Raw genomic sequence first — 112,619 nt, forward strand, 5'->3', positions numbered from 1 at the left:
TCACAGGAATGGAGGACCAACAACAGCCTGCAATAATTTCTAGGAAGGAAGGCATAAGCAGCTGGGGAAATCCAGGAAGGCTTCATGTAGAAAGTGGTGGAGCTGCTGAGCCTTGAAGGAAGTGAGGGATTCTGAGAGGAAGCAGTAAGGCCAGTGCAAGTCAAGGAGATGAGAGATGGAGTGCCATGGGTGAGGGCTAGCCATGCGTCAATTGGCTGGATCACAGATTGGGCAAAGAGGAGCAAGGTCTGCTCAGCCTGGAAAGATTGGATGGAGGCCAACTGTAAAGGGCATTGAACGCTGAAAAGAGGCATCTATGGTCAATTTCAGAGACCAAGAACTCAACATCCTGCCCCACACCTGTTCGACTTGTCCAGAAATGACATATCCCTTAGACGTATAACATTCACTAGCCATGTGACCCTGGGCAACTCACTTAACCCCATTGCTTAGCCAAAAATAAAAAAGGGGGCAACTAGGTAGCACAGTAGATAGAGCACTGGCTCTGAAGTCAGGAGGACCTGAGTTCAAATCCGGCCTCAGACCAAACACTTGACACTTACTTAGCTGTGTAACCCTGGACAAGTCACTTAACCCCATTGCCTAGCCAAAAAAACAAAAACAAAAACAAATGGCATATCCCCACATTCTCCACCATGGATCAAGTGGCCACCCCATACCTACTGAGTCTCTCCTATATGTGCCAAGGCACTGTGCCAAGTGCTGCAGATGTGAAGAAAGGTGAAAACAGTCCCTGCCCTCAAGGACCTTATAATGCATAAGGGAGACAATATGTAAGTATCTAGGTACATACATTTATTCAGCACCTACTGTTTGCCAGGCAGTGCTCTAAGAGCTGGATGTAAAAGAGATACCTACCAGGCCAATAAGAGGTTAGACGGCAGAGCCCGGGGGTGGGGGTGGGGGGTGGGGATTAGGGAAAGCCTTTGGTAGAAAGAAAGAAGGGAAGCTAAGAGATGGAGGTGTAGAGGGAGAGTGTGCTGGGCACCAGGGCCAGCCAGGGAAGAATGGAGCCTTGTGCCAAGAACAGCCAGGAGTCTCTGGATTGTACAATCGTATAGTACACAGAGGGGAGTAAGGTGTACGAGTGGACAGGGCGGAGGGGGCTGGGTTATGAAGGACTTCGAATGACAAACAGAGGATTTTGTATTTGATTCTGGGAGCTATTAGTACAATAAGACCTCATCTACTGGAAAATCACTTTGGCAGCTGAGTAGAGGACGGACTGGGGTGAGGAGAGACTGGAGGCAGAGAGAACAATTAGAATAAAGAGAAAGATCGAACAGATAATCCTCCAAAAGTAACAACTCTACTCCCTTTATACGAGTCACGTGGAAAATATAAAATATAAAAACCACATGGAAAATGTATCACTCTAAATAGAAGTAGCAGGAATCAGTGAGTTACTGTAAACCAAATCTTTTTTTTTTTTTGGAGGGGGGAGGTGGAAGATAGGACAGCCCAGGAGACAAATGGCCCCTTATCTGCATAAGTCGATCCAAGTTTAGTGACTTCTCCCCTCTTCCTATTTCTTTCTGCTTCATCTCCTCGGGGTCTGACAGCCTCAAGGTCATGTTGTCCTGCTAGGATGACATTCCCAGTGGTTCAGTCAGAAGCCGCCTTGGTGAGAGATCATGCTATCGCTGGGGCACTCAAAATCTTTGCGGAGACCCCAGAGGCATTTGGGGCTGGTTCTGAGCTCTCTGCCTTGGCTGCATTGCCATTGTGATGTTTAAAAGCTTTGGAATCGCTTGTCTGGCTTGATCCTCTGTTCCTTTCTGGTCACCACCGGCATTGGCCCCCAAGCATTGCTCTCTTCACTCTCAAACAGATATTGTCCATTGCTTGATAAGCACTGGTGATAGAAAACTTTTCCAACAGAGACAAGGCAAGGCTCAGACTTCTCAGCTTGGTCTCAGTTTTCTCTAGCTATTCTCAGTGCATCTACTATTTTTTGCAGTGTCTTCCATCCTCTTGCTTCTGAGATGATGCTTTGAGATGACCTCCAGAGTCCTATGATATTTTTCTAAACCACATAAGGAAGATGGTGCTCCCCATTGAGTAACTGAGCTCCTCACTCAGTTGCAGAATTCTAGTGGGTTCTGTCATGGCTCTTGGAGATATATGATGGACAACAGAGAGACAGCAGAACTGGTCAACTTTCAATAAACTGATCAGGAAGTTTGTCCTTCCTACTCATTTTTATTCATGGCTGAGTATTCTATCTGCAAAGTAAGTCATGGTGGAATGGTCAGATAGGAACTCAGCATGTGGCCCTGGGAACCTAGGCACTGTTATAGCAAAAACGTTTACGGCATTCCCTTGATCTGCCCGTCTAATTTTCCTGTCACAAAAGGAAAGAAATGCAGTTAGCCTAGCATGTCATCCCCTTTGAAAACTTAACTCTATAAATATCAACAAACATGGTCATTTCCATTAACGAAAAAGAAATGAAGTGTCCTTGATGTGGCCCTGTGGGGCTTCTGTGATGATTGCCTGCCTTTCTAGATGTTTAGTAACCATCCCTTTATGATAGCTATTGCATAATTTTGCCAGGAATCCAAGTCAAGCTTCCTGGCCCATTTCCATTTCCAGCCCACTCTTTTCCCTTCTATTTATAAATCAGAACATTGGTGTTTCTCCTGTCCTGCAGTAGCTCCCATTTGCCATGGCCTGAGGAAGCTCATTGACCAAGGCTGCAGTCTCATTTAGCACTCTGGGATGAAGCTTGGACAGAACTGGGGAGGACCTCATGAAGGGCACCTAGCACAGAAGTTCCTTCCTAACCTTGGTTTGCAAATCCCATATTGGTCCTGGTTGTTTCTGTCCTTTCTAGTCTGAAGAGCCTCCTCCTTGAAAGAGAAAATGGAAGCCAAGTAAGGGTCAGCCAGCTCCCTTTCTCTTCAGTTGCTATGGCCCTCAGGATTGTCTTGTACCTATTTTATGGATTTTAGGTGGAGCCATAGTGCATGGCGTGCTGGGACCAGAGTCAGGAAGACTAATGTTCCTGAGTTCAAATCTAGCCTCAGATACTTACTAACTGTGTGACTCTGGGCAAGTCACTTCAACCCTGTTTGCCTCAGTTTCTTCATCTGTAAAATGAGCTGGAGAAGGAAATGGCAAAGCAGTATCTTTACCAAGAAAACCCCAAAAGGGGTCATGAAAAGTTGAATATGACTGAAAAACAGCTAAATAATAACAAAAATGATTATGGGACCTTTAAGGTTACACAACCAATTTATTTACAGGGAGGGAAACTGAGGCTCCCAAAAATCACATAACTTGCCCAAAGTAGTAACGAGTCATAGACTGGCCATGATTTCAAACTAGATTCTTTATGAAGACAACTAATTATACATTATATTTCTAATGAAATTCAGTAAGTAATTAGATGTGGTGGGTAAAGGCAGGGGACAACCTGGGATGACTCCAAGAACCTGGGTCACTAGAAGGATAAGGTGCCCACCATAGAAATAAGGCTGTTTGGAGGAGGACAGTTTGTGCGGGGTGGCCCCCTGAACTCCTTTACCCTTCTCACTGACTGTCTTCTGCCTTTCTTTGTACTTAACATAGTACCTGGCACACAGTAGGTGCTTAATAAATGCTTGTTGACTGGATAAAAAGAGTGACTAAACCAAGGTTTTCCTGAAATATCTCAGTGCTAAGGTCATGCTAACTTACGTATATATAATGTATGTATTATAATTTGTTCGATTTAACAAATAGTTTTCGCTTCTCTTAAAGCCCAGCTCAGACGCCACTTCTTCCTACAGGAAGCCTTTCCTGATCTCCCCAGTTAACACTTTTTCTCTCTCAAACTACTACAATCCACAGAGAATCAGCCTTGTGGCCAGGGAGACCTGGGTGTGCGACCCTAGGGTGTCAGCATACTAGGCAACTCTTTTAAGAAAGAAGGTGCCAATAGGCCCTGTGGAAGGAGTTTCTCGGCCTGGGAGTTCCCTGTGCCAATGATATCACTGCCCAGCCCCCACTCCCACTTTGTAGATACTTTGTATCTCCTTAGGGAGCACAGTTACATTGTATCCCATCACTCTACTCCTCCTCCTACGCCCCTCCCCACAAGAAGGGGAGATGCCTAGTGGAGTGTCATGCAGATCAGAACCGCTTAAGAAATAACTGTGCCTAGAACTGAAGAGAATCGGACTGAAGAGAGCACAGAGGAGGGACCGGAGGGCCAGAAAAGGAAAGCCCTTCGCCCAGGGTCACACAGCCAGGAAGCAGCTCAGCCACAGCAAGAGCTCGGGACACTGATGCCCTTTTCACTGACAAAACAGAAGGCTCCAGTGCAGGTCCCAGGACCTAGCAGTCAATCGATAAGCATTTATTAAGCACCTGCTATGTGCCAGGCACTGGGCTAAGTGCCCACACTGGTCTAATCAAGATTATGAAGTAGACTTCAGAGGCCAGGGAAAGTGATAAGGTAAATAGCCCCAGGGGAGTCACAGCCTCGAGTTCAAATCCAGACTCAGATACTTCCTAGCTGTTTGCCCCATGGTCAAGTCACTTAACCTCTGTTTACCTCAATTTCCTCATCTTTAAATGATGTATTGGATAGAGTGCTGGGCCTGGGGTCAGGGAAGACTCATTTTCCTGAGTTTAGATCTAGCCTTACTTACTAGCTGTGTGACTCTGGGCAAGTCACTTCTGCTTGCCTCAATTTCCTCATCTGTAAAATAGGGATAATGATAGTCCCTAACACCCAGGGTAGTGAGTATCACATAAAATAATACCCGTGAAGCACTTTGCAAATCTTAAAGCCCTAGAATGCTATTATCACGGTTGTTATCATTAAGCCATTCCCAATGCTCATCTTTGCTCCCTCTCTCCCCTCCAGTTGATAGGTGCCCCCATCCTCTCCCTCCTCCTTCATCCTTCCCCAGGCCTCAGTTTTGTGCCTTCCCTCTCAGGCTGCCCTCTATTTGTCCTGCCTGTTCCTTATCTGTGCTTAGCTGTTTGCATGTGATCTCCCCATTAGACTGGGAGTTCCCTGAGGACAGGGACTGGCTTTTGCCTTTCTTTGTATCTCCAGTGTTTAGCAAAGGGCCTGGCACATAGTAGGTGCTTAATCAATGTGAGCTAACTGGGGGAAGAAGACAGCTTTGCCTTTTAATGGAGGTCAAAGCTGGAAGCTGAAGGGATGTGTGGACTGGTAAGATTGTTTTGAGGAGGGGGCTGCTTATCTGGCTAAAATCAGGACATGCCCAGATGTACAAAAATATTTCTAGCAGCTCTTTTTGTAGTGGTAATGAATTGGAAATTGAGGGGATGCCCATCAGTTGGGGAATGGCTGAACAAGTTATGGTAAATGCATGGAATGGAATACTATTGTGCTATAAGAAATGATGAGCAGGCAGACTTCAGAAAAACGTGGAAAGACTTGTATGGTCTGATGCTGAGTGAAGTGAGCAGCACCAGGAGAACACTGAACACAGCAACAGTGACATTGTGTGATGACTGACTTTGATAGACTGAGCTCTTCTCAGCAATGCAAGGATCTAAGACAACTCCAAAAGACTCAGATGGTAAAAGCTCTCCACTTCCAGAGAAAGAACTCTGGAGTCTGAATGTAGATCAAACCAGACTATTTGCGCTCTCTCTCTCTCTCTTTCTCTCTTTTTTTTTTGGGGGGGGGTTGTTTCACAGTTCCTCCCTTGGGTTCTAATTCTTTACAACATGACTAATGTGAAAAAATATGTTTAACATGAATGTATATGTAGAGCCTATATCAGATTGCATGCAGTCTTGGGGAGGGTAGAGGGGAGGGAGAAGGAGAAAATTTTAAATTCAAAATCTTATGGAAGTGAATATTGAAAACTAAAAATAAATTAATTAATTTCTAAAAAACAAAATAAAATCATGCCATGCTGGGTAAGCCTGGGTCTTAGTCTCTCCATCTGTAGAAGGAGGAGGCTGAAGTAGCTGGTCTGTTATTTCTTCCCAGTGCTGACATTCCACGCTCTGGGCTTGGGTCTCTCCCAGCTCTGAGCATGAGTTCTTTGTAGCCCTGGCATTCTTTGCTGAAATGGGAGCAGTAACCAGGAGTCCAGAATTTCAGGAGCTGGGGTTTGGCGGCAGAGCAGGGATGTTTTGAGAACTCCTTGATCAGGCAGCAAACACTTATTAAGAGGTCACAATACTCTGAGTTAAGACCTGTGCAGAGAGGACCAACAGAGCTCAGCGCTGAGTTAACCAGAACAGAGTTCTGACAGAGTCTATTTCCTTTTCCCCATCTCCGACACAAAGCCTGGAGTCCGAGGCTTCCCACCACTGTGGCTTTACCCCCAGGGAGCCTTGTGTCCTGAGGCCTCTCAGGCTTTCTCCAAGCTCTAACCCTCTACTAAATTGTCTTAAAAGTTGATTCGAGAACTGTCAGAAACAGGAAGGGGCTCAGAACACAGAACACAGAATGTTGGAGCCAGAAGAAAACCTATTTTATTTTATTTTTTATTTTAGGCAATTGGGGTTAAGTGGCTTGCCCAGGGTCACACAGCTAGTAAGTGTCAAGTGTCTGAGGTTGGATTTGAACTCAGGTCCTCCTGACTCCAAGGCTGGAGCTTTATCCACTGTACCACCTAGCTGCCCCCAGAAGAAAACTTAATCAGAGAATGTGGATTGTCAGAGCTGAGGGGAACCTTAGAACATAGAACACAGAATGTGAGAACTGGGAAGGTCCTTAGACCAGAGGTCATGGAATGTCAGGGCTGGGAGGGGCTTCCAAGGGACCTTAGAGCCATAACTATTCATTCCTTCAGGCCAGGCCTCAGTTTCCCCCTCTGCTATTTTCCCCTCTGACTTCAAGGATAGAAAAGGACCAAGAAATCTGAGCTGCCCAGGCAGTTCCCAGGGCACTTAGCACAGGCTGAGGGAGCAGAGACACAGGATGCTCACTTGGGATGGGGGAGGGGAGGAGGCGGCCCATGCTTTGAACCTGAGCTCTCAACCTCGACCAGCAGAAGAGATGAACCTCTTCCTCCTGGGGCCCTGGTTTGACACCTCAGAGCTTCAGACTACACCCAGAACAGCCGCAGGTCTCTGGAAGCCTGTGGCTGGGGACTCAGCTTCTGGCTCTGCCATCCAGGGCTAATGCACAGAGGAAGTGTGGAGGCAGCAGCGTATGGCTTGCAGTTTGCCTCAGTTTCCTCAACTATGAAATGGGCATAAGAATAGAATCTACCTCTCATGCTTAATGGGATGAGAGCTACCAGCCCTGGGTTCAAGTCCTCCAGTCCACTCATCACAAGGCTGACTTGGGACAAGTCCCTTCCCCTCCCTCCACCTCAGTTTCTCCTTCTGTAAAAGGAGAGGGTTGGGCTCCAGATGACCTCAGGTCCTTGGAAGCTCTGCAGATGTGGAGCTCGAATTTGGCCTGATCTGTTCCACTAAGTGGAGAAATCGATGTATCTGCTAAGCTCGTTCTGTTCCTGGACTGAGCATGGGGCCAGGGCTGGATCGAGCATGTCTTGTGCAAGCACACTGCCCTTCAGAGCTCCCCTTCTGATGGGACTTCCCAGTGTGCAGGACGTGTCCTGTACTTTGGCTCAGGTGAGTCTCACAGAAGCCCCACGAGGTAGATGCTGTTATTCTCCCCTTTTATGGGTGGGAAAACTGAGGTTCAGAGAAGGTATGTGACTGGCTTAGGGTCACACAGCTGGGTGGGCTCCCTGGAGCCTGCAGACCTTTGTTCCCAATCTCTAAGCTCCCCAGCAGCTTTCAAACACTGACAGTTCTGTGTGACTGCTTCGGCATCCCTCTTAATGCCTGCACCTTCCCTCTGGGAGTCTCTCCAACCTATCCTGTCTGTTGCTTCTTTGTCCAGAGCTGTTTGCCTGTGTCTCCTCACTGGACTGGGAGCTCCTTGAGAGCAGGGGCTGTTTCACCTCTCTTTGTACCCTTGACACTTGACACTGTGCCCTGCAGATAGCAGGCGTTTAATGAAATGCTTGGTGATTGACTACATTTTTTTTGGTGAGGTGATTGGGGTTAAGTGACTTGTCCACAGTCACATAGCTAGGAAATATTGTGTCTGAGCCCAGATTTGAACTCAAGTCCTCCTAACTCCAGGGCCGGTGCTCTATCTACTGTGCCACCTAGCTGCCCCAACCAATTACATTTGACCCAGAAGATTTCTCCCTTCCACTAAGGTCTTACTCTGTTACCTCATCATGGAGAGGGGCTGGAGGGAGGGTTGGCACGAGCTTGGACAAAGGCTTGGAGTCCAGGTCTCCACATGGGCTTTGTGTGTGTCTGTGGTCTGAGGGGAGAGAGGGGAGCATCTCCAGAAGGGGCATCCCTAAGGCCCCAATGTGCTCAGAAGCAGCAGCTCTGAAAGACCACTGACCAAGGTACCAAAGGTTCGTGTCCTGCAACAAGAGAGGGCAACAGGCCCACGGGAAATCATGGATCCTTGAGAAGTCATGGTTAGAAAATGTATACGTAATGTAGGAAGGATGGGATGAAGGGGTGGGGAGGTGGAGAGAGAAGAAGGGAGGGAAAGAGAGGGAGAGAGGGGGAGGAGAAGGGAGGGAGAGAGATAGAGAAAGGGAGAGAGGTGGAGGTGGAGAGAGGAGGGAGGGAGGGAAAGAGACAAAGAAAGGAAGGGAGGGAGGAGAGAGGGAGGGAGGGAGAGAGACAGGGAAAGGGAGGGAGAGAGGGGGATGAAGAAAGACACAGAGACAGAGACAGAGAGACAGAGGGGGGAGGGAGGGAGGAAGGGAGAGAGACAGAGATGGGGTGGGGGCAGGGAGAGATGAGGAGAGAGGAAGGAGAAAGGGAGGGGGCAGAGGGAAGACAGACAAGGATACTGAAAGACAGACAAAGAGAGAAAGAAGGATATTCCCTGGCTGGAAGGCACTATTTATTTGTCTTCATGAGAGGTTGTGTGGTATAATGGATAGAAAACTGGACTCTAACATACACATACAGTCATACACATATAAACACATATGCACTTACATGTTGTTCAGTCATTTTTCAGTCATGTCTGACCCTTCATGACCCCATTTAGGGTTTTCTTGGGAAAGATACTGGAATGTTTGCCATGTCCTTCTTCAGCTCATTTTACAGATGAGGAAACTGAGGCAAGCAGGGTGAAGTGACTTGCCCAGGGTCACACAGCTACTAAGTGTCTGAGGCCAGATTTGAACTCAGAAAGAGTTGGGTGCTTTATCCACTGTGCCACCTAGCTGCCTGTGCACTCACATCCACCCTCATATACACACATCCACATATATACACATACACTGACATGCACATATATACAGATTCACATACACACACGCATTCACTCACCTATATGCATACACACTCAGATACGCATACATACACATTCAGATATATAAACACACAATATGCATACAGACACATACATATATACACATATACGCAGATATATACACACCTGCACCCATACACACAGATACACATACGCACCTATACTCACATACATTCATACTCAAATTCATATTCACACACACTCACACATGCACACACATGCACACACGTGTGTTTGTGGTCACACGCACAGATGCCACACATACCTCTGAAAAGACAGCAGTGCTTTTGATCATAGGAGCAGCATCTGTCAGAAGCAGGCTTTGAGTCCCCACCTTTTTGACTCTGAAGCCCGCGGTCTAGCCACCACCCCTCACTGCCTTTGTCCCATCCCCTCGGTGACCCACTTTGTGCCGCTTTCTTCCTCAAGCTCGTTAGCTCCCAGTTGACTTGAGCTCGTGATTCTATGACTTGGACCTCAGTTTCTCCCTCTGTAACACGAGGGGGATGGACTAGATGAAGGAGGCCTGGAGTTCCTCCTTGGTCTGAAGCCTCTACTCCCACAAACTCAGGAGGCTTTGTGGGACAGCTGTGATCAGCCCTGGTGAAGGGAGTTCTCACCTGATAAAATCCCTGGTCTTTGATGCTGAGAACTTCAGACCAGAATGTCAACTCTTTAGAGTGGATAGAGCACTAGTCCCAGAGTCAGGAAGACTTGAGTTCAAATTCCCCCATTCGGACACTTCCTAGTTGTGTGACCTTGGACAAGTCACTGCACCTCTGTCTGCCTCAGTTTCCTCATTTGTAAAATGGGGACAATGACAGGGCCTCCCTCGAAGGTTGTTGTGAGGATCAATGAAATAATGTTTGTGAAGTGCTTAGCGCAGTGCCTCGCACACAGTAGGCACTTAATAAATACTTGCTTCCTTCCTCCTTTAAAAGGAAAAGAACAAATCAGGTGGGTCCATGTTGTGCGTGTCCCAGCTGTCAGGCTCCCAGAGACACCCGTGTCAGCAGTGGTCTGGAGGAAGAGGAAACGTCCAAGTCCCATAGAAGCATCAAAACAAGCCGCCGATCTGTAAGTGAATCCTGTCCCTGTAAAAGGTGCCAGCCAGCAACGGGGGCCCCTTGAATCTGCAGGGACAGGGTCCTAGGAGCCAGGCCTGGAGCTGGGAGGGCCTCCTGGGGCCAGCTAGGCTCACCCAATCAGCCACAAGACTGGCCAGAATCTAAACTGAGGTTTGTACGTGTTACCTCACTCGAGCCTCACAGTGACCCTGGCAGGGATGTGCTATTATTATCCCCATTTTGCAGATGAGAAGACTGAGGCAGACAAAGGTGATGTGACTTGTTCAGCTAGGAAGTATCAAAGTCAGGACTTGAATTGAGACCTTCGTGCTGTGGCCTTTCACTAAGTACAGTGCCTGGGCGGAGGATTCAAGTACAAAGAATGTAATGAACCCTGCCCACAGGGAGCTTGTCTCTAATGGAGGGGACAACAAGGTTTATAGCAATATTCATAGCATCAGTACAAGACAAATGGATGGTCATGTATGCAAAGTAATTAATATGAGGAAGTGTGGGAAACAGGGCACAGCCATGGTGGCTGGGGTGGGGATCAGGAAAGGCTCTGTGCCAGCCAAGATGGCAGTGGAGCTGTGCCTTACACAAAGAGAGGCATTCTGGGACTGAAAGCTCTACCCCATGCCCGATCTGTCCAGCTTTCTGTGCTAAGCTGCCTCCTAGCATGAGCGGGGTCCTGGTCCATTAAGTCACTTTCCCCTCTTTGCACTCACATTCCTTATCTGTAAAATGAAGAGGTTGGACCAGATGACCTCTGAGGCCTTTCTGCTCTAAACCCTGTGACCCTAGGGCTTAGATGATGACTATATTTACAGCTGTAGAACAAACCATCTTAAGAAGGTGGTTAGATGACTGTCCATGCCCGCCATAAGTGGGCTCACCAAGGCCCACGGCATGGTCTTGGCTGAGGGCCTCAGCTGGTATTCTGGACTTTGCCTGGCCAAGTCATGCCTTTCAGAGTTTCTAAGGGATGGGAAATAGATTGGATGGGAGATGGAAGGGAAGGGGCGTGTGTGTGTGTGTGTGTGTGTGTGTGTGTGTGTGTGTGTGTGTGTTGGGGGGGGATGGAGCTCAAGGCAGATCAAAAGGTCCATAAATATCGGTCAAACTTTAATATGCACATCACTCCCCAGGAGGAAGCCCTCTCTTTCATTATCACCTTTCTGTGAACGGGTTTTCATCCTGCTCATTTTTACTGGCACCAAACTCCCAAGTAAGGCAGGCTCCATCCATGCCCTCCTTTGGCAAATGCCCATTGAGAACGTGCCTGGTGCTAGGTCGCTGCCAGGGACAGAAAGCGGGGGGAGGCCCAGGCCCCTCCCAAGGCGCTGTCCAACCCAACTCCTCCTGCTGCTCTTCTTCCTCTCCTTCCTCTCCTTCCCCTCTTTTCCTCCCCTTCTTCCTCCTCTTCTTTTCCTCCCCTTCTTTCCCCTCCCCTCCCTCCTGTTCCTCTCCCTTCTCCTTCCTGCCTGTAGAACTCCCAGACATCTTTTTTCCCCCTACACATCTCCATTAAAAAGCAGTAAGCCAGCCTTTCCTGTCCAGGATGACGCGGGTTTGAGTCTCGCCTCTGAAGGGCACTCGCTGCATGACCATGGGCGCTTTTCGTTGCTTCGGCCAGTTCTCTAAACACTACAAAGCACGGGGAAGGTGCCGACCTGCGTCGGTAAAGTGAGTTTCCTCACCTGAGAGGTCCCTGTGTCATAACAATGGAGTCACAGGTGCAGTCTCTCTCCAGCTGGAAGGGACCTTCCCATTTTACTGAGGCCCCAGGAAGTCCAGCGTTGGACCCGTGGCCACCCAGGCTATAAGTGGCAGAGCCAGACTCAGAGCTGGGAGCTCGTGTTCCACACCCAGGGCTCTTCCTGCTGCCCCACAAGGACCTGGAGTTGAGTCTCCTTCTCCCACTAGCCCCAGGCACGAATTCTTCGAGGGAAGCAGCTCAGAGAAGCTCTCTGTATTGCCCATCGCTGCCTGCACAGCTCCATCTGTCGATCGGTGAACATGCAAGATGCCAGCACAGCTGCCGGCTGGTGGGGGGTGTAGAAAGTTACAGGGGCTCAGCCTGGTCCCAGCGGGAAGTTCTTGCAAGGGACAGGCCGCCCAGCCTCTTGGGAACAGAGCTGTGCCTTGGCCCCCGCAGGGGTGGCCGCCCTTAGCAGACCTGACAGAAGTCTAGGAGCTGGAGGAAAGGTGGGGGTGGTGCCTTCTCCTCGCAGGCCCTTGTCAGGAAGAGCCAAGGTGAAGCAAAGGGCTGCTCTTTCCCCAAGGTAACAGCCTCATCTCATCCTCTGCTCCTATATCTTATCCTACCTCTTGGGTTTACACATCATAGTATGGCTCCTTTGTGTGGAATGAGCAATATAGGAGATGGTGGCTCAGCCTAGGCTCCAGAGGAGAGAATGTCAGCCTCGGAGCTGGGAGGCTGGAGGGTGAGCGGAGGACATTATGTAAAATAATAAAATACCCAGCTTGGATCACGCATCTCTTGAAAAAGGCCACTGCCGGCTCTTAGGTCCCAGCGCCCTGGGAATTAGGGCAGAAGTAGACTTGGGAACCAAGTCTTGCCTCCCTTCCCCTCTGCCTCTTAAAATCCTCCTCTCCCTTCAGGGAACAGCCCAGGTGCCACCTTCTCCAGGAAGCCCTCTCTGATCCACCGGCAACTCCGCCCTCAGCTAGAAAACAAAACAAAACAAACAAAAAAACTAGTCTTTGACATCTTAGCTTCAGGCTTAAGGTTCTTTGCCAAATAATTTACCAATATTGTTTTGTTTGACCCCCAATCAAGTGACCCTGAGCCTCTCGAGGGTAGGGACCGTTTTCATTTTGGTATCCCCAAACTTGATAGCTTCATAGCCTACCTCTGCACCATGCTAGGCACTTTGTAGGAATGCTTATGGGATGGAATTGAATTAAATGGGCATCTGAAGTAGGCAATGCAAGTATTAACATGCTCATTTAATAGATCAGGAGACAAGCTGAGAAAGGAGACTTGCTTACAGTTACATACCCTGTTAGGTGTCAGGGCAAGGACTCAACCCAGGCTTTGTTAGGCCAATTTTGATGCTCTCATTATCATTCCTGAAAGAAATGCTAGCACATGGTCAGCATGTGACCAATGCTTATTAAATGGAATCAAACTGGAGTGAATTAGCTACAAGGTACAGTGCACAGAGCACCAACCCTGGAGTCAGGAAGACCCGAGTTCAAACGTGACCGCAAGTGCTTACTAGCTGTGTGACCCTGGGCAAGTCACTTAACTTCTCTGCCTCAGTTTCCTCATCTGTCAAATGAGCTGGAGAAGGAAATGGCAAATTCCTCTAGTATCTTTGTCAAGAAAACCCCAGATGGGGTCACGGAGAGTCAGACACGACTTAAACGCCTGAACACCAACAGAATGAATTAAGCCTGTGCCTCCCAAAGCTCCCAGTCTTCTCTATCTGACCTCACCCATGTACTTTCTCACCCACATTTGAGTTATTCGTGCACTCGTCTTCCACCCTGCTAAACTGCAGGACCAGAAGGGAAAAGCCTGGCTCATTATTTCTCTTTGCAGATCCAGTGATGACGGCAAGCTCCTGAACATGGCAGGAATTTAAGAAGTGACTAGTCTATGGTTACACAGGGAGACACGGGCAGAGCTGACACTCAAACCAGGCTTTCTCCCTCCAAGGCCACGGACATGGAATAATAATGACAGTGATGCTAATGTACAAAACCAGCAATAGTCACATGAACCATCATCCGCCTCTTCTTTTTTACTTCCAGGCTCCAAGGACGGTTTCAGCCTCTGCTCAGTTCAAAGACTTGCTGAGTGGGAGATCACTGGGTGATGAGGATGCCAGCCCCACAGGATCCACGCCCCAAGACTTGATTGGAGACATCCAAAAATGCAGGGTGACATCTCAATGTTAACGTCTCGCCCTCGTCTTCTTGGCATGGAATAGTGCTGAGGGGGCTGCCCATCAAAGTGCCCAGGTCTGCTTTGGTGTCTGCAGAATGGATTCAGCCAAACATCAGAAGGCTCAAAGGCATTCTGACCACAGGAGGTAACAGTCCTTTGTCAGCGATCTGTTCCTGCTGCCAAATGGCCATCTATCGAATTTTTCTGATGAAGCTAAGTCAACTTTTTTGCTGTGTAAGGCTAGATTTGAGGCCAGATGACTTGTGTGGCCCGGGGCTCAGCGCCCTCCCCTACACACTCGGAAGGTTCGTAGTCAGAGCTGTAACTAGGGATTCTGGTGCCCAGGGCGCACTCCGCTGAGGTAGGGCCGGGTGCCCCCACGCCTCCCTGAGGCATCGGGCTGTGGACATCACCAAGGACCAGCCTGGATACGCTAAGAGAGACTCCTTGCTGGGTTGGCCGCGGGCAATGAATTTGGCTGCAGTAACTGCCCCAGATGATCAAGTAAGCTCCGTGCAGTGAGGCTGTGGTCACGGCTGGCGGATGCAGTGTTTTCCCCAGGAAAGTCAGAGATCGTCCGAGTTTTCAGACGTCCCTTCGGAGGAGCCCAGCGTAATTTCTATTACTCTTGGGTGGCACAGCAAAGTAATGGTCTTGCTCAGTTATGTCCGACTCTCTGTGACCCCATCTGGAGTTGTCTCAGCAAAGGCATTGGAGAGGTTTACCATTTCCCTCTCCAGCTCATTTGACAGATGAGGAAACTGAGGCAGACAGGCTTAAGTGTCTTGCCCAGGGTCGCCCAGGGTCACCCAGCTGGTAAGGGTCTCAGGCCAGATTGGAACTCAGGAGAATGAATCTTCCTGACTCCACGCCTGGCGCTCTTATTCCCTGCACCACCTGGCTGTCCCAGAGTGTTGGACTTAGAGTTAGGAAAACCTGCGTTTTTCCTGCCTCAGACATTGCTTGGCTAGGTGGCCCTGGGCAAGTCCCTTAATCCTTTCAGCCACAGTTTCCTCCTCTGTAAAATGAGTATAATAACAGCACAGACCTCCAAGAGTTGTGAGGATCAAATGAGATATTTGTAAAGGGCTCAGCAAACCTTAATGTGCTACATAAATACGAATTATTATTGTTGTTCTTATTATTAAGAGTATTTCCATACGGTTTGCACAGGACGGGCAGTAAAGAGCCATCTGTCCCATGCCACCCACAGGGTGAAACAGATTATTTTTCCATTGATTTCCCTTTTTCTCCTGGTGAGAGTGGGTTCGGATTCATCTCAGCTGCTTTCTGAAGACTCTGTGAAGGACGATCCGCCTGCCCAATATCTGAACACTGGTTTCCATTCATTGAGCAAATCTTTACCGAGCTGCTGTGGCCTGCAGTACGCAGGTCCCTGCTCCTCTTGATAACGCAGAATGGGACGTCCTGGGCCCAGAGCCACGCAACTGTGACACTGATTAGTGCGGGGCCAGGCACAGTTAACCCTTCCAGCGCCCTCACTCTACCCTGTAATGCCTTCTAACGACGGCCTCACCATCCCCAGCTCTGGTCTTACAAATGAATGGGCTGGACAAAGTGATCTCTAAGGCCCATCCCCAAACTGTGAGAATATTTACTGCCACTTAGGAAACAGCGGCCCTTCGCTGGTAAGATGCCTGTCTTTTCCACTTGTGATTTTTCCTGAAACTGCAGCAGGTCTCTGAGGGCACAACAAATTAAATTCACGTAATTAAATTATGTAGCACTTTGCATTTTTCTCCACCTTCTGAGACACAAACATTATTGTACTAATTTGTAAAATGAGTAACAGTTTACTACAGGGTTGAGGGTGCAGTAGGCATTCCCCTAAAACCCTCCCCTCCCCATTGTCTTTTCTACCTTGCTCCATCCCTGAGCTTGGGCATCCTATTGAGACCTGGATAATCTCCGGAATAATGAGATAAGTGGTTTCTGGGGGCAGGGAAGGAAGGAAGGAAGGAAGGAAGGAAGGAAGGAAGGAAGGAAGGAAGGAGAAGGAAGGAAGGAAGGAAGGAAGGAAGGAAGGAAGGAAGGAAGGAAGGAAGGGAGGAGGGAGGGAGGGAGGGAGGGAGGGAGGGAGGGGGGAGGGGAGGAGGGGAGGAGGGGAGGGAGGGAGGGGAGGGGAGGGGAGGGAGGGGAGGGGAGGGAGGGAGGAGGGAGAGGAAGGGAAGGGAAGGGAAGGGGAAGGAAAGGAAAGGAAAGGAAAAGAAAAGGAAAAGAAAGGAAAGGAAAGGAAAGGGAAAAGTTTCTCATAAGCATTCACCACATGCCAGGCATGTACAGGCTGGTGGCACCAAGTGCTGCAGGTGCTCCAGGGGGGAGAATAAATGGTATTCACCTCATTATCACCTGTGAATGCTGCCACCGGGAGCATAGCCCCAGCTGCCCCACACCAGCTGCCTCTATTCATTTTTACACCCGAGGCTGGTTGGTTGCCATCCATTCTCGAAGAGGACATCACTATACTAGAGTCAAGTTACAGTGTGTGCCCAGCTGTGGCTGTCAGACCAATATGAGCTCAGAATGCTTTACTGCAGGTTGGGCACAAGAAGTCCACGTGAACGTTTGGGTGGGTTCTCTAAATTCATGAATCTCATGTTTCTTTTGAGCTGCTTCAATTCTGCTTTGCTCCTAGAACACAGCACCTTCTCTGATGAGGGCATGCCATGGTAGGTGGTCCTGTGCCAGGGTCTCCCATGTCACACAATTCCAAAATTCTTAACAGAGACCTTGAGATGGTCCTTGTATCACTTCTTCTGGCCATCACGTGAGCACTTGCCCTGTGTGAGCTCGGTGAAACAGTCTTTTTGACAAGTGTACATTTTTCATTTGAACAATGTGGCCAGCACATCAGAGATGCACTCTCTGAAGCAAAGGAAGGAAGAATACTTGGCAGTTTAGTTCTAGAAAGGACCTCAATGTCTGGTACTTTATCCTGCCGGGTGATCTTCAGAATCTTCCTAAGACAATTCAAATGGGAGCGATTCAGTTTCCTGGCATGGCGCTGGTAGACTGTCCAGGTTTCACAGGCATACAACAATGTGGTCAGCACAAAGGCTCTGTAGACCTTCAGTTTGGTAGGCCGTCTGACGCCACTTCTCTCCCACACTTTCCTTTGGAGCCTCTCAAACACTGAGCTAGCTCTGGCAATGCATGCCTCAAGCTCATTATCAATGTTGACCTCCCTGGAAAGTACACTACCAAGGTAAGTGAACTTATCCACAGCCTTCAAAACTTCTCCTTTTGATGTAACCGGTGGTTCCACGTATGGATGGTGTGGTGCTGGCTGGTGGAGCACCTGTGTTTTCTTGGTGTTAATTGTCAGGCCAAAACTAGCACAAGCAGCAGAGAATCTCTCCATACTTTGTTTCATCTCAGCTTCAGAGGCTTCACTGAGTGCACAATCATCTGTGAACAAAAAGTCACACACCAACTCTCCCTCCACTTGAGTCTTGGCTTGCAGCCTTTTCAAGTGGAAGAATTTAGAATCAGTGTAGTTGTTGGCCTCGATGCCATGTTTGTCCTCACTGAAGGCATTTGACAACATGGCTGAAAGCATCATGTTAAAAAGCATGGAGCAAGCACACGGCCTTGTTTCACTCCCTCGGTGACTGGGAAAGCGTGAGAATGTCCATTATCCAGAGCCTGGGGAAGCATGTCATCATGAAATTGATGTGCAATGCTGATGAACCTCTCCAGGCAACCCCAATGTTGACATAATTTTCCACAAGCCCTCACGACGGGCAGTATCAAAGGCCTTGGTCAGATCCACAAACATTGTGTACAGACCTCTGTTCTGCTCCTGGCATTTCTCCCGGAGTTGTAGGGCAACAAACAAGCCCTCACGACGGGCAGTATCAAAGGCCTTGGTCAGATCGAGGAACATTGTGTGCAGACCTCTGTTCTGCTCCTGGCATTTCTCCCGGAGTTGTAGGGCAGCAAACAAGCCCTCACGACGGGCAGTATCAAAGGCCTTGGTCAGATCCACAAACATTGTGTACAGACCTCTGTTCTGCTCCTGGCATTTCTCCCGGAGTTGTAGGGCAGCAAACACCATATCGACCATTCCTTGCGCCTTTCTGTAGCCACCCTGGCTCTCATGTAGATGATCATCTTCCAGGTGAAGGATCAACCTGTTAAGAAGGACTCTGGCAAGAATCTTGCAGCAATGACTAAGAGGGAGATTCCCCCATACACATTCCATGACAGGACAATCTAGTTCCTTCACCTTTATGAAGATGGACAATGGCGGCATCCTTGAACCCCTGGGGGATAACCTTCTCTTGCCATATAACCCAGAACATTTTAGTCAGCTTTTATATGAGCAATGGATACCCCCCCACACACACACACCTTGTAAACCTCAGCTAGAATAGAATCAGCACCAAGTGCTTTCCAAAGGAGAGCAGTCTAATGACATTCAAAACCTATTCTTCAGTTGGAAATTCATCTGGAATGGGATTGACTTCAACCTGACGCCAATGGCTTCAGCATGGATGGATGACGGTCTGTACTTCTGAGTCAGGTGTGCGTGTTCTGACCTGCCCCATCCACAAGCCGAGGACCTATGTAGGGCTTGGGTTGATGTGGCCACTGGACACCTTGTTGTGGGGCCTGCGATAGCATCCCACACCCACCCCTATCAGCAGGCTAACGGTGCCAGCCAAGGCACCAATGGAGCTGCCTTTTGCCACATTATCTAATTTGTTTTACAGTCATGTTGGAACTCGGCAGGAAAGGATAATCACGGCTTAGCCCTGTTTGTCTCCCAGAAACAAGGAGACCTATGTGTCACTGTGACCTTTTTGTGTGATTCAAAGCATGCTGGCAGCTGGCATAGACCTGAACTGGGAGCCCAAGGCCACCAAGTACCCAAACATGAGGCACCTGCCCCACCGTGCCAGCCCCGCTGCCCACAGACGAGAAGCCCCATACTCACCCCTCTGGAGGTAACCAGCCATACTGCACCAGGGCCTCCAGCTTCTCAGAGGCTCCCCACACAACGGGTCATCTTCCATTCCGGCTCCACTGCTGACGGAATCTGAGGCCCCTCTCCAACACCAACGTCCCCACTTCTATTTCACTTCAGGGGCAGGCGAAGTTCTGCTGAGGAGCATGCCCTCCTGATCCATCCCCTGCGCTTCCCCAAGCCCAGGGCGGTCAGCCAATCGACAAACACTGATGAAACGATTTTATCCAGTCTGTCTTCCTTAGAGCACCCTGACTGTGTTACATCGCCTCCACCCTCACCCCTATTCTGATCATCCCTCCTCTAGCCTCAGTCCTGCATGAATTCAACAATCTACCAGCACTTATTAAACACCTACTACATGCACAGCATGGTGATAGCTGCATCACCGCGTGCCTATTGGACGCTGTGGACTCGATGTCTCATGGCTATTTCACACTCAGCACGTGCACAGGGAGCTCATCGTCCTTCCCCACAAACCTTCCCCTCTGCCAGGGTTTGTTTCTGCGGATGAGACTACTGCTCTGAGTCACAGGGTGGACTCCTCATCCTCCCTTGTCCCCCAGATCCAGTGGGTCATCGAGTCCTTTCAGCTCCATCTCTGCAACATTAACCAGTACGTCAGTCAGTCCACAAGCATTTATGAAGCACCTACTGTGTGCCGGGGATACAAAGGAAGGTAAGACGGTCCCTGCTCTCCAGGACATCACAGTCTACCAGAAGAGGCAACGTGCAAACAACTCTGTATGAACAAGACACGGACAGCACAAATAGGAACTAATAACAAGGGAGGCTACTAGCATTAAGGGAGACAGGGAAAGGCTTCTTGTAGAGGGTAGCACTGGAGATGACTCTTGTAGGAAGTCAGGAGGCAACAATGAGGAGAGAGAGCGAGTGTTCCAAGAGCAGGGGATGGCCAGAGGAAATGCCCAGAGTCCTTAGCTGGAGACATTAGACAGTCCTGTTTGAGGCTCAGCCAGGCATCCATTGCGGCCGGACTGCAGGGAATGCCAGGTGGGGGAGGGTAAGAAGACTGGAAGGAGGGGGGCAAGTTTGGAAGGACTTTGACTGCCAAACAGAATATTCTATTTGACCCTGGAGACGACAGGAAGCTCCTGGAGTTTATGGAGTACGAAGGGGGTATGCGTACACTCGGTCTTTAAGAAAATCACTCCAGTCTCTTAACTCACATGGCCAGCATGTGGGTTCTGGTCTTCCTCACCTGTAGCCTTTTCTTGTCTCCATCTGCCAGAGAGTCACCTAAGGGACGGGGCTGACCCCATCCCTCACACCTCTGTGGCTCCCCTTATCATCCATGGGACCATTTACAAAGCCTCTATTTGGCATTTACAGGTCCTTCACCACCTGGCTCCAGCCAACGTCTCGAGATTTATTACACAGCTCTCCCCTTTGGGCACTTCTCTGGCCAGTGCTCCTCACACATTAACCCTTCATTTCCCATCTCCACACCTTTGCATTGGCCGCCCTTATCCCTGGAATGCCCTTCCTCTTCCCTTCCATCTCTCAGCCCTCGAAGGCTGGAGAGTAGGACACTAAACTCCTCCAAAACAAAGCTTCCGTTTTAGAGAGAGGGCTCACAACTTTCCAGGTCACTTCACTTTTCCATGAGCAGATCTTTTATGTTAGTGACATCCAATTCCCTTCATTGCCCTCATGTAGCCTGTATTTCCTTAACAATGACATCTGTTGGAGGCAGGAGAGGGTATATATGTATATGTGTGTGCATGTGTATGTTACATATCATATGTGAGGTATATATGTATATATGAGGCAAACCAGAACTAAAAATAGATTAAAATTAAAAAAGAAAAAACTAAGAGGTGCGGGTAGCTAGTAACAAACAGCTTCCATTTTGGATCCATTGGAAAAGAACACATTTCCCAGTGTTACCGATTTGAGTCCTTTCCCGTGCATTGTTAGCCCATTTGGCCCCTTAACCTTCAAAGGCAGGCAGGCTGGTGACATGTTGCTGCCATTTTTACAGATGAGGAAAATAAGGCCCAGACCCATTAATCAGTCGACAAGCATCGGCAAAGAGCTCCTGTGTGCTGGGGACGACGCACGTGGCAGCAGCCCCTGAACATACATCAAGGGCTCTCCTACCTCCCAGCACAGGACTCCACCTACCATACTGAACTGCCTCTCTCCTTGTGTCTTCCACAGATACTGAAACTGAGTGGCTTTAATATTGCTTGTGCGGCTCTCTGACCTACGAAGGATGCTCACGGATAGAATGATTCACACACACACAGATTTGTGATGCTCCCAGCGTTCTGTAATCAAAACGCATTTGAATTCAGCTCACTGTGATGACATCACACCCACATACAGCATGGCCCTTTGAGGGGGCTCACCAACTGTGCATCTGGTGAATATCGGCACAGGGTAGGACAATAAACTGTACTTTTCAGAAAGTTTGGGGGATCCGAGTCCTGGTCTCCAGACAGTTATCATCAGGAAACTGGGGTGTTTTCCCAGTTACTGAACTAACCACTGTGGGGATGCAATGGGCAGAGAGATGTGGAGCAATGCACTAATGACTTCAGTCTGCCTGCATCGGTACCTAAAATATGGGGACAGAACTCATCGCTTTCTGTTCTACGTCTTCTTCAAAGTTCGATGGAACATTTGGCCATTTTGGACCGTCAGCGTGAGTGAAAATCAATGTTGTTACTGACCTGGAGCTACCCTGAGTGGTCCAAAGCTGACTCTGGGCTTCAGCCATTTTTTTCTTTTTCTTATGATATTTCTTTTTCAATAATATTTTATTTTCCCCCAGGTACACGGAAAGACAATTTTAAACATTCATTTAAAAAAAGTTTTCAGTTCCAAATTTTCTCTCTCCCTCTCTCAGCTCCCCACTCTCTGAGACAGTAAGCAGCTTGATACAGGTTAGACGTGTTCAATCGCATAAGCTATTTTTACATATACATTTGGGGAGGTGCGATCTGAATTAGTAAAAACCATGAATTAACAAAACGTTTAAAATGTAGTTTAATTACTTTCACATACAAAAAGAAATTCCAAGTAGGAGATGCGGTTATGGAAAGGTGAGTCTGGCTCCCAGTGTAACTGTTGGAAAGATCCCTGGGTTGGCCCCTCGTCAGACGGCGACCAGAGAATCAACAGGATGGTTCACAGTGCATGTCGCGGGCCTGCTGCTCTGGGTTCCCAATGAGAGGGACAGCGTTGGGGCTGCCTGGCCCCCAGCCCTGAGCTTCCTGGGCTCCTGGACAGCTCCAAGACAGCTCTAGGACGGCTCTAGGGAGGGCTCCAGGACAGCTCCAGGATAGCCCTAGGATGGCTCTGGGACGGCTCTGGGACAGCTTCAGGACAGTTCCAGAACGAATCCAGGTTGGTGCCAGGACGGCTCCAGGTTGGAGCCAAGACAGCTCCAGGACAACTCCAGGACAGCTCTGGTCCCCTCCATCCCTAGGTCGGGCAGAAGCCACAGCACGGTGGCGGCAGCTGCTCTCTCCCAACTTGGGAACAGGAACAGGAAAGGCTACATTCTTGAGCCTCTCCTTCCCTCCTCCTTCGGCCCCCAGCTTAATTTAGACTCAATCTGAATACCTCCATTTCCCCAAATGAATCTTGATAATGTCACAGAGTTCATAGATATTTTCACTATCCAGAAGCCACCCCCGCAGTGCCCATACCCTTGCTTTGGCCTCTCTCCAGGCCGACACCTCCAGCCTGGACTCAGGTCAGCAGACATTAGCAACAAAGAAGAGACAAGACACAATGTACTTGCTGCATGGCTTTGTCAACTGCTCTGGAATTTTAGCTTCAATCTCTGAGCCAAAGGAAGAGGGCTCTCCAAAACGAGACTGACATCTTTCTCTTCTCCAGGAGAGACTGGAGATGCGAACAGAGCCAATCGTGGAGGGTCTTCTGTGGCCTCGGCTGACCGGGGAACCTGGGCCCCTTCACCAGCCTCTCTGGGGTCCGGCCTGGGGACGCTGGTCCACGGGCAGACACGGGGGCGCTGCTGAGGCCACGGCTTCCCTTTTGGATGGGGGCACTTCTCATCCTGGCTGGCCGGCTCATTCTCCTCATCAGAAGGGCTGCAGGGGAGGCAAACACTCTTTTTGGGGACTCTCTTTGGGGCAGTTTGAGACTCAGGCTGAACTTGCACGTGCTCCAGGCCCGTGGGCCTCCTTGCCGCTTTCCTTGGGATGTAGGGCACACAAGTGCTCACTGTAGGCTTCTCCTGAAGGAATGGTGCTCTGCTGGGCACCAAGTCAGATTCTTTCTGGCCATTTTGCAAACCAAACACTGGGAGACCACCCGGTGGACGACGATCAGTTTGCTGGGGCTCAGAAGAGGCCCTGCTTTTAGCAGCAAGGTTTCCTTCTATCCTCTGCAGTGACGAGGCTTCCAATCCCACCAGGGGGTAGGACACCCATCCAGAGGGGAGGAGGACCGGGGCTGCTCCCAGGCCTGGGCACATACTCGCTCCATCAGAGGCAGAAGGTTCAAACTCAGCGCTGAATGGCCTCTGGAAGGGCCAGCGCTCTGGGGGCTGTCACAGGTACTTCCTATACCAGACACTGCTGCATGACAGAGCTGCCCAGGGTCCCTGCCAGGGTCTGAGGGGCGGGCAGAAGTCGTGGGTGCCTGTGCACCTGGTGAAGTGCTGAAGGAGGTGCCCTCCCAGTCAATGGAGCTCAGCTGGAGGTCCTCGATGACCGCGCTATCGTCCTGATGCTCAGACGTGGACAATGAACAATCACTGGCAATGCTGCGCTGCGTGGTCCCAGATCTCGGAGGGGCAGGGGCGGGGGGCTGCTGGGCCTCCGCATTCAAGGCAGCCCCCACACAAAGCCAGCTGTCTGTTGCTGGGGTCGGTCTCCGCTGCCGTTTATCTTCATGAGCCATCTTCAGATCTGACCTGAAGAGCTGCTCAGGCACTGTTTCACGGGACAGTTTCACATGGGACAGAAGGTTAGCCACCTCCTCCAATGCTGGCAGATCCCCTCCCTTAGACGTGCTTTTCTTGCCTGTGAAGGAACAGAAATGAAATCAGGAAAAGCAACAGCAAACAAGCACACAACGGAACTGGGGGGTCTCTGGCCAGTCCTGGCCGTGGCCATCACAACCGATCAGGCAGCAGGCTCATAACTGGGGCTTGGGCTCCCGCGCAGGGACCTAGCACCAAATATACCACGGCTCTGACCAACAGCTCTAGAGCTCCCCAACGGTTCTGTAAGACTGAGATTCGCTACAGTTGAGAAGGTCAGGCTTGGACCAGCCTTGGGACATCACACAGTTACTTCCTCCTGTTACAGAAGATGCCCAGGCAGATGGGAAATGACTCGTCCAAGGTCACACACTGGGAGCACCCTAACTCGGGACTCTGCCTCCCTTCATAAAGGCCCCATGTACACAGATAATGGGAGGGAGCCTTCTATAGAGTACAGAGAGCCAGGGGCAGGGGCTTCACTGAAAGATACAGCTCCTTCTGCCAACACCGGCAGAGACCTGCCCGGTAATTTCTGGTCTGGGGGCTGCTGGGGGCACTGGAGACAAAGTGACTTGTCCAGAGTCACATGCCAGGATGTGTTGAGGCAAGACTCGAACCCTGGCCTTCCTGCTTTGAGAGTGGCAGTCTGGAATCCTCACGGAGACTTGGTACTAGCTCAGCTTGGCTGACCCTGGCCCGGCGAGCCTTCATCCCACACAGTGCAGACCGAAGTGAGCCAGGCCTGCCACGCCGGTGGGAACAGGAATGAAGGCTTGTCTGACCCCTCCCGAGCCCAGCCCGACACCTTCTGCCTCCAGACTCACTTCTGGACTTCTTCCCCCGGCTTTCCAGCACTTGCTTCTGGTACTGGGCGACCGTGTCAGGGTAGGCAGCTTCGAATAAGGCGGCTTCCTCCACCGTGATCACAACAGGCGGCCCTGGCTGGAGACCGGCGCCAGGGGCAGCTTCAGCGGCCGTCACGTAGTGCTCTGAAACGCAGTGGTGGGAAGGCTGGCGGTAGCCTCGCGGGCACTGTCCCACCCTCCCTGAACCTCCCCTCCCCCCCTGCTCATCTCCACAGGACCCTGCTGGGCGAGGTCTGTTAGTCCTCTTGCCAATGGCCACACTGGTAACCACAGCTGCCCCCGTTTCACCCCATGGTGGCACTGGCACCCACCGACAGGGCCCAGAAACGCCCTTATGGCCACACAATCCTCCCTTCTCTTGCATCACAGCTGTGCCGAGGCCAGTGTGGTCATCAAGTGTCACCCCTGTGCCTGGCCAGCTCTCCCTCAGTCCTTCTTCCCCTTGGCCTCCCAGCTGGATCCCTGTTGCGCAGGAGGCCTCTGCCCCCCCCCCTTAATGCTCTGCTCCAGAATCACAGAATTTCAGAGCTATGAGGAACCTGAAGATTCATTCTGCCTAATCACCTTGTTTTACAGAAGGGGAAACTGAGGCCAAGGCTCATGAGGTGACTCGCTCAAGGGCACACAGGAAGAGAGCAGCAGCTGTGGTGCCCAATGCTGAGCCCGGGGATCTGACGCTGCCGGGGCACAGACCCTGGGGATGATGTAGGGGGTGGGGGTGGGGAGACGGAGGGAGAGGGAGGGAGAGGGAGGGAGAGGAGGGAGAGAGAGGGAGAGAGAGGGAGAGAGGAGAGAGAGGGAGAGACAGACAGAGACAGAGACAGCACATTCCCAGGAGCTTGGGCTGTGAGCAAAGAGGCCCCAGGCAGAGCAGGCCCGTTCTGGCAACATGGTTTAGGGGGATAGGGGTGGTGGTATCTTAGTCATGGACTGTGGGAGGCAGCCCCCCTCTCCTCCTTCCCAGGGGCCTGCTGACAGCTCCCCTTGGTTCTAATCCGGTCAAAAGAGGGCAGCACACACAGATACACAGGCACAAATATACACATGCATACATATGCACACGCACACACATGCGGATAGAAACCTATGAAAACACACGTGCAGATGTATATTGGGTGCATATACACAGACAAACAAGACACACACATGTAGACAGACAAACGCCCACCATGAGGAACAGGCAGAGCAGAAAGGAGATGAGGAGAGGGGAGGGCCGGCCCTGAAAGAAGAGGAGGAGGAGAAAGAGGACAGGAGGCAGAGGAGCCCGCAGGCAGTCAGGGAGAGGGCAGCACACACAGACACACGGGCAGAAACAGGCAGACCTGCGAGAAATGAACAAGGGGCTGGGGGACACCTCTGGTCTTGGCTGAGCAAAACAGCGCAGGGCAACAGCACACGGGACCAGAGAGGACAAAGAAGGAAAGGAGACTGTGCAGGACAGAAGCGATCCCCCCTTCTCACTCCTCAGAACCACACCCTTGCACCATTCCTGTGAGTAGGACAAGATGGGGAGGGGCTGCGGCCCCAGGTCTGCAGCATGTCCCTGACCCTCAGAGCCTCCTGCCCAGCAGGCAAAGGCAGGAAGCCCCAAGGATCGCCCGCGGCGCCAACACGCACCTGGCTTTTGCCACTGGATCTCAAAACAAGGGATGCCGTTCCTGATGCGTGTGTGGGTTATTCTGGGAAGAAGAAGGAGCTCCACTAAATGCCATGGGGATGAATTGCACACGTGATGCAGTAAACCATGACGCTGCAACCTAAAGCTGTCCACCCACATACGCCCTGAAAAGATTCGCCCTTCGGCACAGGGACGACCGCGGCCCTGGGCCAACCCCTTCTGTTTCATCCCCCCTTTACTTCACACGACTGATCACGGCGATGCTACAGATGGCTCAGACTCAGGTAGCTAGGCCACAAGATCTGCCCCTCCGCTCACTGAGGAAGGGAGGAGCTGCCCGGCCACGCGACATCTGCTCTGAGCCAAGCCCAGTGACCACCCACCCGCCATCAGACCCATCAGTCTTCCTTTAGTTAACATTTTTGGTAGAAAAGAGCTGCTCTGGCTGTCAGGCGCACCTTGGGTCCTTTTTATTGGCAATCACTAGCCTTGCTAATAAACCGACTGTGTGCAGACCTTCATGCCTCAGTTTCCCTTTATTGCAGATTTTAATTGCAACCACAGCAGTTGGTGGGTTATGTGTGAGGACAGGTGACATCACAGCTGGGTCTAGGGATCAGAATGAGAGACTGTGAATCCCTCCTCTGACCTTTGCTAGCTAAGTGGCCCTGGCCAAGTCACCTTAGCTCTCTCAGACTCAGTTTCCTCATCTGGAAAATGAAGTGTTCCTGGGACGCCCAAACTCACAGGGCTGTGGGGAGGCTCCCATGAGGTGATTATGAAAAGCCGTTTGTCTCTTTTAAAGTACCACATATGTCTCTGTGCCAGCTGTTACTATGAGAGAGTACAAGGCCTGTGACTACCATTTTACAGATGAGGAAACTGAGGCAGGGGTGAAGCGACCAGTGCCGTCAGCATGGGCATTTGAGCCGTGGTCTCCCGACCCCTCCTGTCCCTCCTCAGGCTGGCTCTGGACTATGCTCCACCCCCCAAGACTCCTGGAGTGCATCTGTGGACTCTCCCACTGTCGACCCAGGCCAGGCCCAGGAATGATCCCATGGATCCTTTCTCAGGGCAGGCCCAACACCAGGCGCAACCATGCACCCAAGGCTCCTGCTCCCAACGGGAGCTGTCCGGCCCGGCCCAGTGGGAGCTCAGAGCCCTCCAGGAGGAGAAGAGGACAGAGATGTCTCTCAGCTGCCCCGGCCCCAGCCCGAGCCCCCTACCGCACTGGCTGCAGCTGGCCGGGACCTAGCCGGCCATACTTCCTCTCCGTCATGTCGTGATGTGTCAAAAGCACCATTAACTTCTCACATGTGTAGTGCCTGGGCCACTCCATTTTCTCCAAAGCAAATACCTGGAAAGCCAATCAAATGCAACATGGACTTAGCATTACCTCCAGGGAGCATCTGGGTGAACGCAAGGCCAGCCGGTCAGCCAATGAGCACTGATGAGGTGCTCGCCGTGTGCCTGGAACTAGGCTGGGCACGAGTCCCTGCCCTTGAGGACTCCCACTCTAGGAAGGGCTGCCAATGGGAGGGCAGGCGCTGGGGCCCTGACCAGTGAAGAGGCCAACTGAATGGCGAATTCCTCTGGGGTCAGCTGCCCGATGCCAAGGGACTGTTTACGGGAGGAGACAGCAAGTTCACCTAAACTCGTATGCACAAAGCTCTGCTAGGCGTGGGGTTTTCCTGGCTTGTGTAGACCATCCTGGAGCACTTGGTGTCTGGCCCACAGAGAGCACTTTACAAACACTTGCTCACTGGCGCTGAGGAACGCAGAAGAGGCAGCACAGAGCTAGCCCGTGGGGGCCGGGCCAGGCTCTGCCCATCCTGCCTCCTCTTCAGCCACTAACCTTCTTGGGCACGGACCAAGTCACGCTGCCCCTGAACATACCTGAAAAGATAATAGGTCAGGTCTCTGGCAGAGGATTTTCTTCGTCAATCTGTCCTTGCACAACTGGAATTCTCGAATAACCTAGAAAGGGGTGGAGGGGAAGAAAGAGAACAGGACTTCAGGATTTTGCCTGACTTGAGCTCCCTGGAATAAACGTGTCATTGCCCGGCTTGGTTGTTACCTCGTGGAATGGGAATCCTTCGCAACTGCAAGCTTTCCTGGAAATGAGGCACAAGCCAAAAGGTCAGAGGGTGTCAGGGAGAGGCCGGCCCTCTCTCAGCATCCTCAGCTGCCCAGGCCAGAGCCCTCCCCAATGGACGGTCACTTCCGTGTTGGGGAGAGACGCGCAAGGGAAAGGGCCCCAGCCGGAGTGGGAGCGCAGGGCGGGTGTGAGACCTCTGCGGCCAGGTCAACTCAACTCTCCGACCCTCCAACCGGTCACGGGAAAAACGGGGTGCTCACGCTCTGGTGACCTCTCTCACAGGGCTGTAGTGGCGGAGGAGCTGTGAACACTTGAAAACGCTGGGGGATCATCTGGCTGTTCTCTGAAGGACGTGCCTCCTCTGGGGCCCTTCAAGACCGAGATCCGGCAGAGGCTCCCAGCCAGGCGTGAAGCCTCCCGGGCAGGGGCCATCAAATGTGGCCCCATCAACAGTGGGTCCCGGCAGTTCTGGGCCTGGGGCAGGTAGGTGCAGTACCCCCCGTGCCTCCCCCTCGGGGCCAAATGAAGTTGAAGAAACCATGGAAATCAGGGAAGATGTAGCAGGGAACGGCCCCAATAAACACTGGTACGGATGCCCTGGCCGCCGGCCCATAGAGAAACGATCCTTGCTCCCGGCAGGGCTGGCGTCCCTCTTCCAATAGAAGGCCAGAGAAGACAAGGTGCTCTCAGGGAGACTCCAACCAAGCCCCCCAGTGCCCACTTCAGAGGCAAGAATACGGAGGCCCACCTGGATTCACATGGGCAGTCCCAGAGACTGGGCCCGAGCCCACCAAGAGGTCAGAAGTGTAAGAGGGCTTCCTCAGGGAGGTCAGTTCCCGGCTCACTGTCTTTCCTGCTCCCCAACTCCTGCCCTCAGCCTGGGGGCCTGAACCATCCCAACACTCAGCCTGCTCATCCCCTGCGAGCTCTCGGCCACCCATGCAGCCGGTCCTCCCTCCGGTCACCCACGAAGCACCACCTCCATGCTCATAAACTGTGAAAATCCTGATGTGACCACAACCCCTGGCATTGTGGTCAGCACACCCTCTTCTATCACCCCCGACCCTGGGTGAGCCAGGGCCATTCTACATGACCCTCTTCTCTGGAGTTCCCCCTCATCTCACCTTGCCCAGCCTCAGCCTCTCTGCTGCCCTCGCTTCTAGGCAGCTAGGTGGCTCTGTGGTTAGAGTGCTGGGCTTGGAGCTAGGAAGACCTGAGTTCAAATGAAGCCTCGGACACTCACTAGCTATGTGATTGACCCTGGCCAAGTCACTTAAATCAGTCTGCCTCGGTTTTCTCATCTGTAAAATGGGAATAATAATAATAGCACCTACCTCCTAGGATCCACTGAGATAATATTTGTAAAGTGTGGGCCTGGCACATAGTAGGTGCTTTATATACGTCAGCTAGTATTATTACCATCTACACATATACTGCTGAATGAAAGTGGAGACAACACGTGGCCACCCTGAGCGGTCCACTCCAGGTCGATGCTGCACGGCCTCCCTGGGGCCCTCACTGCTACCAGGCAATCCTACTGTACCTTCCCCATTCTTTCCCTCTCCTGAACCTTCTCACCCCTCCTCAAGCCCCTGTGGCTCCCCCTCCCCCCACTCTCAGCTCACTCCCAACTCTTATTTTACAGTAAACACAGGCCATTCACCGTGGGCTCCCTCTTCTCCCATCACTCAGGTCCCCCTGGCCCCTCTCCCCCTTCACCCAACCTCACTCCTGACCAAGGCAGACCCCTGTACCTGCTCAGACGATCCCCTTCCAGCCCATCTCCTCCTGCCTTCTCTATTACAGTCCACAGCATCCCCCTCCTCCCGGTCCCTCGGGCTCCCAAGTCAGGGGTTGCCTTGGACTCCACACTCTCTCACCCCCACCCCCATATCCAAGGTCACCAAAGCCTGTGATTTCACCTCTGTATCATTTCCCCACTAGGCCCCCTTCTCTCCTCAAACCCTGCCCCCACCCTGGTGCAGGCCCCCAGAGCCTCACGCCTGGACTACGGCAGCAGCTACTGGGGTTCTGCCTGCCTCAGGGCCCTCCTCCTGCCAGCCCATCCCCTGTCCAGCCACATGCAGATCTGACCCCGTCCCTCCCTAGTCTAACCTCCTGAGGCTGCCCAACACCCGCAGGATCCAATATGAAATGCTCTGTCTGGCCTCTGGAGCCCTTCGTCACCGCCTTCTCCTCCTGTCTGGCTGTCTGAGCCCTTACACCCTCCCAGGCACTCTTTGATCCTGGCCTGCCGGCTGTCCCACCACCAAGAAGCTCCATCTCTGGGCTCCAGCATTCTCTCTTCCTCCTCTGCTCTGACCACTGAGCTTCCTGGCTTCCTTCAAGTCCCTACTCACATTCCCTCTTCAGCCGGCAGCCTGCTCCAACCCCCCAACTCTGGTGCCTTCCCTCTTAATCATCCTCTGTCTACCCCGCATAGAGCTGGGTCGTGGCCCTCCTCATTCGACTCTGAGCTCCCCCAGGGCAGGGACCATCTTTTGCCTCTTTTTGTATCCTTATCACAGTACCTGGCACACAGCAGTGCTTAATGAATGCATGGTGACAAGAGGAGATGCCGCTGTGCAGGCCACCTGGGAAGGCCACCTCCACATGGGAGGAATCAGCTGAGGGGCTGGAGAAGCTTGGCTCATCACAGCATCAAAGTCCTGAGGGCAGGGCTCAGCGTCCCCCCTGGGAGCTAGCTATAGGGGGTCACTGTTATCAAACCGCTTCCCAGGGTCCTTCACGCTGGCACAAGTTCCGTCTTGGGCTGCACCTGACCTCAAGAGGAAGCCATTACCCCTCCCCGGCCACCTCTAAGGTGTGGTGAGTTGAGCATAATCCGACTTTCCCTTGTAGGGACGGCCAAAGGTGACCGAGCCACATAGAAAAGACGCCCCATGCGGTGAACAGGTCTCACGGGGAGAAAGAGAAACGACCTACTTCCTGATGCCATCCTCAGCTGTGCGTTGCTGTCTTCTGTGCTCCGTGCAATGCCACTCACAAAGGCAGCGGTACTCGTAATCGTGGGGTTCACAGTGTCTCTCGCTTCCACACAGTCTGCACCCGTTACGCTCATGGTCCTTGGGGGAGCCTGCAAGGAGATACAAGCCCCCAGGTCGCTGACCACTTCCAAATGGTTACTCCAGACAAATCTAACTTCATTTATCAAAATGCATACAACACCCACAAACATCTTAATTAGGGTACTGAGATTTAAAAGAAAAAATTAAAATATGTCTGTCTCAGATTCAAAACAAAGACTGATTTTTAATGCTAATTTTTTGCCTTGGAGAATCTAATTTTTACCAGGAATTTATGTCAAATTTCAAAGGAAAACAGAAGTAAGCTTCGCCAGTTTTCTAAACCCCAGAACATCCAACATCTGGCTCCCCAAGTCTCTGGTTGGTCTTACCTCACGCTACTTTCACTCTGATCCTATGTTCTAAGCCAGGTTCTCCAAACTTTTTTGATGGTGCACCCCTACCAGTAAAAAAATTTCTGAGCGCACGCCCCCAACAGATGTGTATTTATTAATACGTTACATACATTACTCCTGTAGTGATATATTATGTACATCATACAACATACACAAAAACAGAGTTTTAAAAAGATGAAATGAGGATCAATTCAGTAATCTACCACGAGGTCTCATTCAACCTCTGCCGGAGGCCAGACACTGGGCTGAAAGCTGGGGACGCAGACAGAGGCAAAAGACAGACACTGCCCTCCCACAGAGTAGACCGTGGGGATGACGAAGGGTGGGGAGGAGAGAAGTGCCTGGGAAGGCAGCGTGCAAAGGGAAGGATTTTCCCCTTTCTAGGCTGCCCCAGGTAGCCTGGGAGGAGAAGGCCTCATAGATGGGGAAATGCCTCCTGGAGGAGGCAGTATGTGCGCCAAGTCTTACAGGAAGCCAGGGAAGCTAAGGGAGGGCAGCGAGGAGGAAGACCTCTACAGGCATGGCGGACGGCCCACGGAAACGTAGAGAGGAGCGATGGGATGTGGTGTGGGGGTGAGGAACAGCCACAGGCCAGTAAGGCCGGGCCACAGGGTGTGTACAGGGGTGCTGGGGGAAGAGCAGAAAGGAGCTGAAGAGGAAGGCCTGGATCGGGCCGGGAGATCACTTCAGAGGGCTAGCACCACAGTCCAGAGGAGAGGCAAGGAAGCCTGGCCCAGAGCGGCTGCTCTGTGAGCGGAGAGAAAAGGAGAGAGCCAGGGGATGTCATAGAGAATTCAGGGATGAAATCTGGCAAGTGACTGGCTAAGGGGTGATCAAGAGAGAGGACACCACGGCCAGCAAGCTGGTGCCTACAGGAATGGAGAGCCGAGAGGGAGGGCTAGAGGGACGGACCCCGAGGCCTGGTGTGGACATTTGGAGATGGCTACGGGACACCCTGATGGACGTGCCTGCGCGAAGGCAGGAGACAGAGATGGGGGAGTCATCGAGGCAGAAATGATGGCTGAAGCCACCACCAAGGACAGGACTCTGGGGGCACCTAGAGGAGCTGGGAAGAGAAGTCCAGAGTGCCCAATAAGGCCAAAACACGGTGAAGGCGCAGGGATGAGAGAAGGCGATTGGGTCTGGCTCCTCAAAGAGGCCTCTGCTGACTGGAGAAAGCAGCTGCCGTGGGACGAGCTTGGAAGCCCAAGGGCAGAGCACTGAGGAGTCAGTGAGAGCAGGGGAAAGGGCCTTCCTGAGAGTGGACAGCTGCGAAGGGAAGGAGATGGACAGGCTGCCGGCTGCCGGCCTTGGGAGAATCCAGTGAGGGCTTCTGAAGATGGGTCATTTTTGGTTAAGTTTTGTAGGCAGCAGAGGAGGAACCGGCAGGTAGGGAGGGACTGAGTATTAGAGACCGTGGGGATGATGAAGGGTGGGGAGGAGAGAAGAGACTGGGAAGGCAGCATGCAAAGGGAAGGATTTTCCCCTTTCTAGGCTGCCTAGGCCCATGCAGGACTTTTCCCACCCCCAGGTTTCCCTACACTGCTCCCTCCCACATCCGTGAGAGCAAGGGTCTGGAGAAGCAGGGACACAGCCTCACTATCTCCTCTCTGCTTCTCTGCCCCCCTACCCCTCCCCCCCATTTACATGGGCAGCAGAAGGGGCTGCTGTGTGGGAGTGGGGTGGATCAGGTGGGGAACGGATGCCTGCCCTGCTGCCTGGGGACCAGGAGAGGTGGGCCATGGGTACAGCTGCTCCCCTCAAGTTCCCTAACTGGTCATCTTGCACCCTCTTTTGAGACCAATACTCTGGGCAGTTTTGATGTCCATAAAACCAGGAAGGAATGAGGGCAGATCAGCTTGGGCCCCTCCACAAAGCAGAGGCTCCAGGAGGAGAAAGGGGGGATAAGCATGATAAACATCACAAGAGTGGTGGGATGCTCAAGGGTGAAGGGGCCCCGGGTGCGGAGGAAAGGTCCAGGATAAGGCAGCCCAGGAGGAATGGCTTGGGAGTCCAGAAAATCAGGAATCTAGACAGACAGTGGAGGACAGAAGGGCCTGGCGTGCTGCAGCCCATGGGGTCACAAAATATTGGACGCAACTGAATGACTGAACAACACCAAAAAGTCCACCCACCTGGATGGGCACACACGGAGCAATGAGCTGGCTTTTTAACTGTGACTGGTGGTGGGTCAAGGCTGTCGGACTCCTCCTTCCACTGATCAAACCTGGTAAGGTAACACACAATAAGGAGAAGGCAGGTCAGGACATTGGGCAACTCAGCTCTCTCTCAGGCACCACACTTCCAAATTACTTTCTTAACAACTCCATACAGCAGAGAATGTCCAGAGCGTCCCCACTATATAGACAAGAGCACCCAAGTCCAGAAAGAAAACTAGGCCAGACACGGCTCACTCGTCCACGTCAGAGGGAAGATGCGCACTGCCCTGAATCAAATCCCTCATGACGCTCTCCTTCTGGGCAAATCTACTGTCCCAGGAGAGACAGGCTCGTCCTGGACCGACCAAAGGCCACACTGACCTCCCTACTTCGGCCCAAGGACCCGGCCTCCTTCTTGTCCCCTCAAATTGTCCCTTCCGCTGGGGAAGCAGGGAAACAGCAAATCAGGGCTTCTCTCTTGAAAAACGTGATTAAAATGATTCTCAAAGAACTCAGAAGCAGGGGGGCCTCCTCCCAGACCTTCTGGCGATCTCATTTACTGACTTCAAAAGGTCGTCTTCCCTTCATAGACTGACAGTAAGTATCAGGGAAAGCGGAGCTCAAAGTGCCCGCCTCGGGCCTGACGCATCACGCGTCTGGATCAGTGAGATGTGAGTTAGGACTGCTGGGATGGGGACTGCACTTGGCTTCTCTTTAACGTTACTACTTGTGGCTCTCCCAGAGGAGGCAAGTTGGTGCATGTGCGTGCTTCACCACGCAACGCTGTGTAGGTGACTGGACTGAGCTCATAACTTGGTGCACGTCCCATTTGCCTTTTCTTGCTTTGAAATGCTCTGCTTGAAAGCTGCTGGCTGTGAGCAGACTGCTACAACTAGACTTGACTGAAACAGTTTATTCCTAACTGGAGTCATCGTAGCTACCCCACTCGTCACAAGAGGTACAGTAAAATAAAGGAAACAAAAAAGAAGGCTTGAGCCTGTGTTCCTCAGGCATCATTGGGAAAAAAATAGTCTAGTTGAACATGCAGAATTTTACATCAGAATCTGGGAATATAAAACAACTTTTTAAATGCAAAACAAAACTTTTAAAGAGCTGGAAGAGCCCTCAGTGGCCGCTGCTCTGGCCCGACCCCTGCCCTGAACCAGAATCCCCTTCTCAGCATGTTTGCTCACTGAGATCCCAGCTGGGTGTGAGGGCATCCTGGGCAGGGACCCCAACCCTCGGGGATGCCCTCTGCACGATGAGCAAGCCGAGACCCGCCTCTGCCGACCATGGCCCCTCGCCCTCCTGGTCCTTTTCTGGCCACTCTCTCGCCTTCTGAGGGGTCTTCTAGACGAGGCTGCTCCCCAGTGAGCAGCGCGTCCACTCCCGAAGAGGCCGGCCCAGGGAACAAGGACCCATGACCCAGCATGGCCAGTGAGGTGTGTCTGAGCCCATTCTGAACTTTACCTCTGCAGTAAACTCTGCCCGTTCAAGGTGCGCACCAGCTTTAGTGCCTGCTCCTTGCCAACTCCAGGGACGCCCTTCAGAAGAAAACGAAAGCAATGATCTGTTAATTACAGGAACAAAATACGTTCTACAGTCACCAAACACGGCCTCCGAGATGGAGGTGTGACGCCGTGGCTGGCCGAGCGGCTTCAGGCCCTGGACGACGTCCCTGAAGAGAGCACGCTGGGGTCGCTCCACACCATAGAGAGTCCAGGGTTCACGGCTGGATCCGGGTATGTGAACCAAGACGAGGCATCTCCACTGAACCCATCAACCAAAGGTACTGATTATATCAAGGGTTCATCTCAGGGGACAGAGTCAAGGCCTCTGCGTGGAGAGATGACGCCACCCTGCAGGTGCTGTGTGGCCCGTGACAGGCGTGCTCCCACCGCGGGACGGAGAGAGGATGGCCTCAGAACGCACGTGCACCCAGCCAACACGGCAATCTGTCGGGTTACACCGTGTCCATTTGTTACAATAGGCTTGGCTTTCATTCTTTAATTGGAGAAGGGGGAGTAGGTGGAAATGCTTGTTAATGGGGCGAGGGGGAGAATATTTGCTTATTTTTAAAAAGTAAGCTGCCTGACAACCAGAGACCATCTGCTTTTTATGCACATCCCCAGAACTGGGCCCATCTGGCACATGGCGTGTGCTGATAAAGGTCTTTTCGGTCATTCTCGGCTCTCTGAGCCTCTGAGCCATGAGCAGAACCTCACTACATGCAGGGCACACAACCCCGACCCCGGAGCTACAACTTCATGGTCCTGGGGGGCACCTTGGACCAGGTCTTCCTGACGCCAAGACTGGGACTCTCCCTGCCCACTACGTATCATGCACATTTACTGCAACAACTAACCCACGCTGTAGGTTTTAAGTAAGAAACCCAAGTGTTTCACGAATGAGGCCGACGATAGCTGATGCACCACCAAGAACAGTGAAGTTATTTTGTTGTAACTAGCCATGATGGCGTGCTCCCAAGCAACAGCACACCAGAAGTCACCGGGTGCAAAAGCAGAAAGATGCACAGGGAGGTGGCGTTAAAAACATAGGAACCAACAAAGACTGGCAACCTACACAGAAAACACACGAGCGTCAGCTTCGTGCCGTGATTCAGGCTTCCCGTCACCTTCCTCTGAGGCGTCACTGAGGCACTGAGAACACACCAGTTGGGCCAGGGAGCCCTCATTCTGCTCTACGCCGAGACTGAAGAGCCCTACAAGGGCCAGGAAGAGACTGTCTGCTATTGAGGGCCAGCCTTGTGGAGGAGGGGCCTGTGACGAGTGACCTCGAAGACCCCTACGGATCGCTGAGAGAGCATGTTGTCTCCTGGACGGAAGGGCTGACACTGATGAGATCGGAAATCGTTTTCTGTGTTGATGTAAGAATCGTCAGAGAGACCTGACTCAAGCTTCCAAAGCCATCACGTCCATCACAGCTTGGAGCAGCTGGGCATCGGTCACCCCGTGCATGACACAGCATGCTGCTCGACATGCCACAGCAGTCTATTTTTAATCACACAGCTGTATGAGACTTCTAGTTTCACTCAGTCACTTGTCACTTTGGGGGTGGGGGAGGAGAGGTGGCTGCTGGCGTCTCTGGCCTATGGGATTCATTCACTTAACACGTTTATTTAGCGCTTACTACATCCCCTGTGCTGCCTATGTTACATAAGGAGGACGTGGCTGTGAACTCCAAGGAGCTGACGGCTTTGTGGGCCAGGTCTCAATGTGTGGTTCCACCCAAGACCCTGTCAACGGCCACGAGGACAAAACTGGTGTCATAATAATATTAACCTGTTACGTGCCTCTTAAAAAAACTCTTCCCTTTTCCAGCTACGTGTCTGTTCGGCAGGATTTCCTTCATGTATTTCAACCAAAACCACACATCACAACCAACTGAAAGCCGGTAAGAGAATCCAGGTGTCTCTTGCTGGTAAGACCTTAAAGGGACTGGTTACAAGATGTAAAATGATGCCATGCTTCTCTCATTGTGCTTTTTTGTTTTGGAAAATAGTCATTTTGAATAAAGACATACTGTTCATGTTAACAGGGGACGGGTTTATTATTACTTTAAACAAATTAACAAATGTTTCTAAAACTTGATCTCTTTTAATTTCCAAAATGTAAGTATTGACAGCTATAACCCACATAAGTAGAAGCGTGTAATGGTCTAGAGTCCAACAAGCTGGAGAACCACTGGCTTCATACTTTCATTTGACAAACCTTGATGGAGGTCCTACTATGTTCCACGCACCACACTGGGGAGTAGGGTTACCGAAACAAAAATGAAGACAGCTCTCACCTTCGAGGGGCTGGCTTCCTATGGGATGAGTGGGGGCGGGGGAACGCAGACACCTGTAAGTAAATATGAAACCCGCACAAAGCAAAGTCCTGTGGGGAGGGGAGCAGCACAGGGTCTGGGAGCCCGCATGGCACCAAGCGTGACCACTCTGTCACAACATGGTCTTCTCAGTCGAGGGCAGACGACAGTAAAACGAACACGGGGGTCCAGGACCATTTTCCACGTGAAAGGGTGTGCTCACACTCCACACTACGGGGAGCCCGGCTGGTGCAGGACAGGCAGAAGTGCCAGGGCACACTACCACGCAAACACGGAAGAACAACCGTTTGTGGCTTACCTTGGGAAGGTAGTCACAGCCCAGCAGCACGGCCAGGCCGATAAGGGAGTCCCGATCCAAGCCCAGCTCCCTCTTAATGGAGGACATCGTATAGCAATCCACATGGGGGTCCTAAAAGAAAGTGAGCGTGTGTGTGCTTCATCTTCCAAACAGCCGATGTCCCCAGATCCCCATGGGGCTAAGTCTCCTTCAAAACCACTGTCCAAAGCTCTCTGCACTTTCACACGTGTGTGTGTGTGTGTGTGTGTGCGCACATGCGTATGTAGAATAAACAAATAAAATCGCAAGGTCAGAGACGGAAGGGAGGGCCATCTAGTCCTGGGGCCAAGAGCGTCTGCTGACGTGGTCCAGGGTACAGAAGAGGTTGAGAAGCCTGGCCTGTCTACATGAGGATGGGCAAGCCTGGAGGAGCAGCCCCACCTGCTTAAGTCACTGTGTGAGAGGCAGATGCAGGTGCCTTGGGCTCCACAGCCAAGGTCCTTGTGGGAGCCGACAGCCGCTGAAGAACTTTCCCAATCCCCATCATCAACGTATTCACAGGCCTCTAGCACTGCAAGGGCTAAAGACACATCTACGGTGAAAAGGGCTGAGCACGTGTAGCGGGCGATTTACTCACACTCTGTGCCCAGGGCTCCTGACTCATAACTGAAACATGGAATGCGTGGCTGAAGGCGCCCTGGGAGAGGGGATGCCCAATGGGGAAGCTCTCCGATGAGGGACCTGCCTGCTGGGGGCCACGTACAAGGATGCGTCCAAGGCACCCCTTGCCTCCAGACCCCTCTGGCTTTGAGGCTGGCTAGAGCCCCCTGCCACCCTGCCTCAGGAGCTGAAATAATGTGGAAATCTATATTATCACCCCCCTCCCCCAATCTAAACCACTTGGCAATAACAATAGTTTAAAAAAATCCATTTCTGAAAACATCCATGAAGGAAGATACATACCTTTGTATTCATAGTGAAATTTCGATAGACGGTCTGTGCCCCATAAAGGAAAGCATCTCCGTCATTGGTGAGGCACCCGTCCACGTAGCCGTGGGCATTGAGATAAGCACACATGGCCTCGGCTTCCCCGGCCGCTTGAACCCATGGAATTCCCAAACACTCCAACAGGTCGAGGCACTAGGAACAGAATCAACCGAAATCAGGGGCTGCTTTAATCCACCCACCAACAGGCATTTATTAAGTGCCTATTGTGCACTAGCTTATGTTTCCTGTACAATACTTCTCCAGGGATGACGCCCAAAGCAGCAGCAATTTATAAGTTTGAAAATTATCTTTCAAGAATATACAAATTCGGGGCAGCTAGGTGGCACAGTGGATAGAGCACTGGCCCTGGAGTCAGGAGGACCTGAGTTCAAATCCGGACTCAGACCAAAACACTTGACACCTACTAGCTGCGTGACCCTGGGCAAGTCACTTAACCCCAATGTTTAGCTAAAAAAAAAAAAAGAATATACAAATTCCAAATAAATAGATTACAGATAGAGGGATGACACAGAAATGAGCTAGAGAACAGAAAGGTAATATAGATAGATGGATCGATGATATACAGGTGATATGGAGAGAGAAACAGATGACAGAGAGATGGATGGATAGGTACACAGACAATGCAGTTTAGATAGTCTTTGAATGACAGTGACCCAAACTGTAACATCCCATTCTTTTGTTTCAATGTTAATCCCTAAAGATTTCTCATCGGGCTTAGGACGCGACCAACAGTTTTCAATTGCTCATGTCGCCATGACTCGGACTCATGTTGTCTGCTCACTGAGGGCCACTGGTAAAAGCTCACGATCAGCTTCCTGCCTTTGGCCAGAGAACACTCTCTGGGTGATGCTGGGTTAGTCACTCAGCCTGCCCCACTCTCTGACTCCCTCTCCACGCTACCTCTGGGTCTTCTGGCATTAAAAAACCAAACGTTCACATTAAAAGTCAAGGTGGGCAGCCTTTGGGACAACATAGATTGATTTTTTTTTTTGCCTTTTGGTTAGGCAACTGGGATCAAGTGACTTGCCCAGGGTCACACAGCTAGCAAGTGTCATGTGTCTGAGATCAGATTTGAACTCAGGTCCTCCTGACTCCAAGGCTGGAGGTCTATCCACTGTGCCACCTAGCTGCCCCACAGATGGATTTTTTACACCACTGAAGGATCACCGTAGCCCGTTTATGCCTCTTCCTTTCTCTTTACCTACATTGAAGGAAAAGAGCCAAGGGGACACGAATAAGGCGTGGTATGAGAAGTGTGACCTCAGCGATGGCTGAGGAGCAAGGATGTCGTCCTCAGGGACTACACTGCTCTTTGCTTTCTCCACGTCCAATCCATCAGTTAAGAACTTGTTAGAAAAAGGTCTTGTCTTGTAACAGGACTTCCCCAAGAAGGAAGAGTCAGACTCACAGTATCAGAGTAAGTGCCTCATGTTTAAGGCCCCACCTGACGATGGGACGCGACTATGACTGTCTGCAATGACACCTGCCTTATTCCCTGTTTGAGACAACAGCATAAAAATCACAGGTCTCATAAATTGGAGGGGATCTGCTAAGTGTACTGAGCAGTAACATTGTGCCAGGTTAAGTAAGAGAAGAAAGACCGTCATGCATCGAGCCTGACCAAAGCCCATCCTGGGCTGCGACTCCCCACCTCACCACACTGGGACTCTGTTCCAGATAAAGATGCTAATGCAAAACTTCATGCCCCTCTCTGATTGGATGGGGGGTCATTTTGCTTCTTCACTTTGTGGACAGAAGGGACTCCGGCTGTGGCTGCTACCTCTTTTAAGACGGCCTGGAAAGAGGATCTTGTGGGCCTGTAGGTCCGGTTTTGGGGGGGCCCATACCGCGTCTCATTCCTTTTGCTCATCACATCCGCTTTCAGCTCGGGAGCATCACCTTCCGTGACAAAGAGCAGTTTTACTCCCATTAAAGTCAGAGATGAGATCCGAAAAAATAAGTTCCTGAAAAGCACAAATAAACTTAAATGAATGGGGGTGCTCTGAGAAAAGCAGGCGGGTGCGTAAGGCCTCTTTGCTCACATAGTCCATCCCACCCCTCTCCTCGGCTTGGCTTGTGTCCCCGCGCACTCCCTTCTCTCCCAGGTCCCTCTGCCCTCCCTGAGGCAGGCTGCGCCTCGTGCCTCCCTGCCGCTTAGAAAACCCACCTCCTCCAAGGACTTCCTGGACCCCGCCCCAGGAAATGATTCTGGATTCACTCTGCCTCCATATCCAATTCATTTACCCACATCCATATTGTCTGCCCCAGAAGAACGCGATCCCCTCGTGGGCAGGGGATGTTCTGTGTTTGTCTTTAGCCCCCAGCCCCTCACACTGTGCCTGACGTGGAACTGTTTATGCTGTGTGTCCTTGACTCTCAGAGAGGACCATGATGCCACGACATGTGAGTGTGCTGGATTTAAGTGAGGCAGGCTGTGCAGTCACCGCCTCACTGTCTCCTACAGAGCCACCTGGGCCCAGTGGCCAGATATGGATCAGGACATGGAATAAGTGTGCAACGAAACATTCACCTGTCTTCTCACGTCATGTCTCCTGAATGAGGAGCAGGAAATCCAGGGATACTGTACTTTCAATACTCAACCCCATCACACAACGGAAGCAGGAAGACATAAAAACCAAGGCCCTGGTGGACGGATGGGGTGACCGGAGGCCCATACGCACCTGAGATGGGGCTTGACGACGGCGCCAACCATCTTTTTGACCGTAAGCGCTTCACACACCCAGAGACTCAGATCGACTGCAAGGGTCTTCCCCTGGAGGCTCTGCAGATGGGCATGCTGCTTAACCGGCTCCAAAATGGGCCAGAGATCGTTCACGCCCATTCTGGTCTTCTTGCTGCTGATCTCAAAGCACCGATGGTAGGAAAGCTGTTTAACAGAAGTATTTGAGGGTTCCAAATAAGAAACCTAGTCACTACATGGAAAAAGCCATAAAAAAGAGATGACGTCATATTTCCCCTTTACTAGCACTTGGTTAAAAGATTTAGCACACTGATGCTGAGTGAAGGGGGAGAAAAATTTTAAACTAAAAAGCATAGGGAAGTGATTATTGATAAATCAAAATAAATTAATAAAGTTTTTAAAAAATACAAAAAAAAAAGAAGATACAGACAAGTAGGGGGAAGAATGACGTGAGTCATCAATGGGACTCACTGAAAATCATTGACAAGACACGATCTACCCTGCATCAGGAGAGACGCTCGATGGAATCCTTGAATCATCCCAGAGCATTGAGCTAGGTGAAGAAAGTCCTTGGTTAATGTGAAACAAGTGAGAGCCAGGGGATGACACGGAATGTCCCTGCACAAAAATGTGATTAAGGTTACGCCCCACCATGGGTCTCAGATCAATGATGAAGTCCAACGAGGGCCCAGCCAAGGCCACGGGGAGGGAAGTGTTTGGGGAGAAGGGAAAGGAGCCTCTGTCTCGGCTGCCTTTGGCTGGGCATGACCTGTGCCAGGGAACTGTGCCCCCATAACAGCAGCGGTGGATGACCCCATCCACATCAGAGCCTGAGGACGAGGCAAGCACACTGAGGACTCCCTGAGGCGCCCGGCAGAAAGCTAGCCCACGCCTAACAAGGCCTTCAAGGGGACTCTATGGCGGCAAGAAGAAGGATTTTCATCAGTGTGGAGCTGTGAGTTACCCTTTGCCACGGGGCCTCTCTGACCTCAAGCCCCTCATCCTCCGGATCCTCTATGTACTTGGGGGAGCCAGTGCCTCATGGTGGTGGGATGTCTGTACCAATTGCCTATTACCCTATCACCACCTGGGTAAATACCTGTTCAAAAAGCTAATTAAGTCCCCGTCCCCCCCACAGCCCTTCAGGGTCCTCAAGAACCCCGGGGGGAGTAAAGTGAAAAGTCAATGCTTTGGGAACCCAGGCCTTCAAACCATGCAGGCCTGGCAGAGGGAATCCCTCGTCAGCAAGGCAGCTGTTTTTGGTGGCCCCTGTGCAAATGCTCTATTAATTCCTGGCCTTTCTCGTGCCACCTTTGCCACCTTCCAAAAAGTAAACACCCCAGCCTCTGTCAACAGCTCATCAGCATGTCCATAAGGCTTTCTTCCCTGGACAGTGGCTGCAGGGAGGGAGCCGGAGGCAGGCCTGGGTCTAGGACCAGAGCACAAAAGGAAGCTAAGGGGGGAGGGGGTAATGGACAGGCCTGGGAGACCAAAAGCACACCAGCTGGTGGGCTACGGGGAGAAGACTCCTCCAACGGAAATTTGGGAAGGAGCTCTTCCCCTTCCCCCCAATCAAAGGACAAGCTCACCCAAGAGCCCCCAGGCTACCGGCCTATGGCTTGTCAAACTCCTAGGAAAGATGTCTCCCCTCGTTCTCTCCACTGCCATCAGTCATTCCCCACTGCAAGCTGGCTGCCGTCTTCATACTCAACTGAAACCGCTCTCTCCAAAGGGACCTCTTAATCGCTCAAAGATCCGAACTCTCTCCGCTCCCAAGTCTGAGGGTCACCATTTGCACTTACCTGCTGCACTCGGCACTGCTGACCACCTCTCCTGGTTAGTTTTAGGACTGTCTCCAAGTCCCCCTACCCAGCTCAATACTTATGCTCAGTCTCTTGATCTGACCCCCCTTCTCTCTGCTCACACAGCCGCTCCCTTAGCTGGGGTCCACATCCCCTCTCCCCAGACAACGAACAGCTTCTGACTGGGCTCCCTGCCTCAGGTCTCTCCCACAATGGTGCATCCTCCACACTGCTGCTTCAGGGAATCTTTCTTAAGGGAGACCTAAGGCAAGCTCAATCAGTCTGTTCCAGCTGCTTGCTGTTGCCCCTAAAATGAAATATAAATTACTAGCTTCTGAAGCCCTTCATAAGCCGGCCGACTGACCTTTCCAGCCTCCCCGGGCATTGCTACCCCTCCACAATCCAGCCAAACTCCCATTTGCACAGAAAAGACTCCACATCTTGTGTTCATGCACCCCCTTCTCACCTCTGCTTCAAAGGTCCTCTCTTCCTTCAAGGTGCACCACGTTCTGCATGAAGTCTGTTCTGATCATCCCAACCACCCTTTAGTTAAATGCTCTTCTCATTCTCTTTGTATTTTTTTGTTTTTTTTTCCATATGCTTTTGAGTTAAAAATTTTTCTCCCTTTTCCTCCCCCCACCCTCCCCAAGACGGCGCACAATCTGACATAGGCTTTACATTTACATACCCATTAAACATATTTTCACATTAGTTAAGTTGTAAGTAAAAATTAAAACCAATAGGAAGAACCATCAGAAAGATGAAACAAAACTCAACAGAAGGTAAAAATAAGTGATAGCGATTGGACTTCCATAGTTCTTTCTCTGGATGTGGACAGCATTTTCCATCCTGAGGCCTCTGGAGATGTCTTAGATCCTTGCAATGCTGAGAAGGGTTCAGTTTAACAATATTAGTCATTGCATAACGTGGCTGTTATTGTGTACAAAGTCCTCTTGGTTCTGCTCACTTCACTCAGCATCAGACCATACAAGTCTTTCCAGGTTTTTCTGAAGTCAGCCTGTTCATCATTTCTTACAGCACAATAGTATTTCATTACATTCATATACCACACCTTGCTCAGCCATTCCCCAATGGATGGGCATCCTCTCAATTTCCAATTCTTTGCCACCACAAAAAGAGCTGCTATGAATATTTTTGTACATGTGGGTCCTTTTCCCATTTGTTTGATCTCTCTGGGATATAGCCCTAGAAGTGCTATTGCTGGGTTCATTCTCTTTGTATTTATCCTGCATATCCTTACACGTGGCTGTGCCTCCCACGCTAGGATAAAAAGTTGTTGAGAGTTAGGATTCTTTCATTTTTGTCTCGTATCCCCAAAACACAGAACGGTGTCTGGTACAGGGCTGGCACCGAAATACTTAGTGACTGATCCCCCATTCCTTTGCTTATGGTGAGGTGGCTGGTATACCGAACCACTCTGGAATCCAAAGACCTGAGTTCAAGGTATAGCGCACACATTTATGAGTCATGTGACCTCACCAAGTCAGTTCAAACTTTATAAGCCTCAGTTTCACCATCTGCAAAAATGGTCACACAACTGCCTGTATCAGCTACCTTAAAGGAAGTGCTTCCTAAAGTGCTACGTAATAATAACCATGTATATTATGTACACATGTGGATAAAATCATATAAAATAAATAACATCATATATATTTTTAAAATTCAAATGTAAATGTGCACATTCCATTCAAAGACAACAAGTGAACTCCTAGATCAGGGAAGCCTCTAGGAAAGTCTTTCCAACACGAGCTGATAGAATGATTCACTATGAACAGAGCTTCCAGCCCGGGACTTTTAATAAACAAACCAACCAACACGGTTGTTATGCAGGGAAGATCCACCTGGCTCCTCTCCTATCTCACTGCGTCTCCTCTGGGCTGAGCCTCAGACAGAGGCCCCTCTAAGAGAGGCCTGCAGCCTACAGAGCTGAGGTCTAGGACTCCCAAACGATGCTGGCAGCCGACGGTGAATTTCAGTGACATCCCTGGTACCTGCCCCCAAGTGATGAAGGGCGAGCGCCATCTGCTGGATCTGGGGGAAACAGCACTTCAGACAGCGACTCCTACCTGCCTGGTGCATGGGCGTTCTCTTCTCTAACTCAGGTCTTCACCTTCACAACGGTGGGGGGGATACGTTTTGTCTCAACTTTGCACCTCGCCCAGTGCCAAGTACACCAACTTTCACCTTCCAGTAACTTGAGGACCTTCACCCACCCACATCTCCATCCCCTATAAAGCAGACCTTCTCCTGGGTCTAGTGTTCCCCAAATTGGCTAGGTCAAGTCCATCCCTGGGCTTTCAACCTTGGAAGGCCCTGGGACAGCCTGAACGCCACTGACCCAGACTCAGGAACTGCAGGTCTCAGGGCGTCAGTGGAGGCCAGCACCTAAGCGTCTGGGTAAACTGAGGCAAGGCTGGCCCTTTCCCCTCTTCCCTCTGGCCTCACTGTGTGAGCTGAGCTGAGCTGAGAAGCTCTGCTGCCCCATTTCCTGGTCCCTCACCTGCTGAGATCCTAGGTCACTGGGGCAGCTGGGCCCATCCAGTAGGAAGCACGCAGAGCATCTGATACACTGGAGTCTCACACCCTCTGACTGTGGGATGATTCACTGAATGCCACCTCACACATTCATGTCATCCTTTAAAAGTTATAATTCAATCCTTCAGCCAGGACCCTGAATCTCCCTGGGCCTCAGTCTTCTCATCTGCAAAGTGAGCGAGCTAGATTAGATCATCTCTCATGTTCTTGTCAGTTCTGACAACCTCTTGAGTTGGGCCATTTTCCCAGGCTAGGCTAGAAGAGGCTCCGGGCCTTCTGCATCACGGTGTCCTGTGAGGTCTTCTTATGCTTCATAGGGATGTTAATTCTAACGAGAGGACATCACTTTCCCTTCCCATTGACTGACTGACCAGTCACTACGTGTCAATGGGTCTGGGCCAGGAATAGATCGTTTCTTAAACTGACATTCTCAGATTGCTTCTGTATATTAAATTTGAGGTCACTAGAGCTTCAAAGTAAGAGTGAGGATTCATGTCAGAGAAGAATGAGAAGGTAGATGTAAAGTTCTGGAACTTGAGGGAGACCCAGCTGTGTGGGGGGGGGTGGGGGGAGGGCTCAGTCTGCTAGAGAAAGGGCCACACAAACACGATGGAATTCACTCACTGGGGATACTGGTGGAAGATGGGACAGAGAGGATGAGGATGAAGCTCACGACATGCGCAGGTCAGCTTGGACAAAGGACCTCCAAGGCCTCCTAATGCAAGCCTTCCCTCCCTCGGTTAAGTGACTCGTCTGAGGTCACACTAGCGACTGATTGACCAGTAAGTATTTACTGGCCCTGGACCAGGCAACAAGGACACCAACACACGAAATGAAGGAAATCATCACAAGGAGTGCATCTGCACGTGGGAAGGCCCGACACCCCTGATCTGAGCTCAGGAGGGGGCCAATCGCTTACCTGTCTTCAGGCTGTGACAACAGCCCCCTGGACTGCTTGCGACAAGGCCACTTGCCTTTGATTCAACTAAAACACCGGATTCTTTTCATTTAAAATAGATTGTCTTTTATTGTGAAATTGCAGTCAGAGGACCACCTGGTAAATTTATCTGAACTGAGCTGTTCCCTTCCTGTGCAGGTCTGCTGCTTACTGCCCATGTGGGCCTCAGCTTTCTCCGTCCCAGCCCAGTGCACCCATCCAGCAGGACCTCTGGGAGCCCCACAAAGGCAGCATGGAAGACGGACAGCCCTACAAAGCTCCAAGCTAGACAATTCTCAATACAGTCTGTAACCATCTCTGCAGATTACCAGTCTTAGCTGCAACATGCAGTGATTTCATTATCTATTGCTACAGACTTTCCAAACAAAAATAGAACCAAAATACCAAGGCCAAGCCTCCCCCTCTTACCCAACTTCTCCAAACAAAACAAAACAAAGTCCCACAGACCTCATTTCAAGCAGGATGTTCTAGCAGGAAAAAAATTAACATTTTTTGAATTTGAATTTCTAGCTTTGAGCAAAGGTGTGGAAATACCCACTTCTAGCTAAAATAAAAAGAAAAGCAACCTTTGATGTCACCATATGGCACCTATAAATCAGTCTATCCTTCCTAAAAAGCTAAGAAGCTTTACTGATTTATTAGAAAACAGAATGAGGTGAGAAAAGCGCAGAACCTTGCTAACTCCCCAAGGATGGCACTTTTTCACAGCATAAAAAGGGCTCAGAGGCCTCCTTATGCTATAATTGGCCAACAAAAAGTCTCAGGGATCTTCTGCAATTCTATTTCACCATCAGAAAAGGAATTCTTTTTTGCCCATTTCATTGTTAAATGAGTAAACATTCATTTCAGACTGAGGAGGCTCAGGCGGGGCAGTGATCCTTGCCTTCACTGATTTAAGCTATCTAGAACAGGCTTATTTTGATCTTTCCATGTTTCACTGTAACAATTAGTGCCTACTGCATGCAGGGAGGGTCCTGTACCTGGCCCCAGGGGCTTTAGGCCACGGTTGTCCTGGCAGGCCCTGGAAGAGGAGCGAGGCTGGGGGCTAAGGCGGGGTCAGTGCAGAATTTGGGGGGCCACTGTGGACAAGCTCTGAAGCCTGCTCCTTTTGCCCAGGACAGGAGGAGGCTCAGCCTTGGGGGAGGTGCAGACACAGAAAAGAGGGACAGAAAGTCACCAGGCCTCAAGTCAAAGGGTCTGGATTCAAGTTCTAGCTCCACTTCCAACAAATCAGCTATGGAAACCTGGACAAGAAGCTTCCTTTCTATAGCACTCACTTTATTCATCTGTAAAATGGGGATAACATAATGATAATAACTAGTACTGACGAAGCACCTACTAGTGCCAAGCACCATGCCAAGAGCTTCACAAACATGCTTTCATTCCACCCTGAGAAGTAGGTGCTGTTATGGAATCCACCATACAGATGAGGACACAGCTAGTAAGTGTTTGAAGCTGGATCTGAATTCAAGTCCTCCCACCCCTCAGGTGGTTATGAGGACCCTACACAAAAATGGGTTTGTGCTGAAATGAAAAGGGTAGGGCTGAATGCCGAGGGGTGGGACAAAGAGAGGCAGAGCAACTGAGTCAGCACTCCATGGGAGGTGTCAGGCAGCATCGCTGTCCTGGGGTGGAGGAGCTGGGAGAAGCCTGAGAACAAGACCCTAGAGCACTGGGGTGTCAAGCCTGTGACCTAGAACACTGATGTGCTGGGCTAGCCAAGACCTAGAATTCTGGGTTGTGCCAGCACTAGGAGGGCCCCCAGAACCCGGAACACTGGGGTGCCAGAGCTGTGACCTAGAACATTGGGGTGCTGGGCTGGCCAGGGCCCAAAACACTGGGCTGTGCCAGCGCTAAGACGGCTCCCCAAACCTAGAACACTAGGTGTCGGAGCTGTGGCGTGTTGGCGCAAGGAGGGCCCTCAGAATCTGGAACACTGAGTTGTTAGAGCTGTGACCTAGAACACTGGGGTGTGCTGGTGCCAAGAGATCCCCCCGGAACCCAACACTGGACCGCTGGGGCTAGAATGAAGAACACTGAGCTGCGGGGGAAAAAATTTCAGCCCTGGGAGGGCCCCTAGAGCAACGGGGTCCTAGGGACGGTCCTAGAACCTAAAACACTGGGGGCGCACTGGCGCTGGGAGGGCCCCCAGGACCTAGAACACTGGGGGGTGGCTCTGAGAGGGCTCCTAGAATACTAGGATGTGCTGTGCGGGGGGGGGCGGCTCTAGAAACCAAGGCATGGAAGTGTCTGCAATGGGAGGGCCCCCAGACCTAGAACACAGGGTGACTGCCCTAGGAGGGCCCCAAAAGTCAGAACACGAGGCTGTACCAGCGTGGGGGCAGAACCCCCGGAAACAGGGCTCCAAGGGTAGGAGGCATCTAGGTCCAGCCCACCACAGTCACGCGCCGTGCCGGGTCACGTGGCCTGCACTCACTCCGTCACGTGGCGCCACGAGGGCGGGGCTCCAGCCCCCACAGCGTCCCACCCCTTTCCCTGCGGCGAGGCAATATCTGAGCTTGCTTGGCCCGGTCCCACCGCCCCGCCACGCCCCCTCTCTCCCGGGGCTCCCTCCCCACCCAGACCCCGGACCCGGCCCTCACTTACCGCCGGGGCGTCGGAGGGCGCGGGAGCAGAGGCCTCCCAGGACAAGGCGGTCGCTGACTTCCCCGTTCCAAATTGAGGCCGGCGTCCGGCCCCACCCCTGCGCCGACGGACGGTCCCCTCTGCCAATCGGAAGCGCCGCTCTCCCTTGCCCCGCCCCTTCCTCCCCCTCAGGCGCCAGGAGCCGTCCGGCCTGGGCCTGCCTCGTGGGGCGCAGGCGCAGTGCTGTCCCCGCCTGGATTCGCCTGAGGAGTCGAAGACTCGCGGCTCCCCGGCAGAGGCCCAGGCGGGGGGGGGAGGGGAGGCGCGGCGCAGGCGCAGTGGGAGCGCTGGCCGCGGGGGCCCCTCCCCTTCCCTTCCTCAGGAGCTATCTGCCCGGCCCCGCGGGGAGCCTGAGCCGCGGGGTCTTGTGGGCGTGAAGGCCAGGGCGCCTGCGCGGCCTTGGGGAAGGGCCGGGCGGCTCGGCCGCGCTGCCCAACGTCGACGCCGCGGCTCCTCGGCCCCTCCAGGTAGGAGGAGGGAGCGGGGAGGCCCCGAGGGGGGAAGCCCGGTGGGGTGGGGGGGACGGTGTACACGCACGTAGAGACGGGCAGGGCCGCCCCTGAGGGGTACGGCCCGGGCAGACGCGCGGAGGTGGGAGAGGACGGGGCCCTGCCGGCTCGGGGCGCCTCTTCCCGGGTCCAGCCGCCCGAGGCCGCAGGCTGGGGGGGCCGCCTGCTGTGTCCGAGGGCGGGTCCTCTGCGCCCTCCCCGTGAGGGAGGGGAGGAGCATGAGAAAGGCCAAGGCTCGGAGGGAGGCGGTGCGATGAAGAGCGTGGTGTTGGGCTCCGGCTTTTGCCACCCCTTTCGGGGGTTTTGACAGACGAGGAAACTGAGGCAGGCCAAGGAACGCTCACACGGGGCCCCGAGCCGACGGGACTGGACAACGTTGACGGCAGGTGGCCTGGGCTGAATCGGTCAGTTCCGTTCTCTTCCCCGCCCCCACCCTCCGAGACGCTCCCGGCGGCGGAGGGGCAAAGAGCCGCCCCGCGCAGTGGGCCTCTGAGGGAGCGAGGGGCGAGGCCGGCCCGCATGGGCGCTGGGCCCTCCGGCGGCCCGGCAGACTCGCTGGGCTCTGCGAGCTCTGTCCCCGTGTCTCTGCTGCCAGGACCGCCTTGGAGGGGGGGCACGGGGAAGAGAGCTGTAACCGACCGATTCAGAGGGACCCCGTGTGGGCCTTCCTTGGCGGACGTGCTGGAGACGTGGGCCGTTGCCTTCTCCAGCTCATTTGACAGATGAGGAAACTGAGGCGGGCGGGGTGAGGTGACTGGCCCGAGGTCACGCGCCCCTGGAAGGGTCTCTCTGCACTGTGGCGCCCCCTAGCAGCCTGTCGCCAAAGTTCCCCGGGTGGAAACAAGAGCAAAGGTGATAAAAGCTGTAGCTGGAGATTCCTGGGCTCGGACGCTGGGGGATGGGGGTCCAGTGCTGCTAGCGGCCTCCCCCCCCTTGTCTGAAAGGCCTCGGGGCAGGTGAAAGCGGGGAGCTTACTGATCAGAGTGGGAGGGCTCCCCTTGTTCCCGCCAGCGATGAGGAATCCGGATTTGATTTTGTCCGGAGACGTACGGGAAGAGGTGCGCTTAAGTGCGCTCGTCTGTTAGGATCGTTGTGTGAGGGAGCGCCTAAGACAGCGAGCATCTGCCGCTCTGAGCCTTTGGCAGCGGGTTAGCTGAAGAAACAAAGTAGAAAGGGGGCCTTCGAGAATAACAAGCAGGACTTGTGATTGGCTCCGGTACCATGTGGGGCATAGCTCCAGTCGGGATCGGATTAAAGGCTAGCCTCTGTGGAAGCGGACAGTGTTCTCCTGTTGTGGGGCTTAGCGAAAGCGGGAATGTGTTCTGTTTGGCAGTGAGGCGCGGTGTTGGGAACGTGTGATCTCAGAGCAGGCTGCCTCAGTTTAGCCGTTTGTAACATGGCTAAAAGTAATGCCTCACAATAATTTGAAAATTTATTGTATTTGAAGCATTAAGATGGTAAATTCTTTTTTTAATCTGGATTCTTGTGGGTTATAGGATAACGTTTTTTAAAGTGATGTTGTATGTCTGAAACTGTTTATTTAGAAACACAACCGGTAATGACAATTTTTTTTCTATGAGCTTGACCTACAGAAATTGCATTAAGAAGTCCTCTGTTTGTAATGCAGGATTTTAAGATCTGATAAGCCCTGAGGATAGAATAAGCTTTTTTAACAACAGTGGCTAATCAATCATGTTTAGCCTGGCATATTTTGAACTGACCTACCACTAGCAGTTGTGACTCCAAACCAGAAAAACTTTTCTCGTGTGTGTGTGTGCGCGTGTGTGCGTGCACACGCGTGCTTCACCTATTATACTGTGAGATTCATTTGTCTTGTGTCATTTCATTTGGCCTGTGTATTACTTTTTTGCTAAGTGGGTTTTTGATGAAAACCCAATGTGTTTTGTACTAATGCTTTTCCAGAGGCCATGTGTCATAGAATGAATGATTTTCTATGTAAGATAATTTGGAAATACATTTGTCTAAATTAATATTATCTGATTAGTATTTAAAGTTTTGCTTAAAATTCATGGTATTATGAATGTTGTTATGTGTTTCAAGATTTTCTTATATTTGTAAATTCTGTGGAACAGAAATGCTGTTAAGGAAGTGGTAATATATCAGTGGAGATTTAAAATTTTTTTGACTTGGGTGTTGGGAAATTATTAATCAAGGTATTAGACTACTGTTATAATATTAAAACATACGCAGTCGAGCATTTTCTTGCGAATTATGAAGTTGTGTCTAGAATCGTCTGTATGGTTGGATCTTTAACCAACTTTAACAGATCCCAGTCTAAGAGATTTTCTTTTGTTAATATGCAGTATCCATCTGTTAGTCTGCAAATTACTGCCAGCCTCTTCTGAGAGATTCTGTTTGAGTAACCCTACCCTGTCAGTCGTCTATGTGAATTTACAGATTACAATTGTTTTATTGATTGCTTTTAGACTAGGATGAGTTTAGAAAACAATGTTGAGTGATTTTTGGAAGGCCTGATACATTTTCATTTTGAGCTGATTTATTGCAGCAACATGAAAATAGTAAAAACTGTATCCAGCCCTAAGCTATGATTGTTGACACTTAATGTTTAAAGTCAGATCTACTGGACTGTAATTGATATTAGTCTGAGTTGGATTCCAGCAGCGAACATTTGAAATGCCATTGAACCGATGACCCCATGATGCCAGCGGCCCTTTGGGAGTGACATCTGGGAACTAAAGTCATCTAGGGGTCTTGGGAACCTCGAAAGAATTCAACCACCCAAGCCTTCTTTCAGTCCAAGTAGTTTATTGAAACACCAGTTGGTGTGGGCAAGATTCCTAGTGAGCCTGCACTGTGATGCCAATACAAGCTGGCTAGACTTTAAGAATCTGAGCAATTTAATGGGGGTAAGATGGACACTTTTATATAGAAAGACTTGTGGGAAGATCTGGGTGGGATTAAGGAGTGTCAAGTAAGCTAATTAAGTAATCAAGGTGGACTGGGGTGGGCCAGATTGAACACCAGGAATCAGGACTGTGTGGGAAAGTCTAAGGGCTTTTCCTTTTAGGGGGAGAAGAGTTTCTGCTTTGGGCTGAGGCTCCTGACTCTATTTCCCTGGTGTGATATTTCCTCTTGAACAGCAAGTTTTCCCATTGGGCTGAGCTTCTGAGCCTGCTGTGGCATTCTCTCCATACAGTCAGCTGCCTCTATGACTCTTGCCTGGAACTGACCCCAAGCTAGGGGAGTACTTTTTCCCATACGATATCTGTGTCTCTCTTTTTCCATTTATGGCAAGTTTCTGTGATTGTGGCAGGTGGTCAGTAGAACATATGAATACAATATTAAATCATCATCTCATAGACTAGATGCAAGTATGTAAGATTTAATTTATTCAGCCTGAAGTTACAGCCCTTTCCTTATTCTAAACAGCTAAGGAGATGAGTACTTGGGCTTGTCCTCTGCCAGAAGAATGAAAACCCCAGAGACAGTTTCTGGGTGATTAATAATCAATTTATTAATTAGGCTAGTCAACAATCAATAAGTTGATGGTCAGTGGTTTCCTTTGGCAACCAGAGACCCCAAGGGAGACCCTAAAACTCCTTTAAAACCCTTCTGAAAGGGACCTCCCCTGGCAAATGAAACTCAGACCTGATGGGTGGACATTTAGTGAGGAGGTAGGTTAAAGGTCTTCAGCTCCTCTTGCTGAGAATATGGCTTACTCTTACTACTACCAGCCTCGAGGTATCTGGGCAGAGGAAGCATGTCCATCAAGATGTTTCTGGCTGGTTTTCTCCTTCATGAGTTGGGTCACCCTAAACTCTGATGGAGGGGATCAGGGAGGCAAAGGCTTGCCTAGACTGGATTCTGTTTATAGTTTAAACAGAAATGAGATCTCCCAGTAGGGTGGGGTCCCCCCCAAAACTGAGGAGCATGTGCCTTGAGGGCTAGGAGCAGTCTCATCAGTCAGCCATGCCCTTCAGAGACTGAGGACCTTAACAAGTGTTGGGCCTTTAAGGGAAAAAGGTGGATCACAAATTAGTAATTAGTTACTAATATAATAGTGTAATATTGATTATATTGTCACTGTATCAACTTAACATGTTTTACTGCAGACAACTCATTTATACAATTTGGAATTATTTACTTAATGTATTTGCACACCCTATGCCGGGTCTTTTTTTTTTTTTTTAACAATTGGACCTCATAGGTAAATTCGTTTTTGTGGCCCTTCAGCTTAGGCCTGGAAGTCACCCACTTGCAAAGGGTGTTGTTACCTATGTGCTCATAAATCCTACCAGCTTCTCATCCTCCTGAGGTGGGGAACAGCTAGCCAGAGTGAATAAGTAGAGTAAATAACTGGACTGAATATTTCTTGAGAAGACAACAAGGTCAGATGCTTATATGTGTCAGATATAGATGATTCTAATGAAACACGAAGGTCTTGAGCATCTTTTCATAAGAAGGTTGAAAATTGGGTTCATTTATGTTTGCGATTGCATTGTTCCTTCTCTGCACAAATCAAGCAGTTTAGGAGAGCTAGTTAGGTCCTGATTTGTCAGTTATTATTTGAATTTCCTAAATATATCAATATAATAATTTGCTAACTTACATCATAGGGCAATTATGGGTAATAAAACTGAAGGTTTTTCCCTTTGTGGTGCTCAAAGAATGAAATAAATGAATGCCAGTTTAAAGAAGTTAAATGACAGTGGAGTTAATGGTAATTTAAAAAGCACGCTTAACCTTGGCTTACATGTCCCTGTGGTAATCAAATCTTTAACTAGAAGGGCTTACTTTACAAGGGAGATCCTCATAGATTCATGTAATTTCTCCTTTCAACCTGATGTTGTCAGGGTCTAAATCAAATGCCTCATTTAGATAAAGAAAAGGGCAGCAAAGGGTATGGGAAACCGCACATTCTCTGATTTGGGGGTTCCTAATTTGATATTCTCCATTTAACTATTGTTAATAGGATAAGAGCCATAAGGTTGAGCTTGGAGTCACCACGTGAAATGGTGATCTGCTTAGCAAAATGAAAGTGACCCTGTTAAATTATATGGAGATCTGTTTCACCAGAGATTTAACAGAAGCCTCCAGGCATCTCTACCGTGTCCTGGCCAGGAGAAGCAGATCTGCTAGGAGAAGCTGCTCTGAGGATAGGCCCATGCCAGCTTGCCTTTGAGGAGATGTTCTCAGACACCACCCAGATAGTTTGAGCCCTGAGGATGAGAGGGACTGATTAAAAGGCAGTGGGAATGAGTTACTAAGAGACAGACTGAGCACTGCCTGCCTGCTTCCTCATTTTCCCATGTGTTTGGTACACTTCTTACCTAAGGGACGCCCCCAGGGCTTCCTGTTAGTGTGCCAGTCATCTTTCTCCCCCTTCCCCTGGAGAGTTGGTCCTGAGAGGGCCCTGAGCTGGATGCCATTTTACAATTGGCACATCAGCTAGAGATTGATTGTGTGTCTCGGTGAATCAGAGGGGGAATGAGGAAAATTAACATTGTGCTATATTATTTAATAACCAATAACCAGTATTGCTCTGTAATCCATCTTTTTCCTCATTCTGAAGGCCAGGCAGTTTCTGAAAGGCATGATTGGGTAATGTCGTCACTCTGAGCCCCAAGGCATCTGCTCCATAACCACCTTGGGCTTGGATCTTTCCAAGTGGGACCCCCTCTTCTGTATCCCCCATAGATAGAGAATCAGTTTGAGCTAGGCCATCCCCAGGGGACCAGTCTCTCGTCCTTGCTTTCTTATCGAGGTCAAGGGTGACTTAGTACCTAGTGGCGTAGCCAAAACTGGGATAATCTGACTAAGATGCTTTTGTTTTTCTAGCCAGGATTGCTAGAGGCAGCTGGGTCTCAGGAAGCACCTAGCGTTCCTTAAATGTCAGGGTGTCTGAAGGCCACCCCACCTACTAGTCAGGGTTGGCCTTGTTTGCCAGGGGAGGTCCAAATGCTACGCTCTCAGGCCAATCAGAAGGAAGCAACACCTGGATTTAGAAGTCCCTCTGGGCCCTCATACCAGGTCTGGTGTGATGGGGAGAGACTAATAACCTCAGTTCATTGGTTGCTGATGGTGTAACTAATAAATTGATTGATGGTACTCAGAGCTGTGTCTTTCAGAATTTTGTTCATGACATTTCCCTGTGTAGCTCAGGTATTGGGGCTGGGCTGATGCTTTTTGTAGCCAGAGTTTAATTTCTACAAAATGACAGTAGTTGCAGAAATTGTTTGGTGCACTTGTTTGTTTCAGGTTAGGGCCTCAACATTCATGTCTTATAAACCAATGGGCAGTAGGGATTTTGCTGTTTCCTGGCCCTGTGTCTCTCCCCTTCTTGATCCCAGCCCCGCTGTTGCCAGCTGCCGGTGCCTTCCCTCTTGAGATTCCCTTTTGTGGACACTGCATTGTAACACTGAGCACAGTGCCTGGCACACAGACTCACTTAATACACTCTCGTTCCTCCCAGAACTATTTCTGTTTTTAAAAAACATACTGGGAAATAACAGCGCCCTAACCGGAGTCTGTGTCCGAGGGTGCCATTTCATGCCCTTGTCTGAGCGATAGAGTGGAGGAGGAGATGAGAGAACCAGGCAGAAGGGGACCTGGGAATCTTTGCGGCGCTACGGCACCTGCAAGCCCTCCATCAGCCCCTTCTCCATCTCGTCAGTCATTTAGTGGCAGAGGGCAGTGGGGTCAACTCAATGCACAGAAAGCTACATAAGGATCCCTGGGGAGGGAGAGCTCATCATATTGGCCTAGGAAACCACCCATTAACATTGTATTGTGTCGAACGTTTGTGTATTTTGTTAAGCATTTCCCAGTTGTATTTTAATAGTATTTAATTTTTTCCAATTCCCTGTAAAGACAATTTTTTCATCAGACTTTGAGTTCCAAATTTTTCTCCCTCCTTCCTTCCCCTCCCTCCTTCCTAATTTGATATAGGTTCTGTATATGTAGTCATGTAAAACATACTTCCATGTTAATCATGTTGTGAAAGAAGAAACAGAAAAAAACAAACAAACACAAAGACAGTGAAAATTGTGTGCTTGGATCTGCATTCAGACTCCATCGGTTCTTTGTCTGGGGTGCACAGCGTTGTCTGTCATGAATCCTTTGATGTTATCCTGGATCATTGTGTTGCCAAGAAGAGCTAAGTTCTTTACTGTTGATCATTTCACAGTGCTGCTGTTACTGTGTCCCAGTTAGGTTTTAATGTGGTTCGGGTTTGACCCTTCTTGTATAGAGCATGCAGTGGGTCACTCAGGGAATGTCGCTTGAGTCCCACTCCGTGCCAGGCCCCTGGCTCATCCCAGTCCCCTTCCCCTGGAGGGACTGCAGGTTTCCAGCACTTAATAGAACCCAAGCCATGGAACAGCCACAGCCATGGGAAGCACACTTTCTTAAAATTGTACTTTCTTGAAGTGTATGTTTGTTTCAAAAGTCCTTCATTTTTAATAAGTTGATTATCTCCTGCATCTCCTAGGTCTAGACCTGTTCAACTGAGCTGGAATAAGAAGAAGAGCCCTGTGTGAGCTGGGAGCTGCCCTGGGGAAGAGGACTGGCAAGGGATTGGAAGCTTTGCCTGATTCAGGATTACCTTATAACTGGTAAAAAAAAAAACAAAAACACAAATCCCCATTCATCACTGGCCAAGGGGCTCAGAGGTACTCTTCTCCTTCATTTGACCAGCCTTTGGTCCCTGGCCAGGAGGACACAAGCCTTCAAGATACTGACATTCCCTTGGGGAAGCTAAGGTAGCTTGATGTTTCCACCCCACCCAGGGGCGTCTCCTGGGGGGAGGGCAGGAGTGTCGTTGGCAGGAGGGGTGCCCTGCTAGGAGAGCCACCCGCAAGGTGCTGGACAGGGCTAGGGTTTGGGGAGCATTGCTGTGTAGGGGACCGGCCAAGGCTGACTCTGTCCCTGGTGTGAAGGGCTTCAACAAAGGGCCCATGGAGGAAGTCATCATCGCTTTGGGGCAGGGGGGTGGTGCCATGGTGAGGTCTGGGCTTTAGGAGTTTCTCTGGCAGCTGTGGAGGGAGAGAGGCAGACGTGCAAGCTATTAGAAGCAAAGGTAGAAAGTGAGAGTGCTGGTCCAGGGCTGAAGTGGTGATGTTCTGAAGGGGAAAGGATGCTGTGTTGCCAAGGAAACTGGAAATAGAACTGGCTTGTTGCTAGGAAACAGCGAAGAGCTGCTGAGCCCAGAGGAATCCTAGGGGGGCCCTTCCAGCATCCTGGGGCACTGTTGTGGGAAGGAGGGCTTCGTAGTGTTGGGCCACCACCTGAGGGCAAAGCTCAAACACAGGTGGGGGGAAGTGGGGTTACCTAGAGGGGTCTGCGTTGGCCCTGGTCAGAGGGGCTGGCGGGGCCTGCACCTACCACACTCCAAGGCCACAATCCAAGGCAGAAGAGGGGGAAGGGATGCCTTGAAGTGGGAGCACCTGGCTTATGCTGAATGCCCAGGTGTTCTTGTGGGTTCTCATCTCCTCTAGGATTCTCAGTGTTTTAGACCCAATGGCTAAAAGGAAAGAAGAACATTTTCTTCCTACTGGGACCCAGAAGAAACAGAGGCATGAACAGGAGAGAGGATCTGCAGAGGACAGTGAGGAGGAGGAGGAGGAGGAGGAGGAGAGTTCCCTGTCTTTGTCCTCTGGGAGTTCGGCTGCTCAAACAGTAAGATGCTGTGCTGGGGCATGGGCTTGCTGGGAGCGGCAGAAGCCAAGAAGGCGGCCCTTCCTGGGGAGGGGAGGTCCTTGTCCTCCGATTTACGGGAGAAGAGGAGAGGTTTCTCTGTTCCCCTAAGGCCCCTGAAAGTGCTGTCAAGTGGGTGCCACATTTTAAGGGACCCCCAACAGCTGAAGTGTGCAGGCCAACGCCAGGCCCCGGGGGCCCCCGGAGGGAGAGAGACCTGATGGGGCCCAGCGAATTGCCTTGAGGTAGATGGCTGTTTGTAGCACAGGCAAAATCCCAGGATCATAGATTCTGGCAGCTGAGGGCTGCCGTGGGCAGAGCCCCAGTCTGGAGGCAGCAAGGCCTGAGCTCAGATTCGCCTCTGCCTCAGCTGTGAAATAGGCATCCTCCCAGGGTGAGACAGGTGATAGTTGTGAGCTGTAGGGCACTGGGTCAGTGTAGGCTTCGTTACTGAGAGCTGAAAGAGATTCCATGTGCTTGCTGCTTCGGATAACCAGGCCTGGGGCTGGTGTAGACACAGGTTCAGCTCCAGGGCAGACCTTGACTGGAGGTGCCTCCCCAGCAGCGAGGATCCATCCTCTCAAGGCTGGAGAGAATGGGCTTCTTTGGCTGGCTGGCTGGCTGGTCTGGGAATCTTGAGAATCTTTGAGAAGTACTGGGCTGGGAGGAAGGGCAGAAGGGCATGGTGGACCCAGGAAGGCAGCACTCCTAATGGGCCTCACTTCACATCCCCGAGGCTCGGTCTTCCCACCTCTAAAGTGGGGTGGTGGTTCTTGTCCTGTCTTCCTCACTGGGCTGAGAGCTCTGAATGTGAGTTATTGTTGGGATCTGAACCAGCCCCCCACTTTTACAACTGAGGAACATGGGGCCAGTTTGAATTACTAATAGGGAAATTCTGTGGCCCGCTCTGCCTGAGATGAACCGCTCTTGGAGTCACAAAGAGGGAGGAGGGACCTTGGAGGGCCAGTGACTGCAGTCATTAATGGCCATGGGGATTGTCAGGGGCTGCAGGTTGGCTTCGCTGCTGTTCATCTTTGGTCTGTAGCAAAAAGGTCAAGAGCAGCCTGTCTGGCCATTGCTATCTGAATGGGGTGGGGTACTTAGAGAAATTAAGCACAATCAGCTAAAACCAAGGACCCTTTGGTCCCCGGGTCCCAGAAGGATTGGCCATCCTTTTCCTTTGCTGTGTGTCGTGAGTTACTGTGATCAGGGATGCTCATTCTGGGGAGGGCCGAGTCTCCTAGAAATCGGCTGGCTCTTGGTCTCTTACTGACGTGTGAGTGAGGGTCCTCGAGGCTGGGCTGGGGTCTCCGCCAGCTGTCGGGGCGGCGTGCCACATGGCCACACCCATTCTGACGCCCTCGTTTTCTTTAACAGACATCAGCCGAAGTCGGGATCATTGAGAGCATACAGCTGAAGAATTTCATGTGCCATGCAATGCTCGGGCCTTTTAAGTTCGGATCCAATGTCAACTTTGTGGTGGGAAACAACGGAAGTGAGTCGGTGTTGGTTAGAGATCTAGAGATCCGCCATTCATGGTGGAAAAACTCTGCTCTCGAGGCTAGCCTTGTTGGAGATGGCCCTGTGGCCCTGCCCATTGTGGGTGTGAATGTGCGTGTGACACAGAGGGGGAGAGAGAGAGAGAGAGAGAGAGAGAGACGCACGCCCCCACCCCCTGGGGCCTGTGTGCCAGGGCCGTCAGCGCATTCACCTGGGCCCCAAGGCCTGACAACAGGTGACAGCTGTGCCCGGACAGGGTGACCAGGCCAGCTCCTCACTTTGTTATTGCACCATGGGCTTCTGAAACGTGCAGATTCTGCTCACAGATGAAGCGTGGTCATTGCCTCCATCGAGTATCTCTGCAGTTCTCTATCCCAGGCACGTCCTGCCTCCGGATCAAGAGCGGCACACTGCTTTTGGTAAACTCCACAAGCCCCGTCAGTCACCAGGAGGAGCCCTTCACCACCTGCCCCCTCCTCCCTGTCCAGGCTCCATATACCTCCCTCCCCAGCACAGGGACCCCCGGCCTCCTGGCTGTTCCAGCATTTTCTGTGGCCATCCCCAGGCTTGGAACACTGTCCCTCCTGTCTCTGCCCCTTCTCCCGGAAGACTTCCCCAGCCCCTCCTAATTCTGTGCCTACCTTCTCTTAATTCTCCCCAACCTGTCCTGTCTCCCTCATTAGATTATAAGCTCCTTGAAGGCAGGGGCTGTCTCCTGCCTTTCTTTTCACCCTTAGTGCTTAGCACAGTGCCTGGCACATAGTAGGTGCTTAAAAAGTGCTTACTGACCAATGGACACAGCGCCCCCCAGGGCGGAGATCACAAGCCAGTTGTGAGCACGATGTCTGTGAGTCTTTAGAGCAAGGACAACATCATTGCAGCATGTTACCGGCAGTGATGATCATTGTGACCCCAAGCTTACGTCGTCCTTGCTCTTTTATTGAGTGACATGGTTATATTTTGATGTTACCGGTAGTCTCATCAGTCCATAGAATGCATGTAGTGCTTACAGGGTAGCATTCTCACACTATTGCACTCTGTGTAGATAGGAGTGAGTGTGTGTGTGTATGTATCTCTTAGGGTGGGAAAAGTTTCCGTAACCCTCGATTAATACTTAAAACAGCTAAATGTGTAAAACATGTTGAGGTCTCTAGCCCTTGCTGTATTCTGAATCATCTGTGCAGTTGCTGTTTGTGGTCATGGCCTGAGGAGGGAAAGCTGTTCTGCACCGTGCCCCTGGCCTCCGACAGCCAGTGTATCTCTAGGGAGAAGAGCCCCGGCCTAGGAGTCCGGGGGCCACAAGGGCAGGCCCCGCTTCCTCCAGCTTTCCTCGTGACTCCTCACTCCTGGGCCTTGGGTCATTTTGTGATTTAAGAAGAGAAATGGTTTGTTGTGGCTTTTCTGGAACTCAGTGATGCTCTGTTTTCTGTAAGCTGATGACGAAAAGCTGTGCTGAATGTTGAATAGGCGTTCTCCTAGGTCAGAATTATTTAGATGCTATGTAGAATGTCAATATTTTTGAGTCCACAAAACGAGCAGTCTAGTTCCAGTTCTTATTAGAAAAGCTCTTGCCTGTCTGTGATGTTGTAAGCAGTGAGATGCGTGGTCCCTTGTGTCTCAGGCTCTGTGGGGATGGAGTGGGGCAGAAATTTGTTAACATGATGCATAAGCCCAGAGATGAGCCTGGTTAGCAGCCGGCGTCATGGGCATGAGAAACGGGGCCATGAGGCCCTCAGTGGCACAGGTATGTCAACGTATAGGCTACCTTTTTGTTTTTAAGGTTTTATCATATTCTGTAAGGAACATGAAGTATTCTATGGGATGAGGAAAATTCTGTCCCCGGTTTTGTCTAGAAAATCCATGTATCCTGCAGCGATCCTGGGTCCTCAGTCATTGTTGGCAGTGCCCAAGGGCTCCTCTGGTCCCGCCTTCTGCTGCAGAAATGACAAAACCAGGGTCGGAGAAGGAGAGGGAGGAGAACTGGCTGCCGGGCACACGGCAGGGGATGCAGGGTGGGGGGCCTCGAACCCGGCATTCTCCTCACTTCAGCAGGCTTCGGGGTGCACTATTGATTTGTCCTATCTTTTGTTCCCTCAGGCGGCAAGAGTGCGGTCCTGACGGCTCTCATCGTTGGTCTTGGAGGAAAAGCAACAGCCACCAATAGAGGCTCCTCTTTGAAAAACTTTGTGAAAGATGGCCAGAGGTGAGTGAGGTGGGGGATTGACCATTGCTTGTCCTCTCTTTGTGGGGCTCCTCTTGTTTTCCCTGGGGCTCCCTGAGTAGGAGGACGTGGCTGTGTCACTGTTCTGGAGGAGGGGGACAAGATGCAACCAGATGGTGGTCCCTGACCTTACCTGCGCCCTGAGACCCCTCTGGCCACACTGAGGAGCTTGGGTCGATGGAAGGCAGCCCGCGACTTCCACTTGGAAGATGTTTCAGTGGCCCGGGTGGAAGGGAATGAGGCCCTGAAATGGGTGGTGGCCATGAAGGGGAAGCAGGGGACAATTGCAAGGCAGCATGTGGACCTAGAATGTAAGGAGCGAGGGAGCCGAGGAATCGGGGATGACGCCGCGGGTTCAAGCTTGAGTCTGGAGGAGCCCACTGCCTTCAGCGAGGAGGATGAGCTCAGTTGCGAAGCAGGCACCCAGACACATCGAGGCCGACCCTCGCCTGAGCTGTATGCCTGGTGGGTGGCCGCTACACCTTTGTGCGGTGACCTCCGTGAGGGCAAGCAAATGGCGTGAAGCAGACTGGGCCAGAGGTCAGCTCAGTGTAAGGGGAAAGCTGGCTAATGAATCAGACCATTCCGGAAGTCCAGGGGCTGCCTCTGGAAAGCAGAGACTCGTTGACCGTTAGTTGGGAAGGATGTCAGACGGAGGCTGCATGCCGTCCTCAGCTCCTCAGACTCCCACTAAAGGGGTGAAAAGTGGTGGAACAGGCAGGGGCTGGATCACAGGGAGATGGAGGAGAATGAAAGAAACGAGTGGAAGATCACATCACCCCCCGTAGCATCTTAGATAATGTGTGTCATCACCTTCTCCCAGTCTTCCTTGCTTTTCACCAGAATTACTGCAATGACCTTTTTTTTTTGTTTTTTTCCTTTTTCTTCATTTTCTTTTTTGTATTTATTTAGTATTTTATTTTGCCCCAATTACATGTAAAAAAGCCACAATTTTTTAACATTTGTTTTTAAAACTTTTAGTTCCAAATTCTCCCCCTTCCACCCTCCCCACCCCACCTTGTTGAAATGGCAAACAATTCAATAGAGATTATACTTGTGTGGTCATGCAAAACACTTCCATAATAGTCATGTTGTGAAATGAAATGTAGACCAAAAAAACCTGAAGAAAAATAAATTTTAAAAAGTCTGCTTCAATCTGTATTCAGACACAACAGTTCTTTGTCTGGGGATGGATAGCATTTTACATCCTAAGTCCTTCAGAGTTGTCTCGGATCCTTGTATTGCTGAGAACGGCTAAGTCATTCACACCTGATCATCTTAGAATATTGATGTCATTTTGTACACAGTGCATTGCACTTGCATCAGCTCATGTAAGTCTTTCCGGGTTTTTCTGAGAGCATCTTGCTCGTCATTTTTTATAGTATAGAGTATTCCATCATAATCACACACCACCACTTGGTGGCATCCCCTCAACTTCTAATTCTTTACCCCCAAAAAAGAGCTGCTATAAATATTTTTGTACACATAGGTCCTTTCCTATACAGACTTAGTGACGGTATTTACTGGGTCATTTGCCTTTTTTATCTTATTAGACAATCTAATAGGTATGAGGTGGTACCTCAGAATTGTTTTAATTTGCCTCTCTCCAATCAACAGTGAGTTGGAATTTTTTTTTTCATGTGGCCATAGATAACTTTGTTTATTTCATCTGAAAACTGGTCACATATTTTGATGCTTTATCAATTGGGGAATGGCTCTTATTTTTATAAATTTGACTCAGTTCTGTGTTTGAGAAATGAGGCCTTTATCAGAAAAACTTGCTCCAAAAATTTTTCAGTAACAGCTGTCGTTTTTCCCTCCTTTCTGTTCCCCTGTTTATTCTTTTCTCTCTCCTTTCACCCTGTCCCTCCTCAAGTATTTTGCTTCTGACTACCCCTTCCCCCAGTCTGCTCTCCCTTGTATCACACCCCCCCTTTATCCCCTTCTACTTTCCTGTAGAGGAAAATAAATTTCTGTACCCAATTGAGTATGTGTGTTATTCCCCTTTGAGCCAGTTCTGATGAGAGTAAAGTTCACTCACTCTCCCTCATCTGCCTCCTCTTCTCCTCCTCTGTAAAAGCTTTTTCTTGCCTCTTTTATATGAGATAATTTCTCATTTCTCTTTCTCTTTCTCCCAGTACATTCCTCTCACCCCTTAATTTCACTTTTTAGTCATCATTCCTTCATATTCAACCCACACCTGTGCCCTCTGTCTATATATACTACTCCTAACCATCCTAATAAAGAGAAAGGTCTTATGAGTTCCAAATATCATCTGCCCATGTAGGAATGTAAACAATTTAACCTTATTAAGTCTTACCTGATGATTTCCCTTTCCTATTTACCTTTTTATGTTTCTCTTGAGTCTTGTATTTGAAAGTCAAATTGTCTGTTCAGGTCTGACCTTTTCATCAAGAATGCTTGAAAGTCTTCTATCTCATTGTATTTCCATTTCCCCCCCGAAGGATTATGTTCAGTTTTGCTGGGTAGGTGATTTTTGGTTGTAATCCTAGCTTCTTTGCCTCCAGAATATCATATTCCAAGCCCTCCAATACTTTAATGTAGAAGCCGCTAAATCTTGTGTAATCCTGACTGTGGCTCCACAAAACTTGAATTGTTTCTTTCTGGCTGCTTGCAGTATTTTCTCCTTGACCCGGAAACTCTGGAATTTGTCTATAATGTTTCTAGGAAGTTTTCCTTTTGGGATGTCTTTCAGGAGGTGATCAGTGGATTCTTTCCATTTCTATTTTACTCTCTGGTTCTAGAACATCAGCTCAGTTTTCCTTGGTAATTTCTTGGAAGATGATGTCTAGGCTCTTTTTTTGATCATGGCTTTCAGGTAGTCCAGTAATTTTAAATGATCTCTCCTAGATCTATTTTCAGGTCAGTGGTTTTTTCCAATGAGATAGTTCACATTGTCTTCTATTTTTTCATTCTTTTGGGTTTTTTGAGCTCTTCCATGGCCTGAGACCAATTTATACTTTTCTTGGAGGTTTTGGATGTAGGGAGCTTTGACTTTGTTATCTTCCTCTGAGTATATGTTTTAATCTTCCCTGTCACCACAATAACTTTCTGTCATCAGTTTTTTCCCCCATTGTTTGCTCATTTTCCCAGCCTGTTATTTGACTTTAAACTCTTTGTCAGGGTAGGGCTCTGCTTCCAGCATGGAGGGTGCACTGTCCCATGTTTCCGGGGGTTTGTGCATCTGTTTTCAGAGATGCTTCCTGTGTCTCTGTAGGTTTTCCGTTCTTCTGAGGTGGTAGGATCTAAGGAGAGATGTTTATTCCTCTTCTGGGCTGTGAGTGACCACAAGCACTCTTTGCTGCCCAGTCCACCCTCCACTGTAGCCATAGGCTCTGGTGTGCTAGCATTCCCCCTTGCCCTGGGATTGCCACCTAGGACTGCAGCCAGGATCCAAGTGTGGTCAAAGCAACAGAGTGCTGCTCCAGTGCTAGCAAAGACGCCCCTGTAGTCTCCTTCTGACCAGCTGTTCAGCCCCCTTATCATCTGTGGACTGACAACTCCAGAAGCTGCCGCTGCTGCCTCTGCTGGTTCAGTGGCTGCCAAGGCTGCTCCTGTTTGCAGTGGCCAGGTCTGTGCTGGCATGGCCTGTGCCAGACTGCGTTCCTCTCTCACCCTGGTGCTACAGACCTTTCCTGCCATCCCTCCAAGCTGTCCTGGGCTGGAAATTTGCTTCACTCTGTCTTTCCGTGGGTTCTGCTGCTCCAGAATTTGTTTAGTCATTTTTTTAAAAATACTTTACTTATTTTTAGTTTTCAACATTCACTTCCTTAAGATTTTGAGTTCTAAGTTTTCTCCTCCCTCTCCTCCCCCCTTTCTAATATGGTATACAATCTGACATAGGTTATTATATGTTCATATTAAGCACATTTTCACATTGGTGCTAATATAAAGAAGAATTAGAACTAATGGGAGGAACCATGAGATAGAAGAAACAAAACAAAACAACAAAAGAAAAGGTGAGCAAATAATATGCTTCTGTCTTCATTCTCACTCCATGGCTCTTTATTTGGATGTGGACAGCATTTTCCATCGTGAGACCTTTGGAGACGTGTCAGATCCTTGCGTTGCTGAGAAGGGCTAAGTCTGTCAAAGTTAGTTATCGCACAACGTGGCTGTTATTGTGTGCCGTCTTCTCCTGGTTCTGCTCACTTCACTCAGCATCAGTCCATACAGGTCTTTCCAAGTTTTTCTGAAGTCAGCCTATTCATCATTTCTTACAGTACAATGGCATTCCATTACATTCGTATACCACAACTTGGTCAGCTATTCCACAATTGACAGGCATTCCCTCAATTTCCAATTCTTTGCCACCACAAAAAGAGCTGCTATGAATATTTTGTACATATGGGTCCTTTTCCATTTTTATGATCTTCCTGGGATACAGCACTAGAAGGGCTATTGCTGGGTCGAAGGTCATGCACAGTCTTATGGCCCTTTGGGCATAGTTCCAAATTGTTCTCCACAATGGTTGGATCATTTCACAACTCTACCAACAATGCACTAGTGTTCCAATTTTCCCCCACCTTCTCCAACATTTATCATTTTCCTGTTTTGTCATCTTAGCCAATCTGATAGGTGTGATGTGGTACCTCAGAGTTGTTTTGATTTGCATTTCTCTAATCAAGAGTGATTTAGAGCATTTTTTCATATGACTATAGATGGCTTTAATTTCTTCCTCTGAAAACTGCCTGTTCATAGCCTTTGATCATTTATCAATTGAGGAATGACTGCTATTCTTATATATTCGACCCAGTTCTCTATGTATTTGAGAAATGAGACCTTTATGAGAGACACTGGGTATAAAAATTGTTTCCCAGCTTTCTGCTTCCCTTCTAATCTTAGTTGCATTGGCTTTGTTTGTGCAAAACCTTTTTAATTTAATGTAATCAGGGGCATCTGGGTGGCGTGGTAGATAGAGCATCGGCCCTGAAGTCAGGAGGACCTGAGTTCAAATGCAGCCTCAGACCAAACACTTGACACTTACTAGGTGTGTGAGCCTGGGCAAGTCACTTAACCCCAATTGCCAAAAAAAAAAAAGAAAGAAAGAAATTTAATGTAATCAACGTCATCCATTTTGCATTTCTTAATGTTCTCTGTCTCCTGTTTGGTCATGAATTCTTCTGTTCTCCATAGATCTGACAGGTAAACTCTTCCTTGCTCTCCTAGTTTGCTTACAGTATCAGCCTTTACATCTAAATCATGTACCCATTTTGACTTTATCTTGGTGTATAGCATGTAAGTTGTTGGTCTGTGCCTAGTCTCTGCCATGCTCTTCCAGTTTTCCCAGCAGTTTTTGTCAGATAGTGAGTTCTTACCCCAGAAGCTGGGGTCTTTGGGTTTATCAAATAATAGATTACTGTAGGCCTTGACTGCTGCATCTTGTGTACCTAACCGGTTCCACTGACCCACCACTCTGCTTCTTAGCCAATACCAAGTAGTTTTGATGACTGCTGCTCTGTCATACATAGCTAGGCCACCTTCCCCTGCATATTCTGGACTACAGTCATTTTTTAAAGGTATGCAGAGGAGAGCTCAGGCGAGTCTCTACCTTGATTCTGCCATCTTGGCTCCACCCCGTTTTTTGCGATGACCTTTTAAAATCATAATAATCCTATGATTACAATAACAGTTGCAGTGCCCAGAAGTGTCTATGGTTGTGTAGCCATAAAGTTGGGATGGAAGTTACCAGGCGCAAATTTAGTCTCGTCATTTTGTTAGCACGTTGGGGAAAGTCAGATTCGGTTTATTGAATACTTGACGTGACTGCACCCGAGCAGGAACCTTGGCCATTTTCCGTGGGCTCACTTTTTCATTCTAGTTTTTGTGACCTTGTTTCCCCGTGACGTGTGTAGTGTCTCAGGGCTGTGTTGTGCTTTGTTTTGTAGTATCTGTACTCCTGGTATTTTTTCAGAGCTGTTTTGTAAACTGATGGTGTATTTCTCCATTGAAAACACAGTTTGGAAAATACGCAATCCCACAAAATAAGAATAAGAATAATGGTGATGATGATAGTTTGTATTGATACCCTTTTTTTTTGGTTTGTTTGTTTTTGGCTAGGCAGTGGGGTTAAGTGACTTGCCCAGGGTCACACAGCTACTAAGTGTTATGGGTCTGAGGCTGGATTTGAACTCAGATCCTCCTGAATCCAGGGCCGGTGCTCTATCCACTGCGCCGCCTAGCTGCCCCCACCCTTTGTTTTACATCACCTAAGATCCCCCCTGTTCCTTCCCCTTCTCTCCTCCAGAGAACCACATATAACAAAGATTTCTTTCCAAAGAGAAGCAGGTAAAAGCCACTCCACAGAAGTGGTCAGGACGTTGTCGAAGCCTGACGGTCCGTGCAGCGTTCCCCTCGTGGGCCTCCCATATCTTACCATAACGCTTGGTTACTCCTTCTGCCTCCTCTAGGGCTGTCTCCACAAAGCTACCAGAGAAGTTTCCTCGCGTGAATATCCAGTCATGGCATGTCCTCACTTGGCAGATGCTGGTCGCTTGGCTTCCTGTTGCTTGTAGGATGAAATGTAGCCCCTTGTGTTTGGCTTTTCAAGCCCTTCACAACCTGGTCCTGATGTGCCTTTCCCCGGGTCTGTGGCCTAACCAAACAGGCCCGCCTGCCGGTCCTCACGAAAGAGACTAGTTTTCCCATTTCCATGTCTCTGCACCAGTCAGTAGAGGGGCAGCGTGATGCAAGGGATGGAGCCCTAGCTTTGGGCAGGGACATCAGGGGTTGTGATCCTACTTTGGACTTGAACCCGTGGCTGTGGACAAATCTGTTTTTCTGGACCTCCATTTCTTCATCTGTTAAATAAGGAGGTTGGTCCCAGAGGCCTTCAGATGTCCCTTCCATCTCAAAATCTCTGATCTTAAGGCAGGAGAGAGTCTTGCGCCATATTGTAAAAAACTTTCAAAGAGAAGGGGACTTGTATTTCAGCCTGGAGGGAAGAGGGTTCGTCCTGCCCAGACCTGTGGTGCCATCAGACTCCCAAATCTCATTTGACTCTTGCATGGAAAAGGGACCGGGAAGGAGGGATGTTGTGGGCCACTTGGGAGGCTTTCAGCATGGCCCAGGTTGGGGGAGAAGGGCTTGCACCTGTTGGGGGCAAGGGTCTTGTGAGAGAAGAAATGGAGGTGGCTGTGACAAGCTTTTGCGTCTCGTTTGATATGAAGAATAAGGGAGAGGGATGGGTTGGGGCCTAGTGAGGCTTCAAACCCAGGTGCCTGGAATGGTGATGGCCTCAGCAGCCATAAGGGACGGGCTGTGGCTGGTGATTCAGCAGAGCAGACCCTGGGGGATGGTGATGAGGAAGAATAGTGAGCAGCTGACCTCTGCTGCTGTTGAAAGATCCAGAGTGAGGCCACTGGGGTTGGCATTTTGAGGGCTCTGGAAATAAGGCAGGAGGGAAGTCTGGACCGAGGAGTTGGTAAGAAGGATTCTGGTGGGAGCATCCCGGGCTTCATGCAGGCCCTTGGGGATGTGAGATCTGGGAGGAGCAGCCGGAATAATGTGAATTGAGGCTACCAAGAGAAGCTGGAGCTGAGGGTGGAGAGCCTTGAATCCCAGGACATGCCTGGAAAGCATTTGGGAATCACTGGAGGGTTTGGAGGATTCCTAGAAAAAAGTCTTTGTTGACTTTATGCTAATAGACTAGAAGAAGAAGAGAACGGAAGCAGGGAGACTGAGTCAGTCTGAACTGGAGGTGGTGATAGGGGGAAACCATGGAGACCCACAGTCCAGCGTCCAGCCTGGATGGTGTGGGGTGTTGGCAGCGGCCTGGGAAATTGGGGTCTATTCTCCACCAGAGGGTCGTCTGTGTCCTCACCTGTGGGTGGGACACTCTCCCTGTGCTGATGTGGCTCTTTCGGTCTCTAGTTCTGCGGATGTCTCGATAACGCTGAGGAACCGAGGGGAAGACGCTTTCAAGCCGCACATGTATGGGGACGTGATAACCGTGCAGCAGCACATCAGCGTGGAAGGCAGCCGCAGCTACAAGCTGAAAGGCCAGACAGGTGAGTCCTGAGCTGCGAGTCAGCACTTGTCCCAGGATGCTCCCAGGGACCCCAGGCCACCGTCACCACCTCCGCCTCCCATGCAGGAAAGAAAACATGAGATATGCTCGTGGGATGCTGCCAGCACCAGACATAACTCACAAAATCTGGATGTTGTATCGTCTCACACAGCACAAACGAGCCAGAAAGGGAACTCGGATGGGGGGCATCTGTCCGAGCCCCATCTCCTGCAGCCCCAGTGATGAGGGGGCTTCTAGCCTCTGCTCAGATCCAGCCCCTTCCTGGGGGGAAATCCCATCGCCACCCCTCCACCCCCCAAGACAGTGCGTTACACTTCAGGGCCACCCGTCATTGGGTGGTTTTCCTTGACTTCACGCCTCGGGGGACCTCTTTGTAACTTCTGCACTTTGCGCCTAGTTCTCTTTGAGATGAGATTGCTTTCAGTCATTTCTTGGCAATTCGACATCAGTCTAAACAAAAAGTTCTCTGATTTTGCCTCATGTTGTGGTGATGACACTCGCTTTGAAGTGAGGACCCCAGCCCTTGACGGGCTGTTTGTGCATTTGCGTGTCAGCCTAGCCAAGGCCAAGACTTTGACTCCTGGGTGAATTTCTTTAGTCAGAGCAGCTCACCAAGGTCAGCTCTGAGTGTGTAGGAGCACACAGGATACAGGGGTCACTCTCTGCCCTCTCTGTGGAAGAAGAAGGCAGATCTCCTAAATTAGGCTTCTAGGAGAAATGGGCGCATGCAGTGGGAAAGGACACAGCAGTAGGTAATGAGAAGCCTCTGGGGGCAGTAGCGCAGCTCCCATTGGCGTGGGGGGGGTGGGCTCGTTGGTGGCTTCAGCAGCCTTAAGCCACTGCGCTGTGTCCTGGTTTGTGTTTTTTATAACTAGGAAACCTGGTTTCTGCCAAGAAAGAAGAACTCACGGCGATTCTTGATCATTTTAACATACAGGTAATGGCAGGAAGTCCGTGTCAGCTGAGTTTGTACTTTTAAAAAAACAGAAAGGTCGTCTGTATAACATGCGGTGGTCTCTGAATGTTCCCGCTGCCAACGCCGTCCTCACCCTGACCCTCGGTGGCCCCACTGTGGGTGAGCGTGAGTGAAGGGCCAACCTCATGCCTTCTACGTCGAGGTCACATCTCCCTGGTGCCTTTGTGTGCTCCCATAGTGCTGGTGATCTTGGCCTGTCCTCCCCCTCTGCCTTTGCCTATGCTGGTCTCGATGCCTGGAACACCCTCCTTCCCCCATCCATTTCGGGTCGCCTCTGACCCCACCTCTTCCAGGAAGCTTGCCATCATCCCATGCCTGGTATAGCCATTCCTGGCACCTTAGCTCTTTACCTAACCAGATCACTCAGGTCTGTAGCCGGGAGGCTCATAGCCTAATAGGTAAAGAGATGGACAGACAGACGGAGCTAGAAGTTTGCCTCCCGGCCATCGAGCTCCGCGCCCTCATTAAGAGGGCGTCATGAGGAAGGGGCAGGGCGTGGATCTAAACTCATGCCCTGTAGTCCTCAGTCTAGCTCTTTCCCCTCACCTGACTCCTTCCTCTATGAAAACTGGGGGCTGTGTCCCCCTTTGCGGGGCAGGTCCACGAGATTAGAGATGGCCTGGGTCCTTCATCACCTGGTGTCAGGCTGCCCCTGGGAAGCCTTGCCTGGGGATAGCATCTGAAACCTGTCTGTGCCCTGCTACCCTGCAGGGGGCTGGAGGCTTGGGTTGGGGTGGGTCCCGACCTTGTGGCCCGGCTTGTCCGACGTGGACTTGTCCAGGACGTCCAGGCAAGGGGGTGGGGGACCCATCCCCATTCTGGGACAGGGGAGGCCACCACAGGCCGATTGGTGAAGAAACGCGTGCATTTTGGTCTGAAGTTGCACTTTGTGAGAGTACCCAAAAGCTGTGGCTTTTCAGAGCTGAAGGTTTATCATTTTTTTTAGTCAAGCCCTGGACCTGGAGTCAGGAATGCTGAGTTCAAGTCCAGCCTCAGGCATTTTCCAGCTGAGTGGCCCTGAGCAGATCACTCAGCCTAGCTCTGCCTCAGTTTCCGCTCTTAAATGGAGAGGGTGACGGCCCCCACTCTGAGGGTTGTGAGGAGCGAGATGATGCCTGTCGAGTGCGTTGCAAACCAGAAAGGCCCTTATTTACCTGCCAGCTGCTGCCATTGTTAATGATGATGAAGATGCTCTGGGCTTGGGGCAGAGTGCTTGGCACATAGTAGGAGCTTACTGGCCTGATCACGTGGGCAAGGCTCTGGCTCACCAGGCCTTGGTCTCCTCGCCACCAGCTCAGGTCTCAGCTCGTCAACACCAACGTTCCCTTGTTGGGGGTGACGAGGAGGACAGCCTAGTCGGCATCACCACAGACTATGAATAAAATTCTCCACCCGGAGGGCCCGTGACAGGCACGTGAAGGCGGTTGAGGTCCAGGGATGTCACTAACTGGGCCAGAAGCCTCCAGGCCTTGAAGGCTGTCGTGCTGGGACCTCTGGGGTCCCTGTGCTGACCACCTTGGCCTCTTGGTCATCGTGTGAGGTTGTGACTTTTGGTTTGGGCCCCATGTGGCTTGGCTCTGGCTCGTCCCACCCTCCTGCCTCACCCTGGCCCAACTGCCTAGATCAGGTCCTTGGCGAATGCAGAAAATCCACGCGCCTTTTGTTTTGCAGGTGGATAATCCAGTCTCTGTTTTGACCCAAGAGATGAGCAAGCAGTTCTTGCAGTCCAAAAATGAAGGTGACAAATACAAGGTAAGGAAGGCTCCTGAGAGCGCAGCTGCAGCAGGTGCTGGCTCCGGCCGCCTCACGAGTCTGGAGGCTTAGTATGCAGGCAGGCACGCTTGGTTCAGGCCAGGGAAGAGATGGGAAAGGGGGGTGGCAACTAAAATTGGGCTTGCTTGATAGAACCTGGGGTTTTTTTCATTTTACCAACGTTTGAGCCCACCTGGCTCCGGTGACCCAGGAGGGGCTGTCTTGTGAAGTGATTGCCAGGTATTCACCTGCCTGTTGTGTGTTTCTAAGCTTCTCCACCTTGGATTGCTGCCAGATTTTACAGGGTCCTCAAATTAGAAGAAAAAAAAAGTTTCAGAACTTTGTAGAAAGCAGGCCACTGACAGGAAACAGAATCAGCAAGGCCTGATGAGCCCCAGCTTGGGGTTCAGAGCTCACCTTTCTAGCCCTGAGTTTCACCAGCTGTGAAGTGGAGTGATAAGGGATGGGTCCAGTAAGATGAAGCATTGGTTAGCTTGAAGGCAGGTGGCTAGGTGGCACGGTGGGTAGAGCGCTGGGCCTGGAGTCAGCAAGACCTGAATTCATATCCAGCCTCAGACACTTACTGGCCAAGTCACTTTACCCTGTTTGCCTGAGTTTCTTCATCTGTAGAACGAGCTGGAGAAGGAAATGGCAAACCAGTCCAGGATCTTTGCCAGAAAAACACCTGATACAGTCACAGAATCAGACACTACTGACCAGCCACCACCATGTAAAGGCCTGTGTCAGTGAGGGCCGCTGTTAGGCTAGCTCTGGCAGGAGCCGAGGTGCCCCGGGCAGGAGGGCTTTCTGGGAGACCCAGGAGAATGACCCCGAAGGACAGAGTGGACGATGCAGGCTTCTGGGGACAGAATGGTAGGGTCAGGGAGAACCTGGCTCGAGAGGCCTTCGGTGCTTGTGCCCCAGCCCTCCACACAGGGTCGCCAGGTCCAAATCCTCCTTTCTGGGATCTCTCGCTGAGCCTGGAGTCACTGGACAGGAAGAAGCCGACACGTCCCAGGCAGCCTCCAGGAGATCCCTCCTTCCTGCATCTCTTTGGGGCTGCTCCTGCCCCCCGGCTCAGAGTAAGGCCAGCCCTTCTCCTAGAAGAGCCTTTGTGGCTCTCTTTTGTCCTCTGTCCGTTGAGCTAGTTCTCTTCCTGTCCTCATCCTCCCGATGCTCAGTCAGGGCTCAGGCCCCATCCTCGTCCTCCAGTCAAGATGGCGCCCACAGCTGGACCACGTTCTGGCTGGGGAGGAATCCAGGTGGGGCGCAGACTGGCGTCTCCCTTCTTGACACTGCGCCTTCTGGTGGGCTTGTTCAAGTGAATTCACCTCTGCTTGGGTCTGTTGTCTTAAGAAATATTTCCACCGCAAACATAAAATAAAGATCAGGAATAGAATTTATTGGGGGGGGGGGAACCGCTACATCAGCTGTATTATTCAGTGTTGTTTAGACTATTTAAAATGACTGCCGGACATCGTAAGGTTGGACTGTTGTGGTGGTGTAGGAGATGGTGAGTGGTGGACGCAGGAAAACAGGGAAGACTTGTATCTGTGAGGGAAGATGTTTTCTACCCTCAGAGAGAGAGGACGAAGAAGTCCAGTACGGTCTCACAGAGATGCATAAGAATGTAAATATCTATATGTGAGTGTGATTATAAATGTCTAAGTAGGTGTGTGTGTGTATGTGTATATGTATGTTTGTGTGTTACTTGTGTGTGAATGCATGTATGTGTACATACGTGTGCATGTGGACACACACATCTGCATGCTTAATCGTAGCCTTCTGGGGGGGGAGAACAAAGTAAAAGTGTATGGCAGAGAACGAGAGAAAACTCTGAAGGAAGCAAAGAAAAAGTAGACAGCTTGGGACACAGTGTGTATCATTTATTATGTCGTCTTTCTTGAAACGGAAATTTATCGCTATATATTTTGAATCCTCTTATGTTCTGCTGTGCACATGGCAGTGCTGTTTTTTCTTTTCTTATTTTATATTTAAGTTTAAAATAAAACAATTTACCCCCCCAAAAAAAAAGGATTTAAGTGGAAAAAAAGAGAAAAGAAATATTTCCTAGTTGGGGCCATGGAGGATTTGGTTACCAGTTCATCTCCTTAGCGAGGTGACAGCTCACCGGATCCCAGACGAGAAAGGCCTTCTAGGCCCCTATCCTCCCGGCTCCTGCTTTCAGAGCTATCTGCCATAGAGAGGAGGAGTTCCCATCCCTGGACATCCTCAGCCAGGCCAAGTGACCAGTGGTCAGGGGGATTGCAGAGAGCCAGGGGTAGAGGAGGGGAACTCTGTCTTTCCCTCTGAGGTGGGGAGGGGTCTGTCAGGATCCATTCTCAGAAGTGCAGCTGGAACAGGCCCTCAGGAAGGGACTGCAGGGGCCCAGACCTCCTGTGGAGGGGAGAGCTGAGTTCAGATGCAGGCTCAGGCACTGACCCTGGGCCAGGTCCCTTGGGTTCCTCATCTGTGAAATGGGCAGAATCCCAGCACCGCCCCACACCCAGACTGTTTTGTGACACTGACATGCTGAATTCTTGTCTTTTCTTGGCTTAGTTCTTTATGAAAGCGACCCAGCTGGAGCAGATGAAAGAGGATTACTCTTACATCATGGACACCAAAGCTAGAACCTGGGACCAGATAGAGCAAGGGGAAGAGGTGGGTGAGAGACATCCTTGTCTGGGTTCCCTGGGGCCTGTGGTTCTTCTGGCCTGCACAGTTGTCACTGGAGAATCCAAGGAGAGAGTGTTTGCAACCTGGAAACATGCAGCCTTCCCCTTCTCAGGACTGGGGCTCTTCTCCCCTCCCCTACCCCTTCTCAGGGCTGGGGCTCACCTTCACCTCCTCTCCCCCTCCTCAAGGCTGGGGCTCTTCTCCCCTCCCTCACCAGGCTGTTCCAGCCCCCTGAGGGCAGTGAGGGCATCTTGGGGAAGCAGACTCAGGCAGCCCTCGGGGAGCCCTTCTGGGTTAATGATCCCAGGAGAGGCCTTTCCTTCATCCTGCCTGAACCCCTAGCTCCTGCTTCAGTCGAGGTGGAGAAGACCATTGGCTAGTCAGTGAAGGCCTTCAGGTAAAACGTGGGTGTCTGTAGGTATTGGTGCAGCACCCACCACGTCTGGGGCGCTGGGGATACCAAGAGAGAAAGGAAGCCTTCTCTGTACACTGAGGGAGGGCGTGTGGGGTCAGTGGTCAGGAAAGATGGGGGCCAGGGCTGCATGTGAAGGACCGGGAGGGTTGGTATGAGGGCTCAGAGACCAGAGAAGGGGCAGGGTGTGTGAGGAGCAGAGGGGATGGTGTGCAGGGGAGGGTCCCTCAGGGTCTGGAAGGAGGGGGTTGTCCTCCATAGAGAGGAAAGAGTGAGGTCCTTGTCACTGATTGTAGGAAGCTCTGACCCAGAGGCCGTAGAGAGCCACTGGACGTGGATGGGGTCACATCCGCACTTTTTCAGCTGCGCGGGCTGGCCTGGGGTGGGAGGAGTGTAGAGCCCAGGCAAGAGGGACAGCAGGACGGCAGTGGCTGCTGGGACAGTGGAGGGAAGGGCTCCAGGGCAGCGAGTTTTGATGGCAGATTGATTCTTGGAGACGGAGGCCAGAATCATGCCGGATGCTGAGATTCCACAATCATGAGGCTGGAGGGAGGGGGGTGTCTTCCATAGAAACAGGGATGTCAGGCCGGAGGTGAGGTTGGAAGGAGAAAGAGGAAGAGCTTGATTTGGGACATGATGTTAGAAATGTCCAGTGGGCAGGTGGTGTTGAGCTCAGGAGGGAGGCCAGGGTGGGCCTGCGTGCCTGGGGTGGTCTGTATTCAGTCCCTGTCTACTGATGGGGAAAGACAGGTGCCCAGGACAGAGTCTGGGCAACCACTCACAGGAAGCGGTCCCCAAGGGGTGAAAAACCATCCAGGAAGACAGAGGAGAAGGCCCAAGGAGAGGGCCCACACGGGGCAGGTCATGTCTTGTGGGGGGTCAGAGAAAGAACAGTTCTGACACAGTGTTTGAGTCCGTCGGCCAGATGTCAGGGGCCTGAAAACTGATAGGAAAGGAATTGGGGGCAGCCAGTGTGGATACTTTTTCATTTTCTTTTTCTTATTTAAATAATTAATTTATTTAATTTTACTTTCAGCATTCACTTCTATAAGATTTTGAGTTCTAAATTTTCTCTCCCTCCGTCTCATTTCCCCTCCCCAAGACAGGGTACAATATGAAATAGGCTCTACTTCTACATTCACATTAAGCATATTTACCATTAGTAATGATGTAAGGAACAATAAGAACTGATGGGAGGAGCCAGGAGAAAGAAGAAATAAAACGAAACAACAAAAAAAGAGAGCCAGTAGTCTGCTTCCAGCTGCATTCAGACGCCACAGTTCTGTTCCTGGATGTGGGTAGCATTTTCCGTCGTGAGTCTTTTGGAGTTGTTCTAGATCCTTGCATTGCTGAGAAGAGCCAAGTCTAACAGAGTCAGCATAGATGCTTTTTCTTAGCAGTTTGGCCAGGGAAGGCAGGAGAGGCATAGTATTGGGGCTGGCTTGGTTGGCTCGGCAGCAGGAAGGAAGGAAGGAACAAACCAGTAGAGAGGGAAAACCAGAGACAGGGCTGGTCACGCAGCTGACGGGGCCAGGCCCTCCCAGGGCTTCCATCCTGTGCCGGAGCTGGCAGCCCAGGGAGCCCCGTGATTCAAAGCAGTGGGGACAGGCCTGTCCTTGGAGGAAGCCAGGGACGCTCAGAGGCAGAAGGGCCAGGTCAGAGCCTCACTGGCCTCGGGGCAGGGCACGTCCACCACTGTGGCCTCCAGAGTGTGGACGGTGACCTCCTGCCCTTCCTTCCTGGGCTTCAGTCTGGGAGCTAGAGGCGGCCCTTCGCAGCCTCGCCTGCTCGTCTTGTTCCCAGGCTGAGGAAATGGGCTTTGAACGCCTCTCTTGTGGCCTGTGAGCACAGGAGCCCTGGCTATCTGATTGCTCCATGTGGTCACACGGTCCTGAAATGAGGCTCCTTGGATTGGGAGGAAATGAGTTGATTAAACAAGGATGACGTTGACGTCTTGTCTCGCTCACTGGTGCCTCTGTAGACTGAGGCTCAGGCCAAAACTGTTCACTGCTTTGGTTCATGATCAGGATTTCTTCATCTTTAAAAGCATTCACTTACTGAAGGCAAACAATGAGGAGTTTATCAAAATAATTTAAGTCTCTTTAGGAATATGCACCAAACTATTTCTACTTTATAGGGGCAAAAAGCCTGACTATCTCCTAGAAACAGTCACGAGACCCCATAGTAGTGGTTGTTCCTGCCCCAGCGCAGATGTCATTGGCCGGCTCTGCAGCTGTTCTGAGGCTCCGTCTGCCTTGTGTGCTCAGGCACACTTCAGGAGACGTAAAATGATGTCGTTTTGTTTCACAGCGGCTCCACGAGCTGCGGCGTCAGTGCCTAGAGAAAGAAGAGCGCTTTCAGAGCATCGCTGACCTGAGTGTGATGAGGAAGAAGCTGGAGGATCTGAAACACGAGATGGCTTGGGCCCTGGTAACCCTTCTTGAATCTCTTACTGTTTGAAACAGCTCAGGTTCAGATGGGAGCTTCAGGGGGTCTTGTGTACCTTCTCTTGTAGGTGGGCGAATATGAAAAGGAGATTGAAGAAATGAGAAGCAAAGTGAGTGTCGAAGAACAGCGTACTCTGCGATTGACCCAGAAGCTGGAGGACTGGCAGGTGAGCACTGGCACAGTGGGCCTCATCGGGCCTTGGCAGAGAGGCTCGAGTCAAGAAGCCAAAGACCTTGGCTTGAACCCTGAGGAGGCCCTTCCCCGGGCTAGCTGAGCCCTCCTTAGTGATGCCTCCCCCAAGGTGACAGAATGAGGCTGTACAACTTCTCACAGTGCCTTCGTACTCCATCGCTCGACGGCACGATGCTTCCTGGCTCCTAAAATATGGACCAAGTTCAAGCCTTAGGTTCATCTGACCCTTGTCTCCCTAGGTTTGACATCATAGATTGGACAGGCCTCACGTTGTTGGCTTGGGGAGCTTTAAGCCATTCTCATTCCTTTTTCTATTCAACTTTGCATGGATTTGGACATGGGGGGGTTTTCTTTTTTCTTAAAGGCCAAAGTCAGTGTAGCTGAGGAGAAATTTAAGGTGATTCAGAGTAACTTGGAAAAGATCAATGAAGAGGCCATTGCCCTGGAGCCCAAGTGCAGTGAAGCCAAGGAAGATCTGATCAGGAAGAAGAAGGCTTACAATGATGCAGAGGTGAGGGCAGGGGCCTCACAAGGGATGGAATGGGGGTCCCTTGGAACCTTCCTCGGTGGCCATCCTTCGTCTTGGGGGCTGTCCTTGGGAGCCGTCCTCAGAGGCTGTCTTGGGCGTATCCTTGGAGGCCATCTTGAGGGCTATTCTAAGGAGCTGTCTTTGGAGGCCGTCTTGGGGTCTTTCCTCGGAGGTCCTCTTGGGGGCTATCTTTGGGAGCTGTCCTTGGAGGCAATCTTCGGGGCTATCCTTGGGAGCTGTCCTCGGAGGCCATCTTGGGGCTATCCTCACAGGCCATCCTCAGGGGTCATCTTGGGGGCTCTTGAGTTCGGGGAGGGGGCAGCTCTTGGTCTCCTGGGGCCGTCGCTGCCTGGGAGGCACTGGGTCTTTGGGGCCCTTTTTGTGGTCATGTCCAGCCTTGAAAGGTTTCCAGGGAAATGATCCGTTTGCCCCTGCTTCCCTCATGTGTGCCTAATGTTTTGACATCAGGTTTTACATAATCGCTGCCGTAACGAATTTAGAGGATTGGAAAGGGACGGTGAGCAGCTGAGGAACCGGATTGAGGAGCTGAAGAGGAGGTATGGGATTTGGGGACCCTGAAGCTTGCTCATTGGGCCAGGGGCTGGGGGCTGGGGCTCACACAGCATGCCCCGACCTGCTCTGTCCCCGCAGCGCTGATCAGAGCTTGGAGCCAGCGAGGCGGGAAAGGCAGAGAAAGATCGCCGAGTTAAATGAAATGATCAGGAGCTATCGGGATCAGGAAGATTTGCTGGGACAGGAGATGGAGCGTTTCCAGCAAGCCATGGAAAAAGACAAAGAAGAACATTCCAAAATCATGTACGTTGAGCCTCTGGGGTGGGGCTGAGGCCTGGACACCCTTCCTGTGCCCTGAGGTCCTCCAGGCCTCCTTTCCTCAGCCCACCCCCCACCTAATCCCCCTGATCTCTGGACCTCACCCCAGCAGTAGAGTCCATAAAACCCAGAGGGATCTTAGACACCCTTAATCCAACCGCTCCCATTTGATAGGTGGGGAGACTGAGGACTTTCCTTTGGGGGCCAGATCCCAGACTCAAGTCCAGTGCGGTTTCTCCCGCTTAGCAGCAAGGAGGGGGAGGAGGTCAAGGAGCGTGTGTCCTCTCCTCCACGGTCCTCTTGGCCCCCCCCCCCGGGGTGGGCTTCAGCCTTGGTGTAGTGAGCAGTCCCCCTCGGGCCGCAGGATGCATTGTGTCACGTGCCGTCTCCTCTCAGGCAAGAAGAGGCGGATGTGCAGCAGATGCTGAGCACCAAGCGGAAGCACCTGCACCACCTGAAGGAGACCAGGACCAATCGGCTGAAGCAGTTCGGCTCGCAGGTGCCAGCCCTTCTGGAAGCCATCGACGAGGCCCACAGGAAAGGGCAGTTCACCCGCAAGCCCGTGGGCCCGCTAGGTAGGGGCGGCCGCGCCTTGCATCCCGCAGCATGCGGGGTGGCGCAGGGCAGCAGCTCCAGGCAGATGGGCCTTCGGACGCGACAGACCCCTGCTCGTGTCAGTCGTGCGTCCGGGGTCCAGTCGCGGCAGTGGGGGCTTCCTTCTGTGTCCCTGCCCCCGCGGGGCACATCCCTGGCATCTCGCCGGGCCGAGGGCGGGCTCCCCCCCTTGTGGGATTCGCAGCTGTCAGTTAACAGCTCGACGCCCTCTCTCTAGGCGCCTGCATCCGCCTGCGGGACCCCGAGCTCGCCTTGGCCATCGAGTGCTGCTTAAAGGGCCTCATTTTTGCCTTTTGTTGTCACAACTATAAAGATGAGCGCGTCCTCCAGGGGCTCATGAAGAATCTCTATCCTCCGGCGTCTTCCCGCCCTCAGATCATCGTCTCCGAGTTTCGCAACGAGGTATACGATGTCACGCGCAGGTAAGGCCTCCTGCCGCCCAGCCCCCCCAGCAGAGGTGACTGACCGCCCAAGTGCTAGCCTTGATGCAAGCAAGACCGGGGTTCAGATACAGTCTCAGACACCAGCTGGGTGACCCTAGTCTAGTCGCTGAACCGTTGCTCATCTGCAACATGGGGGTGATGATAGTGCCAGCCTTCCAGGGACGTTGTGAGGATCGCATGAGGTCACATTTGGGGTTGGCGATTGTCCTTTGCACTCAGAGAGGACCAAAGTGATATCGTGGTGTCGGGGTGAAGATGCAGTGTGTCCGACCGGCTGATCAGACCAGTACGAGCTGGAAGGCTCATTTGGGGGGGTTCTCTAAATTGGCGCACCTCGCGTTTCTTGGGAGCTGCTACAGTTCTGCCTTGCTCCTAGAGCACATCACCTTCTCTGATGTGGGAACACCATGCTGGGCAGTCGTGTGCCAGGGTCTCCTATGTCACAAAATCGATTGCAGAGTTCTTCAGAGACCTTGAAAGTGTCCTCCTATTGCTTCTTCTGACCTCTGTGTGAGTGCCTGCCTCGCCTGAGTTCTCTGTAACAGTCTTTTAGGCAAGCATCCATTTGGCATTCACACAGCAGGGCCGGCCCGTCAGAGCCACGTTCTCTGCAGTGGAGTCTGAAGGCTTGGCAATCAGCTCACAGAAGGACTTCAGGGTCAACTACCTTATCGTGCTGGGTGATTGTCAGTCTCCCCACAATTCAGATGGAAGCAGTTCATATCGTGAAGCATGTAACACTTTGCCCAGCATGTAGTAGGTGCTTAATGAGTGCTGGTTCCTTCCTTCTTCTGCCTCCAGCCATTAAACCGTGAGCCAGCCCCTTGAGAGCAAGTAGTGTCTTTCAGCTAGGACCTGGCACACAGAAGGTGTTTCATCTGTCCTTGTTGACTGATTAACTAGAATTAAATGAAATGTTCTACTTCCAGTGTCAGGGAACAAGATGCCAGCATTGGCTCTTTCTGTGACTAATGCATGATTGTGGGCTGCTGAAATAGCATTGACTCCATAGTCTAACCACTAGAATGTCATACAAGAGTGATGGGACTCTTTCATCTTCCTTTTATTAACTTTTTATTGTGCCATTTCTCATGGACACTTGGTGGGCTGTTTCCTGTGACTGTTGGCTTCACTTGGTTAAGACCTGACTCATGGGGTGATAGAGTTAAGGGAAGGGGTTTTGGACATTCCTTGGATGGGCAGCAGCAGGACAATTTGAGCTTCCCAGGGGGATATGGTCTTAGCAGCCCTGATGCCGAGTCTGTAGGCACAGAAGTCTCCCCTGGTCTGAGTGAGGTTAATTTGGGAACTGGCTTGATCCACCCGGAAAGTCTGGCTAACTAGCTGTTTGTCCTCAGGGGACAGAAAAGGTTCAGATTCTCTTGAGCTGAGTTTGTTCGACTTCCATGGTGCTGAAGAAAGCATGGGAGTATGAGTCTGGCTTTTTACCTGTTGTAGTCTAAAAGAATGTATTCCTGTAATTTTCTCTCTAAAAGCTTTTCAGAAACTCCAGTCTAGGCTTGGGGTGGTTGTTATTTTTACTTCTAAACTTGTGCTTATTTCTATAAGTCAGTGGAATTTTAATATTCCTATTAGTGTTCATTTATTATGTAACTAAAATCTGTTCTTTGTAGTAAAAAAGCACAAAATTGGCATCCCTAGTCAATAATTTGAGGTATTGAGGGAAAGGAGATGGGAATAAGCGTTTGTATTGTGTGCCAGGCACTGTGCTAAGCACTTTACCAACCTGATCTCATCAGTCCTCACAACTCTGAAGGGAGGTGCCGTTACTGTTCCCATTTTGCGCTTGAGAAACCAAGGCAAAGAGAGGTTAAATGACTTTCCCAGCTACTAAGTATGTGAGTCAGATTTGAACTCAGGTCTCGCTGACTTCAGGCCCAACTCCGTGAGGGGTCTCTTTCTCTTCAGTATAACACTGAGAAAGGCTAGCATATGCCAACGGTTCCATTGCCCGGTCGTGCCCCACTGCCGCACTCTCCTTGTTGATGCACAAATCTCTAGAATGGTGGGGAGGGCTGGCCCCCAGTCTTTACCTGGCTGGCAGCCTGGGCAGGGGTTTGGGCCAGGAACTTCCTGCCTTTTCTTGTCGTCCAAAAGGGGTTTTCACCGTTCAGGACGGGAAAAGTACATTGACTTTCTTCTTCTTCCCTCCCAGAGCGGCTTATCACCCGGAGTTTCCCACAGTGCTCACAGCTTTAGAAATAGACAATGCAGTCGTGGCCAATAGCTTGATTGACATGAGGAGAATAGAGACCGTGCTGCTAATTAAAGTAAGACCACACATCCTCAGCCTTCCATCCAGGTGGTGAGATGTGTCCTTTCTTCTCTTAACCACTCTCATTGTGTGACGAGATGTTGGCCAGACGTGTCCCTTGTCTGCCTCACCACTCTGATTGTGTGACAATGTTTGTGCCTGTCTAATTTTGTCTCACTGGAACAAGACCACAGAGGGTGGGGACTGTCGCCCAAGAAAACTTGCCCCTCTTTGGCCAGTAGTAGAACAACTGCCCGTGGTTAAACACAGATAATTCTGCATGTGACCAAAGTGAGTGTCCTGTGCATCCTTAGTCTGGGGGCCTGCACCCACCCCGATCCTTGTGCCACTTGGCCGCAGACATCCTGTCACCGTAGCTGCTCAGGCCCAATGTGTCATGTTTGGCACACACTGAAAGGTGTGTGACAGTATCCCTGGATGGTTCCTGTGCCCATTTTCCACTGAATAGTGCCCTCAGGGTTACTAACTGGCCAGGAAGGGCTGGCAGGGGCACAGATGTGTCTGAGTGAAAATTGGGAGGAAAAGCCAGTGATTTGTACAGGCAACTCTGTTCTGTTCACGGAGCCTGGGGCGAGCCAGTCCAAGGAGCCCTGAGGTATATGGCTCGTGAAAGCCTCTTTGGGTTCCACTTAGACTGCATACCTTCCCTTTAGCAAAGAGGGAGATATTCTGATTTGTCTCATATCAGCCCCCCACCAATGGCTACTCTGTCCCCTCTCCTTGTTCCTGGAACCATCTCATGCCCCCATAGCCCCTCCTCTCCATAGGCTGTCCCCTAGACCTCTCTCCCTTCTTCCGTCTTCACCCAAGGAAGGTCTCATCCTGGGCTGCCGTCCCAGAGAGCTTGGCAGCTTTTCTCCCACTCCTCATTCATTCCCTCTCCCATCTCCAGTGGCCGCCTCCTCAGTGGTACATTCCTTGCTGCTGGTTATCCTGCATCTCTTTCCCTTTCACCGATAAACCTAACAGAGAGCTGCCCCCACTCACTGCCTGGCGTCTTTCAGCCGCTTGCAGTCTGGCTCTGGGCCCTATTACCCTGCTGAATTTGCTCTCAGAATGGATTCTTTTTTAAAGCAAAGAAGTTTTTTTCAATTAGCTCATGTCCACCTTTTTTCTCTTCTGTGAAAAAGAAAGAAAAACAAGACTCTTGTTAGAGACAGGCACACTCAAGCAAGCATGTCCAAAAAGTCTCCATTTCCATGTGCACCCCAAGTCCTTCTCCCAGTCAGGCGATGAACAGCACGTTTCATGATCCAGCTGGATGGAGCACTGGGCCCAGAGTCAGGAAGGCCTGAGTTCAGACCCAGCCTCAGATACTTCGTGGCTCTGGCCAAGCCACTTAAACTCTGTTTGCCTCAATTTCTTCAACTGTAACTTGGGGGTAAAAATGGCACCTCCCTGGTGTTGTGAGGACCCAGTGAAATAGTCATTGTGAAGCACTTGGCACCTATTAGGTGCTTAATTAATGCTTCCTAATTTCATCTTGCTGAGTCTGTCTTGTGGTTGTCTGAACTGTTCTGGTTCTGCTGGCTTTGCTCTATGTCACTTCATGCAGGTTTTCCTAGTTCGCCCTCGTTTCTAACCATACAGTATTATTTCATCTCCACCCTTTTGGTTTCCAGTTCTTTGTGCTGCTGTAAATATTTGTGTACATATAGGTCCCTTTCCTTATTCTCTAACATTTTGGAAATCTAGGCCTAGTCGTGGAATCCTTGGATCCAGAGGCACAGAGTTGAACGACTTTTTGGTCATCGCTTGGAATTGCTTTGCAGAACGGTTGGACCAGCTGTTCTCCATTTATTCCTATGCATTCCAGCATTTTTGACAGGGGTGAATGTTGGGTCTTGTTAAAAGCTTTTTCTGCATATATTGATCAATGTCATGTGGTTTTGTTTTTATTATTACTGTGGTTACTTGTGTTGATAATTTCTAATATTGAACCAGCCCAACCTTCTTGATATAAAATACAACCTGGTCATAATGGGTAATCTTTATGATACATTACTGCAATTTCCTTGCTAATATTTTATTTTACAAGTTTGTATCATTATTCACTAGGGGTATTGGTCTTAACTTTTCTCTGGTTTCAATATTAACACCGTATTTTTATTATGGAAGGAATTTGGTAGCACACCCTTTTCTGTTTTTCCCAATAGCTTATGAAATATAAGAATTGCATTTTCTTTAACGTTTGATAGAATTCACTTTAAATCCATCTGATCCTATTTTTTTTCCCTCCTTTCAGAGCTCATTTATGGCTCACTTATCTGAAATGGTCAAAGGAAGGAAGAACACACACACACACACACACACACACACACAGAGTAGTGTACAGAAATATTTTGCTTAACAGGAAAATAAGGCAGTGGGGCAAGAGTGAAGTAGAGAACAGGGGGAAATAAGTGAGGGTAGAATAAGGGGGGAATTAATGCTAAGAGAAGCAAACTCACTCTATCAGGTGGGTTGTGAAGCGGGGATGGGGGGGGTGAGAAAAACCAGGATAAAAACAGATTAACCCAGGGGGGCAGACGGGCTCAAATCTAGGGCCCAGCTGATGAGCAAGCACCTTTCTCCACCTACCCTCTTTTCCTTTACAGTGAAGAGGGAGGAAAATGCAGAATTAGCAAAGGGCAGCTCTGAGTATCAATCAGATCAATTCACCCATAGAAAAGAAGACAGCAAAAGGGATTACAAAGCAGAATCCAACCAAATATTGTTGACAAGAACCACCCTTGAAAGATTCATACAGTGTTCAAGTAAGGGGCTAGAGCAAAATAAGTTATGCTTCAGCTGAAGTGAAAAGGCAGGGGTATAGCCATTGATCACAGAGGAGACAATAGAAAAAAATAGATATTACAAGAGATAAATAGGAAAACTGCTTTTTGCTGAAAGGCATCCGGGACAAAAAATTAATATCAATACAAAATTTATCATCGTACTTATATATAACACACATGTATAATTATATATTAAATGTGTGTTTATGATTATGTATCATTTGTATACCAAATAATATAGGATCTAAAAATTTAAAAGAAAAGCTAAATGAGTTATAGGGAAAAAGATGGTAGAACCTGCAATATTAGGGAAACTCAGTGTACCCCTGTCAGACATAGACAAATCTAACCAAAAAGTAGTCAAGGAGCTGGATAGAATTTTAGAAAACTTAGATATGACAACTCTTTGGTGACTACTGAATGAGAATAGGAAGAAGTATACATATTTCTCAGTTGTGTATGGCACCTTTACAAAAACCGACTGTATTAGAGCATAAAAACCTCACAAAAGAGTACATTCAGTTCTCACTTAACATAAAGAGACTGTTCCACTGGCGACTCAGGAAGGTGGAACAGCTTCATTGCCTGCAGTGGAGGACTCCTGGCATGAAGCTGGACCGGTGCTGCTACTGCTGCCACTTCTACCAGGAACTGGAATCCTGTCTCCTACCTGCTGGCGAGTTAGATTTTCATAGTGTGAACTTATGTGAAGTGAGAGCTGTCTACAGAAAAGCAGAAATACTGAACTCACCTTTTATAGACCACAATGCAACAAAAATTGTATTCCACAAAGAGCCGCTGAATAAATAGTTAAAAATGATTGAAGACTAACTTTATCCTAAATAATTCATGGTTAAAAAAGAAATCATAGAAACAGTAGATACTTCATTAAGATGTTAGAATGTAAGATTTGTTGGGAATAATCTATGTGTCCTTCGCTGAAAGCTGACCTTTTGGCCTTTGTGAATATTTTAAATAAATTGAATAGACCTGATTCACTAAGCCCTGGGCTCCGCTTTGTTTTTGAAGGACCAGCTGATGGCCTGGATGTAATGGTCTAGTGCTGGGCCGGGCCATCAGTGTTTGGGTGCCATACTTGACCAACTGATGACAATTGTTTCTTGTGCCATTCTCATTTTCAGAGTAGCCCACTGGCTCGTGCTGTGATGCAGTCTCAGAAACCCCCCAAGAACTGCAATGAAGCCTTCACCGCAGAAGGTGACCAGGTGTTTGAACGGCGCTATTACTCATCAGAAAGAACAAGGCCTCGCTATCTCACTGGGGATGTCGAGAAAGAAATAAGGTGGGTAGCAGCATCAGAAAGCTGCACCAGAGAGGGAAGGGTGATACAGGAAACACTTCTGTGTTGCTCTCCCCAGCGCTTGTGAAGCTAGTGCTTCATTAACATGTCATTGCTGCGTGGACAGCTGGGGACCCTGCAGTGCTTAGAGCGCCAGGCCTGGAGTCAGGAGCACTGTGTGGTCTATTTGCCTCAGTTTCCTCATCTGTCAAATGACGTGGAGAAGGCAATGGTAGAGCACTCCAGGATCTCTGCCAAGAAAACCCCAAATGGGGTCTCGGAGAATCGCACATAACTGAAGGACGAGTGATACCCACAGTGTCATACGTGTCGTCTTTAGTGGGGTTTTTTGCCTCAATGGTTTTTGTTCCAAGAGAGGATTCAGCTCTTGGTGGTGGGGATGGGGAATGCAGAAATGCCTCTGAAATGGAAGATGTTCATAAAACTCATTGCATTTTTAAAAGAGAGATGTGGACACGAATGTCTCTGATGAACATGCTTGTAGAGCTCCTCAGGGCATTGGCCTTGGCTAGGACCACTGTGACCATGCATCTTGTCCAGTCTGTGTGTGAAAAAAAATTCCCTCTCTGGCCTGCTGCCCTCCCAGAGAGGGAACCCTTCTAGGCAGCTGGCTGTGCCGGAGGCCCTCTTGTAGCTGTGAGGTTTTTCTGCCCTTTATGCCTAAGTTTCTTGGTGGCAGCCTCCCCTTCTTGCCCCTAGGTGAGCCCTGAGAGGCCAGACAGCATGCTTAAAGATGGCGCTTACGTCCCGTCTGCACTTGTTTTTTCTCCAGGCTCACCCTTCCCCATCCTTTGCCTGGTCCGTGTCTGGTGCGGGCACAAAGGACCCCTGTTGGCCAGGGGTTTTCTAAAATGAGTGCACAGCACTGCGCATGTGTGTGGGCCAGGGCACACATAGCACAATTGAGAAGGCCTCTGTTAAGCGCATTCAGTGAGCTAAGCCCTGGGCAGACAGACAGGAAAGCTGGACAGCCCCTGCTCTTGTGGCACTGATGCTTTGGGAGTCAGCAAGACCCCTCAAACCTACTAGATTACAAGAGTGCTTCAGATGGCGGTGCCAGGGCAGCACAGGGCAGAGAGGTGGGCAGATGGTCAGGCCCGGTGGTCCACCCTGAGGGCCATCTTCTCTTTTCCTTTGTGCCCCCACTGCCCGACACAGAGGGAGCGCTTCTGAAAGCTTGTGAGGTGGGATGATGAGCCCCCTGAAGCCCTCCTGTGGGTCCTCCGCAGACCCACCATTCAGTTATTCTCTTAGTGTAAGACTTCACGGTTGCCCCTTCTAAACTTTATCTTCTGCCGGGTGGCCCAGCTTGTCAGCCTGCGGGACCTGTCCCCTTGGGGCCCTGTGTGCTCCATCTGCTCTTTCCGAGTCACGGAAGTACCGATTCCTCTGGCACTCCACAGGAGACCTCATCCTAAGCCTCCATTTTACCATTTGAATCAGTCAGTCTCCCACAAAGCAGAATACAGGATTGTCAGATGTCCTGCAACCCAGGGCAGCTCTGTCTTCAGCTTTCCCCTGACAGTTTAGAAACTGTCCAGAAGGGGCAGCTAGGTGGCACAGTGGATAGAGCACCGGCCCTGAAGTCAGGAAGACCTGAGTTCAGATCTGGCCTCAGACCAAACACTTGACACTTACTAGCTGTGTGACCCTGGGCAAGTCACTTAACCTGCCTGCCTTGATTTCCTCATCTGCAAGATGATCTGGAGAAGGATGTGGCAAACCGCTGTAGTGTCTTTGCCGAGAAAACCCCACATGGGCTCCCAGAGTCAGACACGAGTGAACAAACCTTCACTTGGTTCTCCCTGTGGATGGTTCAGAAATGCCCGAGCTTGGGCAGTGCCGCACTGGGGCAGTATCGTCTTTTGTTCCTCCTGCAGACATTTGGAGAAAGAGGTGGAGAACAGAATGGCGCAGCTGGCCGCGTTCCAGCGGCACGTGCGCTCCCTGGAGAGTGACCTCCGGAAGAATCAGGAACTGGTCACCAGCCATCACCGGGATCTGAAAGAACTCAAGGTGACAGCCACAGCCCTCTGCCCCTGGGCACCAGGCTGGGGCGGGGGAGGTGTCTTTGGTGGTCTCCAGAGGGCCATGTGAGGGACCCCCGGGCCCGGGATGCTCATGTGAATGGCCTCCACTTGCAGGCGGGGTCAGCTGAGCTTCCCAGGGCCACACGGCTGGGACGCGTCTGACACTGGACTCAAATTCAGCTCTTGTAGACTCTAGGCCCTGTTCCGTGATGCTCTTCTACAGTCCTGTTCTAGCCATAGGAGCTCACGTTCCTGACTGCATCAAGGTTCACCTTTATCACTAGAACCTCTCAGTCTCTCTGGGCCCCCCTTTTGTAAGCAAGGAAGCAGGCTTCGGTACTTTTGACTCTCAGCATGTCAAGCCTGCTTGCATCGATCAGTTGTACACAGCGCACGGAGCACCAGGGGCGAGTCTGCAAGACCCAGTTAAATCCAGCCTGATGCTTCCTGGCTGCATGACCCTGGGCCAGTCACTAACCCTGTTGGCCTCAGTTTCCTCATCTGTAAGATGAGCTGGAGAGGGAAATGGCAAACCACTCCAGTATCTCCCCCCAAAAAAACTCCAAACTGGGTCACAAAGTCTGACACAACTCAACGACAGCAGTGTTTACATGTACTTCTGTGTGTGAGATCTGCATGCGTGCCCTGAAATAGCCTTCAGCCTGATAGAGGGGATCTGGGGGTCCAGTGGTGTGAAGGAGGGGGCGGGAAATGAGGCCTGTCAGGAGTCTGGGAGCCTGGGACTCCGCATAGGGAACCCCATGCTGATTCTTGGGGGTTGGAGATATCTCTGGCCTTGGGGCTTGTCCAGTATGTGGGTGGCAGCAGGGGGCAGTCCCAGGATGGGGGGGAGGGGGTGCCACAATTTTTTGAAAACTGACCTAAGTCTGAAAAATATGTGGACCAAAAAATCCTAAATGTTTTTCTTTCAGATTAAAGTAAGAAAAATCATTGTAGAAATAAAAGATCTTGAGAATGAAGAAGAAAACCAGTCCGTGGACATCTCAACCCTGGTGAGAATGTGCAGCCTCTGTTTTCAGACAGGCTTCACCCTCGAGCCAGAATGATTGATCTCCCCTTGTGTACATGGCCCCCTTGGCTGCTGTCCAGCTGGGTTCTGCCCCTGCACTGCCCACAAGGCCCCTTGGCCCCAAAGCATCCGTGTTTTTCTCCCAGCCCCCTCCGTGCACTCTGCCAGGGCCTCCTCCACCCACCCACGTTTGTGTCCTTCTGGTGTTTGATTGTGGAACGAGACAGGCCATCGAACGTTGGGCCCGTGGAGCCCAGTGTGGCTGCCATCTCCTCCTGCCTCGTCCTGTGCCCGGGTCCCTCTGCCCTTTGGGCACCTCTGCCAGCCGGACTAGACCCGTTTCACCTCTTCCCTCTCATCCCTCCTCTTTGCCCACTTTCTGCCATTTGCCAGAGGCACGGCCTCGCTCCCAGGCCTTTTCCCCTCGGGTGAGCGGCGCCACGTTTTTTGTATTCAGAAATGCCCTTCTTGATTCCACTTGTGAGCAGGAGGAGGAAGATGAAGAAATTAAAAAGCGGATGAAGGAAGTAGAGGGAGAGATGAAAGTTCGAAAGGAAGAAATGGAGAGTTTAAGAAAACAGAAAGCAGATGCCGAGCAGACGTACGAGGACTTCAAGCTGAAAATCCATCGGGTTTCTGAATCAGCAGAGCCTGCGAAGGTTTGTGGTGTCGCCTTTGGGTCTTTGGGTCTCCCAGCCATGGTGCGCGTCTGCCCTCAGAGAGCTTGGGAAGCAGGGTCCCTGCGCTGTGAACTGGGGGGATGCTGGCTGCTGGCTTAGCCCCGGCAGTTTTCTGCAGAGGATGCAGAGGGCAGAGAGAATCATTTGTTCAACCACCCACATACAAGGGGCTGAGTCAGGATTAGCACCCAGAGCCCTGGGGTCCAGATCTAGTGCTCTCTTTAGTACGCTTCCCTGGGGTACAAGGGGTGGGATGTTCACAAGGTCATCCAGTGGCAGGCTGGGCCGGGAAAGCAGGCCTGCCCCTCCAATAATACTGCCTTCCCTGGCTCTCTGGGAGATGAGCTTAAGCTGTTTCATTCCAGTCATCAGACCTTCCTTCAGCCATCGTTTTCTTCCTGCCTGGGCACGGCTCTCAGGGGAGAGGGGGTAGAATAGGACCTATGTGCAGGGGGGAGCTGCAAGGTCGTGGGGTCAGAAATCAGTCACAGTTGTCCGGTGAGAATAGGTTAGTGGTCCCTGGGGTCCGCCTCCAGATCTTGGTGTTGAAGCCAGGGCCGCCATTTTGCACAGTGATGTTCTCCAGGCTCACCGGCAGCTTCCTGATTGCTACATTCACTTGCCCTTTTTTCTTGGAGAGTTGGGGGGTGGGCTCCATCCTCTTTGCCTCCCAGCAGCCTCTTCTCCCTTCGCCTGAGGCCACATCCTGGTTTCCTTTCTTCATTCCTTTCTTCCTGTGACTTCCTCCCTCCCTCCCCTAACTTCATCTTTCCCATCATTCCTTCTCTGGTCACCATGCCTAGCCGTGGCCTCTTCTCTGTCCTCGTCCTTCTGCATGCCTCTGCATGCATTTCACCAGCTCTTCCTGCAGGCTTGGGGACACTGACCTCCCCGGGTCTGCCTCCATCCCACTGCGCACCTCTCTTGCATATCCATCCTTTGTATGACACATACGTGTGACATCTGTGCCCCTTGACCATGGCTAGCCCTCAGGACTCAGAACAGGGCCCTCTTCTCTCTCTATGAGAGTTCCCATGGATTGAATTAGCATCTCTGCGGGTGACGCCTAGGCCGGGGCCACCTTAGACGTCATGTCCCTGTGTCCATCCAAAGGTTCTCCAGAACTTTCCTCTTTTGGGGGGCAGCACATTCTTCCAGTCACCCCTAAGTTCATTCTCCCTCCGCTTGGTGCAGGTGTGATGCAGTACCATACGGTGCACTTTACTTTTGTCGAGGGCCTGCTACGTGCCAGCTGCTTTGCTGGGCCCTGAAGATACAGCCGAGAAGGCAGCAGCCCCTGCCTTCAGGGGACTTCTAGTCTGATGGAGGCGTGGAAGCCCCGCAGAGCTAGCTGAGGGCTCCCCTCTGGCTCTCCAGCGAGCTGCGAACTGCGGAGGTCTGGGCCCCACAGCCGATGCTGTGTCTCCACAGCCTCTCTTTGCCGTCCTTTCCTTCCTGCTCCCTCGGGATGGGACCTTGTCCCCGTCCTATTGCAGGTGCTCCCCCTTGGGTCCCGCGGGCCTACCTTGGCTTGGTTTGAGGCCGGGCTTGTCTGTCCGTACCCACCTTTGTGCCTGTCGCCTTCTCTGAGGCTCCTGAGCTCCCCGAGCGGAGGCTGGAAGGGCCTTCTCTGCTTGGTCTCTGTGCCTGCAGGTGCCAGGCAGTGCCCTGGCATTCACTCAGCTTTTACTCCAACAGGAAGAGCTGAATCAGGCATACATGGAGATGGACAGCCAGAAGCGATCACTGCGCCATTATGAGGAGAGGCTCAAGCAGCACATGGACGCTCTACAAGCGAAGAAAGAGGAGCTGGCCCAGACGGAGAGGGAGCTCGAGGTACCAGGCGAGGGAAGAGGCAGGGCGAGCTGGGCGCCGAAGCCCAGGATCCGCAAGGCACCCATTGTCCTGTCAGGGATCCCTGGCACCCTTCCTCAGGAGAGTGGTGTTTTCTATGTGTAGAAGAAGCTGATGGTTACAAAGGAAACCAGTCCTAAGGGACTTCAGTCGGTCAGCCTTACACACTTATTGAGCGCCTTCTGTATGCCAGGCACTGTGCTAAGCTCTGGGGGCTCCAAATACAAGTAAAAAGTTCCCCATGCTGGGCGGGGGCCCAATGGAGACAGAAGCCCAGAAAGGCCCTCCAGGAGATGTGAGGAGTGGGCAGACCCAGCTGTGTCCAGGAAACAGTTGTTGTCCAACAAGAGTTTCTAACTCCCTGCTTTACTTCAACCCTCCTGTTTTCCTGATGGGCAGACTGAGCCCTGAGAGACTTAATTAGCTGAGGCTCACACAGGTAGATGGGCAGAGCCTAGACTGGGGAGAGGGCAAGGGGAGGAGGCGGAGAAGCTACCCTGGTGGAGGGTCGGGGTGTTGGCATCAGGCAGTAGACGGAGGGCCGAGGAGGGCCTGGCCGTGTGAGCCCCGGGTTTGAGAGGCTCCCACAAGATGAGGGAGAAGTGTGCTCTGCAGGCCTTCCTGGCTGCCCGGGGGGGGCCATTAGCACTGAGACGGCTTGGTGGTTCTGTGCCCGAGGAAAGTGGTGTGCATTCATGGTAGCATTTTTAAATGAAGAGTCACAGAGGGGATGCTTTTTTCAAAGGTTATTTCTTTTAAAGCATTTTTTTATCAACTACTTTTTACATTACCTCTCTTTCCCCAAGGACTCTTCCCTCCCCCTCCTAGAGAGCCATCCCTCACAGCCAAGAATAAAGCTAGAGGGGAGGGCACAGGGAGCCCATGTGGTGGTTGGGGTGTCACAGCGCTCCGTTGTTCATTTGAGTCCTTGTCCAGAGTCACCGGCTCCAGCGTTTCTGCCTTGGTCAAAGTCCCCTCTGGGTTGGCCTGCAGCCCGGCTTGGGCTGCTCAGACTTGTTTGTGTAGCTGCAGGCAGTGGAGTTGTTTTAGCTCCTAAAGCCTTTTTTACATCAAAGGAATTCAGGGGAAAGGAGTTTTTAAGTCTGTTACTGAGCAAAACTGCACTTTAATTGTTTTAGGAGAAAACTGCTCTGGCCAAAAAGATCTGCCCCGAGCGAATAGAAGTGAAGAAAAGTGCCTCCGTTCTCGACAAAGAAATTACCCACCTGAGGCGGAAGATCCAGATAGAAAGTGACAGCCATGGGGACAGGGAAGAGATCATCAGGTAACCGAGTGCCCCCTGTCTCACAGCTGACTCTGTGGTTCCAGCCACAGCAAGCACCCTTGGGCCATCACAAGTCTCGTTTCCCAGGTGGCTCTTTGCCTGTCTCCTCGGCATTCCTGAGGGGTCCCAGAGGCAGCTCTCTCCTGCCTCCTCAGCCCTCTTTTCTTTTTTTCTTTTAAAAAAAATTTTCTTTTTCATTTTTGGCAAGGCAGTGGGGTTAAGTGACTTGCCCAGGGTCATACAGCTAGTAAGTGTCAAGTGTCTGAGGCTGGATTTGAACGCGGGTCCTCCTGACTCCAGGGCTGGAGCTCTATCCACTGCGCCCCCCTCAGCTCTCTTTTCACATGGGACTGCCTCTGAGCAGACAGCTGGGATTTTTTCCTTTCTATGAAAATTGGTTTCCTTCCCAAGATTTCAGAATTCTTTGTTCAGTGGCAGGTAAAGCACTTTGGGGTTGGTCTTGTTGTTTTTCATGTAGTATCTTCTTGATCTTGGATAGATTACTGGTTTTTTTTTTTCATTTGAGAAAAAAGAAATCTTTACCAGGATGACCATGGCCCCAATCTGTTCTTTTAAAATGGGGTTCGAATTTACTCAGACAGGTTGTGTTGGAAAAATAATGATGAAACATTTTGATGGCTGGCTCATTAGACTCTAAATGAGAAGTATTTTCCTAGGAACACTTTCCAGTGTTAGGGAGATCATTACCTCCTAAGGTAATTTTTTTTTTATTTTTTAAATATATATTTATTTGTAGTTTTTAACATTCATTTCCACAAGTTTTTGAGTTTCAAATTTTCACCTCATCCCCCTCCCCACCCCAAGATGGCATGCATTCTGAATATCCCTTCCCCTAGTCTGTCCTCTTTTCTTTCTTTCCCCCCTTCTCTTATCCCCTTCCCCTTCTATTTTCCTGTAGGGCAGGATAGACTTCTGTACCCCATTTCCTATATTTCTTATTTCCCGATAGCATGTGAAAACATTTTTTTTAAACATATGTTTTTAAAACTTTAGGTTTCAAATTTTCTCCCTTCCTCCCTCCCCACCCACCCTCATTGAAAAGGCAAGCAACTCAATATAGGTTGTACATGTGCAGTTATGCAAAACACTTCCATGGTAGACATGTTGTGAAAAACTAACTCTATTTCCCTTAATCCTATTGCCCTCCCATTTATTCTATTCTTTCTTTTGACCCTGTCCCTCCTCAGAAGTATTTACTTCTGATTACCCTTTCCCAATCTGCCCTCCTCTCTATCATCCCCTGCTCTCTTGTCCCCTTCTCCCCCTATTTTCCTGTAGGGTAAGACAGATTTCCATACCCAATTGAATGTGTATGTTATTCCCTCCTTAAGCCAAATCCTATGAGAATAAGATTACTCATTCCCTCTCACCTTCCCCTGTTCCCCTCCACTGTAAGAGACTTTTCTTTTCTGTTTTTTTTGTGAGATAATTTACCCCATTCTACCTCTCCCTTTCTTCTTCTCTGAGTATAATCCTCTTCATCCCTTAATTTTATTCTCCAGATATGACCCCTTAATCTTCAACTCACCCTGTGCCCTCTATCTTCTTCTATCTATCTATCTATCATACATATAATTTTTTTCCTCCAACTACCCTAATACTGACAAAGGTCTCATGAGTTATAAATATCATCTTTCCATGCAGGAATGTAAACAGTTCAATCTTAATAAGTCTCTTATGATTTCTCTTTCCTGTTTACCTCTTCATGTTCCACTTGAGTCCTGTATTTGAAAGTCAAATTTTCTATTCAGCTCTGGTCTTTTCATCAGGAATGCTTGAAAGTCCTCTATTTCACTGAATGACCATTTTTTCCCCTGAAGGATTATACTCAGTTTTGCTGGGTAGGTGATTCTTGGTTGTAATCCTATCTCCTTTGCCCTCCGGAATATTATATTCCATGCCCTGCGGTCCTTTAATGTAGAAGCTGCTAAATCTTGTGTTATCCTGATTGTGTTTCCACAGTACTTGAATTGTTTCCTTCTGGCAGCTTGTAATATTTTCTCCTTGACCTGGGAACTCTGGAATTTGGCTAATATTCCTAGGAGTTTTCCTTTGGGGATCTCTTTCAGGAGGAGATCTGTGGATTCTTTCAATTTCTATTTTGCCCTCTGGTTCTAATATATCAGGGCAGTTTTCCTTGATAATTTCTTGAAAGATGATGTCTAGGCTCTTTTTTTGATCATGGCTTTCAGATAGTCCAATAATTTTTAAATTCTCTCTCCTGGATCTATTTTCCAGGTCAGTTGTTTTTCCAATGAGATATTTCACATTGTTTTCTAATTTTTCATTCTTTTGGATTTGTTTACAGTGTCTTGATTTCTCATAAAGTCACTGTCTTCCAATTGCTCTATTCTAATTTTTAAGGAAGTATTTTCTTCAGTAATCTTTTGGACTTCCTTTTCCATTTGGCCAATTTTTCTTTTTAGGGCATTTTCTCCTCATTGGCTTTTTGGACCTCTTTTGCCATTTGGGTTAGGCTATTTTTTAAGGTGTTATTTTCTTCAGTATTTTTTTGGGTCTCCTTTAGCAAGCTGTTGACTTGTTTTTCATGATTTTCTTGCATCACTCTCATTTCTCTTCCAGTTTTTCCTCTACTTCCCTTACTTGCTTCTCAAAATCCCTTTTGAGCTCTTCCAAGGCCTGGGATTCATATTTTTCTTGGAGGCTTTGGATGTAGGAGCTTTGACTTTGTTGTCTTCTTCTGGTTGTATATTTTGATCTTCTTTTCACCAAAGTAAGATAATATAGTCTGACTCTTTTTGCACTGCTTGCTCATGATCCCAGCCAATTACTTGAGTTTTAAACTCTTTGTTAAGGTAAGAGTCTGCTTCCAATGTGGAGAATGTACTGTCCCAAGCTTGGGGTTTGTACAGCTGTTTTCAGAGATACTTGTAGGGACCTGTAAATTTTCAGTTCTTCCAAGGTGGTATGATAAGGGGCGAGGTGTTTACTCCTTTCCTGGCCTGTGACCACAAGTATTCCTTTCTGTCCTGTAACTGTGAGGAGGGGTTCCTCTCCACAGCCACTACAAGCTCCACCACACCAGTGTTCCTCCTCACCCCAGCACTGCGGCCCAGAACTGTGACCCAGATCCAAACACGGGCAAAGCAAGAGATTCCTGCCTCAGCACTGGCAAAGAGATCCCTGCATCCCTCTCTGATCAGCCACTGGATTCCCCCTCAGTCTGTGGGCCAGAAGCTCGGGAAGCAGCTGCCCCCCCCCACCACGCTCTTGGGAATGAAGCTGACCCTGCCTTCCTTTCTCAGCACCGACAGAAACAGACTTTTCCCACTGACCTTCTAAGTTGTCTTTGACATTAGTGGGTTGAGGAGTCTGGAAACCTCCACAGCTGCCCAATTTCCAGTCCTCTGAGGCCTGCTCCAGGTTCTCTGTGGCCTGCGTGCCCATGCCATGCTGCGCTGTGCTCCGAGCCCGGCGTGATACACCTTTCCGGTCAATCATCCAGGTTGTCTTGGGCTGGAAATTTGTTTCACTCTGTCTTTTTGTGGGTTCTTCCACTTCAGAATTTGTTTAGAGCCATTTTTTATGAGTATTTGGAGGGGTTTGGGGGAGAGCTCAAGCAAGTCACTGCTTTCACTCCACCATCTTGGCTCCGCCCCTCCTAAGGTAATTTTTTAAATAGCGCTAATTATTAGGAAGTTTTCCCTTATACTTGGAGAATATTGATCTCTTTGTAATTTCTTCCCAGGCCTAGATCTGTTCTGTCATCAGTATTTGAAGGCAGCCATCCTTAGGTCTGTCCATCCCTTCCTCCTCCTTCCCATCCAACTTTCTCCCACCTAGATAGCCTGTGTTCTCTTCACCATCCTGGTTGACCTCCTGTCCCTCATCCTCCAAGGCACCCCAGTAAAGAGTACTGCCTCCAGGGGCTGCCCCCTCAAAGAGCACCACCGTGATGTCCACCTCTTTGAAGAGTGAAGAGCACTGTTATGGTGGCTATCTTGTCCAAGAGCAAAGAGAGCTGCTTGGTGGCTGTGCTATCAAAGAGCACGGCCATGGTGTCTGCTCCATTGAAGAGCAAAGGACGCCACAGTGGTGGCTGCCTTGTCCAAGAGCACCGTTGTGGTGGCCGCCCTCTCAAAGAGCAAAGAGCGCCGCAGTTGTGGCTGCCTTGTCCGAGAGCACCATTGTGGTGGCCACCCTCTCGAAGAGCACCACCATGGCGGCTGTCCCATTGAAGAGCACCCTTATGGCAGCTGCCCTGTAGAAGAGCACCTTGTGCCACGGTGGCGGCCAGCTCCCCCATTGTGAGCATTGCTACCGTGGTGGCCGCCAGCCTCCGGCATGCCCTCTTGGGCTTGCAAGGAGAGTCAGTGATGGCATCCCCTCCTAGAGCAGCAACATCCCTGGACTGTTTGCTCCTCCCGATCTCGGCTCCACGGAAGCCTCTCCCTATGGCGCAGGGGCGTCTCAGTTTACACCGTGACCTCTGTGCTCACTTATGTCCAGCTGTTCCTTCTGACTTGTCGGGGCCCTGCCCACCTCGAGAAGGACATGCTGCCAGCTTCCACCCCACCTTTGTCAGCAAATGGGCTTCGTAACAAATGTGTGGGCCCCTATGTCACGACTGACCGCTGGTCCTCTCCTGAGGTGTCATCGTCCAGCCAACTTGAGCCTTTGTCCTGAGGCTTCACCGTGACCTGCACAGCAAGATGTCTGGTTCCCTCAAGTCTTGTTTTATGGGCTCCACGTCCCTGGTCAGCTCCTGGGGACTCTGCTTCCTCCAGACCACTGGATGCCCAGCCGTCTGCTGGCGGCCTTTGGCTGGCCTCTCCTCAGATGGCCCAGTTGGCCTGGACAGGCCTGGAAAGCTAAGCTCAAGGCTCTGATCAGGAATCCAGGGGCTGAGGCAGAGTGGAGTCAGGGTGAGGGCTGGGCACGGCGTGAGGGAGATGACGCAGAACACTGCTCCCTCTCGTTTCTTGTCTTTGCCTTGGCAGAAAGGTTAGTACCATGTACAGAAACAGAAATGCCTTTGCAGCCTCCAGGTTGGCAGGGAAGAAGACTGACTCTGCCTCAGAGAGGCAACTAAGACAGGGAAAGACAGAGGCCTCTAGGCCTGTGTGCAGTGGCGTGCAGTGACTCCATGAGAAATGGCCGAGCACGTGGAATCAGAGAGACCCGAGCAGAGCCGAGAGCACGGTTTGTCCTGTGCTCACACTAATGCCCAGGGTGTGAGGGCTCCGTGGAGCATGGTGGGTCCCACAGACTTCCGAAGATGGGCTGTTTGGCGCCTTTCCTCTCCAGGACTGCTGTGCCCATTGACAGCCCGGTGACGGTCAGGGGAGGGCAACAGAAAGAAATTGGATGAGGAGTGGGGTCCTCAGAGACACCGCCAGCTCCTGCCATTCTTCCTTCCCTGAGACATTGATTCCTGTTGGCTGGCACTCACCTTCATCTTTAAGTGACTCTTCAGTTTGTCTCGGGCACCTGGCAGTGGAGAGTGTGGGGAGGAGGCCGTGCCGGTGGGATCAGGCGTGACCTTGGCAGCCCCTGTGCTGAGCCCAGCTCTGGGGGGGCCCCTGGAGGCCTCCTGCCCCTGCCCTGGGGCACCCTGACGGTGCACCTCTTCACTCAGAACTCACTGCCTGTTCATTCTGCAGGCAGTACAAGGAGGCCAAAGAGACCTACCAGGACCTCGACGGCAAAGTGAAGAGCTTGAAGAAGTTCATCAAACTGCTGGATGAAATCATGACCCAGAGATACAGGACCTACCAGCAGTTCCGAAGGTGAGCGGCCCCCGCGCCTTGCCGCATCCCTGCATGCGTCACCCTCCGTGGCTTACAAAGCCCTGGCTGCACATGTCTGTGTGCGGTCTCACGGGAGTCATTGCTGCACACCTTTGAGGTAAGGACTCCCCTTTTACAGGTGAGGAAACTGAGGCACCCAGAGGTCAAGGGATTTGTTCTTGGTCAAGAGTTAACGAGAAAGCTTTGAAGCCAAGGCAGCAGAAAGTCAGGGCAGAAGGCAGCCGATAAAGGAGACCTCCTGCGATAATTACATTTAAGGAAATTGAGATCCTCTGGTCCATCCCTTCTGCCTTGTCCCTGAGAAATGTCTCTCAAGCCTTCACTTCAATACTTGGTCCGTCTTTTGGGGGTCAGGGAGGATGCTCCGGGGTAAATGCCCAGGTTTCCCCTTGGGTTTATAAACATCTACTTCCCAGAGAGAAAATGGGAGGTCCCAAGAGCCAGCCCGCATGTGGTCAGGGGCCCACCGTATACATAGACATGCAAGCCCAGCCCCTCCAAGCACCATGGGGCATGGGGCTGGGCACTGAATGGGGATCCGAAGGGGAGGGGGCTGCAGCAGAAGGACCACTCCTGAGGGGCTGCACCTGCTCTGCTCAGCCCAGGGAATGGGCCCCAAAGGGAGGGGGAGGGCCCTCTGGGGAGGCTGAGAACAGAGAGGCCCCTTCCCCCTTTGCCGCCTCTGAGCTCTGGCGTTTGTGGGGGGGCATCAGCAAGTCGGGTGGAACCCAGAGTCTCCTGAAATGCTCCCGCCTCTGTCTTGTTCAGTTAATAAGACTTGGTAATGTTCCCTGTTAAAATCTCGAATGAAAATGAGAAACTAAAAGTTGTCAGCTGAAGTCTTCTCATGGCTCCTCGTGGCCTTGGTTCTCCAAGGCTGTGCCCTAGAACAGAGAGGCCCTGGGGCAGGTCTGAGGGTCCGGCTGTTGGGGCCGCGGCTTCTCTTGTGTGAATGGTGGTTTCTTCCCTGCAGATGTCTCACCTTACGATGCAAGCTGTACTTTGACAACCTGCTCTCCCAGCGGGCCTACTCCGGCAAGATGCTCTTTGACCACAAGAATGAGACCCTGGCCATCACAGTAAGTGGTATTGGGGCTGGCCACCTCTCTGGCCTGAGGCCTTCCTTGGGGGCAACTCCTGGCCCTCTCCCCCAGGTGCTCTGCCTGTAAATCTCGTTGGCTCTGTCCTTTGGAAGTCCCTGATTTGTTGGGACCATAGCACCAGGAAAGTGGAATCTTCAATTGGGATGTAGAGGGCACACGGACAAAACCTGGGCCCTCCTCTGGCAGTGCCATTGGCCCTGCTGTCTAAGGCTGTGCACCTGGCTCCCCTCGGCCCAGACGGAAAAGGGCCACTGCCTCTAGGGAGAGCCAGGGTCTGCAGGAAGGAGATGCATTCACCTGACAATGCCCATTTGAGTCTCAGGAAAATCCCCTGGCGTGTGCAGAATGGTTGTAATCCTCATTTTATACATCAAGAAGTTGGGTGGTTTGTCCATCCGAGTCAGGAAGAGCTGGGTTCAAATCCAGCTCTGTAGCTTTGTGACTCTGGCCAGGTCACCTAACCTTCATCTGCCAAATGGGTATAGTAAAAGCACCCAGCTCCCAGGACTGCTGTGAAGCTCCAGGGAGATCTTAGTTGTAAACTGCTTAGCACAGAGCCTGGCACACAGTAAGCGCTTCATAAATGCATGCTGGTATTATTCTTCTCCTCCTCCTCATGACTTATTCACCCGTCGGAGCCGTGAGTGCCAGCACAGGGCAGCCATCCCCCACGGGCTCACAGAGACCCTGGCGGTGCCCAGAATTCTTGGTGCATCTGCTGTAAGAGTTTTGGAGATCACTCAGGGTGATGTGCTTTTGCTTTGATTTCTTCTATACTTCATGGCAGCTGCACAGGGGAGAAATACCTCCCTCTCTGCCCATTGGGAAAAGGTTCTGGGCTAGAGTCCTGGTGCTGGAGAGGGTTCTGCCCCTGTGGAAGCCCAAAAGGTGGCCCAGCTGTGCCATAGGGTGCACTGCTCTTTAGCTGCTGGACTTGGGCCCCCGGCTTCGATACCGTGACTTCCATGTTCCCTGGAGCTGACCCTACCGCGGCCTCTCTTTCTGTAGTGGAAAGAGCCCGGATGTCCAGGGACTCAGCAGTGATTGCCACAGGCAGGGCAGGGTCTTCTCTGAGACCCCTGCCGGCCTTGGTGTGCTCACTTGTTCTCTGGGCTCTAAGGGCAGAAGGGGACCAACCCAAGAGGAGCCATGATGCACTTCAGTGCGTCCCAAGGGCGTCCTCACCTTCCACCTGCTACAGCAGGAATGGAGCTCTCCAGCATCTGTGAGGTTAGAACAGGTGACCCAGCCCGCCAGAGGGTCTCGGCCAGCGGCGTAGCGCCCCTTTCCTGCATTCAGTAAAGTCTTTTGTTCCTTTCTCAATTCTCCCGAAGGTCCAGCCTGGAGAGGGGAGCCAAGCTGCTTTCAGTGACATGCGGTCCTTGTCTGGAGGGGAGCGTTCTTTTTCCACCGTTTGCTTCATTCTTTCTTTGTGGTCCATCGCAGAGTCTCCCTTCCGCTGCCTGGATGAATTTGATGTCTACATGGTATTGTCCAATCTTGCATTCCCTAATTTCTACTTTACTTTGGGCACTTAGAAAGGGCATCATGTGAAGTGAGAGAGCGAAAATAGCGGGTCAAGGAGTCTGCTTCCCAGGTGACCACTGGAAAGGAAAACAAATTCTAGCATGGTTTTGGGTCTTTTTTAAAAATCCATCTGGTTATTTATACTCATACTTTGAAGAAGACAATTTGAAGTGGTGGTTTCTGTCAGCCCACTGTCTTGTTATTTGACCATTCATGATTTTGGAGACTAACTCCCTGCCCTCATTCATTTCATTTGAAAGAGAGCAGATGCTGGATGAGGGCGCCATCTTGTGCTTCTGTTTAACAAGAGGCTGGTGCTCCCCTTTTACGTTCAGGAAGTGTCCTGGAGTGTGGTGGGCCCATTCTGTGCCAGGCCAGGACTCATGTGTTTGTTCCACCTGTGGTAGAGGAAAAAAGAACACTGAGGTGGGAGCGGGGTGTAGTTTGGCCTTTTATATTTTGGGAGCTTTGCTTGAGAGAACATTGAGAGGTTAATCAGTTAAGACTGACTCATTTGATGGCTGCGTAACGTATCGTGATTGTTAGTTTATTTCCAACTTGTAAACATTCAGGGCAGACTGAGCTTCAGCGAAAGCTCCTTTCGGGGTCACCTGAAACCTCGGGAATGGTGACCAGTTCACCTTTTCAGATGCTGTTTATTGGGAGGCTTACGGTAGCGAGGAGATTTAGGAAGGGGAAAGGTTTGTTCTGGGCCCGACGTTCCACGCTCTAGAGCTCCCTGGTCAGCCAGGACCATGAATCACTGGTTCTCGCCCCTTCAGGACATGGTCAACAGAAGAATCGCCATGGACATGATCCTCAAGATGGCCAGTTCCCAGCGCTACCGCCAGTTCATCCTGCTCACTCCACAGAACATGAGGTAACATGCCTTTCTGGGGCCTCTGCCCAGAGGCGTTTTCCTGGCACGGTCTCTGGGACGGTAGGAGGTGACCGGGGCTCCAGGCCTGACCAGGCTGCGGGGCCCAGGACACTCTGTCACCGTCTGGCCTCCTTGTGCCCGTAACAGCTACTCAAGGGAGTCCCCGTCTGCTGGGGACCCACCCCATTCTTGTTCTGGCGCTCCCCCGTCTGCCTACTCTGGCTCCTGTCCAAGTCACACCGTACCGTTCGTGCTTGGTCCCAGGGATGTCCGGCCCGGGAGTAATGGTGTGTTCTGTGTGTTTCCAGCTCTCTTCCCCCGAGTAGACTGATTAGAATACTCCGAATGCCAGACCCAGAGAGAGGCCAGAAAGGCCAGAGAGCCCTGCCTTTCCAGCCGGCCAACAGAGACCAGGAGGAAGAATGAATCAGATATCTCACCAGTGTGATTGTTGTTGTCTTCTCAAAGTGTCTGTGAAGTCACGTGTGAAGCTGTACTACCTTAAAGAAGAATATTTGAGAATTTAAAATTGTTCAGCAATTAGAGAAGCCTCATTGTTCCCCCAGTAGTAAAGGGTGTGTCTCAGCCTCGAACTATATAGATAAAGAGAACCAGAATGCCATTTCCTCCAGTGTGTGGCTTTGAGAAAGTGCAGTGTTCTAGACCGTCCCCCCTCTCTCTCAGGAGTGTTGTATAGACATGCCTGCATGTACATTTGCTTTGGATTTATGTTTACTTTGTTTTTGCAGATAGCCAATAAATGTTTCAGAGTTTGATTGTTTCCACTGATTCTCTTCCACCAACATGTTGCATTCCAAAGTTAGGTGTAGAAAAATTTGTTTGTGCAGGGAATGTGTCTCTGTACACTTACAGACTGGCCCTAAGACAGGTAGTAGTCACCTGCGTTCCTTGCCCTGGAGAAGCCCCGGACTAGCACTGACAGGCTCGTCTCCATCTTCCTCCTAGCAGTGGACAGGACACACTAGGATGGGCAGAGGAGGGAGGCAGGAAGGCCCATTGATAGGTGGCTGCAGTCATATGGGGTGGGGGTGATGGCCAGGTCACCTGCATTCCTTGCCTTCAAGAAGCCCAGCTGATTTGAAATTTTGTTCTGCTATGCCACATTTATTTTTTCCTTTTAAAAATTATTTATTTTTAGCATTCCTCCCTCCCACCCCTACCCCACTCGCTGAGAAGGCAGACAATGCGATATCAGTTATATACGTGAAATTGTGTAAAACATTTCCATGTTAGCCATAGTGTAAAACAAAGAGAGAGAAAGAAAGAAAAACTACCTGTCAGTTTGCATGCAGAGCTCATCAGTTCTCTGGAGGTGGATGGCACTTCTTCATCACGAGGCTTTTGGACCTGTCTCATTGTATTGATCAGAATAGTCGAGTCTTTCAGTTGACCGTCATTACAACATGGCTGTTACTGTGCACAGCGATCTCCCGGTTCTTCTCACTTCACTTCACATCACTTCATATAGGTCTTGCCGTTATTTTGTTCTGAAAACCACCCCTGCCTCCTCATTTCCCACAGCACGATAGTATTCCATTACATTCACATACCACAGCTTGCTCAGCCGTTCCCCAGTGGATGGGCATCCCCTCAATTTCCAATTCTTTGCCACCACAAAAAGAGCTACTATCAATATTTTTGTACATGTGGATCCTTTTCCTATTTGCATGATCTCTTCGAGATACAGCTTTAGAAGTGCTATTTCTGGGTCAAAGGGTATGCACAGTTTTGTAACGCTTTGGGCATTGTTCCAAACTGCTCTCCAGAATGTTTGGACCACTTCACTTCTCTTCCGACAGTTCTTTAATGTACCTACTCTTCCCCGATCCTGTCTAGCATTTGCTGTTTCTTATAGGTGTGAGGTGGTGCCTCAGATTTGTTCTAATTTGCCTTTCTCTAATGAGTAGTGATTTGGAACACTTTTTCATGACTAAATAATTTTGTGTTTTTTCTTTTAAATTTATTTTTAGTTTTCAACATTCACTTCCACAAGATTTTGAGTTCCAAATTTTCACCCCATCTCACCCCTCCCCCCACCCCAAGATGGCATGCGTTCTGAATATCCCTTCCCCTAGTCTGTCCTCTCTTCTATCTCTCTCCCCTTCTCTTATCCCCTTCCCCTTCCATTTTCCTGTAGGGCAGGATAGATTTCTGTACCCCGTTTCCTATATTTCTTACTTCCCAGTTGCATGTGAAAACGTTTTTTTAAAACATTTGTTTTTAAAACTTTGGGTTCCAAATTTTCTCCCTTCCTCCCTCCCACCCACCCTCATTGAAAAGGCAAGCAATTCAATACGGGCTACACATGTGCAGTTATGCAAAACACTTCCGTAGTAGTCATGTTGTGAAAAACTAACTCTATTTCCCTTAATCCTATTCTGCCCCCCATTTATTCTGTTCTCTTTTTTGACCCTGTTCCTCCTCAGAAATGTTTGCTTCTGATTACCCCTTCTCCCATTCTGCCCTCCCCAATTGAGTGTGTATGTCATTCCCTCCTTAAGCCAAAAATGATGAGAGTAAGATTCACTCATTCCCTCTCATCTTCCCTGGTTTCCCCTCCATTGTAAGAGCCTTTTCTGTTTTTTTTGTGAGATAGTTTACCCCATCCTACCTCTCCCTTTCTCCTCCCAGGATAATCCTCTCTCACCCCTTAATTTTATTCTCTAGATATCTCCCCTTCATCTTCAACTCACCCTGTGCCCTCTCTCTCTCTCTCTCCCTCTCTCTCTCTCTCTCTCTCTCTCTCTCTCTCTCTCTCTCTCTCTCTCTCTCTCTCCATATATATATATATACATACATACAACTGTTTCTCTCCAACTACCCTAACACTGACAAAGGTCTCATGAGTTACAAGTATTATCTTTCCATGCCGGACTGTAAACAGTTCAACCTTAATAAGTCTCTTATGATTTCTTTTTCCTGTAATAATTTTGATTTATTCTGAAAACTCCTTGTTCTTAGGAGTTACAGGCATTGTCTTCCCTTATAGCATATAAACACTGTCACCTCACCCTAATCCCTTTATGCTTCCTGAGCCTTGTATTTGAAAGTCAGATTTTCTATTCCGCTCTGGTCTTTTCATTGGAATCATTGGAAGTCTCTGTTTCATGAAATACCCAGTTTTTTTTTTCCCCTGAAGGATTATACTCAGTTCTGCTGGGTAGGTGATTCTTGGTTGTAAGCCGAGCATTTCATGTTGGAAGGCCTCATTAATATTTAGCTGTAATCAAATAAGGCCGCATTCAAGAAACTTCAATTAGATAAAAATGTATGTTATTTTGTAAATCTACTTCATAATTTCAAAAAACGAAAACTTCACGTAGAGGTTGACTGACCTTTTAATGACTTTGTTGTGTTGGAAAGCTTTTGAGTATCTGGTTGCAGTTTGGAGGTCACAGTTTCAGTTGGTCTTCTGGGTGGGTGTCAGTCACTTGTGACCTTGAGGGCGTTTTGATTCGGGTTAGGTGGGAGAGTGTAGATTTACGGCTAGAAGCGCTCATAAAGCAAGAAAGCATTTTGGGCCATGTTGCTGAAGGCGTGGGTATTCCACTGCATTTTTCCATATTTCAGTTGCATCTTTCTTAGCATCAAACAATGGCTTTACAGTGTCATCTACTGAGATCTCAGTCAATTCCGCTGGTAGTTCTTTAGATGCTTTGGTGACATCAACTAGGTGAGGCTGGAATGCTCATTTGAGTGTGATGTCATGCTTCTCAAAGCTAGGCAGCCTTTCACTGTATTCTAGCACTTGGTAGGTCTGTAACAGCTGCACAGTCTTCAGATGATTCCCTGCTCATCCATGGCCTTTGCTAACTGGGGAAAATGTCCCACCGAAATTTCCTTTTGAAAGAGTTAGCTTTTTTGGAAATGCTCAGATTTTTTGCCACATATCACATATAGACTTAGTTTTGCCTTGCAAAGGGATGTTCTGATTTGACCCATCACGCAGAAATGCAGCAATCCTACAGGAACCTTTTTTGAATAATTCACATTGCTGACTCTGTTCCATAAAATTTAATTGTGTTCTCTCAGAGATAAGATTTTAGAATGGCAGCTCGTGGAGGGCAGGGACGATCTTTCTTTGTGCTTGTTCAGAGGCGTGCTGGAGCCAGATGGGGTTAACATTTTAATGTAAGCACTTGCACACCGCAAGTCTGCCAAAATTGGGCTGGATTTATTGCTTTGCTTATCATCTAGACTAAAGGAAGGAAATGATAATAATGCAGATTAAATCTGTCATGTTTGTTTTCTGGAGAGCCAGTTGTTAAACCCTACATACCCCTTTTGTGTTTGTGTTCTCGGCACCTAGCACGGTGCTAGGTGCTTTCTGACTGTCCTGAGAGGATTCCCCCTTGAGGCAGAATCCTTGTGGACAATAATGACTTGAGCTCATTCATCCATGATGAAGGCCCTCTCGCCGGGACAAACCCTCCCAACCCCAGGGATTCTGAACCCTGAGCTATCACCTGCTCCCTTATTTCCACCCCCTCAACAAACCACTGTCCCCACCCCAACTTCCCACTCTAAAGCTCTGGAATGCTTGGTATGTAGGTAATATACTTCCCTTTTAAATCCTTTTCCTTCTCTCCTTCCATATTCTGGCTTTCACTTAGATTGGCTCCCCTTTCATGACCCCTCTTCATAACCTCCTCTAGCACTGGCTGCACTTCTCATTCTCCTGGTTCACTAGTCAAGGTGGAGGAGGTGGGATACTCTGCTCCCCATCGACGCTTCCCAGCTCCCCTCCAACACGGTCACTTGGTAACCCTCCTGTGAAGTCCATCCCATAGACCTGCCACCCAAGATTCTAGTAGCTGTTGTTTAGACTCCAGGACCTTCTTCTTTCTTCCATAAGCTCATTCCCTGGCTCTCGGTCCCTCCTTCCCCAACTCCTGCCCTCGCACTAGGGGACATCAGCATACATATTGACTCTCCCTCAACCTACTCATGCCCTCCCTCTCCACCCCAGCTCAGCCACACACAGAGACGGTCATACCCTTTATGTGTCCATCATCCACCTCCACGTTTGCATTAAATTCCATTTTCTACCACAGTCTCTTCAGTCCCCCTTTCCCACTGCTTTCTATAGCCAAACTGTTCTTCATCCTCGCCATGACATCCCTCCCCTCTGCCTCTCTCCTGGGCCATCGCCCTATATGCTCTCTTCCCTTGCCCCTCCTGCCCCTTTGGTGAACCAGCTCCACTTTACCCTGCCCTCTTCTCGAGTCTCTGTCCCAATCATCCTATAGCTGATGGGAGCTCTTACCTTACCCAAGGGTCGCTCCAGCATCTGCCTCCTTCTTTTCTTATACACTTGCTACCCAACAAAGATGGAGAAAATCCAGAAACTGTTCTGAGGGGTCCACAGACCCTCAACTGGAAGGCAGTCTTTTTCCATTTCAATAAACATGTATTAAGCACCTACTATGTGCCTGGGGGCAGCTAGGTGACTCAGTGCTGGGCCTGGAGTCAGGAAGACTTGAGTTCAGCTGTGGCCTCAGATACTTACCAGCGGGGTGACACTGGGCAAATCGCTTAACCTTGTTTGCCTCAGTTTCCTCATCTGCAAAATGAGCTGGAGAAGGAAATGGCAAACCATGCCAGTATCTTTGCCAGGAGAACCCCGTGGGCAGTGTGGTCCACGAGGTCCCAACTGACTGAACAACAACATATGCTGTGCCAGGCGCCATGCTAACTGCTTTCCTAACCAGTTCACTATCGGGCTTGTCCCAGTGGCTTTTTCAGACCTTCATCCCTCCTCACGCCTTCCAGGGCTGCCCTTCCCCTCGCCCTCTTAGCCAAGAGCCCTGCCTCACCCTCCATTCACCTGAGGGGTCCCCCTTGTCCCTTCTTCCTCATCTGCCGTCCCTCAGGTGCCTCCAGCCGCCATCTCCTTTGTCACCCTGCCTCATATTGTGGTGGCCCTTCTCCTTGCCAAGGCGAGCCCCTCCATATGTGAGCCCAGTCCATCCCCTCCTTCCCAGCAGATTGCCTCCCTGCCATCCCCACTCTCTCTCACTCATCTTCAGGCTCTTCCTGTCTCCTGGCTGCTTCTCTGCTTCATGCAGACACACCCATGTGTCCCCATGAAAAAGCCCCCAAGCCCTTCATTTGATCCATCCCCAAGAGATGCTGTTCTAGAGCTCCCTTCTTTTGTGGCCAAATTCAGTTCCTCTACGTCCTTTCCTCAAACTCCCCTCTCGACTCTGGCTTCTGACCACACCCTTCACTGACCGTGCTCTCTCCAGAGTTACCAGTGACCTCACATCGAGTAGCCTTTTCTCAATTCTCATTCTCCTTGACCTTTTCTGTACAGCCTTTGGTCACTCTCTCCTACCCCTCCAAATGACCCAGTATTTCCTCTCTGGAGTTGGCATTTTTTTGTGTGCGTACCTGTTGTCTCCTCCTAGGAGCGTAAGCTTCTTGAGGGCAGGAACTATTGGGCGAGCTTCACTAGTGCCAGGCACTCAGGGACAGAGCTGTGATTTCGTGATCCGGTAAACTCCCAGAATAGGAACGCCCCTCTACCATGTACCTCTGCATGTTCTATGTACTTTAACAGTCTTCAAAGTTGACCTCAAGCACTCCACGGGGAAGTGACGTGTCTGTGGTCACATGCCACATGCCTCTGGGCCAGAGGCAGGGTTCAATCCCAGGGCTTCTTAGCTTCAAGCCCTGCTCTCTACCCACTATGCCACTCTCCCTCTCACTTGACACATTGTAGGCACTACAATGTATGTATGAATCTGTCTGTATGTATATGAAGATCACTGTGGCCCAGAGGGGACAAAGCTCTGCCGGTGGAGTACAGGCCCTGGCAGCTCCTGCATTCTGGCAAAGTAATGAGTGGGCTTGGTACGAGTCTTTGGTACCAGCCTAGCCAAGGGCAGAGCCACTAATCACTTCCTTCCCACTGCTGAGGTCTCTCCTAGCACCTAAAAGCTGGACTCTTCCCTCTTTGTTGGCAGAGGAAGTGGTGAAATCACACTTCCTCAGAGTGGAAAGAGGGAAGGCAGATGCTCCCCTGAGCTCCTTTTAGTCATCTGCCCCTGGAGCGATCCCATCCCTTCTCCGGGAAGGACCAAGGCTGCCAGGGAGAGACACCCTGAAGGCAGTCAGCTTCAGGAACGTCACTCCGTTTCAAGAATTTAATTCGGGTGACACTGGGCCATTCTTAATGAATGATGGAGCCTTGGGGTGAATCTGAGAGTTGGAAGGGGCCTCCAAGGCTGTTAGAAGACTTCCGGTGGTGGGGAGCCCACTCTGTCCCAAAGAACCCACTCCCCACTGGACAGCTTTGTTAGGAACGTTATCCTAAGGTCAAGCCTCAATTGGCCCCTATTGGCTTCCATCCTTTGTCCCTGGACTCTACTCTCTGGGGCCAAATGGCCCAGGGCTAATCCCAACCCTGGATGGTGGTTATCAAGGCCCTCCTGAGCCTTCTCTGCACACCTAGTGCTTTCAACTGATCCACATCAGTGACTCCCGGTCCTCCACCATGCTGTCCTCTGGACCCTCTGCAGCTTATCAATGTCCTTCTGAAACCATGGACCTCCGACCTAGGCATGAAGCTTTGGGTGGTGTCTGAGGAGGGCAGAATAGAGTGGGATCATCACCTCCCTATTCCTGGAATCTATGCCCAAGATCCCATTAGCCAGTGGAATTTTAGAAATATTGGTCCATATGAAAAAAACAAGATGGCGCCTGGTCTCAGCTCCCCGCTCTGCGCAGATCCGTGCTCTAGGAGGGAATACTGCCTTAGGACCGGAGTTAAAATTAGCCTCTGCTCCTAGCTCCCTGGGTGACCCTGGGCAAGTCCCTCAGCTTCTTCACCTGCAAAATGAGGGCGTTGGAGCCGATGGCCACCAAGGGCCCTGCCATCTCTAAATCTGTAATGCTCTGACCTTCAGCATCCTCATGTCTTCTACTTTGGGGCG

The 112,619-nt window shown here is 50.6% G+C and overlaps 2 protein-coding genes across 6 annotated transcripts; one reads left to right on the forward strand and one right to left on the reverse strand.

Annotated features, from left to right (window-relative positions):
* Positions 1-22,280: 22,280 nt before the first annotated feature.
* On the reverse strand, positions 22,281-50,337 carry GEN1 (GEN1 structure-specific endonuclease). Its single transcript, XM_020967427.2, is given in 15 exon segments — positions 22,281-23,699; positions 23,702-24,313; positions 25,101-25,265; positions 26,760-26,821; positions 27,987-28,117; positions 28,657-28,737; positions 28,838-28,874; positions 31,805-31,955; positions 34,436-34,527; positions 35,930-36,003; positions 38,607-38,717; positions 39,549-39,725; positions 41,374-41,557; positions 42,275-42,480; positions 50,218-50,337. Coding segments are annotated over 14 exon segments (2,661 nt in total). The 5' UTR covers positions 42,436-42,480; positions 50,218-50,337; the 3' UTR covers positions 22,281-23,076.
* A 238-nt stretch (positions 50,338-50,575) lies between these two features.
* SMC6 (structural maintenance of chromosomes 6) lies at positions 50,576-105,437 on the forward strand. Of its 5 annotated transcripts, XM_020967421.2 has the most exons (29): positions 50,576-50,723; positions 58,237-58,360; positions 58,443-58,507; positions 59,243-59,423; positions 60,819-60,936; positions 63,039-63,144; positions 71,056-71,192; positions 72,088-72,149; positions 73,860-73,940; positions 76,500-76,601; positions 79,339-79,458; positions 79,544-79,642; positions 80,033-80,179; positions 80,666-80,754; positions 80,849-81,013; positions 81,425-81,603; positions 81,861-82,065; positions 84,263-84,377; positions 88,302-88,462; positions 90,361-90,496; positions 91,443-91,523; positions 92,029-92,199; positions 93,919-94,056; positions 95,214-95,359; positions 101,005-101,130; positions 102,125-102,230; positions 103,589-103,741; positions 104,564-104,661; positions 104,970-105,437. In XM_020967421.2, the coding sequence occupies exons 4-29, from the start codon at positions 59,265-59,267 to the stop codon at positions 105,085-105,087; spliced, it is 3,318 nt and encodes a 1,105-aa protein (XP_020823080.1). In that variant the 5' UTR covers positions 50,576-50,723; positions 58,237-58,360; positions 58,443-58,507; positions 59,243-59,264; the 3' UTR covers positions 105,088-105,437. The 5 variants fall into 5 exon arrangements, with proteins under 5 accessions (XP_020823080.1, XP_020823084.1, XP_020823081.1 ...); XM_020967425.2 differs by lacking the exon at positions 58,443-58,507; XM_020967422.2 differs by lacking the exon at positions 50,576-50,723 and adding an exon at positions 50,992-51,169 and having other exon boundaries at positions 58,237-58,507.
* The last annotated feature ends 7,182 nt before the right edge of the window (positions 105,438-112,619 follow it).

This window comes from Phascolarctos cinereus, unplaced genomic scaffold (genome assembly GCF_003287225.1).
Source record: "Phascolarctos cinereus isolate Bilbo 61053 unplaced genomic scaffold, phaCin_HiC Scaffold_2;HRSCAF=192, whole genome shotgun sequence".
NCBI classification, from domain to species: Eukaryota; Metazoa; Chordata; class Mammalia; order Diprotodontia; family Phascolarctidae; genus Phascolarctos; species Phascolarctos cinereus.

Excerpts from the sequence above, each read along its gene's own strand:
- SMC6 (XM_020967421.2), top strand. The coding sequence starts at position 59,265 with ATGGCTAAAAGGAAAGAAGAACATTTTCTTCCTACTGGGACCCAGAAG. Across the intron at positions 63,145-71,055 it reads TTTGTGAAAGATGGCCAGAG|TTCTGCGGATGTCTCGATAA; the intron begins GTGAGTGAGGTG and ends TTCGGTCTCTAG. Across the intron at positions 103,742-104,563 it reads ATGAATTTGATGTCTACATG|GACATGGTCAACAGAAGAAT; the intron begins GTATTGTCCAAT and ends TCGCCCCTTCAG.